This window comes from Taudactylus pleione, unplaced genomic scaffold (assembly GCF_031769625.1).
Source record: "Taudactylus pleione unplaced genomic scaffold, aTauple2 ptg000597l, whole genome shotgun sequence".
Classification (NCBI taxonomy): Eukaryota; Metazoa; Chordata; class Amphibia; order Anura; family Myobatrachidae; genus Taudactylus; species Taudactylus pleione.
In genome coordinates, this window is record NW_028284999.1 from 1,792,981 (window position 1) to 1,937,159 (window position 144,179).

Here is a 144,179-nt window from a genome sequence, read left to right on the forward strand (position 1 = left end):
CAAACCCCCGATCATACATCGGGTAGAAGTGGTATCAGCCACATAACATGCGCTGATACCGCTTTTGAGCTTCTTACATCTCCCTCACTGTTTGGGAACCAACTTCTACAGTAATTAAGTGTTAGGCACATACCAAAGAGACTGATATTATTTCCATAGGTAACATATTAGCTGACAGGGCAGTTTAAGTACTGATGATGAGCCAGATATAGACACTGATGTTGTTTAAGAATATTACATTTGACCAATTGAGACAATATGAGGGAAATACTTCTCACAATGAGGTAAATGTCTGGAAAGCATTATTACATAAGAAAATGATATTGGATATTTGAGTGGAATAAAAAATATTACCAGCCCTTGTAGAAGGTGTTTATGGGTTAGTACATGTAAGAGCAGACAATATGAATTGCATTGTACAATCTTACTGGTATGCTCGAGATAGAGCTAATGTGAAAGTTATGTAATTTGGTTGATAAACAATGTAGAGATAATGGTACCTACTAAAACATTTTCCAAGTATTACAGATACTGATAATTGATATTTTATACAATTGTCTAAGCAGCTACAACAAGAAGATTTTCGGGGAAGCTCAACAGGATATTCAACCAACATCAGCATTTGGTCCAGCAGATGAAATACAGTCTAGAGACTATGATGGTATGATGAGAAGTTTGTTACATTCTGGTTCCCTTACAGATCAATGGGATGGTCCTTGGCATGGCAAAGTAATGCTGACAACAGATACAGCTATAAAGATTGCTGAGAAGGACACCTGGATCCATGGCTCGCATTGAAATAGGTCAGAGAGAGATCAGAGCTTAAAGGGGACTAAAGACTCAGACTCAAGTGCTGATATAGCGACTGCGGGGCCTATTCATCAACACTAAAATAACATTTTTAAGGACATTTTCCTTAAATAACGTTATTTTAGTATTCATGATGACACTTAGCACAGGAGATAACACTGATATCTCCTTGCTAAGTCCCCCTGCATTAATTGCCACACTCCCCATACATTAGTATATGGATATGGAAATTATGGTATTCATCAAATTCCGAAAATTATGTATTTTCGGAATTTGATGGAGTTACTATTCGCCACTGTGAGGTGGCGAATAGCAGGTGAGACTTACCTGCGGTCAGCTGGACAGGTCCCCTGCAGCTCCCTCCGGCGCTCTGGTCCCTCCTCTGGCTCCGGTGGTTGCTCGCACACTGTGTTCTCCCAGCAGAACACAATAAAGTTTAGAAAAAAAACTTTTTTTATTTTTTTAAACAGTACTGTGGTGTGCTGGGAGAACACAGTGTCAGATCAGCAGGATGGAGCTGGAGGCTGCTGCACAGGCAAGTAAGTACGGTATGGGGGAAGTGAGCAGAGGGGGGGTTGGGGGAGGGCACACAATCTTACCGCCGATGTAGGTAGTGCTGTGCATGCGCTGGGTTTACGAATGTAACAGCATATGCGCAGCACAGATTCCAGCTGCAGTAACTTAGTGTAGGCAGGGAAAAGTATTTATTTCCCGAAAAGCTGTCATCGCAAAAATATCAGCTACCGGAATAGATACTGATGGAGAGGAGGAATGATGGATTCCCCCGGTAATTAGGTAGAACTCCTTGTGAGTTCTAAACCTAATTACCTCCATCGATTTTTAAGGTATGATGAATAGACCCCTGAGATATAAAGACTAAGTTGCATGTATGAGAATTCTTCAATCAAGATGGAGATGATTGCTTACAATAAGACTATATACAATAAGACTATATACAATAAGACTATATACAATGAGACTATATACAATGAGACTATATACAATGAGACAATATACAATAAGACTATATACAATGAGACTATATACAATGAGACTATATACAATAAGACTATATACAATAAGACTATATACAATGAGACTATATACAATGAGACTATATACAATAAGACTATATACAATGAGACTATATACAATAAGACTATATACAATGAGACTATATACAATGAGACTATATACAATGAGACTATATACAATAAGACTATATACATATAAACCGATGACAAAGAAAACTTTTAATTTTCCTTAGCTGCTTGATGGAAACAATCGTGTTTATTGCAACATTGAGACTTTTTTTTTCTTTTTTTGGAGAGAGGGCGAGCAAGGATCATGGTATGAGTACACATCCAGTAGTGTGGATGATGGGGTTTATTCTAATACGTCCTTTTCTTCCTCTTTTCTAAGCAGGAAAAACAAGAGATCTAAATGATCGGTGTCAGGAAGCTGATTTATCATCTATTGAAAAGTGCTTTTGTATTTACTGTACTAAACCAGAAGAAAGGTGTATACTATGGTGTATGGATATTACTCAAAAGAATAATCCAATTTTACATTGATGGGTGAAGTATTAAATGCTACTAATAGTTGAATTTGTGCCAGAACCATTGTTGAGTTGAAATTATTGAGATAAGTTACTATAGAAACATGTGAGGATTGTGTAATTAAAAGTTGTAAAGAAGAAAAGGGTTACTGATAACAATCACGTGACAAAATCACTAGTAATTGTGTTACATCCATATGTAAGTGAACACATTCCATTTTGTTTCAGTAAGATAGTTTATGAAATGAATCAGACTACACCTCAGATTTGGACAACTGCAGGTGTTACTAGTCCAATGCTAGAACACCCCATACAAGTAGGAAATGTTGAGTCAGAATAATTTATTGCTGTACTAAACAATGTAAGGAAGATTTTTAAAAGAGCTGAATGTATAACACGTATAATAGATTTTTATAATGAGGCATTTGATTATACACTGCTAGGGATTAGTTCCAATAGTGAGTGTTCCAAATAGTTATACATATCATATAGCTCAGACATATTAGGAATGTTAGTTGCTACCATGATATTTAGGATTTGATGTTCCTTTCCTTTTACCAAATCAATCTTTATTCTATATATCGAAAGTATACATATAAATTATTGCCAATTAATTCAGAATATATTTGCTCTTTACTACAATTTTATGTTATAACTCAAAATAATCTGTGATAAGTTATTTTGCAGGATGCCAGACGTTTTACAAGAGATATTGATCCAGTGAATAAAAAATAAATTTCCCTGATTGATACTTCAGTGAAACATCGTGTTGGTACAACCTTTGCTAACATCCTTACGTATGATAATTGGGGGTATTTGGATAATCAACATGAAATTATTGAACTGGACAATTTTATTGATACTGGACCTTATGATAAGAAATTCATATATGTTGGACATGAATTAAAAACATTCTGGAATGAACCGTTACTACAACACCGCCCATAATTGATTGCTTAATTGTGCAGACTGGAGGATATTGGGCCTGATTCAGACCCACTCGCGAGCGGCTGTCCGCTCGCAAGTGGGTCGATGTTATGGACTGAGCATGCGCACGACGGAGGGAGCTCCGTCGTGCGCATGCGCCAGACGCGACGAGCAAAGGAAAGTCCTTCGCTCGACGTGTTTGATCAAAGGGGGCGTGCTGTCGATGTTGATTGACAGCACGCCCCCTTTGGTAGGCGTGCCGGGGGCGTGCCTCCCTGACGGGGGTGTTCCCATGGGAACGCCTTCCGTCAGAAGCCGGCCCACTGACATCACTAGTGATGTCAGTGGGAGTGATTTTGGCTCTGATAGAGCCAAAATCACTCCGGAGCTTGCGGTTGAAAACCTCAACCGCAGGCTCCGGCTCGCAATTTCGATGGTCACGATGGTCACGACCATCGCGGCCATCAAAATGCACGCTCGTATAGCCTGTGGGTGGTGACCCACAGCTATACGAGCGTCCAGGAGGACGCTCCATTTTCATGGAGGCCGGCCCTCATTCAGAGCGTGCGCTCTGCTCAGAGCGTACGGCTCTGAATGAGGGCCCTTGTCTTACTTTTTATACAAATCTTGGAATTCATTGCGGAAATTATTTGACCAATGATAGTCAGTAGGAGAAGCCATTATTATCAATTATATAAATGAGGCTCATGATATGAAAGAAGAATTTGAATGAGTACATTATGATAAAGATTCTGAAAGTGATTTATGGTGGCCATGATTAGATCCTAGGTTTTGATTTTCAGGTTTAGAAAAGTATTTTCAAACATATTTTATGTACAGACAAAGTTTATTCTTGAGATCATAATTCCGATTCTTCTTATTCTATAGATTTGGCCTATTCTGTACTCAGATGACTACTTTAAAAATGAAAACATACAAGAGATGGAGATGAAATATAGCACATGTAAAATGTGTATATCTAAGGGTGGAATTGTGGAAAACTAATTTACAAGAAACATTATATTTTACATAATTCTATATTTACATGTGCTTTATAATGAATACAGTTCATGAAATTCAATATGGACTTTGCACAGCCATTTTGCTTCGTACACATTTAAACAAAGAAATGAGTTGAGATTACTTTAAGGACAACTCCCTATGAAGTTGTTTATCTGCAAAAGTGTATAAATGCTTGTCCATTTATGTACGATTCTGGGCAAGTGAAAGATTTGCACCAAATATAGAGATACGAGAACACAATCTATTGCCAAAGACAGGCTAACAAGACTAAACTATGTCTCTCCTGGTGAATGCTGTTATATGCTTGCCATTCTTTTGTGTTACATGGTAACATCCGAGGGCAAACACTTTTAACTCCTGTTTACCAGCCTCATCTTCTGACTCCCAGCTCCATCAGATTTGGAGTAAGGTCCATCAAAGCCTTCAGAAAATATCTCTCCACTCAAAAAATTCTGCTGTTAAACATCGGAGGTCATGTGGATTTAAAAGGGGTGATTTGGTTTGGCTCTCCACTAAGAACATCAAGCTCCGGCAACCTACGCAAAAGTTGGGTCCTAGATTTATTGGTCCATTTTGAATCATTTCACACGTGAATCCGGTAGCCTTCAAACATCAATTACCCAACTCTCTCTATATCATCAATACCTTCCACTGTTCCCGACTCAAGCCAGTCTTCTCTTCAGCCAAGTTCAAACATAGGTTCTCATCTAGGCATGCTTATGTTGTGGTCCACGGCCAACACAAGTTTTTAGTTGAGAAGATATTGGACTCTAGAATCTCCAGGGGTCATCTGCAGTTCTTAGTCCATTGGAAGGGCTATGGTCTGGAGGAACGCTCCTGGGTTCCTGAGACTGCACTACATGCTCCCAGGCTGGGAAGACAATTCTTTCAGAATTTTCCAGACAAACCAAGTTTTGGGGATTCTTCAACCCTGCATCAAGGGGGGGTACTGTTACAAGTTACTGTTATAAGTCGCGGTCATGACTTGTCTCATTCAAGCAGTTTATCCAGTCAGGATGGGGTCACTCCTATTTCTCTTGTCACTAGGCGATCGTCCTTCTATTTGTACTCACTGGACTTTTGCCGCCTCGCCGACTATAGCATATCTGTGAGTCCCATCTGCTTGGCTGCATGGTCAGTTTTCTGTTCCTGCTCGTGGTACAGAATTGGAGATCTTCCCAAAGTGGCTTCCATGCTACATGTACCTCCGGCTCTCCAGATTCTTCTATGGCTGCCAAGCACACCGACACCGCTGTGCTGCCATCGGCTCTCCAAGGCACAGCACCGACTACCAACTTTTCTACTATCGGCTCTTGCCGCACCTTAGGCACATTTGCGGCACCGACAGCTTCCGTGCTCTTACAAGCTATCCAGCTTCTTCTACGGCTTCCAAGCCGCACTTACACTGCCTTGCTGCATTCGGCTCTCCAAGCTGCAGCACCAACTATTCACTCCACCATCGGCTCTTGCAGCACCTTTGGCACATTTGCCGCATCAACAGCTTCTGTGCTGTCAGTAGCGCTCCAGCTTATTATATGGCTTCCAAGCCGCATCTACATCTCCGTGCTGCCATTGGCTCTCCAAGCAGCAGCATTTACTTCAAACTACTTCCTAATGGCTATTGCCACACTATCGGCACACAAGCCGCACCATCAGCACATTTGCTGCATCATCAGCACATTTACCACACCATCGGCTCTCAAAACCATAACATACCATCTGACTATCTACTAACAGCTATTGCTGCATCATCGGCACATTTACCACACCATCAGCTCTCAAAGCCATAACATACCATCTGACTATCTACTAACGACTATTGCCGCACCATCGGTACACAAGCCACACCATCGGCACAATTGCCGCATCATCGGCACATTTGCCGCACCATCAGCTCTCAAACCCATAACATACAATTTGACTGTCTACTAACAGCTATTGCTGCACCATCGGCACACAAGCTGCACCAATGGCACCTTTGCTGCTTTATCGGCACACCACACCATGGGCTCCCAAAGCCGCATCTCTCCTACTGTATATACTCCTTCTTCTCACCTCAGGATTCCAGTTGACACCCCTGTAAGCTGCTACTACTCCGAGCAGTAAGTCCAGGTGCCACCTAAGTACTGGTGAGTGAATTATCTCTATGGGAACAACGGGCAGTTGTTAGTGGCAGAAGACCTTGTGGCCTGAAGTTCTAGTCGGCTTACTAGGGGTGGTCACTGGCAATCATGACATTATATTTATTAAAGGAGAAGGGAATCAATTCTGAATTGGGTGCACTCAATCTCTCAACAAATGTTAATATAATCAAATCTTTATTAATTATGATTTAAAAATCTCAGGCCTCATTTGATCACAATATAAATGCTATTTATTGCTCTCATTAAATCAACATTTTTATGTCATTACAATATTCCCTTACATAGGATCATGTAAAGTGAAATACACAAGAAAATAAAGAATGAAAAAAATTTTATGAAAAAGATTTTAAAGTTGTGTTAAAAAAACAACCGTGTGCTGTCTTTATTGTTCAGTATATAATGTATTTTAAGTTATGTGTGTTATTCACAAGGGTGAATAGCAATATTGGGTAATCATTCCTCTCTTCATACGGGGAAGCATTCTGGAAGCCAGCGGACGGAATCCCAACGTAGATTTCCCGACTATCTAATCCCAACAAGGGTTAAATGACGAGCGTCGAAATCCTGACACCTGTCATTTTACCTACATCGGGAACCGACGCCCATCATCCAGATCGAAGGTAAGTCGGGCACCGGGCGCGGACAGCCGCAGGGGGGGAGGGTTAGGTTAGGGGCTCCTGGGGGGGACTTAGGGTTAGGCACCCCCCATGAGGGTTAGGGTTAGGCTAGGGTAATGGGGGTTAGGGATAGGTACCCCCCAGGAGACTTAGGTTTAGGCAGCTGGGAAGTGGGGTTAGGTTTAGACACTTAGATGGGGGATTAGGGTTTGGCACTGGGGAGGGAGGTTAGAGTTAGGCACCCCTTAGGGAGGGTTATGGTTAGGGGGGGAAAGAGTAGGGTTACTTACCTTAACCACCGTTCAGGATTTTCACCCGTGTCGGGCCGCCGCGGCCGGCGGTAAATTATACCGACCCCTTCATATGTTATACATATCCTTTTCAAGCCTCTGCTACACATTCATATACAAAGTATCTTTAGATCATCAGTTATCACATGCTGATACAATTGTGTCAGAATCCCATAAGCAGAGTATCTACTCGTTGTATTAGCAGGAGTAATGTTTACACCTTCTTTTTCTGTTATTAATCAGACATGTATTGCAATGTTTAATCATACAATTGTTATCTGGGTGACTTCCAGTGTGGTATATAACAGTATTAGTTCCAATGCAACGTGTTAGTCATATATTACCAACCTCCTGTATATAATGAATATATAGGGCTCAATTACACATATAACAATATTTATATTATGCAGATGCAGAGTGCTGTATACTAAAAACCCAGTGTGCGCAATTCCCTCTATATAATTAATACTTATATGTATATTTTTTTATATATATCAGGAGGACCATATGCATACATGAGAATCCTATTCATTAATAATTGTGCAGCGCACGTCCAATGCTGGGACTGCTAGAGCTTAAGTGCTTGATGAATCCAGTCATGCTATGCATAAACATCGCTTCATGTCACAAACGTTTTTTTATGCACGTGCAGTATATTATACACTTTAGACGCAGTGATGTAGTGCACCGTTAATGCCAGAACCACTATAACGTAGGTTCTGCCTGTCACTTCTAACTAATCTCCTTCGTTTTGCATATGGTTCCTCAGTATAAGGATCATTTAGCTGGGCCATGTGCATTAATAAGAGTCCTATTCGATAGTGATTGTGAAGCGAACCGCTGATACCGGGCCGACATTACCGAGGTGCCGCCTGTCACTTCTATCTAAAGATACTGTGATCACCTCTGTTCTGCAACTGCAACTTCCCAATGTGAGGATCATTCAGATATAGTGGATAGTATTTCCGCACACCCATTAAACATCACACATACATGTATTACATTTCAACATTTATGGCAAATGGACAGCACACAGTGACGGCATGCACTCCAATGCGCATTGCGCTTGGTCAGCTTTCTCAAGGCTAATCAACAATATGTTTACATGTGAGAGTATTGTATGACCAGATGTATACTGATTATTATTATTATCGTTTATTTATATGGCGCCACAAGTGTTCCGCAGCGTCTTACAAAGTACATAAACAAATAATTTGACAATGGACTTACAGTAAAAAATAGGACAAGGACATGGATAATATACATTGATACATAAGTGACCATAACACCTAGATATGCAACAGAGCGTAAGCAGCCAAGTGTTAGGTGCCCTGGTGGGGGGGTAAGAAGTAGGTGAAAGTAAAGTAAGGAGAAGCACAAGTGGGTAGAGGGCCCTGCTCGTAAGAGCTTACATTCTAAAGGGGAGGGGCAGACAAACAGGGGTGACACAGATGGGGTAAAAGGAGGAAGGAGCATGTTGCAGCAAGTTAGGATGGGAGCTGGAAGGCTATGATGAAGTAGTGGGTCTTGAGAGCCCGTTTGAAGGATTGTAAAGAGGAGGAGAGTCTGATAGGGAGAGGGAGAGAGTTCCAAAGGTGGGGAGCAGCGCGGGCAAACTCTTGGAGGCGGGAGTGGGAGGAAGTAATCAGTTGGCATGAGAGGCAGCATACATTGGTTGAGCGAAGGGGGCGGCCAGGAGAGTGGAGGGAGATGAGGTCAGAGATGTAAATGGGAGAGGAATGGGTGAGGGCTTTGTAAGCAAGTGTGAGAACGTTGAATTGGGTTCTAAAAGGGAAGGGGAGCCAGTGGAGGGCTTGTAGGAGAGGTGAGGCAGATGTAGAGCGTTTGGAGAAAAAGATGAGCGGAGCAGCAGCATTGAGGACAGACTGGAGAGGAGAGAGATGGGAGTTGGGGAGGCCAGATAGGAGAAGGTTACAGTAGTCCAATCTGGATATGACCAGTGAGTGTATACTGATCATGTATAATGGATTAGGATGCCTTATATAATTAGAATATGTGCAGCTGGGGGTACTATCCTGTGTCCATGCAGCCAGGTGATTGTCTGGGCTGCTAGAACCCAAAACAGTAAGTACCATACTGTCAGCCCCCATGTACTCCCCTCTATCAGGTCCACACAGGAGGCCAGGATCAGCGGGATGCCCTGTGACTTCACAAATGCCTACAAGGGGTTAAAGTGAGTAGATTTATTGCACCTTGAAATCAACCCCCCCCTCCATGTCAGCATGATGGAGTCGGCATTGTCCCAGTGGGGATTTGCCTAGATGTTGTGGGCCCAAAAAATCAGGGGACATAGGGGAGAGGACAGGCCCACTAACTGTTCTGTAACCAGTCCCTTCATTTAAAGCACCCAATACCAGGGCTTAGGGCATTGTAACCAGGGATGTCACCTTATTGTGGGAAAATAACAGGTTTTAAAACCACAAATAGCACTTTTTATTCAGTTCTTGGCATGAGATAACCTGGGAGGTGGGATTTTGGTTCCTGCCAGGTAGCTCCAGCAGCAGTGAGCACCATCTCTGCTGGGAGTAGCCCTTGGATCGGTGGTCACTGCCATACTGGAAGAAGGCACATTAGGCTGAGCAGACGGGAGGAACAAGTCACAGGCCCCAGTGACCGGGATTCCATGAAGCCATTTCCTGAGAAGTGTGAAGTCATCCAGCGGCATCTCTCTCAGCGGGACCCTGCACGGCAACCTCCCTCACTGCCATACTCTCCCCAGTCCAGGTGGATAAGAGTGACTGCGTACCTGATCACTACTTCTGTTACTGAGCGGCTCTCTGGGGGTGTAGGGTTCTCAGAGTGTGGCTAATACTAATGGCATTAGTGTATATATTATATATATGAGCAGAACAGATGGTGTAATGGTTAGCATTACTGCCTCACAGCACTGAGGTCGTGGGTCCGATTCCCACCACGGCGTTCTAACTGTGTGGAGTTTGTATATTCTTCCTGTGCTTGCGTGGGTTTCCTCCAGGTACTCTGGTTTCCTCCCACACTCCAAAAATATATTGTTAGACTAATTGGCTCCCAACAAAATTAACCCTAGTGTGTGTGTGTATATGTGTGAGCATGTGGTAGGGAATATAGATTGTAAGCTCCACTGGGGCAGGGACTGATGTGAATGGCCAAATATTCTCTCTAAAAGCGCTATATAAATAACTGGTAATAATAAATAAATATATAGTTTGTAGTTACTGTTTCTACATGACTGTAGTAGGTTCTGTGTAAAATAAAAGTATCATTGTACCTTCACTTCTGAATCCAGGGACTCATAAAGGTGGTTGTCACGACCAGCCGGCCGATTCTCCAAATAACTCAATCTGAGAATCGCCACCAGTGACTTATGGTTACCTCAGCACGTGCGGTTACTCTAACACGGTTCTGCCACCACCAACGAAGTAAACGGGAGTCGTTAGGTTCTCCGCTCAAATCTCAATTTGCACACTCACTTACATATAGGTATGTAGCTTTTGACCTCACAGGCTCGTGAATTCGACAAGAACACGGAGAATACACTGGATTAAGAATGTTTAATCCGAAAAATATTTCCAAGGTTATTGATTACAGAAAAAGGTAGTACAAATATGGACAATACAAATATATCACAAATAGGTTTCAGAAAGTAAAAGGAATTAAAAATGAAAAAGAACCCAGAGTCTTTACATCTAGACTCAGTCGTGAAGGAGACACAGGAGCATTGGATTCTGGCCAGTCGTCAGGACTCTCCTTGGGCACAAGAACACTTATCACTGAGGGAGATGCATAGTTATACCCTCACAGCTGCACTAGCCCCCACCTTTGGGCTTTTCATTCTTTCATTGCTGTACACTGGGCATTAAGAAATCGGCCACACACTTCCATATTGTCTATAGGAAGTAGGGGGTCTTGAAACAGTGTGAAGGGGTCTTTAGAAACCAATAAGCAGGTAACATACCCTACATTCCTGTCATCTCCCTTCTAAGGATTTTATATCCCATGACCTGGCTTGACCAGGTCTGACCATCTGCATTAAGGATGTATCTCTCCCCAAACTTTATGGCCTGTAGAGAGAAGAGATGGTTATCTAGATGCCTGGTTCCAGGAAGACAAATCTCCTCCAAGCTTTGTATTCCTACAGGTCAAATACAGGACACTGCCTAGAAACCATGTTGATACACACATTCATATATATATACATTTACATTACATAATTCCTGGCAATTATTCTTGAGATAAATGCCACAGTGGTGATGGGAAATAGGTGAGAATAATGCACACACAAACCCCATATCCTCACACCCACCACTTGGATCTATTACACCACATGGATCAATCTCATCACATGGATCTATTACACCACATGGATCAATCTCATCACATGGATCTATTACACCACATGGATCAATCTCATCACATGGATCAATCTCATCACATGGATCTATCCCACCACTTGGATCAATCCAACAACTTTAATCTATCCCACCAGGATGTAGTTAGTATGCCGGCGGATGGGATAACGGCCGTCAAAATCCTGATGTTGGAAGCCCGACTTGGGACTAAATCCCGAGACTAGTATAAATCCTGATGCCGGAATTTCGACAGCCGCCATCCCGATTGAAGGTACACCGGGGCATCTTAGCTGTTAGCCGCAGGGAGGACGGTTGGGTTTAGGCACTACAGCGGGGTTAGGGTTAGGCTTTGGGGGGGGTTAGGGTTAGGCACCACCATCCCTCCTTAGTGCCTAACCCTAACCCCCCAGTGGTGCCGATCTCTAACCCCCCCTAACCCCGCTAATCCTCCCCCCATGGCTAACAGCTAAGATGCCCCAGTGTACCTTTAATTGGGATGTTGGCTGTCAAGATTCTATCTTCGGGATTTAGACTGGTGTCAGGATTTTGCCACCTATTTTTAGTCCCGGGTCGGGCTTTCGACGGCCGGCATCCCATCCAACGGCATACTAACTACATCCCATTGGAATGCCGCTGTCGGCATTTTGACAGCAGGCATCCCGACTGCCGATATTTCATTCCCAACCCATTCCACCACTGGGATCAATCTTACCACATGAAGTTGACTTACAAAAATTTCTATCTGCATCAGGTGCACCTGCCACCATTTTATGATGGGAGAACTATTGGGGAATTATTGCTAAATGGGCCCTTAAGGGTGGATTTTACCGTGTCACCAATAGTTACTTTTTTTAAATTAGAATTTTTTTCTCATGCTAATTAAGTTTATTATAATAAATAGCACATTTGACTTTAGTTATTTAATTATAGATTTTGAAAAATAATATTAAATGTGATACTCATTTTACTAGTTTAAACATACAAACAAAGTCACAACAGCTATGAATGGGAACCCACTGGGAGGGTCTTTTGCCGCATGCAGAATACTGTAACATTGGATTAGAAACCATGGGGTGCACTGCTGACAGTATATCTCCCACCACCCAGCGACCATGTCTCTCCAGGTGGGAGGTCAGGGACCTGCACTAACCCTCAGTTTCCAGTAATGAATACGGTCACTGACAATTGAAGCTGACAGTCACCGTGTGACAATCATTTGTGTTTCCACTGTTTATCCTGATTGAATGTTCACAGACTGCAGAAAGCACCACTGAGCCCCAACGCTCATTATATCTCCTGTTCTGGGAGCTGAGCTAATTAGATGAGATCTTGCTGTGCTGACATGTATCCCAGTGGCAGATTCCTGTGCTATGTACACTGGAGGGTAAGTTACACAGCTGCCTATCACTGGCCATACAAATGCTGGCTAGGATCTAACTTTTATCTTCTTTGAATAATTGTTATCAGTCAATAGAGCAGATTGTATTATATTCTGATCATTTAATTTAAATTGACAGAATACATGAGCTAGAATGAGATCCCACAGGATGCACAGCTTATTACTGCAATCACTGCCCCAAATAGCTGTCACTGGAGTGGGAATACCTATAGGAAGCTCCATTCCCAGCTATGCTCCTACTTAGCAAATATACATTACACCTATATTAACGTGAGTACTACTAATCATTTCATGTTCTGTCTACCACCATTATTATAATTCTAGGGGGCCTATTCATCAACACTAAAATAACGTTTTTAAGGACATTTTCCTTATATAACGTTATTTTAGTATTCACGATGACACTTAGCACAGGAGATATCACTGATTTCTCCTTGCCCCCTGCGTTAATTTCCACACTCCCCATACATTAGTACATTAGTATGGGGATATGGAAATTATGGTATTCATCAAATTCGGAAAATTATGTATTTTTGGAATTTGATTGAGTTACTATTCTCCACTGTGAGATGGCGAATAGCAGGTAACACTTACCTGTGTCAGCGTGTGCAGGTCCCCCGGCATCTCCCTCCGGTGCTCTGGTCCGTCCTCTGGCTCCGGAGGCTGGTCTGACAAGTGTTCTCCCAGCAGAACACAATAAAGTTTAGAAAAAAAAAAACTTTTTTTTTTCTAAGCTACTGTGGTCAGCTGGGAGAACAAGTGACAGTACAGCCACCGGAGCCGTAGGTGCTGCAGCGGGCAGGTAAGTGTGGGGAGGGGGGTAGGGGGGGAGGGAAGGGACACAAAATTACCACATCTGTAGGCAGTGCTGCGCATGCACTGGGTTTACGAATGTAACAGCGCATGCGCAGCACGGATTCCAGCTGCGGTAACATAGAGTAGAGAGGGATAACTATCTATTTCCCGAAAAGCTGTCATCGCAAAAATGTCAGCATTTCGGAATAGATAGTTATAGGGAGGAGGAATGATGAATTCCTCCGGTAATTAGGCAGAACTCCATGCCAGCTCTAAACCTAATTACCTCCAGAGAAAGTTTAAGTATGATGAATAGGCCCCAAAGTCTCCTAATAATAATTTAAAAATCCGTAACTTATTTAGGATATAGAGCAAACTAACCGAGATAAAACTAACAGGCGGCCATCAAACTATGTAGCGCCCCATGTATTCCGGAACTGTGGATGGCGCCCTCTGCCCATTTTGACGCCCGGAACTCATGCTCCACTGGAACCACCTTCGCTACTCCCCTGGATATAATGTCCCTATAATCAGCACATTATACTAGTTCTCTGTGTCGGGAATATGTCCCTGTACTCAGTTTCTTATTGTGTTAGTACACAGGTATATAATATAATAGCTATGATATAATGTCCCTATAATCAGCACATTATAGTAGTTCTCTGTGTCAGGAATATGTCCCTGTACTCAGTGTATTATGGTGTTAGTGCGCAGGTATATAATGTTCCTATAATATAGCTATGATATAATGTCCCTATAATCAGCACATTATACTAGTTCTCTGTGTCGGGAATATGTCCCTGTACTCAGTTTCTTATTGTGTTAGTACACAGGTATATAATATAATAGCTATGATATAATGTCCCTATAATCAGTACAATATATTATTTCCCTGTGTTGGGAAAATGTCCCTGTACTCAGTTTCTTATTGTGTTAGTACACAGGTATATAATATAATAGCTATGATATAATGTCCCTATAATCAGCACAATATATTATTTCCCTGTGTTTGGAATTTGTCCCTGTACTCAGTGAATTATGGTGTTAGGGCACAGGTACATAATGTTCCTATAATATAATATAGCTATGATATAATAGAAAAAAACTATTTGCAATCTCAATTGCAAATTCCCGGCGCTCAATATCAAAAAGAATAATATAATACGTGCCAGCTGCAAGTAATGAGGGTTTGGTCAAAAACCTAGAGACATGAGTCTCCACAGCAATAACAAAATAAAGAGCAAAAATCTTTACTGCGCTAGGCACTATATGTATTTTGGGATTTATAGATCTATATCGGGTTTGCTGTCTGTTTAATAAACAGGAGGCATGTAGTAAAAATAATAACTAATATTTAATATATGCAAATTAATCCACATAAACATCAAAAATTGTGATCATAAATACATGAATAAAAATCAAACATTTATAAAACTGCAGAGATCAAATGACCCTCTTACTATGGTATATTGATGTGAGAGTGTAACTTGATACCATATCACTGAGGTTCCACAGCACAACGTTCTATTGCTGCCAATGCTTTTCAACAGTGTGGCTTAAAAGTATCAGTTAGTTTCCAATACAAAACGGCTGAATTCCGCTAATTGATGGAAATTCACTACTGACGTCCCAGTGTGATATAAAGTCACGCTGAGATATAGAAGGTGGGAAAGGGGAAAGAATAGATAGTACCTCGACCCCTGGATGGTTATGTCCACCCCAATGTCCGTCCTTGGTGTAGCTTGTCCGCTATCTATAGAACTGCGGCTGGATGGAGCCGATTGCCGTGCAGCGGAAAACCAAAGCTGCTCACAGAGCGGTGAATGTAGTAGCAGCTGGCGGTGTACTCCGGGGATGCAGTGGATGAACAGAGCTGCCCACGGAGCGGTGGCTGTAATTCAGCTGGCGGTGGACTCCGGGGATACGGTAGGAGATCAGAGCAGCCTGTGGAGCAGTTGCTGTATACCGGCTGGCGATGAGCTCTGGGAATGGATCGTCACCTTCTAAAGATCCTCAAGAGAAAGTCCCAGTTTTCACGGGACGAAACGCATTGACGTCATCACCCAGGCACCTGAGGTCTTCACAGCACCATACCTCTTGCTGCACTTGCACTTTGGAGGATCTTTAGAAGGTGACGATCCATTCCCAGAGCTCATCGCCAGCCGGTATACAGCAACTGCTCCACAGGCTGCTCTGATCTCCTACCGTATCCCCGGAGTCCACCGCCAGCTGAATTACAGCCACCGCTCCGTGGGCAGCTCTGTTCATCCACTGCATCCCCGGAGTACACCGCCAGCTGCTACTACATTCACCGCTCTGTGAGCAGCTTTGGTTTTCCGCTGCACGGCAATCGGCTCCATCCAGCCGCAGTTCTATAGATAGCGGACAAGCTACACCAAGGACGGACATTGGGGTGGACATAACCATCCAGGGGTCGAGGTACTATCTATTCTTTCCCCTTTCCCACCTTCTATATCTCAGCGTGACTTTATATCACACTGGGACGTCAGTAGTGAATTTCCATCAATTAGCGGAATTCAGCCGTTTTGTATTGGAAACTAACTGATACTTTTAAGCCACACTGTTGAAAAGCATTGGCAGCAATAGAACGTTGTGCTGTGGAACCTCAGTGATATGGTATCAAGTTACACTCTCACATCAATATACCATAGTAAGAGAGTCATTTGATCTCTGCAGTTTTATAAATGTTTGATTTTTATTCATGTATTTATGATCACAATTTTTGATGTTTATGTGGATTAATTTGCATATATTAAATATTAGTTATTATTTTTACTACATGCCTCCTGTTTATTAAACAGACAGCAAACCCGATATAGATCTATAAATCCCAAAATACATATAGTGCCTAGTGCAGTAAAGATTTTTGCTCTTTATTTAGCTATGATATAATGTCCCTATAATCAGCACATTATAGTAGTTCTCTGTGTCGGGAATATATCCCTGTACTCAGTGTATTATGTTGTTAGTGCGCAGGTATATAATGTTCCTATAATATAATATGTCTATGATATAATGTCCCTATAATCAGCACATTATAGTAGTTCTCTGTGTCGGGAATATATCCCTGTACTCAGTGTATTATGGTGTTAGTACATGGGTATATAATATAATATAGCTATGATATAATGTCCCTATAATCAGCACATTATAGTAGTTCTCTGTGTCGGGAATATGTCCCTGTACTCAGTGTATTATGGTGTTAGTACATAGATATATAACATAATATAATATAATATAGCTATGATATAATGTCCCTATAATCAGCACATTATTGTAGTTCTCTGTATCAGGAATATGTCCCTGTACTCATTGTATTATGGTGTTAGTACATAGATATATAACATAATATAATATAATATAGCTATGATATAATGTCCCTATAATCAGCACATTATTGTAGTTCTCTGTGTCAGGAATATGTCCCTGTACTCAGTGTACTATGGTGTTAGTACATGGGTATATAATATAATATAGCTATGATATAATGTCCCTATAATCAGCACATTATAGTAGTTCTCTGTGTCAGGAATATATCCCTGTACTCAGTGTACTATGGTGTTAGTACATAGATATATGACATAATATAATATAATATAGCTGTGATACAATGTCCCTATAATCAGCACATTATAGTAGTTCTCTGTGTCAGGAATATGTCCCTGTACTCAGTGTATTATGGTGTTAGTACATAGATATATAACATAATATAATATAATATAGCTATGATATAATGTCCCTATAGTCAGCACATTATAGTAGTTCTCTGTGCCAGGAATAGATTGTAGGGTTATTCCCCAGGCTCACGTCTCACCATTACAATGAACACAGTAACAGACAGAAGTGAATGCACAATCCCGGCGTGTACCAGCTGTATATGCTCTGCGTGTACTCACCCCTAGTGTTCTTCTTACAGGACAGTGTCACAGATACTCAGTATTAATTCATACCCGTATTTATGGCCTGTGCTGATGTCCCCTCAGACTACAGTGTCACTATGGGTAATAATTAGCTGCTGATTACACTATAGGGACATAGGGCCTGACTCAGATTTGGGAATATAAAAGGATAGAGCCAGTAGCTGTGCATCTTGGTAACACCGTGCTGTACTGCCAGGGGGGGGGGAGATGTGACATGGGCAGGGAGAGTTATGCTGGGTACACACTACACAGATATATCTGTAGATGATGGTTGTTCATACACACTGAATGACCATCGTCTTCCAGGCAGCCTCGGGTAGCGCTGGCTGGGGGTCGCGTCACGACCACCTCCCTGCGGCTGCCGCTACATGTGTACGGGCGATCGGCTGATCACTCATACACACTTGCTGATGGACAGATATGTATGCAGATTTATCTGTCCATCGTTTGTGCAGCACAGACTACGTGAGTGAACGACGCCATTCAGACATATTGCAGGTACACACTGGCTGACGGGCACTAGATAAATTGGCCGATCAATATATCTGCCAGTGTGTACCCAGCATTAGATTGGTGGGGTGTGTCCAAACTGAGATCCGCCATGCAGTGTAAAGCTGGTCACACATGTGTGGGCAGCTTAAGAATAAATCTGTCCAGCAAACAGCCAGTATTTAACCTGTGTGCAATATATATATATATATATATGTATATATGTGTTTCAGCCCTTGCATTGCAGCATGGTTTGTCCAGGTGCATAGTTACTTTCTCTATCTTAATCTATTCCCAAATCTGAATCAGGCCCTCGGTGTAGGGATGGCCATCGGTGGGTATTCATTGATGGTTATCATCTCTGGCACAAATGGTTTGCACCCCTCGATGGCCACTGCTACTGGGGGTAGGCTGGGCCACAGGTCAATCAAAAACAGGGGAGGAGCTTAGCGGGCATGAGGGGATGGGATGGGGTGGAGCTAAGCTCCATTCTGTAAAGAGAAAAAAAACGTAACCATCGACTCCCACTCGTCCATCGAAGGTGGTGCACCATTGGCTCTCTGCCATCAATGGCAAACACATTGGCCATCGACAGTTAACCATCGAGGATCAGTGGCCATCCCTACCTCTGTGTATTGAGGACAATTAGCACTGGTGTATTACTGTCACATACAGTGTATCACAACTCTGTCATTTCATGCTGCATATAGGATTACTCCCAACACATCACACATAGAAGACTTGTGTAACACAGCACACTAGTGATGCCATGTATTAATCTGTGCACTCAGCCTAACAGATGGTCACCATAGAGGCTACATCCTACACATAACCTCTTACACAAAGTACCAGCCTTTTAGATAAGGGGCAATAATAGTAATAATACTAAAAATAATAATAATACTCCAGGTGATGATGCAGATAGAGCCATGGTGACAATAGGCCTAGCTGTATACTCAGTTATTCACAGAAAAACAATTGCACATGATGTGTGGATGACTTTACAGATGTCTTACAAATTCAAACGTCTAATGAGACAAATTAACTTGGGGCATATTTTATATGCTGCAATGCTGAGGGCATGCTGAAACATGAACGAATCCTGTATATAGATAAAATATTGTCTATCCCTCAGCAACTGATTTCAGTAGGCAGACAAGGACATTGCATTGGTGATGCTGCAAAACTCTATGCCAGAGTACGATGTCTTAATAGTAGCTTTAGAGTCTTGTGCTATGAAGCCATCAACAGAGAATGTATGGGCCAAGCTACTGCAGTTTCAAGGGAACATACCTGTAGAGACTAATGCTAAGAATTATGTTCTTTTGTTTAAGAGCACATATCCTAAAAAGCAAAGTACAGCTGTTTCAAATGTCATAATTTGGGACATACTGTAAAGCCTCAGAGTGTACAGCGAGTGAACTGAGTGGTGCCTAATTACTTAAGCATCACAGAAGTAATGAGTCAGCATTGAATTTGAATGTAGCACACAGTCAATGTAGAGATTGTTGGTACACAGACTCAGGAGTCACATGGCACTTTAGCTGCAATGAGAGTTGGTTCAAGTCACTAAAGGCTTGTGAATCAGTCAACATTAGGTGAGTAGAAGACAAAGTCCTAAATGTCATTAAAGTCAGGACAATTACTGTAAGCTTAAGAATTAAAGACAAAACAGTTATTAGAGATAAAAAAAGATGTACTGTTAGTGCCTGGTCTAGGAACTAATCTAATTGTCATTGTAAACTGGAGAAGAAGGGATACAGAGTCCAAGTTGTGATATTCAACCAGTGAATTGAGCTATGGCATAGAAGACCGGGTCTCTTAGCGTACAACAATATACAGAAGCTTCTAGATTGCATGGTCATGGGGATGTTGGGGAACAATTGTGAAAGACCAGAGTATGAAAGTTACCTAAAAGGTAAGCAAACATGTTGCACCTTACCCAAGTCAGAATCCAAAGCTAAAGCACCGCTGGAATAAAGTGCATGCAGATGTATGTGGACCAATGGAGGGGAAATCCATGGGTGGGTTCAACACTCCATGACACTTATCAATGATCCTAACAGAATGACATGTTAGCTTTCTGAGAAACAATAGAGAAATTGCAAACAAGATCAAAACATAACAAAAGTTTTGCAGATAATCAGACGGGCCTGAAAATAAAATTGTTGAGATTTGACAATAGTAGAGTATATGAATATAAAGATCTAGTCATCTGTCTAAAGAGAAACATAATACAGCATCAGCTAACTATTGCCTACACAGCAGAGCAAAATGTTGTGAGTGAGAGGGGGGATAGAACAATAGAAGAGAGCTTATTAAATGATGCAGGTGTTGATAAAATATTTTGGGCTGAAGCAGTTCAAACAGTTGTTTACCACAAGAAGTGAGCACCTATGGTCAGACAAGACACCATAGGTGTCAAGGTCTGGGAAAAAGCAAAGTATCAACCTTTTATGTACATTGGGATGTAGGGCATAGAAGATGCAAGCTTGATCTCAAATACATTATTGTATAGTATCATGCTAGGATACTGTCAGTGACTCAGTGATGAGTCAGTGGGAACAGAGGACGAGTTACAACTGGGCCAGCAGCACCGGCGTCCACAACTGTGTGTAAGGAGCTCCGGCTGTGTGAGTAGTTCTGAGGGTGTGAAGTGGAGGAGAATGTTGGCGGCTGTGTGAAGAACTCCATCTGTGTGAGCAGTGCTGGGGGTTGTATCAGGCAGAAAAGAGTGTCAGCTGTGTCAGGACCTCCAGCACCCACGAGCATGGGATATTATGCCCTCTATAGCTCCCAGTATAGGAGGGCATGGGAATGGTGCTGTGAGCAGGGTCAGTATGTGCCAGGTGGGTCTTAGAGGGTGGTGTAAGTGAGTGCTGTGAGGGGGCAGTGGGGGATCAGTGAGCATTGTGAGCTGGGTAGTAATGGGGTGGTGTGTGCTGTGGGGGCACAGAGGAGATGAAGCAGTAGAGAAAAACAAGGATGGTGCTGGAGAGACGCAAAAGGATGGGGCTGGAGATACATGGGGATTGATCTGGAGAGACACAAGGGATGGTGTTGGAGAGACACCAAGAGAAACACAGGGGGGTGGTGCTGGAAAGACAAATGGGTGGTGCTGGAGAGATACAGGGCAATTGCACTTGAGAGAACCATAGGTATAGTGCTGGAGAAACATTTGGAGAAACAGGAGGACGGTGTTGGAGAGACACAGAGATGGTGCTGGAGAGACACGGGGATGGTGCTGGGGAGACATAGGATTAACACTGGAGAGACAAGGGAAATGGTGCTGGAGAGTCACAGGGTAAAAGGTAGGACCACTGGCAGGATTAGAAGAAAAGGATAGGGGACATTAATCTTCAGTGAGACCTTAATTTTAAATAAACCATATTACTGATATAAATGGAATCAAATTAACAAATATATATTAATAATATAAAATTGTTTGGTCAGGGAAACTCCCATTTTGCCCTGCCCCAAAACTTCTGCTACTATGTATTATCTGGTTGAACCTCTTTTACATGATGATGATGATGATGTTGGCTTTATTCCTTGGCAATCAGACAGCTTCCGGACCACGTGATCTCCTGCATGAATATTGACTCAAGGCACTGCCTGATCACGGAGAATCAGTTTCTCCAGAGGTTCCCCATTGCAGAGATATCATATAGGTAAGAAAAGGCTTATTCACATGCTTCTATTAACTGGAGAGAGAGACTGGTCTCCTGGAGTGCTGGGCATACCACCAGCATGCTGAAAATGGGGGTAGAGGCTCACGGGCACAGCATGTTATGTGTAGCCAAACTCCCCTTTCCGGGCGTGTGCCTTCAGTGTGCACAATGGTCCCCAAATCCACTACTAGAAAGTTGGAAGGTAAAATGTATGGCGGTCACTGGTATGCTGCCAGTACTAGGACTAATGATCTGCTAATCTCACCAATGTTTGCTTTTGGCCATGCTATCAATTCTTACCTACCTATACACTCTAAAATAATTGTCGCTGTTTAGCGTTATGAGTCGCACAATAAATAATTGCTTTCAGACTTTGATTGTGGTTCCAAAGCACAAACAGTTATTATTCAACATAAAAACAGATAGTTACACGCTGTGATCTAAATACAATTAGCGCAAATAAATCATATAGACCCAAGGTATAGTCATTACATATGCATGCGCTCTGGACGCAGATCCCGGCATCAAAGTAGAGACCTCTGTCAACAGCAAAGCAAGAAGACTAGCATCTAGTTTCAGAGAGCATGCATATATACTCTAGCAGAGATAAGCAATACAATAGAACAGTTTGGCATGATTCCATTGGTTCTTCTTCCTGGTTCTTCTGTGACAGTATAGTTCATAGGTCAGTTCGTATAGACACAATCCAGCCTCCAACAGCTCTTTGTGTCCTGTTTCCCGCTGCATAATAAATCTAAGCTGGCTACATTACAGAGTACATTTTAATGTTTAACTCTCTATGGTCCATAGTTTGCAGACACATGTTGCGATCTTCTCACCGATGATACCGGAAATCTGCAAAGACACAGTGGATCAGAACGACACCAAACATGGTATGCTTACCATGTACTAAACCTTAGATATCAAATAACATTTATTTCACAACATTGCTAATACTGAATAAACCTTGAATATTACACTTTAATGCTAGGGAACCTTTTATGTAAGTGTGCAGTGTGTAAGTATTGGAGTATTGAGAAAAGGCGCTAGTTAGCGTTGTGCGACTACATGTTTGTGGCGTACACCATGGTACGTATTTTGCAGGATTGATAATTTTATATGTTTTAGTGACTGTCTGTATTTATATGATGAGGACTTTTAACATCTTTCTATTGCATGGGAATCGCACGATGCTAAATAATAGCATTGTCGTATGTACTTATAATGGGCGAGATTCGCTAAGATGGCGCTGGGCAGCCAGTCACAAAATGGCGCCTCGATGCCATTCGCAAAATGGCGTCGTGCAGATTTAATTCCAAACCGATTCTGTCTCAGCCAATTATCCAGCTTTGACAGTCCTCCCTTTGATAGCAAACAACATGCTATCATATTCTGATTTTAAAATTAATTTAGACTTACATTATGACATATTATTTAATGTTATATTGTGGGATGGCACAAGGTGGTTCTTAAACCATCAATAATGTGTCTCTAGGAGGGGACATAAAACTACCCTTATATGCACACCGCGGATCTTGTGAGATCATGGGAAAGATGTGGGGATGCACCAATCCTATAAAGGAAGTCTTGAGGGGGAATAGGGACTTACATTATTTCATGCATATCTAAATCTTATACATCATCTGATGGTACCTTCTAGTTCAGGGTTGTTATGCAGTCCTACATTAACCTCAGTATTCATATTGTTACTACTGACCACCATCATACTTTCATTCCTTTGATTCACCTTATCTTTACATTTTCCACATTTCAACACAGGAGGGACACACCTGACACATAAGCCAATTACTAAGATGACAACCAATATGAGGATCAGGAGTTTACCTATACTAGCAATCATTTCCTGGACCCACTCTCCTAGACCTGAGAACCATTTCACTGGGTTCAGCCAAGAAACCCATTCCTCTACCTTTTCCTCTACTTCAGCCACTGAAGCATTATGGTTCTTCCGAAATTCCCATTTTAACTGCAGAATTTCGTCCATCTTCCGGGCCTATCACCTCTTTGTCACTAGTATCATTTGTGATGTATGTGCAACACTTTACACCAAATTGGGTGGCCAAAGTTATGCAATTCCCTTCAGTGACAGCTGTTAAATAATTTAATACTAGCCTATGTTGCACGAGTTCTTTCTTGTAAGCTTGCAACTCCTTACCTGTGTACCTGAATGTGTCATCATACATCTCGGTGATATTATCTATTAATTTAGCAAGATCTTGGATATATCTAAAATTTTGTGTACCCCGAGCGATCCTGGCGGGATCCAATGCTACCAAAACTTGAAAGCCAGTTGTCTCACTAATTAACTGTGTGGCTTTATGCACGTCACCAGGTATCATATTTCTTTTGTCTCTGTGTTCATACTGTGTGTGATGATATTGTGATGGTGTGTTTTTATGAATACCAAGCATTTCACCATGTGTAAGGGTCATAACCTCTGGAAGTACTCTTCCATATAACACAAACCTTCGTAACTCGGAGAGAGCCACTTATACACTTTCCTTCCACATATGAAATATACATCATCGGGGAGAACATAAGGAATAGAATGAATCATAATCATCCAACACATTTTGCTCACAAATGATCTTATCTCAGGTTCTCCCATCTGGCTGATACACGTTTCTGGTTGTATAACCCTAGCACAGTACCCTTCTGGTATTCTGCCAACCATTTCTTTGGTGTTACTTAGTGTATATTTATACCAGAAGTGACTTCCACCTGACCTAATTGTGCGTAACAGTTCATAATTCATAGGCTCACGATCAGCTCTTAGTGAGAAGGTCATCGTCTGGTTATTCCCAGTCACCTCCCAACTTCCTGGTTCATTGGAGTTGGTGATGTTCAAACATAAAAGTGTTTTATCTACCTGGTACTGGTGGAGTTTAAAATGGGGTGTTTTGGTGTTAAGAAATTTTCCATTCCGTGTCTTCCCTTTTTGTAATTCTAAAATCTCAGAGACATTTAATGGGAATGGCACTAATCCTACATTATGCTGTCCTTGGGGCACGTGAGAGCACACCCAACAGTCGGTTTGATTTAAAGTTTTGCCCACCATGGTATGATAATCCTCTAAAGGATACCCACCCCAATACTGGTTATACTTAGGTTGGCAGTGTTGGATGCTACTCTCATTGACTATGGACCCACAGAACTCACACATACAATAATCCTCAGATGATAGACCTTCACACTGTCTCCGAGTATCCATTATAGCAGATCTCTTAACAATTACTGTCCTGGATTTGGTCAGATACTCTCCCGGTAGGTTTAACACTACTTTCCTGACTCCATTTCATTGATATCACCATCAGCTCCCCTCTCCATCCTCTGTCCTCCATCACAGAAACCAGAGATCCCGAAACAACCCAAGATAATGAGGACTCTGGGAGAAAACACAAAGATAACCACAGCAGACCAATCCATTGCTGTAAACACTGATCTACAAATTTCTTTAGCTCAGGTATCTCACTGTAACCTTTAGCCTTCCCAGAAGAGACTTGCAATTGACAGGTCTATGTTATCTGCCTCGATTCCATCTTGTTTCTCCACCGGTTGGTAGACCTACTTACAATGAGTGGAATGGACACAGGTATCTCTCTCCGCCACCTTCAATGAAGTTGTACTCATCAGTAGCAACGGATACGGACCTTCCCACCGATCAGTCAAACAACCTGAATGCAAGAAATTTCTGATCATAACAAATTCTCCAGGTTCAACATCATGACAGTTTGTTTCAGTTTCTGCTGTTGCTGTTTTAACTGTTTACTCATTGTTATAAGATACCTTACAGTTACCCCGTTGTTACCTTTCAAAAATTCCTGCATACTTATAATCAAATGAGGTTGTCTACCAAACAGTATTTCAAAAGGGGACAGATTGAGAGGGGGTCTAGGAGTTGTCCTGATACTATGAAGGACAAGTGGTAGTGCTTCTGGCCAACCCAGTCCAGTTTCTGACATGATTTTACTTAATTTGTTTTTAATAGTCCCGTTCATCCTCTCAACCTTGGCACTGGCTTGCGGTCGGTAGGGGGTATGAAGTTGACTATTAATGCCCATCAGCTTACATATATTTTGGAAAACATCACCTGTGAAATGAGTAACCCTATCACTCTCAATAATTTTAGGGATACCGTATCTGCTTAAAAACTTATGAACAATTTTCTTGGCAGTAAACGCAGCAGTATTAGTGGCAGCTGGGTATGCCTCAACCCAATTAGAAAACACATCAGTGCACACTAATACATACTTGAGATTCCTGCAGGGTGGTAATTGGATTAAATCAATTTGTGTTACCTGAAAAGGTCCGTCGGTCGGAGGAATGTGGGATGGCTCGGTAGGAATCGTTTTCCTAATGTTTTTCCTCAAGCAGGTCAGACAGGACATTGCTCTCTTTTCCGCTTGAGAAGAAAAACCCGGTGCACACCAGTATGCTCTCACCAATTTGCACATACCTTGCTTTCCCAAATGAGTCAGACCATGCACTGCCTCAGCCAGGCTTAGGTAGTATGCCTTGGGAGCCACTGGCTTACCTTGTCCATCTCTCCAGAGTCCAGAAGACTCTTGCCCACATCCCTTGGACCTCCAGACTGCCTTTTCCTGAATGGAACACAAATTTTGCATCTCAATTAATGTCAGCATGTCAATCGTTTGAAAATTCATCATTTGTTCAGTTGGTACATTCATTTTTAACCCTGCTGCCCATTTTGCAGCTTTGTCTGCCCTGTTGTTAGCCAGCGACACCGGATCATTCTCACATGTATGGGCTTTACACTTAATTACCGCCACTGCCTTAGGCAATTGGATTGCTGTCAGTAGTCCTTTTATATGTCTGGAATGTGCAATTGGTGTGCCTGCTGCTGTCATAAATTTTCTCAGACGCCATAGAGTGCTGAAATCATGTAACACCCCGAAGGCGTACCTAGAGTCAGTGTAGATATTAGCAGATTTACCTTTTGCTAACTCACACGCTCTCCTTAACGCCACCAGTTCGACCACTTGGGCAGAGTGTGATGGGCCTAAAGGTTTAGCTTCTATAACATCCTCGTCATTTACCACAGCATAACCTGTACATAATTCTCCAGTGTCAGTTTGTCTATGACAACTCCCATCCGTGTAAAATGTCACATCTACATTTTCTAAAAGTGTATCCCGTATGTCAGGTCTTGCAGTAAAGGTTTGATTCAGATATTCCATACAATCATGTGCATGAATATACCTGCAGAACTCACCTTTCGCCAGCGACTCACCTCTCTCCACCCTTTGTGCATCATGTTGCACATATGGTAAATATGTAGCTGGGTTTAATGTACTGCACCTTTTGATGGTGATGTTTGCAGATGCTATTAGGGCCAATTCCCATTTTGTGAACCTAGCTGAAGAGACATGTCTGGTTTGGGCAGAGTTTAGCAAACCAGATACAGCATGGGGAGTATATACAATCATATCATGACCTAAAACCACATCCTCACTCTTACTGACCAATAGAGCAGTTGCTGCTACACTTCTTAAACACGTTGGGAGTGATCTTGCCACAGTGTCCAATTGTGCACTGTAGTATGCTACAGGCCTACTGGCATCACCATTTCTTTTGTGTGAGGACACCTGCTGCACAACCATCAGCTTTCATACAATACAAATCAAAAGGTTTTTCATAATCAGGTATTCCCAATGCAGGTGCTCTTGCCAGACTATCCTTAAGATTAAGGAAAGCCTGCTCTGATTCCTCTATGTGTATGACACGATCGGGCTTTGAGGAAGAGACTAAGTCCTGTAATGGCAAGGCCAAAATAGAAAAACCTGGGATCCACATTCTGCAGTATCCACACATTCCAAAGAAGGTACGAATTTGCTGTTGATTCTGCGGCAGTGTCATGGTCTGTATGGCTTGGATTCTGTCATTTGTCAGATGTCGTTACCCCTGGGTTAGGCAATGTCCCAAGTATGTAACCCTGGACTGGCATGGCTGTAGTTTGTCCTTAGCAACCTTGTGTCCTGTTTGCGAGAGATGAAGCAATAAAAGTTTAGTATCATTTAAACATGACTTAAACAAATCAGAACATAACAATATATCATCCACATATTGTATTAGAACAGATCCTTTGGCAGGTTGAAAAGATTGTAAACAGTCGTGTAAGGCCTGGGAGAAGATACTGGGGCTGTCTATGAAACCCTGGGGCAACCATGTCCATGTGTATTGTAAACCCCTGTATGTAAAAATGAATAGGTACTGACAGTCAGGATGAAGAGGTACAGAGAAGAAAGCAGAACAGAGGTCAATGACAGTGAAATGGGTTGCATTTGGTGGGATCTGCATAAGAATGAAAACTGGATTTGGCACTATGAGAAATTGGCTCTCTACTACCTTATTAACCCAATTTAAGGTCTTGTACCAGCCTATAACCCCTCCCACCACTCTTCTTCACAGGAAAGATGGGACTGTTGGCTACACTTGCTGTACGGACTAAAATTCCCTGCTGTAATAATCGCTCAATTATGGGATAAACCCCTAACTCTACCTCCTGTTTTAATGGGTATTGGGGAATCTTTGGAGCTTGCCTACCGCTTTTTAGATTTAGCATTACATGAGCTACATTTGCCATTAATCCAGTGTCCTGTCCATCCTTAGTCCAAAGTGAATCTGGAATTTGGGATAACATTTGATCTACCTGAGATGGATTTTTACCTGAACCGGTAGATACATTATCCTTTGGGATGTGTCCAACATATTGCTCACCTCATGCGCAACTCTCTCTGGGATATCTAGAAATATACCATCAGGGGTACAATATATAACACATCCCATCTTACATAACAAATCCCTTCCCAGTAGGTTAGCAGGAGCCACTGCTGCCAGGAGGAAAGAATACCTGGTATGCAATGGCCCGATAGTGACCTCTGTGGATTTGGTTAAAGGATAATGTTGCACTTTACCCGTTACACCCATTGCTGGTACTGTCTCGCTGGTCACCTGGAAATTATCGGGAGATTTTATCACTGATCTGGTCGCACCTGTGTCTACAAGAAAAGGATATTTAGTATCAGCTACATCAACCATCATCACCGGTTCTTCCCTAGTACTTCCCGTTAACCTGATTATCTTTAGACTACAGGTATGACCTAACCCCTAGCGTTGACTCACTCTCCAATACAGCATTTAAGGCTACAATTGGAGCTGGTGACTGCTGGAAATTTACTGTACTCTGTGTATATCCCTTATGTGGATATCCAGGTACTCCCTGGTTAGGGGGTCCTACTTTCTTCACCTTACAGTTCCTACTTACATGTCCCACTTGGTTGCAGTTAAAGCACCTTTGTGAGTGGGGTGGGTGAAAGGGTTGCTGTGTGGGTTGAGCGGTAGGGAAAGATGGTGGGTGTAGATAAGGATTTTGAGGGTTATATGGTGGCTGTGAATAGTATGGGTTTTGTGGCTGTGTGTGATAAGTGGGATAGGGCTGTGTTTGTGGTGGTGCAGGGTTGGTGAGGACATGTAGCTGTGCAGGTGCAGGTGTGTCTGCTGGCTGTGATGTTACAGTCATCCCTTCTAGAGCTTGAATACTAACAGCCATTAGCTTCTCACTCTGGGTCTCTCTATTTTTGAGGATGTTTTTATCATGTTCAATATTATTATTATTATTATTATTATTATCCTTTATTTATATGGCTCCAGAAGTATTCCGCAGCGCCTTACATAGTACATAGAACTAATAGGTGAACAAGAAACAAGTAACTTACAGTACATTACAGTGCAGGACAAGGACACGACTTATATACATTGCTGAAATAGTAATTAAAGCACTCACAATAAGCTGCCGGGAGTTGGCAGTCCCGTATTGGGTGCCCTAATGGGAAGTAGAGAGTAGACAAAAATGTAAAGAGAAGCACATGAGGGAAGAGGTCCCTGCTCATGAGAGCTTACATTCTAAGCGGATTCCATGAGTGTGTCTACAGTAACTCCTCTCCAGCCTGGTAGTGAGGTCTGAACTTGGGTCTTTAGATTATCTTTTAGACCATCCATAAGTACAGAGATGATCCTTCCCCTGTGGTGAGTGCTATCTTTAATATCCTCTATCCCAGTGTACTGGGTGATAGCCTGCAGAGCTCGGTTACAGTAATCCCCTGCAGATTCACTCTCTTTTTGTTTTATAGTGAAAATCTTACTCCAGTTAACTACTACTGGAAAATATACACCCAATTGAGTTATTATGCGGGTAATGTTACCTTGGTTACCCTCGTCTTTTAAGGGACCATCTCCATCCAATACGCAATTCGTGATAAACTTTTTCACGTTGGTATTGCGTGGCAGACAGGCCCTTAACACTACTCGCCAATCTTTATTGGTTGGCTCGAGAGCATTACCCAAATTTTTCAAAAATCTTTGGCATTTCGCTAATTCCTTTTTAGGGTCAGGGAAATCATTCATTATGGAATTTAGTTCAGCTCTTGGCCAAGGACAATGCATTGCTACTTCCCTTGTGGGCACTACACCGTTCGCATCTGCATTCCCATTTGGAACAGTTATTGTCCGGATGGGATGCAGACTGACCGCACTGCTACTTTTGACCTTGTTACCTGGCTGGGGATTTAGTCTATTACTGCTATGTATAGGGTTAATAACTTCCTCTACGGGTGCAGAGGATGTTAACACTTCCTGTACTATCACTGATGGAGATGGAGCCACCACTTGTGATTGTTGTGATGGAGCATCTAACATGTGTACAGTATGGGAAATGGCAGACATAACAATAGGCTCATCAGCCACATCATAAACATTTTCCTTATGATTACTTAAGAGAGGGTACAAGTTACTTGTTACATTTTTATGGGTGTTTACATCTACTGTACCTGCACCCCCATCCGCATAGGGCGGTGGTGGTGTGCATGAACCACTGGCAATACTTTCCGCAACGCTACCTTGTCATGCGTGTGCACTATTCTGAGGCGCGCACGCACCGCAGTTCAGCGCCGAGTTTGCACTCTCCTGTATTGTGCTTGTGACGCTAGTTTGCGTCGCATGCACACTTTTAAGCCACGCATCCCCCTCATGTTGCCAGAACTATAAACACTCGTTATATTTTACCTTTTTCATTCGAGAGCGCACCATACAGATGCTGTCTCGGACATTGTTCAATACCTCCTTATCAAAGCTGCCAATTCTGGGAAACGGTCTAACACTCTTCATCATCATTTTAAACCATACATCACAATACCTTATTGCATAATATGGCGTGCCGACCCAAGCGGCGCTTCCAACAGCAGCACATCATCTAACATCTCTACTGTTTGCTTGGCCCCCATCCTGGGAGAACCCTAAGCTTTTCAATAGAGATTTAGACTGGTGGAAGAACGTCAAGGCTACTTTCACTTACCTGAGGATGATATTAACAGGATGCGCCCACACACCTATGGAAGAATAACCAGGCAGCTTCCACGCACCTAATCCCTTTTTGACTACCTTTCAACTGCTAGCATGTAGGTATTCCAATAACACCTACCCATTTCAGTGATTTCATCCACCCTCTACTCAGTTCACAATCACAATTTGCCACAACTGTGCGGTTCAATTACAATGCTCAAATAACCCTAACTGATCACTGAATACTGTAATCACACTGAGAGCCGAAACTACAACAATGACAACAAATACACCTGCTTATGTGTATAGACTGCGGTATCTACTACCGAGCCACCAGGCCGACACCAGGTGCCTAGCACTTAAGGGTCCTATGATACCCTTAACTAGGGAACATGTTACCCCTACCAACAAATACTCACTATTACTCTTTTCCTGCGCAGAAAAATACACGTTTTCCCAGACTATGGCAACACTGATCAATGTATTTACAACAATGCTATCTATCAATATCACAATGCAATCTCAACGGCTTTGTTTGAAACACGTGGCAGCAATACAGGAAATACGTATATACGTATACGCTATTGTACGACTAGTCGCATACACAATAATGCGACTACTACACAAAACTTATTTTTACCCTTACGCTATTGTGCGACTTCCCCTTTTTAACATAAAATTCTATCAACAAAGGAAAACACACTATTTCCTCCTGGATTCTAATCAGCGCTCCTTGAGCCACATAATAACGGGTAGCGGACTCTCAACAATAACATGGTAGCAGATTTTCAGAGGCACAATGCATTCTTTACTGCTATGGCGCCTCCACGCTTTTGCTGAGAGATCGCTGACCGAGTGTTACCGTATGACTGGTAGCGTGATTCACACTGCGAGCCCCCAACTATCGATTCCTACCTATCGATTCCTACCTACCTATACACTCTAAAATAATTGTTGCTCTTTAGCGTTATGAGTCACACAAGAAATAATTGCTTTCAGACTTTGATTGTGGTTCCAAAGCACAAACAGTTATTATTCAACATAAAAACAGATAGTTACACCCTGTGATTTAACTATAATTAGCGCAAATAAATCATAGAGACCCAAGGTATAGTCGTTACATACGCATGCGTTCTGGACCCAGATCCCGGCATCAAAGTAGAAACCTCCATAAACAGCAAAGCAAGAAGACTAGCATCTAGTTTCAGAGAGCATGCATATATATTATAACAGAGATAGGCAATACAATAGAACAGTTTGGCATGTTTCCATTGGTTCTTCTTCCTGGTTCTTCTGTTACAGTATAGTTCATGGGACAGTTTGTATAGACACAATCCAGCCTCCAACAGCCCTTTGTGTCCTTTATCCCGCTGCATAATAAATCTAAGCTGTTTACATTACAGAGTACATTTTAATGTTTAACTCTCTATAGTCCATAGTTTGCAGATGCATGTTACGATCTCCTCACCGATGATACCGTAAATCTGTGGAGACACAGTGGATCAGTACAACACCAAACACGGTCTGCTTACCATGTACTAAACCTGTTGTACGTGTTTTGTGGAGTACACCATGGTACGTGTTTTGCAGGGTTAATCATTTTATATGTTTTAGTGACTGTCTGTATTACTTGGTGAGGACCTTTAACTTCTTTCTATTGTGTGGGAATCATACGACGCTAATAATAGCATCGCCGTATGTACTTATAATGGGCGAGATTCACTAAAATGGCGCTGGGCGGCCAGTCACAAAATGGCGTCTCATTGCCATTCGCAAAATGGCGTCACGCAGATTTAATTTTAAACCGATTCTGTCTCAGCCAATTATCCGGCTTCGATAATGCCTACATAGGGCCACTTTCAGAAAATGTTCCAGGGCTACTTTAAATTCCCAATCCACCCCTGGACATAGGGGGTCTATGTACTAAACCATGGAAAGAGATAAAGTGAATGGAGATAAAGTACCAACCAATCAGCTCCTAACTGTCACTTTATAGACTGTGTTTGAAAAATGACAGTTAGGAGCTGATTGGTTGGTACTTTATCTCCGTCCACTTTATCTCTCTCCAAGGATTAGTACACAGACCCTATAGTCTTTCACCAGATCACTACAGCTAGACAGACAAGAGTGAAGCAGAACATGAAATCAATCAATCAAGGAGTCGCTGAGACTCAGGAATCCTATGTACTGGGAACTGAGAGCTAGAATATAGTATTATCTTCCTCCTCCTCCTCCTCCTCACTCCTTCCTCCTCTTCTTCTTTCTCCTCCTGTTATGTCTGTTATCAGAGCCGCCATCAGGGGGGGACTGCTGGGTCATTAGTCCCGGGCCCGGACACGTAGGGGGCCCGCCTGGTGCTACCGCCTGCTAGCTACTTCCCCCCTGCCAAAATAACAAGATCAGACAGACCCGGCTGGGGCCCCGCCGCCTACCAGTGCACTGCGGTGCAGCCACCCAGCTCTCTTCTCGCTGCCTCTGCCGTGTTCATGGATAGCTGTGGGAGGCAGGCAGAGAGGATGCTACCCATGCAGCTCCGCTTGCCTGAGCTCCTCTTAGTATTACTGTCAGGTGCCCATGCACAATGGTGACATAATGTCACATCAGTGCAGGCTGCTGCGTGCCGGCCACTGCAGGGGAGAAAGCTGCTGGCTCAGGACAGACCGGGAGACCAGAGATCCTCACCAAAGGGAATCAGGTAAGTTTTACTGGGGAAGGGGAAGGGGGAATGAGCCTGGTGATTATTGAAGGAGGAAGGGATTATTTAAGGGGGGGATTTGCTGCTGGAATGACTGAAGAATAGGGTTCTGTGAGGTTATTACTATATGGGGGAGCTGTGAGGTGATTACTGTAAGATGGTCAGCTCCACTGGCTTCAGCTATTTCTAATATGCCTCCATTTTCCAGAGGTGCATTGTATAATGGGGTCTGGGGGGGCCCTGCGCATTTTATCAGTCCCGGGCCCCACAATTTCTGATGGCAGCCCTGTCTGTTATATAAATATATACTTATACTGGTAAATAAATGGCACTGGCAACTAGTGGGTCTCCTCAGCCACCTTGTGCCCTCATCAGCTTCCCCTGTGCCCGTCCCCTCTCTTCCCTGCTCACTCCCGTCTCTCCCATCTACACCTCCCCCCAACCCATTACACTTACAACCATTGTTCCCTGTCCTCATCTTTCCCATTCGTGAGACACCCATACACTCAAGGCCAATATTCTATTACCCTCTTTATCCCCTGAATTACTTCCTTTGTTTTCTTAATGCATACTCTCCCCTGCATTTTCTTTAGGCTATAGCTATTAGGCTCATTTATCCTGTCTATGTGCCTATGAGTGGGTGACACAACATTACACTGCTTTATGGTGGGTGGTTCCTCCCCAGGGATCAGCCACCTTATTACATGTGCCATGGAATATCCCATCCCTTACTCTCCTTCCTCTCCCCACTCCTGCTCCCTGGTAGGGTGTGTCCATTCATAATGCAGCTAGGATGATCTATACACTGCCCTACCCCAGCACTCAGCATACAATCTTCTGATGCCCCATTGCAGTAGCTGACTGCTGGTGGGACCGGGAGCAGAATAGGGATGGACACCATCAAATAGTGAAAGCAATACCATTGCAAGAAAAACATCTAAGGTGATAAAACATAGACCATCTACGTCCATCCCTAGAGCAGGAGCAAGGAACGGGTGGGGAGCTGCTGATAAGATCTGCATGAGTTTTCATCCACATCACCTACAGATTTCAAATCTCGTCTCTGGCTCTCCTGCAGTCCCCCCTCTCCATCATTTGGGGCTCATGCCCCACCTGCCCCCCCTTCCTAGCTTCACCTCTGTGGCCCAGGTAGCCTCTATGTTGTTGCTGTTACTTGTCCCTATATACTGCCTATTTAATAACTATGAAATTTCCATGACATATTTTTCATGTTAAATTTATTATTTTTCCTCTAGCAGTGACTGCTTACCTTTGTACCATTCAAGGTTATTCACTGGACTTGAGTTGCTTAAATTTCAATGAAAACCTTTAAGTGGTAGTGTACTGTATACCCTGGGTTTAAGGTTGCATGTGTCTTATGGTGACTCCTGGAGCATAGAGATGTGTGCAGACCCCTGTGTTTTGGTTTTGGTACTAAGGGCCGGATGTAATAGGGTGCAACTGTTCAGGTAAAAACCAAATCGCACCCTCTCGCATTTTTTGAAGGTGCGAGTTGGTGCCGGGACTCGCAAATGTAATAGCCTGAAAACTCTTGAGCTCTAGGCTACTACACTATGCAAATATGTGTGAGTATTTCCTGTGTAAACTTACATTTTTTAATGCGACCAGCATTAAAAGGTGCGAGTTATACAGAAGCCTTCACAGATCAGTGAGATCCGTGAAGGCTTCTGTGTGTTAAAAAAAGAAGTGACACTAACCTTTTTCTTTTAAGCCTGCTCTGAACAGGGGCTGAGCAGCCTGTGCTAGTTTTTAAAATACAGGGAACAAAATGCGTAGGGGTCCTCTGTATTTTAAGTACCAGCACAGGGCTTTTCTGAGCAGGCCCTGGTTGTCGAAATACAGGGGACAAAACGAGTAGGGGTTCCCGGTATTTTCCATAACCAGCACCAGGGTCTTTCTAGCAGGGGTATAATGCCACAGCAAGGGTCTCACTATCACACATACTCACCTAGTATCCCTGTAGCCATTCACGTCCACTGGTCCATGTACAGTAGCATAAAGAGATACCTAAAAAAAATAATACTCACCTCTTCTATGCGTAGTATACATCCTCTTCAGTCCATGTAGGCATCCAGGGGGTTAAAAAACAAAATGCAAAGTCCCGATCTAGTACAGACAGGAGGACACATACCCTTCCTCCACTCAAATGACCGGGACCCATGTGTGCCCAGTCACAGCACTTCAGCGACAGGGACTGCCACTTTTGTGGCTGAAGTGCTTGGTTTGTTAGGGTTCCCACAAAAGAAAACATCTTGGTGGTTTAGATAAACTCAGCTACCAGTAGACTTGAGGCAGCTAATAGTATTGTTAATCATCGTCACAGTTGGAAGATGTCATTATCATCCTCATCCTCATCCTTTCCCTCATCAGTGTTAATATCATCATCACACAATATTTACTCATCCCCACTGGAATCCACTGTTACAGAAGTCTCTGTATTTTTTTGCAATTGGGGGCAAAGGTCTTCCTTTTAGAATTTGTACTTGATTTCTATGAACATCAGTTTTTCCACATGTTTTGGAAGTAGTCTCCTACACAAGGTTCCTGGCTGGGCTACAGATGTGTTCTTATACATCTAGCATCAATACATCATGTGGCACAAGATGCCGGCATGAGTAAACCACCAGGTCCCATGTCCCTATGCTAGTGCCGGGCTTCTTTTTTTGCTTAAAAAAATGCATCTTAGTCACAATGAGATGTGACTAAGACTCATTAGGAGACTGTCTTGATTAATTTGAAATGCAACACTTGTATATTTTGTATAAGAGGCACAGTGAAACATGACATGGAAAAAAGCCTTGGCCATTGCATTGTGTTTTTTTCCTCCCAGTATTGAAAGGGACTGTGTGACATGCTAATTTGTCATTAAAATAATTCTCCACCACATTATTTATGCTTATTGTATCAGATTGAGACATAGTAGAGGTGTGTCAAGATTCAGCCTGATATCGGCTGTTGATTACTACAGCGCCAGCTACCCCTCACTAGCGAGTGCAGTGAGATGTCAGGTGCGGCATTGGGTGACATGCTGAGTCCAGGTAACTTCCACATGATCCTCCATATCGGAGTTCCCATGGTGGCGATTATGGGCGCAGCCATGTTTGAATTAAATGACAGTCTCTCATCCAACGGTAGCCTTGTCAGTTCTTAGCTGACTTCCTCCTCAATTGGACAGCTACCTGGGGGTATATAGAGGGACTCCAGGTAACTGGAAGTTGCCTGATCAACTTCACTACTTCCTTATCCAACAGTGTGTACTCAGTACATCACCTGAGTACTGAACCCTAGTGTCTCATTCCAGTGTTTGTCCTGCATATGGATCAGCAGTGTGTACTCAGGGCCTAATTCAGCAGTGCCTGCTAATGTTAGTATTATATGTTAGTCACTGATACACTCTGTATTACATATAAGTCACTGACCCTCTCTGTATTATATGGCAGTCACTGATGCTTTCTGTATTTATATGGAAGTTACTTATACTCTCTGTATTATATGGCAGACACTTTGGTGCTCTCTGTATTATATGGCAGTCACTTTGGTGCGCTCTGTATTATATGGCAGGCACTTTGGTGCTCTCTGCATTACAGGGCAGTCACCAATACTCTCTGCAGTATATGGCAGTCACTGATGCTCTGTATTATATGATGGTCACTGATACTCTCTGTATTACATGATAGTCACTGATACTCTGTATTTTATATGTCACTGATGCGCTCTCTATTATATATGGTGCTGATGCTCTCTGTATTATATGATGGTCACTGATACTCTCTATATTATATGACAGTCACTGATACATTATTATATATAAGTCACGGATGCTCTATGTATTATATTTGTCACTGATGCTCACTGTATTATATGATGGTCACTGATGCTCTCTGTATTATATATAAGTCACTGTTCCTCTCTGTATTATATGGTGGTCACTATGATGCTCTTCGTATACTATGGTGGTCACTGTGATAGTCTCTACATTACATGGCAGTCACTTATGCTCTGCGGTGGGGGAGATGGAACAGGACTAAACATGGGTTTTACCCTCACCCTAAATACATTTCAATCTTTACAATGTTGATGGTTGCATCCAAGCAATCCGAGGGTGAATATTATTTACTATTGGAGGATAAAGAACAATACAGGTGGCTGTACATGATGTAATAGTCACACAGTCTCCAGACTTACACCCCACTGAGCTTGTTTTGGGGGGACTGGACAAAAAGGGTGAAAGTAATAAAACCTATTGAAGACGGAGGGCATCCACCTATGCAGGATGGACTTTAAACCCCTAGGCAAATAGGACAGTGTTAAGTTAGCTGCATGGAGAGTTGATGGTTAATCTAGTTTCAAGCTAAGCCAATAGCCAAGTTGCTGGAGGATTGTGTGGGTGTGGTTAAGCATTTATAACACTGCTACTTCCTGTGTATTCTGTCTCTTTTCAGAATTTGCCTTGGCTGAAGCAGGTCTGTTAAGTTGGTGAAATTTTCACTGTTATTCTTGTCTTATATCCTCTCTTTTCATCCTACTCTCTCTCCTACTCTTTCTTTTCTTCACTTTTCCTATCCCTATTCTTCTTTCTTGCTGCTTCAGTTGCCCTAATGGCGCAGCATCTGCACCGCTCTGCCCCAGTCCCTCCGCGCTTTGCAGAGGCTATTGGGTCTGAATCAGCAGTTGGAGCTTGGGCTTGGCACCGCAGGGCTTCCTCTTGCCCTGTGGAAGCCAGTCAGCCTGGAGCACAGTGCTGCAGTGGGCATTTTGGATCTACTGGGTACAGCATTGGATGAGGCCAATATGGCAGCCCATGTCACGAGGAACACAGCCCCTGCTGGGAAGCGCAAATGGCACAAGGGGGCCCAGCATCGGTCTTTCCTGGATGCGGCGGAGATGCCGGGCACCTCCGCCAGTGGTCCCAGCTGGGGTGCGCTGGCAGTCCGCTCGTTGGGGTCCGGAAGGTGGGGTTTATTCCCCTTCTCCTTGATGATGATTTCGTGGGGTATCATGACCACAGGCCCCTACAGGGCAGCTTCGTGTCACTAATGGTGGCTGATGATGGGAGCCGGCAGGATTGGGGGTCATCCTGTTTGGCTGCTGCTCCTTCACGGTCTGACTCGCAACGACATGGGCATCCCAGGAGTGAGGGCTGTTGTGTGTTAGATGATATGCGGGTTAGGTCTGTGGGGTCTCTGGGATCCAGCATGGCTGAAGTAGCTACAGCTATGGCTCCTCCCAGTATGCCTGATGTAGGCTCTATTGCCAGGCACCTGGTCACGGTGGTAGGGGCTTTGACTCCCTTTTTGGCCACTCAGTCATCAGTGGGCCCATCTGGAGGCATGGCATGTGGCATCCCCGTCGTCTCCAGATTGCGATGTCCGGTCACAGCTGGTGCCTTTAGTTACACAGTTGGGTACAATGCATGGTCTGTCCCTGTCTCATTCCATTCCTCCTGCTGCAGGTCACTCACAACGCTTTGTAGCAAGTGCTGGTGCTGCTCCTCTTTCTTGGGTGCCTGCTTCCGGTGTTGGGGCTGGTTCTTCTGTGTCCTCTTTTTCAGATGCCGCAATGATTGATACAGAAGGGGTGTCTGGGGGCTGGAGGTTGACCATGACAGATGGCGGTTCTTCCTCGGTGTTCTCAGGTGAACTGTTTCCCCTGTCTAAAGTGCATGCCTCAGGTTGCTCCTCCACTGACACTGAGAGTTCCAGTTCTCCCAGGTGCAAGCATCATAGATAGTCCCGTAAGGCTAGGTATTCCTGGTGCTCTCGTAGGAGCCATCACCACAGATGGCATTCCTATAGTGAGGAATCTTACATTAGTCCTGGAGATGGGGTCTGCTGTGCTAACACGGCGGTCCTTAGGTGTTTATGGCCATGCATAAAAGAGCGCATTTGCAGAGGGAAGCATGTGGATATTTTTATGCTCACTACTAAAGCGCGTAAGTCTTTGGCAGTGGCTAAAAAGAAGGGCGAAGTCAAAGAGGACGTGCACCACTCTTACATGGGTTGGCTGCAGGGGTTTTATATGTTTAAAGCGTGTTATTTGAAGTCACGTGGCTATGAATGTGGTGCACTATTTGCATTTGATTCATTGCCTTTTCCGTTCCTTTGGCGGTGATATGATGAAGAATTTTGTCGCAAACAAAATGGTCATCGAATAATGGCTTTTGGGTGTGGGGATGTGGAAGTTTGGTTGGAGGTCACCCAGCAGTCTCCTGCTCTAGGTGAAAGCATGGCTGCACGTCGCATTCCTGCCACAAAAGCGGGCACCCCGAAGGGACCCGGCTTGGGTCAAGGGATGGGTCGGTGTTATGCTTTCAATAATAGCTCCTGTACATCGGGTTCTCTGTGTCATTTTCAACACCTCTGCTTATGATGTGGACCACCCCACCCAGTCCGCGATTGCACCAGAGGGGTGGCTACCACACCAGACCCTAAGCCAACAGCTACAGGTGGCAGCGCAAAGTAAGGCTCCGTCCCCAGTTCGTGTTTCAATTATTGCTAGATGGCTGAAGTTATACCCAGCACGTTTTTGCAGCAGGGTTTTTCTGAAGGTTTTAGACTGCCAATTTCAGGCGTGGTGACGGGAGGTGGTCCAAGGAATTTGCGCCTTGCTCTAAAGTTGCCGGACATTGTTAAGGACAAGGTGATGCATAAAGTTGCCCTTGGCCGGATGTCTGGTCCATTTCCTGTGTCACCTTTTACTGACTTGATCCTTTCAGCCATAGGAGTAGTGCCAAAAAAGGCACCAGGCAAATATCGTTTGATACAGCATCTGTCTTGCCCGGAGGGGGCCTCAATGAATGACGCCATACCATCAGACGTCTCGAGAGTTTGTTATCAGTCATTTGATGATGGAGATGGTGCGATCATTTGGTCAGGGGACCCCTTCTGGCTAAGATTGATGTTGAGTCTGCCTTTAGGTTGTTGCCTTTACACCTGGATTCCTTCCGGTTTATGGGTTTAAGACTTCCTGATGGATTTTATATAGTGACTGCTGTTTTCCTAAGGGGTGTTCTGTTTCATGAGCCTTTTTCGAACGATTTAGTTCGTTTTTACATTGGTGTGTCGAGACGGGCACAATTGAGTGTGGTATTGCTCACTACTTGGATGACTTCCTGTGTATTGGCCCTGCTTGTTCCCCCCAATGCGAGAAGCTGTTGTTCTCTTTGAGTGTCCTGTTTAATGAATTTGGTGTTCCCATTGCACTGGATAAGACGGAGGGTCCGTGTACTTGTCTTTCTTATCTGGGCATCGAAATTGACACGGTGGGGCAATGTTGTCATTTGCCTGTGGACAAGGTCTGCAAATTGCGTGATGCTATTGTATTGGCACTGGCTAATGGCAAGGTTACGTTACAGCAGGCTGAGTCTCTTCTGGGCTTATTCAATTTTGCATGCTGTATTATCCCTATGGGCAGAGATTTTGCAGGAAGCTTCAGCGCGCTTTGGTGGGGGTCCACTGTCCTCATCACTTCATTAGATTGTCAGCAGAGATTCAGCGGGAACTTGCAGTGTGGGATTCGTTTTTGATTACGTTTAATGGTTTACATTTTTGGCCTGACCTCCCCTTCTCTAATTTGCAATTGCAGCTGTTCACAGACGCTGTGGGTGCTACAGGTTTTGGAGCTTACTTGGAGGGTTCTTGGTCGGCTGCCGCATGGCCTCCTTCTTGGGTCAGCAGTGGGCTCACCAAGAATCTTCTGCTATTGGAGTTGTTCCAAATCATGGTGTCCATTGAGTTGTGGGGCGAGCGTTTGCACAATAGGCACATCATTTCCTAGTGCGACAATTTGGGCGTGGTACAGGCTGTGAATAGACAACGGTCATCTTTGTCGCCGGTGCTGCGCTTGATGGTGCACCTGATTCTTCGGTGTCTCACTTTAAATATTTGTTTTGTTGCACGCCATGTCCCTGGGGTTCAGAATTCCATAACGCATTGTCCCGTTTTCAATAGTCTCGGTTCTAGGCTCTCGCACCAGATGCTGCTCTAGTTGGTGACTTATGCCCCTCTCACTGTTGGCAGGTCATCTCCCTGGATTGGAAGGTTTAGCAGTGCACTCTATCTCTCCGGCGACTCTTAGGTCTTACCGGGCCATGTGGAGTCAGTGGGAAGTGTTTTTGTCTTGCAAGCGTGTGCAAGGTAAGGCTTTGCATCAAGCTTTGCTGTCATTCATCTGGCATCTTTATACGTCAGGTAGCTCACGCACAGTAGTTTCGTAGCGCCTGGCTGGAATTTTCTTCTTTTTGCATTTGCGGGGGTCAACATGATTTTACCGGGAGTTTCTCGGTAAGTCGGGCCCTGAAGGGGTGGGCGCACATGGCTCCGGTAGCGCCTGATACTAGGCGTCCCATCACTCCTGCGCTATTGCTCAGTTTGGTGCTGGCTCTCCCTTCAGTTAGCTCCTCCCACTCTGAGTCATGCCTGTTCCAACTTGCCTTTGTGATGGCCTTTCATGGGGCTTTTCACATTGGCGATTGGTTGCTCATTCTAAAATGACCCTGTCACCAATGTCCTTATAGCTGATTCAATTTTATGCCGCATTCGGCGCTCAAAGACTGATCAGCTGGGACGAGGCTGTTGGGTTCCGCTGCATCCCTGTACTGACTCCCGGTTGTGCCCGGTACGTTTAGCTAAGGCATATGTGTTGGCCTGGCTGCCAGTTGAGGGTCCATGGTTGATGCATGTCGATGGTTCCCCCATTCGGCCTATCGGGTTATCCCATAGGGATTATAGCACACATTCTTTTAGAATAGGAGCTACCACTGATGCTGCCGCTCGTGGACTTTCATCTGCTGAGATCCATGCTCACAAACGATGGAAGTCCAACACCTATAAGCGTTATATCCGTTAATGTTGGAGGGTAATGTGTTAACCATTGTTTTGCTTTCATTGCAGATTTTTTTACTTGGGTGCATTTTTGCTGTTTGTCACTGTCACTCGGTGGGGCCCCCCTGAGAGATTTTGGCCTTTTCCCCTGCTAAAACAGGAGACTGATTGGCTATGGTACTCCAAGCAGGTTTTTAGGTTTTTATCTGGGGCCTACTCCTCCCTTTCCTCCTCTTTTTCCTCCTTTCTACCCTTGTTCAGCTATTCCTAAGCTAGTCCTGTCAACCTTTAGTATATGGTTCAACTTTTCATTTATTCTGTTGCAGGTGGTCATTTGGACAATTGCCCAGTGTAGTTTATAGGGCACTCCTATGTGTTTTGGGCTGCTAGATCTCCCTTGGTCTGTTCATCCTCTCTGTTGGTCGTGGTACCCTGGGTTAGATGGTTAGGTCAATAGGGCATGCGTTGGCTAGAGTTAATTCCCCGGCTTTATCAGAGGGCTGAGGAATTTGGTCCCCCGGCAATTTTGATTATACATCTGGGCGGAAACGATGTGGGAACTCAGTCGTCTTTGGACTTATTCCGCATCTTTATCAGAGGGCTGAGGAATTTGGTCTCCCGGCAGTTTTGATTATACATCTGGGCGGAAACGATGTGGTAACTCAGTCGTCTTTGGACTTGAAGTTCTCAATTGATCAATTATTCAGGATTTGGAGTTGGTGACAGCGAGGTGGGCACACAGAGGTAATTGTAGACAAGTCTAGGCGCAAAGTCAATTTATTAGTGGCCTGAAAACTAGATGCGCTGGGAGGTGTGGTGGTTTGTCATCCTTGTATTCGATTTCGGGATGTCCACCTATACAGAGCTGATGGGGTCCATTTATCTGAAGTGGGATTATACCTTTTTCGAGAAAGGGTTTTTAGAGTTTTAGACAGTTTAGTTTGTTGGTGGCGTACTTAGGCTCCTGGTCGGTGCCGCGCGTGGCGGGAAAGAACAGCAGCTGGGGGGTCAGTAAATGATTAATAGGCTACTTCCCTGTAAAATACCCTTTTGCTGATCAGCCCCACTGGGGCAGCAGTTTTGGGTGGCTAACCAGGCTGCAGCGGTATAAGGGAGTATTAATTTCTAAGAACTGATTTATTAATAAAAAGGCGCCACTTACTGTCTCTGTGTCATTATTCATTAGAGCTTAATTGATTAAGGTAATAGTGTCAATTGCCGATAGGGCGTTTAAAGTGCAGAACATTTGTGGGAACTTGTGCAGCAACGTTGTGAAGAAATTCTCAAACAACATTTGATTTCCATTGTATAAAGATGTCACTGTTTCCTGCGGTTATACAACAGGCGGCTATGGGGTGACGAGTCAAAATTTTTGTTAAACAAATGATTCTATTATTTATTTTTTATTTTTTATCTCCAATTATTTATTTGTTCTATACTTTCATTTTAGAGCACACTGAGACATTATACTGCGCAAATTCAATAAAAACTGGACAAATGGGGGTGATGTAAAATATGTGACCTGTATTATGAGAGGCCATTATGACACAGGCACTTATAGAACACATGCAGCCATTCATGACAAGTCAACTTATACATAATATTAATATTTCATCATTTCACATACACAGTATGCCATAGAAAGGGGTCACACAGACATATTATTTACACACATAATAAATTTAATATTGTGATTATGCTACATATAAATACCATCATTTATTCTACAGTAGATGATAAAGATCATCACAGCTTGTGTCTATGGGTTGTAAATGTAGTTTTCCAGGGTTTCATCAAGCAGTCTTTAATTTCATTTACCCATAGGCCGTAGATAATTGGGTTGACGGCAGCCGGCAGAAGGAAATATATTATACTGGAAACATTTTGAAAGTCATGTGATACAGATTCTTCCACCTTGTACAAGATGGAGGACAATAGACCACATGCGTAGACAAATAGGGCGACGAGCAGATGGGCGCCGCAGGTCTGCAAGGCTTTATGCCGAGCTCTTCCCGCTGCAATCTTCAGGGCCGTTTGGAGAACTTTCAGGTAGCAGACCAGGAGGATACCTACATCTGTCAAGGTGACGCCCATCCTCACCAGTAAACCCACCATCTGTATTTGGGAGACATTTCCACAAGCCAGCTTGAGTAGAATGACATACTCGCAAACAAAGTTCAGGATGATGTTGGAGCTGCAATACTGGACTCTCGAGGCCAGAGAAACAACTAGAGAAACAAGGATACAATTCCGAGCGAGTCCGGCCATCCACAGTTGGAGCAAAGAATTGTTTATAATAGCGTGGTAGCGCAGGGGCTGGCAGATGGCTATGTACCTATCACAGGCCATCAGCAGGAGCATCACGGACTTAAACATGACGGAGGAGTACATGAAGAACATCTGCATCAGGCAGCTGCCCAGGGAAATCCGGTTCTGTCCCCACAAACTCAAAGCCAACTTGGGAATGATGATGGTTGTGCTGATGCTATTCATAGCGAGGAAGAGAGCGATGAGGACATACATGGGGTGATGGAGGCTCCTTTCCCACCAGATGATGTAAGAGACCATGAGCTGGAAGACCACAATCAGAATGTAAAACAATAGGAAGGGGATGACCAGGATCTGTCGGTAGCTTCTGAGCCCGGGAAAGGGGAACAGAATGAAGTCGGTGTATGAGAAAGATACATTGTTACCAAGGCTCGATCTTTCCATCACTCCATCCTCCATGTCCTGGAGATGGACGCAAGTAATGAGACATGTGACTTACTGTGCACAGCTCATGAGAATAAGCACGGGTGCTGTACATTAATATGACTTCCTCACATATAGGACTATCTACAACTCTTATCGAACTGCTCTGGACACAAACATATTTCCAATCTCTAATTTCTGCTCAAGCCTCTAAATCCAAGCAACTTTTTAATACATTTAAAGTGCTTCTTACCCCCTCCCTCACCCAAGCCACCTGCTACTATCTATGGACTATCTATGGATCTTGCATCCTATTTCAAGGACAAGATTGATAAGATCCAAAATGAAATCATATGTTCTTCCTCAGCTAGTGACCTGCTCAATTCCCTACCTGAACCCTCTGGCACATTCTCTTCATTTGACCCCACATATGAAGATGAAGTATCTACACTCTTCTCATCCTCCTACTCTATTACCTCTCCTCTAGATCCTATACCCTCACAAATCAGTAAAGCTCTGTCTCCAGTGCTCATCCCAACCCTAACTAAAATCTGTTATCTCTATCTCTTTACTGGCATCTTTCCATCACTGTTCAAGCATGCCATGATTCAACACTATCTCAAATTTCTATCCTCTCCCAGCTCCCATGCCTCTCCAAGCTAGTTGAGAGACTTGTCTACACCTGCCTCACACATTTTCTTAACTCACACAACTTATTGGACCCACTTCAGTCTGGCTTTCGTTCCCAACACTCCATGGAGACAGCACTGACTAAGGTAGTAAATTATCTGGTCACTGACAAGGCTAAAGGCCATTACTCACTACTAATTCTTCTAGATCTCTCTGCTGCTTTTGACACTGTTGACCACTCTCTTCTCATACAAACACTACAATCCCTAGGTCTTAAGGACAAAGCTCTTTCTTGGTTCTCTTCCTACCTATCTGATCGCTCTTTTACTGTTTGTTTTTCTGATTCTGCCTCCTCTTCACTATCTCTATCAGTTGGAGTACCACAAGGCTCTGTCTTAGGTCCTCTGTTATTCTCAATCTATACCACCTCTCTTGGCAAACTAATCCGTTCTTTTGGATTTCAGTACCATCTGTATGCGGATGATACTCAAATCTATCTATCCTCCCCAGATTTATCACCATCTGTATTGGTCCGTGTCATTGAATGTCTTTCTGCCATTTCATCTTGTATGTCATCTCACCACCTGAAACTTAATATTTCTAATACAGAATTAATTATATTTCCACCGGCCAATAACAGTTACCAAGCTGATCTCTGTTGATAACTCGACAATCCACCATGCCCCAAAAAGCTCGCTGCCTAGGTGTCATACTTGACTCAGAACTGTCCTTTGTTCCCCACATTCAAGCTGTCTCAAAATCATGTTACATATGTCTGAAAAACATATCCAAAATTCGACCATATCTCACACAAGACACTGCAAAACTCTAATCCATGCACTCATTATTTCCCGCATTGACTATTGCAATAGTTTCCTTACTGGTCTTCCCAAAAACAGGCTATTGCCATTACAATCCATTATGAATGCAGCTGCGAGGCTTATCTTCATTGCCAAACATTCATCGTCTGCTGCACCGCTCTGTCAGTCCCTCCATTGGCTGCCGGTTTTCTACCGTATTCAATATAAAATACTTTTACTTACACATAAGGCTATTAACCAAATCACAGCAACATACATCTCTTCACTCATTTTCAGAATATCTCCCAACCCGACCTCTCCGCTCAGCACAAGATCTGCGTCTCTCATCCTCACGCATTACTTGCTGCCATTTATGGTTACAGGACTTTCTTCGAGCTGCATCCACTCTATGGAATGCCTTACCATGCACAATAAGACTTTCCTCTAGTCTCCAACCCTACAAGCATTCCATAAAAACCCACCTCTTCAGGCAAGCTTATCAGATTCCAGAACCCCCCACATAACCTTCATAGCGTTCATATCTAATTACATCCCCTTTCACAGTCCACACATAACCTCACACATCATCTTTCTCTCACATCCTCCTGATATTTGGCCAACATTCCTGTGTGACTGGATCATGCAGCCCACCAAGAAATTCTGCATTCTGGTTGGATCGAAATGCAATATATAGCACCTGTCCTTGTGTATCAATGCCTAATTCCCTATAGATTGTAAGCTTATGAGCAGGGTCTTCCTACCTATATATCTGTCTGTTATTACCCAGTTTTGTTATATTTATGTTTCCAATTGTATAGCGCAACGGAATATGCTGCGTTATCTAAGAAACTGTTAATAAATAAAATAATAAATTAATATGACCACACAGGAAATGAGGCGCTGTACATACTGCCTACACACTGGTGTTAGAATTACGCGCTCAGTATTTTTAATGCACATAAAGTGCACGTAAACAAGTGTGAAAAAGTAATAATTTTAGCAATATGTACATATTTCTGCTTTCACTTACTGTACTTTGCATTTTGCTTTGTCACTTAACTTTAACTACGTGCTTACCTCTACATTCATAGGAATTGGTGGCAAATTAGGTGGATGTTACCCAAACCTCGCAAATGCCTGGTTTATTACTAGTTATCATTACCCATGTACGCTTGCGCTTGTAATGTAGCAGGTGCAAAAGAAACACCTTCTAACAGATGCATTTGTACATAATTGCTAGGCTGCATGAGCTGCCTTTGCATGGACACACCCTTACTTACCTTTGCCTAAGTTATAATGCCCCAGTCTGCCTCTCGGGTCAAAAGGTGCAAAATGTGAGCAGGACTGCATAGGTGCAATAGCGTACTATCACTTTCTGAGCAAGTGCAGAGCTAACTCATGCCAGGCAATATGTAGATCAGTGTACGCTAACCAATTGTTGGAGGACTGCGCAGGATGTGTACTATGCATGTGCAGCACTTCATCTGCTCATAGTGTCTCCCAGCCACAGGCTGCAATGTTTAGAGGGTGGAGCAGGGGACATTCTTGGCCACCATTCCTGGAAATGGGTGTGTTACCCCATTTTCTGGAAGGGATAAGGCCAGGGTCTTCATCAGTGAAACAGATTTCTTGGCCTTGCAAGTGACCAGGCACTGGCCAGGTTGAATTAAGAGTTAGCTTATGCAGCCTAGCCAAAGGGGAACCATCATGACTGATGGTCCCGATGGTTGCAATAGTAATCCAAGGCGTGTAATTATGCTGTAAGACAGGAAGTAACTGGGCTGTTAGATGGGGAGTAACTGGCCTGTAAGATGTGGAGTAACTGGGCTGTAAGACAGGGAGTAACTGGGCTGTAAGACATGGAGTAACTGGGCTGTAAGACAGGGAGTAACTGGGCTGTAAGACAGGGAGTAACTGGGCTGTAAAATGGGAGTAACTGGGCTATAAGATGGGGAGAAACCGCACTGTTTGACAGGGAGTAACTGGGATGTAAGACGGGGAATAACTTGGCTGTAAGATGTGGAGTAACTGTTATGTAAGACAGGGAGTAACTGGGATGTAAGATGGGGAGTAAATTGGCTGTAAGATAGGGAGTAACTGGGATGTAAGATGGGGAGTAAATTGGCTGTAAGATAGGGAGTAACTGGTATGTAAGATGGGGAGTAACTGGCATGTAAGATGGGGAGTAACTTGGCTGTAAGATGGGGAGTAACTGGTATATAAGATGAGGATTAACTGGGATGTAAGACAGGAGTAACTTGGCTGTAAGATGGGGAGTAACTGGTATGTAAGACAGGGAGTAACTTGGCTGTAAGACAGGGAGTAACTGGTATGAAAGATGGGGAGTAACTGGGATGTAATATAGGGAGTAGCAGGGCTGTTTGATGTGGATAAACTTGGCTATAACACAGTGTGTAACTGGGTTGTAAGATAGAGCATAACTGAGCTGTAAGATGGTGAGTAACTGGGCTGTAACACAGAGTGTAACTGTGCTATAAGACAAAGTAACTGGGCTGTAAGATGGGGAGTAACTGGGCTGTAACAGAGCATAACTGGGCTGTAAGATGGGAGTAACTGGGCTGTAACACAGAGTGTAACTTGGCTTTAAGACATAGAGTAACTGGGCTATAAGACAGAGAGTAACTGGACTATAACACAGAGTGTAACTTAGCTGTAAGACACAGAGTAACTGGGCTGTAACACAGAGTGTAACTGGTCTGTAAGATGGGGAGTTTCTGGGCTTTAAGATAGGGCATCACTGGGCTGTAAGACAGGGAGCAACTGGGATGTAAGATAGGGAGTAACTGGGCTGTAACACCAAGTGTAACTGGGCTATAAGATGGGACTAACTAGGCTGTAACACAGAGTATAACTAGGCTGTAAGATGGGGAGTAACTGGACTGTAAGATGGAGTGTAACTGGGCTGTAAGACGGGGAGTAACTGGACTGTAAGATTGGGTGTAACTGGGCTGTAAGACGGGGAGTAACTGGACTGTAAGATGGGGAGTAACTGGACTGTAAGATGGGGTGTAACTGGACTGTAAGACAGGGAGTAACTGGACTGTAATATGGGGTGTAACTGGGCTGTAAGACGGGGAGTAACTGGACTGTAAGATGGGGTGTAACTGGGCTGTAACACAGGGCATGGCTGCACTTTAACATATGGCGTAACTGGGCAGTAAGATGGGGAGTAACTGGGCTATAAGACTGGCCATAACTTGGCCGTAAGATGGGGCATAACTGGGCTGTGAGACTGGGCATAACTGTTCTGTAAGATGAGGAGTAACTGGGCTGTAGGATAGGGAGTAACTGGGCTATAAGACTGGGAGTAGCTGGGCTGTAAGATGGGGCATAACTGGGCTGTAAGACTGGGCATAACTGGGCTGTAAGATGAGTAACTGGGCTGTAAAATCGGGAGTAACAGGGCTATAAGACTGGGAGTAAATGGACTGTAAGATGGGGCATAACTGGGCTGTGAGACTGGGCATAACTGTTCTATAAGATGAGGAGTAACTGGGCTGTAGGATAGGGAGTAACTGGGCTATAAGACTGAGTAGCTGGGCTGTAAGATGGGGCATAACTGGGCTGTAAGACTGGGCATAACTGGGCTGTAGGATAGGGAGTAACTGGGCTATAAGACTATGAGTAGCTGGGCTGTAAGATGGGACATAACTGGGCTGTAATACTGGGCATAACTGGGCTGTAGGATAGGGAGTAACTGGGCTATAAGACTGGGCTGTAAGATGAGGAGTAACTGGGCTGTAAAATAGGGAGTAACAGGGCTATAAGACTGGGAGTAAATGGGCTGTAAGATGGGGCATAACTGGTCTGTAAGATGAGGAGTAACTAGGCTGTAGACAGGGATTAACTGGGTTGTACGACGGGGAGTAACTGGATTGTAAGATGGGGTTTAACTGGTCTGTAACACAGGGTGTGACTGCGCTATAACACAAGGCATAACTGGGCAGTAAGATGGGGAGTAACTGGGTTATAATGCTGTAACCTGTCACTCAGTTATTACCTGTCTCTATACTGTCACCTGTCACTCTATTCTTACCTGTCTCTATACTGTCACCTGTCACTGTAATTACCTGTCTCTATAATGTCACCTGTCACTCTATTCTTACCTGTCTCTATACTGTCACCTGTCACTGTTATTACCTGTCTCTATACTGTCACCTGTCACTCTATTCTTACCTATTTCTATACTGTCACCTGTCACTCTGTTATTATCTGTCTGTATACTGTCACCTGTCACTCTGTTATTATCTATCTCTATACTGTCACCTGTCACTCTATTCTTACCTGTCTCTATACTATCACCTGTCACTGTTATTACCTGTCTCTATACTGTCACCTGTCACTGTTATTACCTGTCTCTATAGTGTCACATGTCACTCTATTCTTACATGTCACTAAACTGTCATCTGTCACTCTATTTTTACCTGTCTCTATACTGTCACCTGTCACTCTATTCTTACCTGTCTCTATACTGTCACCTGTCACTGTTATTACCTGTCTCTATACTGTCACCTGACAATGATTGATGACTGACAAGTTGACAACTACACTAACTGCACCAGCGGAATGAAAATGGCGCCGATCACCTTTCTCTCTTCTCTCACCTGTCTCTCCATACTCAACCATATTTCTTCGATTTTCTGTCTTTTTATCCTTTCCTTTCTCTATCCTGTCTCTCTTCTCTCACCTGTCTCTCCATACTCAACCATATTTCTTCGATTTTCTGTCTTTTTATCCTTTCCTTTCTCTATCCTGTCTCTCTTCTCTCACCTGTCTCTCTTCTCTCACCTGTCTCTCTTCTCTCACCTGTCTCTCTTCTCTCACCTGTCTCTCTTCTCTCACCTGTCTCTCTTCTCTCACCTGTCTCTCTTCACTCACCTGAGACTATACTCACCTGTCACTCAATATGTTTCAAATCTCACATCTCTTACCTGTCCCTCTACCCTTACCTCTGTCTCTGATACAGAGCCTTATACAGAAACATATGCAAATGTTATCGCAGCTGCTGTGTGAAAAAATGCAAATGTCGTAGCCACTAGGAAATGTATTGAGACGCCCACCCGCAGCTTTGCAAATCCCAGCATCAGCGTACAAAGACGCGTCATCGGTCACAGATCCATTGTTACTGTGTGTCATAGCATGAATAAGGGACTACTGTGTTATAACATGAATAAGGGACTACAGTGTGTCATAACATGAATAAGGGAATACTGTGTCATAGCATGAATCAGGGACTACTGTGTGTCATAACATGAATAAGGGAATACTGTGTGTCATAACATGAATAAGGGACTACTGTGTCATAGCATGAATAAGGGAATACTGTGTGTCATAACATGAATAAGGGAATACTGTGTGTCATAGCATGAATAAGGGAATACTGTGTGTCATAACATGAATAAGGGACTACTGTGTGTCATAACATGAATAAGGGACTACTGTGTGTCATAACATGAATAAGGGAATACTGTGTGTCATAACATGAATAAGGGAATACTGTGTGTCATAACATGAATAAAGGACTACTGTGTGTCATAACATGAATAAGGGAATACTGTGTGTCATAACATGAATAAAGGACTACTGTGTCATAACATGAATAAGGGAATACTGTGTGTCATAGCATGAATAAGGGACTACTGTGTGTCATAACATGAATAAGGGACTACTGTGTGTCATAACACGAATAAAGGACTACTGTGTCATAACATGAATAAGGGAATACTGTGTGTCATTCCTGTTATGACACACAGTAGTCCCTTATTCATGTTATGACACACAGTATTCCCTTATTCATGTTATGACACACAGTAGTCCCTTATTCATGTTATAAGGGACTACTGTGTCATAACATGAATAAGGGAATACTGTGTGTCATAACACGAATAAGGGAATACTGTGTGTCAGAACACGAATAAGGGACTACTGTGTGTCACAACACGAATAAGGGACTACTGTGTGTCACAACACGAATAAGGGACTACTGTGTGTCATAACACGAATAAGGGACTACTGTGTGTCATAACATGAATAAGGGACTACTGTGTGTCATAACAGGAATAAGGGGCTACTGTGTGTCATAACACGAATAAGGGGCTACTGTGTGTCATAACACGAATAAGGGGCTACTGTGTGTCATAACACGAATAAGGGACAACTGTGTGTCATAACACGAATAAGGGACTACTGTGTGTCATAGCATGAATAAGGGACTACTGTGTGTCATAACATGAATAAGGGACTACTGTGTGTCATAACATGAATAAGGGACTACTGTGTGTCATAACATGAATAAGGGACTACTGTGTGTCATAACATGAATAAGGGAATACTGTGTGTCATAGCATGAATAAGGGAATACTGTGTGTCAGAACATGAATAAGGGACTACTGTGTGTCACAACACGAAAAAGGGACTACTGTGTGTCATAACACGAATAAGGGACTGCTGTGTGTCATAACATGAATAAAGGACTACTGTGTCATAACATGAATAAGGGAATACTGTGTGTCATTCATGTTATGACACACAGTAGTCCCTTATTCATGTTATGACACACAGTATTCCCTTATTCATGTTATGACACAGTAGTCCCTTATTCATGTTATGACACACAGTAGTCCCTTATTCATGTTATAAGGGACTACTGTGTCATAACATGAATAAGGGAATACTGTGTGTCATAACACGAATAAGGGAATACTGTGTGTCAGAACACGAATAAGGGACTACTGTGTGTCACAACACGAATAAGGGACTACTGTGTGTCACAACACGAATAAGGGACTACTGTGTGTCATAACACGAATAAGGGACTACTGTGTGTCATAACATGAATAAGGGACTACTGTGTGTCATAACAGGAATAAGGGGCTACTGTGTGTCATAACACGAATAAGGGGCTACTGTGTGTCATAACATGAATAAGGGACTACTGTGTGTCATAGCATGAATAAGGGACTACTGTGTGTCATAGCATGAAAAAGGGACTACTGTGTGTCATAACATGAATAAGGGACTACTGTGTGTCATAACATGAATAAGGGAATACTGTGTGTCATAGCAGGAATAAGGGACTACTGTGTGTCATGACATGAATAAGGGAATACTGTGTATCATGACATGAATAAGGGAATACTGTGTGTCATACCATGAATAAGGGACTACTGTGTGTCATAGCATGAATAAGGGAATAGTGTGTGTCATAGCATGAATAAGGGACTACTGTGTGTCATAACATGAATAAGGGAATACTGTGTGTCATAGCATGAATAAGGGACTACTGTGTGTCATAGCATGAATAAGGGACTACTGTGTGTCATAACATGAATAAGGGACTACTTTGTGTCATAACATGAATAAGGGACTACTGTGTGTCATAACATGAATAAGGGACAACTGTGTGTCATAACATGAATAGGGGAATACTGTGTGTCATAGCATTAATAAGGGAATACTGTGTTTCATAACATGAATAAGGGACTACTGTGTGTCATAACATGAATAAGGGACTACTGTGTGTCATAATATGAATAAGGGACTACTGTGTGTCATAGCATGAATAAGGGACTACTGTGTGTCATAGCATGAATAAGGGAATACTGTGTGTCATAGCATGAATAAGGGACTACTGTGTGTCATGAATAAGGGACTACTGTGTCATAACATGAATAAGGGACTGCTGTGTCATAACATGAATTAGGGACTACTGTGTGTCATAACATGAACAAGGGAAAACTGTGTCATAACATGAATAAGGGACTGCTGTGTCATAACATGAATAAGGGACTACTGTGTGTCATAACATGAATAAGGGAGTACTGTGTGTCATAACATGAATAAGGGAATAATTTGTGTCATAACATGAATAAGGGAATACTGTGTGTCAGAAGATGAATAAGGGACTACTGTGTGTCACAACACGAATAAGGGACTACTGTGTGTCATAACACGAATAAGGGACTACTGTGTGTCATAACATGAATAAGGGACTACTGTGTGTCATAACATGAGTAAAGGACTACTGTGTCATAACATGAATAAGGGACTATTGTGTGTCATAACATGAATAAAGGACTACTGTGTGTCATAACATGAATAAGGGACTACTGTGTGTCATAACATGAATAAGGGACTACTGTGTGTCATAACATGAATAAGGGAATACTGTGTGTCATAACATGAATAAGGGACTACTGTGTGTCATAGTATGAATAAGGGACTACTGTATGTCATAGCATGAATAAGGGACTACTGTGTGTCATAACATGAATAAGGGAATACTGTGTGTCATAGTATGAATAAGGGAATACTGTGTGTCATAACATGAATAAGGGACTACTGTGTGTCATAACATGAATAAGGGAATACTGTGTGTCATAGTATGAATAAGGGAATACTGTGTGTCATAACATGAATAAGGGAATTCTGTGTGTCATAGTATGAATAAAGGAATACTGTGTGTCATAACATGAATAAGGGACTACTGTGTGTCATAACATGAATAAGGGAATACTATGTGTCATAGTATGAATAAGGGAATACTGTGTGTCATAGTATGAATAAGGGACTACTGTGTGTCATAACATGAATAAGGGAATACTGTGTGTCATAGTATGAATAAGGGACTACTGTGTGTCATAACATGAATAAAGGACTACTGTGTGTCATAACATGAATAAAGGACTACTGTGTGTCATAACATGAATAAGGGAATACTGTGTGTCATAGTATGAATAAGGGACTACTGTGTGTCATAACATGAATAAGGGACTACTGTGTGTCATAACATGAATATGGGAATACTGTGTGTCATAACATGAATAAGGGAATACTGTGTGTCATAACATGAATAAGGGAATACTGTGTGTCATAGCATGAATAAAGGAATACTGTGTATCATAACATGAATAAGGGACTACTGTGTGTAATAACAAAAATAAGGACTACTGTGTGTAATAACATAAATAAAGAAATACTGTGTGTCATAACATGAATCAGGGACTACTGTGTGTAATAACATAAATAAGGGAATACTGTGTGTAATAACATGAATAAGGAATACTGTGTGTAATAACATAAATAAGGGAATACTGTGTGTAATAACATGAATAAGGGTCTACTGTGTGTCATAACATGAATAAGGGACTACTGTGTGTAATAAAATAAATAAGAGACTACTGTGTGTCATAACATGAATAAGGGACTACTGTGTGTCAGAACATGTCATAACATGAATGAGGGACTATTGTGTGGTGTAAATTGCACTGGTAGTTTAAATTTTGTACGTACATACTGTTACACATTATGCATAAGCAAGCTGTAGGCCCAGATGCCTTGTTATTTATATTATTTATTGTTATTTATATTAAAACACTTTAAGTACACAGTAAAGTGTATGTTGCAGGCTTATTCAATTTCTGGTTAGACGTTTTTGTCATTGGTTCTGTAACCAATTATTTGGAAACCCCCTTTCAAAATCCTGAATTTGCCACTGGTATTAGTGGTGTAATATAGAGTATAATAAAGTACATACACATGAATGCTGGGGTATTAGTGGTGTAATATAGTGGTATAATACTGTACACATAAACTTGAATGCTGGGGTGTTTGTGGTGTAATATAGGGTATAATACCGTACACACACACACACACATGAATGCTGGGGTATTAGAGGTGTAATATAGTTGTATAACACTGTACACACACACACATGAATGTTGGGGTATTAGTGGTGTAATATGATGGTATAATACTGTACACACACACACATGAATGCTGGGGTATTAGTGGTGTAATATAATGGTATAATACTGTACACACACACATGAATGTTGGGGTATTAGTGGTATAATATGGTGATATAATACTGTACACACACACATGAATGCTGGGGTAATAGTGGTGTAATATAGTGGTATAATACTGTACACACACATGTATGCTGGGGTATTAGTGGTGTAATATAGTGGTATAATACTGTACACACACACACATGAATGCTGGGGTATTAGTGGTGTAATATAGTTGTATAACACTGTACACACACACACATGAATGCTCGGGTATTAGTGGTGTAATATAGTTGTATAACACTGTACACACACACACATGAATGCTGGGGTATTAGTGGTGTAATATGGTGGTATAATACTGTACACACACACACATGAATGCTGGGGTATTAGTGGTGTAATATAGTGGTATAATACTGTACACACACATGAATGCTGGGGTATTAGTGGTGTAATATAGTGGTATAATACTGTACACACACACACATGAATGCTGGGGTATTAGTGGTATAATATAGTGATATAATACTGTACACACACATGAATGCTGGGGTATTAGTGGTGTAATATAGTGGTATAATACTGTACACACACATGAATGCTGGGGTAATAGTGGTGTAATATGGTGGTATAATACTGTACACACACACACATGAATGCTGGGGTATTAGTGGTGTAATATAGTGGTATAATACTGTACACACACACACATGAATGCTCGGGTATTAGTGGTGTAATATGGTGGTATAATACTGTACACACACACACATGAATGCTGGGGTATTAGTGGTGTAATATAGTGGTATAATACTGTACACACACATGAATGCTGGGGTATTAGTGGTGTAATATAGTGGTATAATACTGTACACACACATGAATGCTGGGGTATTAGTGGTGTAATATAGTGGTATAATACTGTACACACACATGAATGCTGGGGTATTAGTGGTGTAATATGGTGGTATAATACTGTACACACACATGTATGCTGGGGTATTAGTGGTGTAATATGGTGGTATAATAATGTACACACACACACATGAATGCTGGGGTATTAGTGGTGTAATATGGTGGTATAACACTGTACACACACACACATGAATGCTGGGGTATTAGTGGTGTAATATAGTGATATAATACTGTACACACACATGAATGCTGGGGTATTAGTGGTGTAATATAGTGGTATAATACTGTACACACACATGAATGCTGGGGTATTAGTGGTGTAATATGGTGGTATAATACTGTACACACACATGTATGCTGGGGTATTAGTGGTGTAATATAGTGGTATAATACTGTACACACACAAGAATGCTGGGGTATTAGTGGTGTAATATAGTGGTATAATACTGTACACACACATGAATGCTGGGGTATTAGTGGTGTAATATAATGGTATAATACTGTACACACACATGAATGCTGGGGTATTAGTGGTGTAATATAGTGGTATAATACTGTACACACACATGAATGCTGGGGTATTAGTGGTGTAATATAGTGGTATAATACTGTACACACACATGAATGCTGGGGTATTAGTGGTGTAATATAGTGGTATAATACAGTACACACACATGAATGCTGGGGTATTAGTGGTGTAATATAGTGGTATAATACTGTACACACACATGAATGCTGGGGTATTAGTGGTGTAATATAGTGGTATAATACTGTACACACACATGAATGCTGGGGTATTAGTGGTGTAATATAATGGTATAATACTGTACACACACATGAATGCTGGGGTATTAGTGGTGTAATATAGTGATATAATACTGTACACACACACATGAATGCTGGGGTATTAGTGGTGTAATATAATGGTATAATACTGTACACACACACATGAATGCTGGGGTAATAGTGGTGTAATATAGTGGTATAATACTGTACACACACATGAATGCTGGGGTATTAGTGGTGTAATATAGTGGTATAATAATGTACACACACACACATGAATGCTGGGGTATTAGTGGTGTAATATAGTGGTATAATACTGTACACACACATGAATGCTGGGGTATTAGTGGTGTAATATGGTGATATAATACTGTACACACACACATGAATGCTGGGGTAATAGTGGTGTAATATGGTGGTATAATACCGCACACACACATGAATAGTTGGGTATTAGTTATGTAATATAGTAGTATAATACTGTACACACACATGAATACTGGGGTATTAGTGATGTGATATAATGGTATTATACTGTACACACACACACATGAATGCTGGGGTATTAGTGGTATAATATGGTGATATAATACTGTACACACACATGATTGCTGGGGTATTAGTGGTGTAATATATCGGAATAATACTGTACACACACACATGAATGCCTGGGTATTAGTGGTGTAATATGGTGGTATAACACTGTACACACTCACATGAATGTTGGGTTATTAGTGGTGTAATATAGTGGTATAATACTGTACACACACATATGAATGCTGGGGTGTTTGTGGTGTAATATGGTGTTATAATTAGGGGTGAGCGGGTTCGGATTTCTGAAATCCGAACCCCCCCGAGCCCCCCCGATCCGAGTCCGATCCGAGTCAGGCTCGACTTTTCCCGCCTGACTCGGATCTGACATCGAGGCAAAACGTCATCATCCCGCCTTCCGAGTCTCGCGGGTTTTGGATCCTATATAAGGTACCCGCGTCGGCGCCATTTTCTCACTCGGCTGTGGACAGTGAAGAGGGAGGGTGGGAGTTAGTGCTGTGTAGTGTAGTGTAGTGTAGCGCTGCTGTTGTCCACTACTTCAAAGTCCATAGGGGCTGGCTGTGTTGTGCTGTGCTGCTGTTGTTAATAGGGGCTGTGTCCACTACTTCAAAGTCCATAGGGGCTGGCTGGACTGTGTTGTGCAGTCAGTTCTCCATAGGGGCTGTGTCCACTCCAAAGTCCTGTGCAGTGTCCCAGTCTTAAAGGAGTGCTGTAGTGTTGTCCAGGGGGTGCTCTGTCCATCAGGGGTGCTCCCCCCAAGTGCTAAAAAAATAATATATTTTCTGTGTTTGTGAATTGTGTGCGCAGTAGCCGCACGTGCATCAACAAAGCAGTGCCAAGCGTGCGCCTGTGTCATAAGTAAAGGGCCGGCTGGCTTGACCGTTAAAGGGTGCTGTAACCCCCGAAAGTACACTCCAGTCCAAACCAAAAAAAAATTATTTTCTGTGTTTGTGAATTGTGTGCGCAGTAGCCGCACGTGCATCAACAAAGTAGTGCCAAGCGTGCGCCTGTGTCATAAGTAAAGGGCCGGCTGGCTTGACCGTTAAGGGTGCTGTAACCCCCGAAAGTACACTCCAGTCCAAACCAAAAAAAAAATTATTTTCTGTGTTTGTGAATTGTGTGCGCAGTAGCCGCACGTGCATCAACAAAGTAGTGCCAAGCGTGCACCTGTGTCATAAGTAAAGGGCCGGCTGGCTTGACCGTTAAGGGTGCTGTAACCCCCGAAAGTACACTCCAGTCCAAACCAAAAAAAAAATTATTTTCTGTGTTTGTGAATTGTGTGCGCAGTAGCCGCACGTGCATCAACAAAGTAGTGCCAAACGTGCGCCTGTGTCATAAGTAAAGGGCCGGCTGGCTTGACCGTTAAGGGTGCTGTAACCCCCGAAAGTACACTCCAGTCCAAACCAAAAAAAAAATTATTTTCTGTGTTTGTGAATTGTGTGCGCAGTAGCCGCACGTGCATCAACAAAGTAGTGACAAGCGTGCGCCTGTGTCATAAGTAAAGGGCCGGCTGGCTTGACCGTTAAGGGTGCTGTAACCCCCGAAAGTACACTCCAGTCCAAACCAAAAAAAAATTATTTTCTGTGTTTGTGAATTGTGTGCGCAGTAGCCGCACGTGCATCAACAAAGTAGTGCCAAGCGTGCGCCTGTGTCATAAGTAAAGGGCCGGCTGGCTTGACCGTTAAGGGTGCTGTAACCCCCGAAAGTACACTCCAGTCCAAACCTAAAAAAAAATTATTTTCTGTGTTTGTGAATTGTGTGCGCAGTAGCCGCACGTGCATCAACAAAGTAGTGCCAAGAGTGCGCCTGTGTCATAAGTAAAGGGCCGGCTGGCTTGACCGTTAAAGGGTGCTGTAACCCCCGAAAGTACACTCCAGTCCAAACCAAAAAAAAATTATTTTCTGTGTTTGTGAATTGTGTGCGCAGTAGCCGCACGTGCATCAACAAAGTAGTGCCAAGAGTGCGCCTGTGTCATAAGTAAAGGGCCGGCTGGCTTGACCGTTAAAGGGTGCTGTAACCCACAAAGTACACTCCAGTCCAAACCAAAAAAAAAATTATTTTCTGTGTTTAGCCGCACGTATATATCAAATCGATATAACATAAATGGAGGACCAAACTTTCTCCGATAAAAATAAAATAGAGAAAGATCAAGAACCACTTCCTCCTAGTGCTGAAGCTGCTGCCACTAGTCATGACATAGACGATAACATGCCATCAACGTCGTCTGCCAAGGCCGATGCCCAATGTCATAGTAGAGGGCACATACAATCCCAAATGGCAAAGTTCAGGAAAATGACCTTGAAAAAGACATTTAAATCAGCTGAAGAGAAACGTAAACTTGCCAATATGCCATTTACGACACGGAGTGGCAAGGAACGGCTAAGGTCGATCCCTAGTATGTTCATGACTAGTGGTTCAGCTTCACATGACGATGGAAGCACTCCTCCCACTAAAAAAATCAAAAGAGTTAAGCTGGCAAAAGCACAGCGAAGAACTGTGCTTTCTAAGAAGATATCACAAATCCCCAAGGAGAGTCCAAGTGTGGTGGTGGTTGCGATGCCTGACCTTCCCAGCACTGGACGGGAAGAGGTGGCTCTTTCCACCATTTGCACGCCCCCTGCAAGTGCTGAAAGGAGCACCCACAGTCCACTTGCTGATATGCAAATTGAAGATGTCACTGTTGAAGTACAACAGGATGAGGATACTGGTGTAGCTGGCGCTGAGGAGGAAGTTGGCGAGGAGGATTCTGATGGTGATGTGGTTTGTTTAAATCAGGCTCCGGGGGAGACAGTTGTTGTCCGTGGGATGAAAAAGCCCATCACGGTCATGCCTGGGCAGAAGACCAAACATTCCACCTCTTTGGTCTGGCAATATTTCTATCCAAATCCGGACAACAACTGTCTTGCCATATGTACCATATGTAAAGGTGAAATAAGTAGGGGTAGGGACGTCAACCACCTAGGAACATCCTCCCTTATACGGCACCTGCAGCGCGTTCATAAAAAGTTACTGTCAAGTTCAGAAACTTTGGCTCAGACCGTAAGCAGTCCAGGGACACCTAAATCCCGTTGTTCTGTTGTATCCAAGCGCCTGCAAACCACACCGTCAACTCCCTCCTCGTCAATTTCCTCCTTAGTCAGGATCGGAAGTAGTCCTGCAGGCCATATCACTGGCATGACTGACTCTCCTATCCGGGATTCCTCCGGAGGATCCTGCATTGCTACGCCTACTGCTGCCGCTGCTGCTGTTGCTGCTGCTGCTGGGAGTCGTTCATCATCCCAGAGAGGAAGTAGGAACACCACTACTTTTACTAAACAATTGACCCTCCAACAGTCCTTAGCGAGGAGGATGAAGTACGACAGCAGTCATCCTGAAGCAAAACGTATAACTGAGGCCTTGACTGCTATGTTGGTGTTAGACGTGCGTCCGGTATCCGCCATTAGTGCAGTGGGATTTAGACAATTGATGGAGGTAGTGTGTCCCCGGTTCCAAATCCCGTCTAGATTCCACTTCACTAGGCAGGCGATACCGAGACTGTACAGAAACGTCAGAAAAAGTGTCCTCAGTGTCCTGAAAAATGCCATTGTACACAATGTCCACTTAACCACGGACATGTGGACAAGTGGAACAGGGCAGACTAAGGACTATATGACTGTGACAGCCCACTGGGTAGATGTATCACCTTACGCAGCAACAGCAGCAGCGTCACCAGTAGCAGCATCTCAGAAACGCCAGCTCGTTACAAGGCAGGCTACGCTGTGTATCACCGGTTTCAGTAAGAGGCACACCGCCGACAACCTCTTAGAGAAACTGAGGGAAATCATCGCCCAGTGGCTTACCCCACTTAGACTCTCCTGGGGATTTGTGATATCTGACAACGCCACCAATATTGTGCGGGCATTACATCTGGGCAAATTCCAGCACGTCCCATGTTTTGCTCACACAATAAACTTGGTGGTGCAGAATTTTCTGAAAAGCGACAGGGGCGTGCAGGAGACGCTTTGGGTGGCCCGAAAAATTTCTGGCCACTTTCGCCATTCAGCGACTGCGTGCCGAAGACTGGAGCGCCAGCAAACACTCTTGAACCTGCCCCGCCATCACCTGAAGCAAGAGGTTGTGACGCGGTGGAACTCAACCCTCTATATGCTTCAGAGGATGGAGGAGCAGCAAAAGGCCATACAAGCCTATACATCCACCTATGACATAGGCAAAGGAGGGGGTATGCACCTGACTCAAGCGCAGTGGAGAATGATTTCCGTGTTGTGCAAGGTTCTTTAGCCCTTCGAACTTGCCACACGTGAAGTCAGTTCAGACACTGCCAGCTTGAGTCAGGTCATTCCCCTCATCAGGCTTTTGCAGAAGCAGCTGGAGAAAGTGAAGGAGGAGCTAAGACGGAGCGATTCCGCTCGGCATGTGGGACTTGTGGATGAAGCCCTTCATTCGCTTTGCCAGGATTCCAGGGTGGTCAATCTGTTGAAATCAGACCACTACATTTTGGCCACCGTGCTCGATCCTAGGTTTAAAGCCTATGTGGTGTCTCTCTTTCCGGCCGACACAAGCCTGCAGAGGTGCAAAGACCTGCTGGTGAACACACTGTCAGCTGAAGCGGAACGTGACACGTCAACGGCTCCTTCTTCATTTTCTCCTGCAACTGGGGCTGCCAGGAAAAAACTTAGGTATCCTAAGCAACCCGCTGGCGGTGATGCAGGGCAGGCAGGACCAAGTTTGGACATCTGGTCCGGACTGAAGGACCTGGCAACAATTTCTGACATGTCTACTGTCACTGCATATGATACTGTCACCATTGACAGAATGGTGGAGGATTACATCGGTGACAGCATCCAAGTAGGCATGGCAGACAGTCCATACCTGTACTGGCAGGAAAAAGAGGCAATTTGGAGGCCCCTGTACAAACTGGCTCTATTTTACCTGAGTTGCCCCCCCTCCAGTGTGTACTCCGAAAGAGTGTTTAGTGCAGCCGGGAACCTTGTCAGCGAAAGGCGTAGGAGGTTGCTTCCACAGAATGTGGAGAAGATGATGTTCATCAAAATGAATTATCAGCTCTTCCAGGGAGACCAGCCTCCAGAAGGTACAGAGGGACCTGTGGTGGTGGATTCAAGTGGGGACGAGTTAATACTTTGTGAGGATGAGGATGTACACACTGAAGAGGGTGAGGAATCGGTGGATGAGGAGGATGAGGATGACATCTTGCCTCCGTAGAGCCAGTTTGTGCAGGGACACATTAATTGCCAGCTTGTTTTGTGGGGGCCCAAACGAACCAATCATTTCAGCCACAGTTGTGTGGCAGACCCTGGCGCTGAAATGATTGGTTTGTTAAAGTGTGCATGTCCTGTTTATACAACATAAGGGTGGGTGGGAGGGCCCAAGGACAATTCCATCTTGCACCTCTTTTTTTTCTTTGCATTATGTACAGTTTGGGGCCTAGTTTTTCAAACTGCCATCCTGTCTGCCACTGCAGTGTCACTCCTAGATGGGACACGTGTTTGTGCCGCCCACTCGTGTCGCTTAGCATAGTCATCCAGCTACCTCGGTGCAACCTTTTGGACATAAAAACACTATTGTGAGGTGTGAGGTGTTCAGAATAGACTGGAAATTAGTGGAAATTAAGGTTATTGAGGTTAATAATAGCATAGGAGCAGAAAAACCTACAAATTCTGTGATTTTAGCTGTTTTTATGCTTTTTTAAAAAAAAATACAGATCCAAAACACAAAACCCAGAACCCAAAACACGGAAGGGTGGTTTTGGCAAAACCAATCCAGATCCAAAACACGAAGAAAGATCCAGATCCAAAACCAAAACACAAAACACGAAAAGTGGCCGGTGCACACCCCTAGTTATAATACTGTACACACACACACACACACATCAATGTTGGGGTATTAGTGGAGTAATATGGTGGTATAATACTGTACACACTCATATGAATGTTGGGGTATTAGTGGTGTAATATGGTGGTATAATACTGTACACACACACAAACACATGAATGCTGGGGTATTAGTAGTGTAATATAGGGTATAATACTGTACATATACACACACATGAATGCTGGGGTATTAGTGATGTGATATGGCGCTATAATACTGTACACACACATATGAATGCTGGGGTGTTTGTGGTGTAATATGGTGTTATAATACTGTACACACACACACACACACACATGAATGTTGGGGTATTAGTGGTGTCTTATGGTGGTATAATACTGTACACACTCATGAATTCTGGGGTATTAGTGGTGTAATATGGTGGTATAATACTGTACACACACATACATGCATGTTAGGGTATTAGTAGTGTAATATGGTGGTATAATACTGTACACATAAACATGAATGTTGGGGTATTAGTGGTGTAATATGGTGGTATAATACTGTACACACAAACATGAATGCTGGTTTATTTGTGGTGTAATATCGTGGTATAATACAGTACACACACATACATGCATGTTAGGGTATTAGTAGTGTAATATGGTGGTATAATACTGTACACATAAACATGAATGTTGGGGTATTAATGGTGTAATATAGTGGTATAATACTGTACACACACACACATGAATGCTGGAGTATTAGTGGTGTAATTTGGTGGTATAATACTGTACACACACACTCATGAATGCTGGGGTATTAGTGGTGTAATATGGTGGTATAAATAATTCTGTATACACACACACACACACATGAATACTGGGGTATTAGTGGTGTAATATAGTGGTATAATACTGTACACACACATGAATGCTGGGGTATTAGTGGTGTAATATGGTGGTATAATAATGTACACACATACACATGAATGCTGGGGTATTAGTGGTGTAATATGGTGGTATAATACTGTACACACACACACACACACACATGAATGCTGGGGTATTAGTGGTGTAATATGGTGGTATAATACTGTACACACACATGAATGCCTGGGTATTAGTGGTGTAATATGGTGGTATAATACTGTACACACACACACACACACACACACACACACACACACACATGAATGCTGGGGTATTAGTGGTGTAATATGGTGGTATAATACTGTACACACACATGAATGCTGGGGTATTAGTGGTGTAATATGGTGGTATAATACTGTACACATACATGAATGCTGGGGTAATAGTGGTGTAATATGGTGGTATAATACTGTACATACACATGAATGTTGGGGTATTAGTGGTGTAATATGGTGGTATAATACTGTACACACACATGAATGCTGGGGTATTATTGGTGAATATGGTGGTATAATACTGTACACACACATGAATGCTGGGGTATTAGTGGTGTAATATGGTGGTATAATACTGTACACACACACACGCACACACATGAATGCTGGGGTATTAGTGGTGTAATATGGTGGTATAATACTGTACACACACACACATGAATGCCTGGGTATTAGTGGTGTAATATTATGGTATAATACTGTACACACACACACATGAATGCTGGGGTATTAGTGGTGAATATTTTGGTATAATACTGTACACACACATGACTGCTGGGGTATTAGTGGTGTAATATGGTGATATAATACTATACACACACATGAATGCTGGGGTATTAGTGGAGTTATATGGTGGTATAATACTGTACACACACACACACACATGTATGCTGGGGTATTAGTGGTGTAATATGGTGGTATAATAATGTACACACACACACATGAATGCCTGGGTATTAGTGGTGTAATATGGTGATATAATACTATACACACACATGAATGCTGGGGTATTAGTGGAGTTATATGGTGGTATAATACTGTGCACACACAAACACACATGTATGCTGGGGTATAAGTGGTGTAATATGGTGGTATAATAATGTACACACACACACATGAATGCTGGGGTATTAGTGGTGTAATATGGAGGTATAATAATGTACACACACACACATGAATGCTGGGGTATTAGTGGTGTAATATGGTGGTATAATACTATACACACACATGAATGCCTGGGTATTAGTGGTGTAATATGGTGATATAATACTATACACACACAAGTATGCTGGGGTATTAGTGGTGTAATATGGTGGTATAATAATGTACACACACACATGAATGCTGGGGTATTAGTGGTGTAATATGGTGGTATAATACTGTACACACACACACATGAATGCCTGGGTATTAGTGGTGTAATATTATGGTATAATACTGTACACACACACACATGAATGCTGGGGTATTAGTGGTGAATATGGTGGTATAATACTGTACACACACATGAATGCTGGGGTATGAGTGGTGTAATATGGTGGTATAATACTGTACACACACACACATGAATGCCTGGGTATTAGTGGTGTAATATGGTGATATAATACTATACACACATGAATGCTGGGGTATTAGTGGAGTTATATGGTGGTATAATACTGTACACACACACACACACACACATGTATGCTGGGGTATTAGTGGTGTAATATGGTGGTATAATAATGTACACACACACACATGAATGCCTGGGTATTAGTGGTGTAATATGGTGATATAATACTATACACACACATGAATGCTGGGGTATTAGTGGAGTTATATGGTGGTATAATACTGTACACACACACACACATGTATGCTGGGGTATAAGTGGTGTAATATGGTGGTATAATAATGTACACACACACACACATGAATGCTGGGGTATTAGTGGTGTAATATGGAGGTATAATAATGTACACACACACACATGAATGCTGGGGTATTAGTGGTGTAATATGGTGGTATAATACTATACACACACATGTATGCCTGGGTATTAGTGGTGTAATATGGTGGTATAATACTGTACACACACACACATGAATGCCTGGGTATTAGTGGTGTAATATGGTGGTATAATACTGTACACACACATGTATGCTGGGGTATTAGTGGTGTAATATGGTGGTATAATACTGTACACATACATGTATGCTGGGGTATTAGTGGTGTAATATAGTGGTATAATACTGTACACACACATGTATGCTGGGGTATTAGTGGTGTAATATGGTGGTATAATACTGTACACACACACACATGAATGCCTGGGTATTAGTGGTGGAATATGGTGGTATAATACTGTACACACACATGTATGCTGGGGTATTAGTGGTGTAATATGGTGGTATAATACTGTACACACACATGTATGCTGGGGTATTAGTGGTGTAATATAGTGGTATAATACTGTACACACACATGAATGCTGGGGTATTAGTGGTGTAATATAGTGGTATAATACTGTACACACACATGTATGCTGGGGTATTAGTGGTGTAATATGGTGGTATAATACTGTACACACACATGTATGCTGGGGTATTAGTGGTGTAATATAGTGGTATAATACTGTACACACACACACATGAATGCCTGGGTATTAGTGGTGTAATATGGTGGTATAATACTGTACACACACATGTATGCTGGGGTATTAGTGGTGTAATATAGTGGTATAATACTGTACACACACACACATGAATGCTGGGGTATTAGTGGTGTAATATAGTGGTATAATACTGTACACACACATGAATGCCTGGGTATTAGTGGTGTAATATGGTGGTATAATACTGTACACACACATGTATGATGGGTTATTAGTGGTGTAATATAGTGGTATAATACTGTACACACACACACATGAATGCCTGGGTATTAGTGGTGTAATATGGTGGTATAATACTGTACACACACACACATGAATGCTGGGGTATTAGTGGTGTAATATGGTGGTATAATACTGTACACACACATGTATGCTGGGGTATTAGTGGTGTAATATGGTGGTATAATAATGTACACACACACACATGAATGCTGGGGTATTAGTGGTGTAATATGGTGGTATAACACTGTACACACACACACTTGAATGCTGGGGTACTAGTGGTGTAATATAGTGGTATAATACTATACACACACATGAATGCTGGGGTATTAGTGTTGTAATATGGTGGTATAATACTATACACACACATGAATGCTGGGGTATTAGTGGTGTAATATAGTGGTATAATACTGTACACACACATGAATGCTGGGGTATTAGTGGTGTAATATAGTGGTATAATACTATACACACACATGAATGCTGGGGTATTAGTGTTGTAATATGGTGGTATAATACTATACACACACATGAATGCTGGGGTATTAGTGTTGTAATATGGTGGTATAATACTGTACACACACATGAATGCTGGGGTATTAGTGTTGTAATATAGTGGTATAATACTATACACACACATGAATGCTGGGGTATTAGTGTTGTAATATGGTGGTATAATACTGTACACACACATGAATGCTGGGGTATTAGTGGTGTAATATAGTGGTATAATACTATACACACACATGAATGCTGGGGTATTAGTGGTGTAATATAGTGGTATAATACTGTACACACACATGAATGCTGGGGTATTAGTGGTGTAATATAGTGGTATAATACTGTACACACACATGAATGCTGGGGTATTAGTGGTGTAATATAGTGGTATAATACTGTACACACACATGAATGCTGGGGTATTAGTGGTATAATATAGTGGTATAATACTGTACACACACATGAATGCTGGGGTATTAGTGTTGTAATATAGTGGTATAATACTATACACACACATGAATGCTGGGGTATTAGTGTTGTAATATGGTGGTATAATACTGTACACACACATGAATGCTGGGGTATTAGTGGTGTAATATAGTGGTATAATACTATACACACACATGAATGCTGGGGTATTAGTGGTGTAATATAGTGGTATAATACTGTACACACACATGAATGCTGGGGTATTAGTGGTGTAATATAGTGGTATAATACTGTACACACACATGAATGCTGGGGTATTAGTGGTGTAATATAGTGGTATAATACTGTACACACACACATGAATGCTGGGGTATTAGTGGTGTAATATAGTGGTATAATACTGTACACACACATGAATGCTGGGGTATTAGTGGTGTAATATAGTGGTATAATACTATACACACACATGAATGCTGGGGTATTAGTGGTGTAATATAGTGGTATAATACTGTACACACACATGAATGCTGGGTATTAGTGGTGTAATATAGTGGTATAATACTGTTCACACACATGAATGCTGGGGTATTAGTGGTGTAATATAGTGGTATAATACTGTACACACACACACATGAATGCTGGGGTATTAGTGGTGTAATATAGTGGTATAATACTGTACACACACACACATGAATGCTGGGGTATTAGTGGTGTAATATAGTGGTATAATACTGTACACACACACACATGAATGTTGGGGTATTAGTGGTGTAATATAGAGGTATAATACTGTACACACACACACATGAATGCTGGGGTATTAGTGGTGTAATATAGTGGTATAATACTGTACACACACACACATGAATGCTGGGGTATTAGTGGTGTAATATAGTGGTATAATACTGTACACACACACACATGAATGTTGGGGTATTAGTGGTGTAATATAGAGGTATAATACTGTACACACACACACATGAATGCTGGGGTATTAGTGGTGTAATATAGTGGTATAATACACCCACCTGTCGTGTATAATGGTCAGTTCTAGGATTGTCTTCTCTCTTTAGCCTCGAAAGTCTCATCATCCTCTCACTATATATTCCCTCTACCAGGTCCCCTGTGAGCTCATTAAGATGATTATTAGTTGTTATCAGAGGGACTCACCTTGACCTCATCACTGAAAAGAAAATATGTAGCTGTCTATAGTCAGCTTGTTTTTTATTACACGTTTATACAGTATATACAAACCCCCTGTGACCCTACAAACTGCTGAGAGATAGACTTAATACACCTCTTCTATATACACCCCTTATGGGAGATATCGGGCAGATTTTCCAGAATCGCCATCTATGCATTTATTTGCGATCTGTCAAAAATGTGACAAGTAAATAATGCTGGAGAATCCAGCCAATCACAATGCTTGGAACATAAAGAAGCCAATCAGGAAGCATTAAGAAATGTCCCATGTGTTTTGCCCTATTATAGGGGGTTACAGCCCCCGTGGAGCCTCAATGTTCCTGGACTATAATAGAAGAGAACCCCTGTGCATGGTCTATGACCAGTAGGAGTACTATACTGCTTTTAGTCGTTGTACCCCTACTGGTGGAGAAATGTGTCTCCAGGCACTTTTATAGCAGCGTCATAAAGACAGTTAGCATCCCAGTGTTCCCTAATCTCTGTGTATATTATTTAGTATCTCAGGGCCGACTCAGAAGATGCTCCCATCCCAACAATTGCTAATATCAGGGGGACAATCTCATTTTTTGGGCACTGCCCCATTATTCCACCAGCGGGGCGAAGTGTCCCATGGGCAGTTGGGAGGTTGGGCATCTCCACCGCTGCAACAGTGCACCTGTGTCTGCCCCGGAGTAGATAAATGGATGCCACGCAATGGCTGCGGCATTCATTCAGTGCAGCAAGAGGACTGGGGGTATTTAGGCTACGGCCCCATTTTCAGCCGGTCACAGGTAATGTCCCATCCAGCACAGGGCACGGCTCTCCCTAGAGCCGAAACTGTAGTATGTGATAATACACCTCTAGTAACATCTCCCCTGTACTGTATACATGCTCACACCTGTGTATATTATATAGTATGTGACCATACACCTCTACTAGTAACATCACCCCTGTACTGTATAAATGATCACACCTGTGTATATTATATAGTATGTGACCATACACCTCTACTAGTAACATCACACCTGTACTGTATACGTGATCACACCTGTGTATATTATATAGTATGTGACCGTACACCTCTACTAGTAACATCACACCTGTACTGTATACATGCTCACACCTGTGTATATTATATAGTAAGTGACCATACACCTCTACTAGTAACATCACACCTGTGTATATTATATAGTATGTGACCATACACCTCTACTAGTAACATCACACCTGTACTGTATAATGATCACACCTGTGTATATTATATAGTATGTGACCATACACCTCTACTAGTAACATCACACCTGTACTGTATACGTGATCACACCTGTGTATATTATACAGTATGTGACCATACACCTATACTAGTAACATCACCCCTGTACTGTATACATGATCACACCTGTGTATATTATATAGTATGTGACCATACACCTCTACTAGTAACATCTCCCCTGTACTGCATACATGATCACACCTGTGTATATTATATAGTATGTGACCATACACCTCTACTAGTAACATCACACCTGTACTGTATACGTGATCACACATGTGTATATTATATAGTATGTGACCGTACACCTCTACTAGTAACATCACCCCTGTACTGTATACATGATCACACCAGTGTATATTATATAGTATGTGACCATACACCTCTACTAGTAACATCACCCCTGTACTGTATACATGATCACACCTGTGTATATTATATAGTATGTGACCATACACCTCTACTAGTAACATCACCCCTGTACTGTATACATGATCACACCTGTGTATATTATATAGTATGTGACCATACACCTCTACTAGTAACATCACCCCTGTACTGTATACATGATCACACCTGTGTATATTATATAGTATGTGACCATACACCTCTACTAGTAACATAACACCTGTACTGTATACATGATTACACCTGTGTATATTATATAGTATGTGACCATACACCTCTACTAGTAACATCCCTCATGTACTGTATACATGCTCACACCTGTGTATATTATATAGTATGTGACCATACACCTCTACTAGTAACATCACCACTGTACTGGATACATGATCACACCTGTGTATATTATATAGTATGTGACCATATACCTCTACTAGTAACATCACTCCTGTACTGTATACATGATCACACCTGTGTATATTATAAAGTATGTGACCATACACCTCTACTAGTAACATCACACCTGTACTGTATACGTGATCACACCTGTGTATATTATATAGTATGTGACCATGCACCTCTACTAGTAACATCACCCCTGTACTGTATACATGATCACACCTGTGTATATTATATAGTATGTGACCATACACCTCTACTAGTAACATCACTCCTGTACTGTATACATGCTCACACCTGTGTATATTATATAGTATGTGACCATACACCTCTACTAGTAACATCACACCTGTACTGTATACATGATCACACCTGTGTATATTATATAGTATATGACCATACACCTCTACTAGTAACATCACTCCTGTACAGTATACATGATCACACCTGTGTATATTATAAAGTATGTGACCATACACCTCTACTAGTAACATCACCCCTGTACTGTATACATGATCACACCTCTGTATATTATAAAGTATATGACCATACACCTCTACTAGTAACATCACACCTGTACTGTATACGTGATCACACCTGTGTATATTATATAGTATGTGACCATGCACCTCTACTAGTAACATCACTCCTGTACTGTATACATGCTCACACCTGTGTATATTATATAGTATGTGACAATACACCTCTAGTAACATCACCCCTGTACTGTATACATGATCACACCTGTGTATATTATATAGTATGTGACCATACACCTCTACTAGTAACATCACCCCTGTACTGTATACATGCTCACACCTGTGTATATTATATAGTATGTGACAATACACCTCTACTATTATCATCACCCCTGTACTGTATACATGCTCACACCTGTGTATATTATATAGTATGTGACCATACACCTCTACTAGTAACATCACCCCTGTACTGTATACATGATCACACCTGTGTATATTATATAGTATGTGACCAAACACCTCTACTAGTAACATCACCACTGTACTGTATACATGCTCACACCTGTGTATATTATATAGTATGTGACAATACACCTCTACTAGTAACATCACCCCTGTACTGTATACATGATCACACCTGTGTATATTATATAGTATGTGACCATACACCTCTACTAGTAACATCACCCCTGTACTGTATACATGCTCACACCTGTGTATATTATATAGTATGTGACCATACACCTCTAGTAACATCACACCTGTACTGTATACATGATCACACATGTGTATATTATACAGTTTGTGACCATACACCTCTACTAATAACATCACATCTGTACTGTATACATGATCACACCTGTGTATATTATATAGAATGTGACCATACACCTCTACTAGTAACAACACCCCTGTACTGTATACATGCTCATACCTGTGTATATGATATAGTATGTGACCATACACCGCTAGTAACATCACACCTGTACTGTATACATGATCACACCTGTGTATATTATATAGTATGTGACCATACACCTCTACTAATAACATCATACCTGTACTATATACATGCTCACACCTGTGTATATTATATAGTATGTGACCATACACCTCTACTAGTAACATCACACCTGTACTGTATACATGATCACACCTGTGTATATTATATAGTATGTGACCATACACCTCTACTAGTAACATCACCCCTGTACTGTATACATGCTCACACCTGTGTATATTATATAGTATGTGACCATACACCTCTACTAGTAACATCACTCCTGTAGTGTATACATGCTCACACCTGTGTATATTATATAGTATGTGACCATACACCTCTAATAGTAACATCACCCCTGTACTGTATACATGATCACACCTGTGTATGTTCTATAGTATGTGACCATACACCTATACTAGTAACATCACACCTGTACTGTATACATGCTAACACCTGTGTATATTATATAGTAGGTGACCATACACCTATACTAGTAACATCACACCTGTACTGTATACATGCTAACACCTGTGTATATTATATAGTATGTGACCATACACCTATACTAGTAACATCACACCTGTACTGTATACATGATCACACCTGTGTATGTTATATAGTATGTGACCATACACCTCTACTAGTAACATCACCCCTGTACTGTATACATGCTCACACCTGTGTATATTATATAGTATGTGACCATACACCTCTACTAGTAACATCACCCCTGTACTGTATACATGATCACACCAGTGTATATTATATAGTATGTGACCATACACCTCTACTAGTAACATCACCCCTGTACTGTATACATGATCACACCTGTGTATATTATATAGTATGTGACCATACACCTATACAAGTAACATCACACCTGTACTGTATACATGATTACACCTGTGTATATTATATAGTATGTGACCATATACCTCTACTAGTAACATCACCCCTGTACTGTATACATGATCACACCTGTGTATATTATATAGTATGTGACCATACACCTCTACTAGTAACATCACCCCTGTACTGTATACATGATCACACCTGTGTATATTATATAGTATGTGACCATACACCTCTACTAGTAACATCACACCTGTACTGTATACATGATTACACCTGTGTATATTATATAGTATGTGACCATATACCTCTACTAGTAACATCACCCCTGTACTGTATACATGATCACACCTGTGTATATTATATAGTATGTGACCATACACCTCTACTAGTAACATCACCCCTGTACTGTATACATGATCACACCTGTGTATATTATATAGTATGTGACCATACACCTCTACTAGTAACATAACACCTGTACTGTATAAATGATTACACCTGTGTATATTATATAGTATGTGACCATATACCTCTACCAGTAACATCTCCCCTGTACTGTATACATGATTACACCTGTGTATATAATATAGTATGTGACCATACACCTCTACTAGTAACATCTCCCCTGTACTGTATACATGCTCACACCTGTGTATATTATATAGTATGTTACCATACACCTCTACTAGTAACATCCCTCATGTACTGTATACATGCTCACACCTGTGTATATTATATAGTATGTGACCATACACCTCTACTAGTAACATCACCCCTGTACTGTATACATGATCACACCTGTGTATATTATATAGTATGTGACCATACACCTCTACTAGTAACATAACACCTGTACTGTATAAATGATTACACCTGTGTATATTATATAGTATGTGACAATACACCTCTACTAGTAACATCACCCCTGTACTGTATACATGATCACACCTGTGTATATTATATAGTATGTGACCATACACCTCTACTAGTAACATCACCCCTGTACTGTATACATGATCACACCTGTGTATGTTGTATAGTATGTGACCATACACCTATACTAGTAACATCACACTGTACTGTATACATGATCACACCTGTGTATATTATATAGTATGTGACCATACACCTCTACTAGTAACATCACCCCTGTACTGTATACATGATCACACCTGTGTATATTATATAGTATGTGACCATACACCTCTACTAGTAACATCACCCCTGTACTGTATACATGATCACACCTGTGTATATTATATAGTATGTGACCATACACCTCTACTAGTGACATCACACCTGTACTGTATACATAATCACACCTGTGTATGTTGTATAGTATGTGACCATACACCTATACTAGTAACATCACACCTGTACTGTATTCATGCTCACACCTGTGTATATTAGATAGTATGTGACCATACACCTCTACTAGTAACATCACCCCTGTACTGTATACATGATAACACCTGTGTATATTATATAGTATGTGACCATATACCTCTACTTGTAACATCACCCCTGTACTGTATACATGATCACACCTGTGTATATTATATAGTATGTGACCATACACCTCTAGTAACATCACCCCTGTACTGTATACATGATCACACCTGTGTATATTATATATTATGTGACCATACACCTCTACTAGTAACATCACCCCTGTACTGTATACATGCTAACACCTGTGTATATTATATAGTATGTGACCATAAACCTCTACTACTAACATCACACCTGTACTGTATACGTGATCACACCTGTGTATATTATATAGTATGTGTCCATACACCTCTACTAGTAACATCACCCCTGTACTGTATACATGATCACACCTGTGTATATTATATAGTATGTGACCAAACACCTCTACTAGTAACATCACCACTGTACTGTATACATGCTCACACCTGTGTATATTATATAGTATGTGACCATACACCTCTAGTAACATCACACCTGTACTGTATACATGATCACACATGTGTATATTATACAGTTTGTGACCATACACCTCTACTAGTAACATCACATCTGTACTGTATACATGATCACACCTGTGTATGTTGTATAGTATGTGACCATACACCTATACTAGTAACATCACACCTGTACTGTATTCATGCTCACACCTGTGTTTATTAGATAGTATGTGACCATACACCTCTACTAGTAACATCACCCCTGTACTGTATACATGATAACACCTGTGTATATTATATAGTATGTGACCATACACCTCTACTAGTAACATCACACCTGTACTGTATACATGATCACACCTGTGTATATTATATAGTATGTGACCATATACCTATACTAGTAACATCACACCTGTACTGTATTCATGCTCACACCTGTGTTTATTAGATAGTATGTGACCATACACCTCTACTAGTAACATCACCCCTGTACTGTATACATGATCACACCTGTGTATATTATATATTATGTGACCATACACCTCTACTAGTAACATCACCCCTGTACTGTATACATGATCACACCTGTGTATATTATATAATATGTGACCATACAGCTCTACTAGTAACATCACCCCTGTACTGTATACATGCTAACACCTGTGTATATTATATAGTATGTGACCATACACCTCTACTACTAACATCACACCTGTACTGTATACGTGATCACACCTGTGTATATTATATAGTATGTGACCATACAGCTCTACTAGTAACATCACACCTGTACTGTATACATGATCACACCTGTGTATATTATATAGTATTTGACCATACACCTCTACTAGTAACATCACTCCTGTACTGTAAACATGATCACACCTGTGTATATTATATAGTATGTGACCATACACCTCTACTAGTAACATCACCCTGTACTGTAAACATGATCACACCTGTGTATATTATATAGTATGTGACCATACACCTCTACTAGTAACATCACCCCTGTACTGTATACATGATCACACCTGTGTATATTATATAGTATGTGACCATACACCTCTACTACTAACATCACCCCTGTACTGTATACATGATAACACCTGTGTATATTATATAGTATGTGACCATACACCTCTAATAGTAACATCACCCCTGTACTGTATACATGATCACACCTGTGTATGTTCTATAGTATGTGACCATACACCTATACTAGTAACATCACACCTGTACTGTATACATGATCACACCTGTGTATATTATATAGTATGTGACAATACACCTCTACTAGTAACATCACCCCTGTACTGTATACATGATCACACCTGTGTATATTATATAGTATGTGACCATACACCTCTACTAGTAACATCACCCCTGTACTGTATACATGATCACACCTGTGTATGTTGTATAGTATGTGACCATACACCTATACTAGTAACATCACCCCTGTACTGTATACATGATCACACCTGTGTATATTATATAGTATGTGACCATACACCTCTACTAGTAACATCACCCCTGTACTGTATACATGATCACACCTGTGTATATTATATAGTATGTGACCATACACCTCTACTAGTAACATCACCCCTGTACTGTATACATGATCACACCTGTGTATATTATATAGTATGTGACCATATACCTCTACTTGTAACATCACCCCTGTACTGTATACATGATCACACCTGTGTATATTATATAGTATGTGACCATACACCTCTAGTAACATCACCCCTGTACTGTATACATGATCACACCTGTGTATATTATATATTATGTGACCATACACCTCTACTAGTAACATCACCCCTGTACTGTATACATGCTAACACCTGTGTATATTATATAGTATGTGACCATACACCTCTACTAGTGACATCACACCTGTACTGTATACATAATCACACCTGTGTATGTTGTATAGTATGGGACCATACACCTATACTAGTAACATCACACCTGTACTGTATTCATGCTCACACCTGTGTATATTAGATAGTATGTGACCATACACCTCTACTAGTAACATCACCCCTGTACTGTATACATGATAACACCTGTGTATATTATATAGTATGTGACCATATACCTCTACTTGTAACATCACCCCTGTACTGTATACATGATCACACCTGTGTATATTATATAGTATGTGACCATACACCTCTAGTAACATCACCCCTGTACTGTATACATGATCACACCTGTGTATATTATATATTATGTGACCATACACCTCTACTAGTAACATCACCCCTGTACTGTATACATGCTAACACCTGTGTATATTATATAGTATGTGACCATACACCTCTACTACTAACATCACACCTGTACTGTATACGTGATCACACCTGTGTATATTATATAGTATGTGTCCATACACCTCTACTAGTAACATCACCCCTGTACTGTATACATGCTCACACCTGTGTATATTATATAGTATGTGACCATACACCTCTACTAGTAACATCACACCTGTACTGTATACATGATCACACCTGTGTATATCATAAAGTATGTGACCATACACCTCTACTAGTAACATCACCCCTGTACTGTATACATGATCACACCTGTGTATATTATATAGTATGTGACCATACACCTCTACTAGTAACATCACACCTGTACTGTATACATGCTCACACCTGTGTATATTATATAGTATGTGACCATACACCTCTAGTAACATCACACCTGTACTGAATACATGATCACACATGTGTATATTATACAGTTTGTGACCATACACCTCTACTAGTAACATCACATCTGTACTGTATACATGATCACACCTGTATATATTATATAGAATGTGACCATACACCTCTACTAGTAACAACACCCCTGTACTGTATACATGCTCATACCTGTGTATATTATATAGTATGTGACCATACACCGCTTGTAACATCACACCTGTACTGTATACATGATCACACCTGTGTATATTATATAGTATGTGACCATACACCTCTACTAGTAACATCATACCTGTACTATATACATGCTCACACCTGTGTACATTATATAGTATGTGACCATACACCTCTACTAGTAACATCACTCCTGTAGTGTATACATGCTCACACCTGTGTATATTATATAGTATGTGACCATACACCTCTACTAGTAACATCACACCTGTACTGTATACATGATCACACCTGTGTATATTATATAGTATGTGACCATACACCTCTAATAGTAACATCACCCCTGTACTGTATACATGATCACACCTGTGTATATTATATAGTATGTGACCATACACCTCTAATAGTAACATCACCCCTGTACTGTATACATGATCACACATGTGTATGTTCTATAGTATGGGACCATATGACCATACACCTATACTAATAACATCACACCTGTACTGTATACATGCTCACACCTGTGTATATTATATAGTAGGTGACCATACACCTCTACTAGTAACATCACCCCTGTACTGTATACATGCTCACACCAGTGTATATTATATAGTATGTGACCATACACCTCTACTAGTAACATCACCCTGTACTGTATACATGATCACACCTGTGTATATTATATAGAATGTGACCATACACCTCTACTAGTAACAACACCCCTGTACTGTATACATGCTCATACCTGTGTATATTATATAGTATGTGACCATACACCGCTAGTAACATCACACCTGTACTGTATACATGATCACACCTGTGTATATTATATAGTATGTGACCATACACCTCTACTAGTAACATCATACCTGTACTATATACATGCTCACACCTGTGTATATTATATAGTATGTGACCATACACCTCTACTAGTAACATCACACCTGTACTGTATACATGATCACACCTGTGTATGTTATATAGTATGTGACCATACACCTCTAGTAACATCACACCTGTACTGTATACATGATAACACCTGTGTATATTATATAGTATGTGACCATACACCTCTACTAGTAACATCACCCCTGTACTGTATACATGCTCACACCTGTGTATATTATATAATATGTGACCATACACCTCTACTAGTAACATCACCCCTGTACTGTATACATGATCACACCTGTGTATGTTCTATAGTATGTGACCATACACCTATACTAGTAACATCACACCTGTACTGTATACATGCTCACACCAGTGTATATTATATAGAATGTGACTATACACCTCTACTAGTAACATCACCCTGTACTGTATACATGATCACACCTGTGTATGTTATATAATATGTGACCTTACACCTCTACTAGTAACATCACCCCTGTACTGTATACATGCTCACACCTGTGTATATTATATAGTATGTGACCATACACCTCTACTAGTAACATCACCCCTGTACTGTATACATGATCACACCTGTGTATTTTATATAGTATGTGACCATACACCTCTACTAGTAACATCACCCCTGCACTGTATACATGATCACACCTGTGTATGTTGTATAGTATGTGACCATACACCTATACTAGTAACATCACCCCTGTACTGTATACATGATCACACCTGTGTATATTATATAGTATGTGACCATACACCTCTACTAGTAACATCACCCCTGTACTGTATACATGATCACACCTGTGTATATTATATATTATGTGACCATACACCTCTACTAGTAACATCACCCCTGTACTGTATACATGATCACACCTGTGTATATTATATAATATGTGACCATACACCTCTACTAGTAACATCACCCCTGTACTGTATACATGCTAACACCTGTGTATATTATATAGTATGTGACCATACACCTCTACTACTAACATCACACCTGTACTGTATACGTGATCACACCTGTGTATATTAAATAGTATGTGACCATTACAGCTCTACTAGTAACATCACACCTGTACTGTATACATGATCACACATGTGTATATTATATAGTATTTGACCATACACCTCTACTAGTAACATCACCCTGTACTGTATACATGATCACACCTGTGTATATTATATAGTATTTGACCATACACCTCTACTAGTAACATCACTCCTGTACTGTAAACATGATCACACCTGTGTATATTATATAGTATGTGACCATACACCTCTACTAGTAACATCACCCCTGTACTGTATACATGATCACACCTGTGTATATTATATAGTATGTGACCATACACCTCTACTAGTAACATCACCCCTGTACTGTATACATGATCACACCTGTGTATATTATATGGTATGTGACCATACACCTCTACTACTAACATCACCCCTGTACTGTATACATGATAACACCTGTGTATATTATATAGTATGTGACCATACAGCTCTACTAGTAACATCACACCTGTACTGTATACATGATAACACCTGTGTATATTATATAGTATGTGACCATACACCTCTACTAGTAACATCACACCTGTACTGTATACATGATAACACCTGTGTATATTATATAGTATGTGACCATACACCTCTAGTAACATCACCCCTGTACTGTATACATGATAACACCTGTGTATATTATATAGTATGTGACTATACACCTCTACTAGTAACATAACCCCTGTACTGTATACATGATCACACCTGTGTATATTATATAGCATGTGACCATACACCTCTACTAGAAACATCACCCCTGTACTGTATACATGATCACACCTGTGTATATTATATAGTATGTGACCATACACCTCTACTAGTAACATCACCCCTGTACTGTATACATGATCACACCTGTGTATGTTGTATAGTATGTGACCATACACCTATACTAGTAACATCACCTCTGTACTGTATACATGATCACACCTGTGTATATTATATAGTATGTGACCATACACCTCTACTAGTGACATCACACCTGTACTGTATACATAATCACACCTGTGTATGTTGTATAGTATGTGACCATACACCTATACTAGTAACATCACACCTGTACTGTATACATGCTCACACCTGTGTTTATTAGATAGTATGTGACCATACACCTCTACTAGTAACATCACCCCTGTACTGTATACATGATAACACCTGTGTATATTATATAGTATGTGACCATACACCTCTACTAGTAACATCACACCTGTACTGTATACATGATCACACCTGTGTATATTATATAGTATGTGACCATATACCTCTACTTGTAACATCACCCCTGTACTGTATACATGATCACACCTGTGTATATTATATAGTATGTGACCATACACCTCTAGTAACATCACCCCTGTACTGTATACATGATCACACCTGTGTATATTATATATTATGTGACCATACACCTCTACTAGTAACATCACCCCTGTACTGTATACATGATCACACCTGTGTATATTATATAATATGTGACCATACAGCTCTACTAGTAACATCACCCCTGTACTGTATACATGCTAACACCTGTGTATATTATATAGTATGTGACCATACACCTCTACTACTAACATCACACCTGTACTGTATACGTGATCACACCTGTGTATATTATATAGTATGTGACCATACAGCTCTACTAGTAACATCACACCTGTACTGTATACATGATCACACATGTGTATATTATATAGTATTTGACCATACACCTCTACTAGTAACATCACCCTGTACTGTATACATGATCACACCTGTGTATATTATATAGTATGTGACCATACACCTCCACTAGTAACATCACTCCTGTACTGTAAACATGATCACACCTGTGTATATTATATAGTATGTGACCATACACCTCTACTAGTAACTTCACACCTGTACTGTATACATGATAACACCTGTGTATATTATATAGTATGTGACCATACACCTCTAATAGTAACATCACCCCTGTACTGTATACATGATCACACCTGTGTATGTTCTATAGTATGTGACCATACACCTATACTAGTAACATCACACCTGTACTGTATACATGATCACACCTGTGTATATTATATAGTATGTGACAATACACCTCTACTAGTAACATCACCCCTGTACTGTATACATGATCACACCTGTGTATATTATATAGTATGTGACCATACACCTCTACTAGTAACATCACCCCTGTACTGTATACATGATCACACCAGTGTATATTATATAGTATGTGACCATACACCTCTACTAGTTACATCACACCTGTACTGTATACATGATCACACCTGTGTATATTATATAGTATGTGACCATACACCTCTACTAGTAACATCACCCCTGTACTGTATACATGATCACACCTGTGTATATTATATAGTATGTGACCATACACCTCTACTAGTAACATCACCCCTGTACTGTATACATGATCACACCTGTGTATATTATATAGTATGTGACCATACACCTCTACTAGTAACATCACCCCTGTACTGTATACATGATCACACCTGTGTATATTATATAGTATGTGACCATACACCTCTACTAGTAACATCACCCCTGTACTGTATACATGATCACACCTGTGTATATTATATAGTATGTGACCATACACCTCTACTAGTGACATCACACCTGTACTGTATACATAATCACACCTGTGTATGTTGTATAGTATGTGACCATACACCTATACTAGTAACATCACACCTGTACTGTATTCATGCTCACACCTGTGTATATTAGATAGTATGTGACCATACACCTCTACTAGTAACATCACCCCTGTACTGTATACATGATAACACCTGTGTATATTATATAGTATGTGACCATATACCTCTACTTGTAACATCACCCCTGTACTATATACGTGATCACACCTGTGTATATTATATAGTATGTGACCATTACAGCTCTACTAGTAACATCACACCTGTACTGTATACATGATCACACATGTATATATTATATAGTATTTGACCATACACCTCTACTAGTAACATCACCCTGTACTGTATACATGATCACACCTGTGTATATTATATAGTATTTGACCATACACCTCTACTAGTAACATCACTCCTGTACTGTAAACATGATCACACCTGTGTATATTATATAGTATGTGACCATACACCTCTACTAGTAACATCACTCCTGTACTGTATACATGATCACACCTGTGTATATTATATAGTATGTGACCATACACCTCTACTAGTAACATCACCCCTGTACTGTATACATGATCACACCTGTGTATATTATATGGTATGTGACCATACACCTCTACTACTAACATCACCCCTGTACTGTATACATGATAACACCTGTGTATATTATATAGTATGTGACCATTACAGCTCTACTAGTAACATCACACCTGTACTGTATACATGATCACACATGTGTATATTATATAGTATTTGACCATACACCTCTACTAGTAACATCACCCTGTACTGTATACATGATCACACCTGTGTATATTATATAGTATTTGACCATACACCTCTACTAGTAACATCACTCCTGTACTGTAAACATGATCACACCTGTGTATATTATATAGTATGTGACCATACACCTCTACTAGTAACATCACCCCTGTACTGTATACATGATCACACCTGTGTATATTATATAGTATGTGACCATACACCTCTACTAGTAACATCACCCCTGTACTGTATACATGATCACACCTGTGTATATTATATGGTATGTGACCATACACCTCTACTACTAACATCACCCCTGTACTGTATACATGATAACACCTGTGTATATTATATAGTATGTGACCATACACCTCTACTAGTAACATCACCCCTGTACTGTATACATGATCACACCTGTGTATATTATATAGTATGTGACCATACACCTCTAGTAACATCACCCCTGTACTGTATACATGATAACACCTGTGTATATTATATAGTATGTGACTATACACCTCTACTAGTAACATAACCCCTGTACTGTATACATGATCACACCTGTGTATATTATATAGCATGTGACCATACACCTCTACTAGTAACATCACCCCTGTACTGTATACATGATCACACCTGTGTATATTATATAGTATGTGACCATACACCTCTTCTAGTAACATCACCCCTGTACTGTATACATGATCACACCTGTGTATGTTGTATAGTATGTGACCATACACCTATACTAGTAACATCACCCCTGTACTGTATACATGATCACACCTGTGTATATTATATAGTATGTGACCATACACCTCTACTAGTGACATCACACCTGTACTGTATACATAATCACACCTGTGTATGTTGTATAGTATGTGACCATACACCTATACTAGTAACATCACACCTGTACTGTATTCATGCTCACACCTGTGTTTATTAGATAGTATGTGACCATATACCTCTACTAGTAACATCACACCTGTACTGTATACATGATCACACCTGTGTATATTATATAGTATGTGACCATACACCTCTACTAGTAACATCACCCCTGTACTGTATACATGATAACACCTGTGTATATTATATAGTATGTGACCATACACCTCTACTAGTAACATCACACCTGTACTGTATACATGATCACACCTGTGTATATTATATAGTATGTGACCATATACCTCTACTTGTAACATCACCCCTGTACTGTATACATGATCACACCTGTGTATATTATATAGTATGTGACCATACACCTCTAGTAACATCACCCCTGTACTGTATACATGATCACACCTGTGTATATTATATATTATGTGACCATACACCTCTACTAGTAACATCACCCCTGTACTGTATACATGATCACACCTGTGTATATTATATAATATGTGACCATACAGCTCTACTAGTAACATCACCCCTGTACTGTATACATGCTAACACCTGTGTATATTATATAGTATGTGACCATACACCTCTACTACTAACATCACACCTGTACTGTATACGTGATCACACCTGTGTATATTATATAGTATGTGACCATACAGCTCTACTAGTAACATCACACCTGTACTGTATACATGCTCACACCTGTGTATATTATATAGTATGTGACCATACACCTCTACTAGTAACATCACCCCTGTACTGTATACATGCTCACACCTGTGTATATTATATAGTATGTGACCATACACCTCTACTAGTAACATCACCCCTGTACTGTATACATGATAACACCTGTGTATATTATATAGTATGTGACCATACACCTCTACTAGTAACATCACACCTGTACTGTATACATGATCACACCTGTGTATATTATATAGTATGTGACCATATACCTCTACTTGTAACATCACCCCTGTACTGTATATATGATCACACCTGTGTATATTATATAGTATGTGACCATACACCTCTAGTAACATCACCCCTGTACTGTATACATGATCACACCTGTGTATATTATATATTATGTGACCATACACCTCTACTAGTAACATCACCCCTGTACTGTATACATGATCACACCTGTGTATATTATATAATATGTGACCATACAGCTCTACTAGTAACATCACCCCTGTACTGTATACATGCTAACACCTGTGTATATTATATAGTATGTGACCATACACCTCTACTACTAACATCACACCTGTACTGTATACGTGATCACACCTGTGTATATTATATAGTATGTGACCATACAGCTCTACTAGTAACATCACACCTGTACTGTATACATGATCACACATGTGTATATTATATAGTATTTGACCATACACCTCTACTAGTAACATCACCCTGTACTGTATACATGATCACACCTGTGTATATTATATAGTATTTGACCATACACCTCTACTAGTAACATCACACCTGTACTGTATACATGATCACACCTGTGTATATTATATAGTATGTGACCATACAGCTCTACTAGTAACATCACACCTGTACTGTATACATGATCACACATGTGTATATTATATAGTATTTGACCATACACCTCTACTAGTAACATCACCCTGTACTGTATACATGATCACACCTGTGTATATTATATAGTATTTGACCATACACCTCTACTAGTAACATCACACCTGTACTGTAAACATGATCACACCTGTGTATATTATATAGTATGTGACCATACACCTCTACTAGTAACATCACCCTGTACTGTAAACATGATCACACCTGTGTATATTATATAGTATGTGACCATACACCTCTACTAGTAACATCACCCCTGTACTGTATACATGATCACACCTGTGTATATTATATAGTATGTGACCATACACCTCTACTACTAACATCACCCCTGTACTGTATACATGATAACACCTGTGTATATTATATAGTATGTGACCATACACCTCTAATAGTAACATCACCCCTGTACTGTATACATGATCACACCTGTGTATGTTCTATAGTATGTGACCATACACCTATACTAGTAACATCACACCTGTACTGTATACATGATCACACCTGTGTATATTATATAGTATGTGACAATACACCTCTACTAGTAACATCACCCCTGTACTGTATACATGATCACACCTGTGTATATTATATAGTATGTGACCATACACCTCTACTAGTAACATCACCCCTGTACTGTATACATGATCACACCTGTGTATGTTGTATAGTATGTGACCATACACCTATACTAGTAACATCACCCCTGTACTGTATACATGATCACACCTGTGTATATTATATAGTATGTGACCATACACCTCTACTAGTAACATCACCCCTGTACTGTATACATGATCACACCTGTGTATATTATATAGTATGTGACCATACACCTCTACTAGTAACATCACCCCTGTACTGTATACATGATCACACCTGTGTATATTATATAGTATGTGACCATACACCTCTACTAGTGACATCACACCTGTACTGTATACATAATCACACCTGTGTATGTTGTATAGTATGTGACCATACACCTATACTAGTAACATCTAGGGGTGTGCACCGGCCACTTTTCGTGTTTTGTGTTTTGGTTTTGGATCTGGATCTTTCTTCGTGTTTTGGATCTGGATTGGTTTTGCCAAAACCACCCTTCCGTGTTTTGGGTTCTGGGTTTTGTGTTTTGGATCTGTATTTTTTTGAAAAAAAGCATAAAAACAGCTAAAATCACAGAATTTGTAGGTTTTTCTGCTCCTATGCTATTATTAACCTCAATAACCTTAATTTCCACTCATTTCCAGTCTATTCTGAACACCTCACACCTCACAATAGTGTTTTTATGTCCAAAAGGTTGCACCGAGGTAGCTGGATGACTATGCTAAGCGACACGAGTGGGCGGCACAAACACGTGACCCATCTAGGAGTGACACTGCAGTGGCAGACAGGATGGCAGTTAGAAAAACTAGGCCCCAAACTGTACATAATGCAAAGAAAAAAAGAGGTGCAAGATGGAATTGTCCTTGGGCCCTCCCACCCACCCTTATGTTGTATAAACAGGACATGCACACTTTAACAAATCAATCATTTCAGCGCCAGGGTCTGCCACACAACTGTGGCTGAAATGATTGGTTCGTTTGGGCCCCCACAAAACAAGCTGGCAATTAATGTGTCCCTGCACAAACTGGCTCTACGGAGGCAAGATGTCATCCTCATCCTCCTCATCCACCGATTCCTCACCCTCTTCAGTGTGTACATCCTCATCCTCACAAAGTATTAACTCGTCCCCACTTGAATCCACCACCACAGGTCCCTCTGTACGTTCTGGAGGCTGGTCTCCCTGGAAGAGCTGATAATTCATTTTGATGAACATCATCTTCTCCACATTCTGTGGGAGCAACCTCCTACGCCTTTCGCTGACAAGGTTCCCGGCTGCACTAAACACTCTTTCGGAGTACACACTGGAGGCGGGGCAACTCAGGTAAAATAGAGCCAGTTTGTACAGGGGCCTCCAAATTGCCTCTTTTTCCTGCCAGTACAGGTATGGACTGTCTGACATGCCTACTTGGATGCTGTCACCGATGTAATCCTCCACCATTCTGTCAATGGTGACAGTATCATATGCAGTGACAGTAGACATGTCAGAAATTGTTGCCAGGTCCTTCAGTCCGGACCAGATGTCCAAACTTGGTCCTGCCTGCCCTGCATCACCGCCAGCGGGTTGCTTAGGATACCTAAGTTTTTTCCTGGCAGCCCCAGTTGCGGGAGAAAATGAAGAAGGAGCCGTTGACGTGTCACGTTCCGCTTCAGCTGACAGTGTGTTCACCAGCAGGTCTTTGCACCTCTGCAGGCTTGTGTCGGCCGGAAAGAGAGACACCACATAGGCTTTAAACCTAGGATCGAGCACGGTGGCCAAAATGTAGTGGTCTGATTTCAACAGATTGACCACCCTGGAATCCTGGCAAAGCGAATGAAGGGCTTCATCCACAAGTCCCACATGCCGAGCGGAATCGCTCCGTCTTAGCTCCTCCTTCACTTTCTCCAGCTGCTTCTGCAAAAGCCTGATGAGGGGAATGACCTGACTCAAGCTGGCAGTGTCTGAACTGACTTCACGTGTGGCAAGTTCGAAGGGCTGAAGAACCTTGCACAACACGGAAATCATTCTCCACTGCGCTTGAGTCAGGTGCATACCCCCTCCTTTGCCTATGTCATAGGTGGATGTATAGGCTTGTATGGCCTTTTGCTGCTCCTCCATCCTCTGAAGCATATAGAGGGTTGAGTTCCACCGCGTCACAACCTCTTGCTTCAGGTGATGGCGGGGCAGGTTCAAGAGTGTTTGCTGGCGCTCCAGTCTTCGGCACGCAGTCGCTGAATGGCGAAAGTGGCCAGAAATTTTTCGGGCCACCCAAAGCGTCTCCTGCACGCCCCTGTCGCTTTTCAGAAAATTCTGCACCACCAAGTTTATTGTGTGAGCAAAACATGGGACGTGCTGGAATTTGCCCAGATGTAATGCCCGCACAATATTGGTGGCGTTGTCAGATATCACAAATCCCCAGGAGAGTCTAAGTGGGGTAAGCCACTGGGCGATGATTTCCCTCAGTTTCTCTAAGAGGTTGTCGGCGGTGTGCCTCTTACTGAAACCGGTGATACACAGCGTAGCCTGCCTTGTAACGAGCTGGCGTTTCTGAGATGCTGCTACTGGTGACGCTGCTGCTGTTGCTGCGTAAGGTGATACATCTACCCAGTGGGCTGTCACAGTCATATAGTCCTTAGTCTGCCCTGTTCCACTTGTCCACATGTCCGTGGTTAAGTGGACATTGTGTACAACGGCATTTTTCAGGACACTGAGGACACTTTTTCTGACGTTTCTGTACAGTCTCGGTATCGCCTGCCTAGTGAAGTGGAATCTAGACGGGATTTGGAACCGGGGACACACTACCTCCATCAATTGTCTAAATCCCACTGCACTAATGGCGGATACCGGACGCACGTCTAACACCAACATAGCAGTCAAGGCCTCAGTTATACGTTTTGCTTCAGGATGACTGCTGTCGTACTTCATCCTCCTCGCTAAGGACTGTTGGAGGGTCAATTGTTTAGTAAAAGTAGTGGTGTTCCTACTTCCTCTCTGGGATGATGAACGACTCCCAGCAGCAGCAGCAACAGCAGCAGCGGCAGCAGTAGGCGTAGCAATGCAGGATCCTCCGGAGGAATCCCGGATAGGAGAGTCAGTCATGCCAGTGATATGGCCTGCAGGACTACTTCCGATCCTGACTAAGGAGGAAATTGACGAGGAGGGAGTTGACGGTGTGGTTTGCAGGCGCTTGGATACAACAGGACAACGGGATTTAGGTGTCCCTGGACTGCTTACGGTCTGAGCCAAAGTTTCTGAACTTGACAGTAACTTTTTATGAACGCGCTGCAGGTGCCGTATAAGGGAGGATGTTCCTAGGTGGTTGACGTCCCTACCCCTACTTATTTCACCTTTACATATGGTACATATGGCAAGACAGTTGTTGTCCGGATTTGGATAGAAATATTGCCAGACCAAAGAGGTGGAATGTTTGGTCTTCTGCCCAGGCATGACCGTGATGGGCTTTTTCATCCCACGGACAACAACTGTCTCCCCCGGAGCCTGATTTAAACAAACCACATCACCATCAGAATCCTCCTCGCCAACTTCCTCCTCAGCGCCAGCTACACCAGTATCCTCATCCTGTTGTACTTCAACAGTGACATCTTCAATTTGCATATCAGCAAGTGGACTGTGGGTGCTCCTTTCAGCACTTGCAGGGGGCGTGCAAATGGTGGAAAGAGCCACCTCTTCCCGTCCAGTGCTGGGAAGGTCAGGCATCGCAACCACCACCACACTTGGACTCTCCTTGGGGATTTGTGATATCTTCTTAGAAAGCACAGTTCTTCGCTGTGCTTTTGCCAGCTTAACTCTTTTGATTTTTTTAGTGGGAGGAGTGCTTCCATCGTCATGTGAAGCTGAACCACTAGTCATGAACATACTAGGGATCGACCTTAGCCGTTCCTTGCCACTCCGTGTCGTAAATGGCATATTGGCAAGTTTACGTTTCTCTTCAGCTGATTTAAATGTCTTTTTCAAGGTCATTTTCCTGAACTTTGCCATTTGGGATTGTATGTGCCCTCTACTATGACATTGGGCATCGGCCTTGGCAGACGACGTTGATGGCATGTTATCGTCTATGTCATGACTAGTGGCAGCAGCTTCAGCACTAGGAGGAAGTGGTTCTTGATCTTTCTCTATTTTATTTTTATCGGAGAAAGTTTGGTCCTCCATTTATGTTATATCGATTTGATATATACGTGCGGCTAAACACAGAAAATAATTTTTTTTTTGGTTTGGACTGGAGTGTACTTTGTGGGTTACAGCACCCTTTAACGGTCAAGCCAGCCGGCCCTTTACTTATGACACAGGCGCACTCTTGGCACTACTTTGTTGATGCACGTGCGGCTACTGCGCACACAATTCACAAACACAGAAAATAATTTTTTTTTGGTTTGGACTGGAGTGTACTTTGGGGGTTACAGCACCCTTTAACGGTCAAGCCAGCCGGCCCTTTACTTATGACACAGGCGCACGCTTGGCACTACTTTGTTGATGCACGTGCGGCTACTGCGCACACAATTCACAAACACAGAAAATAATTTTTTTTGGTTTGGACTGGAGTGTACTTTCGGGGGTTACAGCACCCTTTAACGGTCAAGCCAGCCGGCCCTTTACTTATGACACAGGCGCACGCTTGGCACTACTTTGTTGATGCACGTGCGGCTACTGCGCACACAATTCACAAACACAGAAAATAATTTTTTTTTGGTTTGGACTGGAGTGTACTTTCGGGGGTTACAGCACCCTTTAACGGTCAAGCCAGCCGGCCCTTTACTTATGACACAGGCGCACGCTTGGCACTACTTTGTTGATGCACGTGCGGCTACTGCGCACACAATTCACAAACACAGAAAATATTTTTTTTTTAGGTTTGGACTGGAGTGTACTTTCGGGGGTTACAGCACCCTTAACGGTCAAGCCAGCCGGCCCTTTACTTATGACACAGGCGCACGCTTGGCACTACTTTGTTGATGCACGTGCGGCTACTGCGCACACAATTCACAAACACAGAAAATAATTTTTTTTTTGGTTTGGACTGGAGTGTACTTTCGGGGGTTACAGCACCCTTTAACGGTCAAGCCAGCCGGCCCTTTACTTATGACACAGGCGCACGCTTGGCACTACTTTGTTGATGCACGTGCGGCTACTGCGCACACAATTCACAAACACAGAAAATAATTTTTTTTTAGGTTTGGACTGGAGTGTACTTTCGGGGGTTACAGCACCCTTAACGGTCAAGCCAGCCGGCCCTTTACTTATGACACAGGCGCACGCTTGGCACTACTTTGTTGATGCACGTGCGGCTACTGCGCACACAATTCACAAACACAGAAAATAATTTTTTTTTTGGTTTGGACTGGAGTGTACTTTCGGGGGTTACAGCACCCTTAATGGTCAAGCCAGCCGGCCCTTTACTTATGACACAGGCGCACGCTTGGCACTACTTTGTTGATGCACGTGCGGCTACTGCGCACACAATTCACAAACACAGAAAATAATTTTTTTTTAGGTTTGGACTGGAGTGTACTTTCAGGGGTTACAGCACCCTTAACGGTCAAGCCAGCCGGCCCTTTACTTATGACACAGGCGCACGCTTGGCACTACTTTGTTGATGCACGTGCGGCTACTGCGCACACAATTCACAAACACAGAAAATAATTTTTTTTTGGTTTGGACTGGAGTGTACTTTCGGGGGTTACAGCACCCTTTAACGGTCAAGCCAGCTGGCCCTTTACTTATGACACAGGCGCACGCTTGGCACTACTTTGTTGATGCACATGCGGCTACTGCGCACACAATTCACAAACACAGAAAATAATTTTTTTTTAGGTTTGGACTGGAGTGTACTTTCGGGGGTTACAGCACCCTTAACGGTCAAGCCAGCCGGCCCTTTACTTATGACACAGGCGCACGCTTGGCACTACTTTGTTGATGCACGTGCGGCTACTGCGCACACAATTCACAAACACAGAAAATAATTTTTTTTTTGGTTTGGACTGGAGTGTACTTTCGGGGGTTACAGCACCCTTAACGGTCAAGCCAGCCGGCCCTTTACTTATGACACAGGCGCACGCTTGGCACTACTTTGTTGATGCACGTGCGGCTACTGCGCACACAATTCACAAACACAGAAAATAATTTTTTTTTGGGTTTGGACTGGAGTGTACTTTCGGGGGTTACAGCACCCTTAACGGTCAAGCCAGCCGGCCCTTTACTTATGACACAGGCGCACGTTTGGCACTACTTTGTTGATGCACGTGCGGCTACTGCGCACACAATTCACAAACACAGAAAATAATTTTTTTTTTGGTTTGGACTGGAGTGTACTTTCGGGGGTTACAGCACCCTTAACGGTCAAGCCAGCCGGCCCTTTACTTATGACACAGGCGCACGTTTGGCACTACTTTGTTGATGCACGTGCGGCTACTGCGCACACAATTCACAAACACAGAAAATAATTTTTTTTTTGGTTTGGACTGGAGTGTACTTTCGGGGGTTACAGCACCCTTAACGATCAAGCCAGCCGGCCCTTTACTTATGACACAGGCGCACGCTTGGCACTACTTTGTTGATGCACGTGCGGCTACTGCGCACACAATTCACAAACACAGAAAATAATTTTTTTTTGGTTTGGACTGGAGTGTACTTTCGGGGGTTACAGCACCCTTTAACGGTCAAGCCAGCCGGCCCTTTACTTATGACACAGGCGCACGCTTGGCACTACTTTGTTGATGCACGTGCGGCTACTGCGCACACAATTCACAAACACAGAAAATATATTATTTTTTTAGCACTTGGGGGGAGCACCCCTGATGGACAGAGCACCCCCTGGACAACACTACAGCACCCCTTTAGGACTGGGACACTGCACAGGACTTTGGAGTGGACACAGCCCCTATGGAGAACTGACTGCACAACACAGTCCAGCCAGCCCCTATGGACTTTGAAGTAGTGGACACAGCCCCTATTAACAACAGCAGCACAGCACAACACAGCCAGCCCCTATGGACTTTGAAGTAGTGGACAACAGCAGCACTACACTACACTACACTACACAGCACTAACTCCCACCCTCCCTCTTCACTGTCCACAGCCGAGTGAGAAAATGGCGCCGACGTGGGTACCTTATATAGGATCCAAAACCCGCGAGACTCGGAAGGCGGGATGATGACGTTTTGCCTCGATGTCAGATCCGAGTCAGGCGGGAAAAGTCGAGCCTGACTCGGATCGGACTCGGATCGGGGGGGCTCGGGGGGGTTCGGATTTCAGAAATCCGAACCCGCTCACCCCTAGTAACATCACACCTGTACTGTATTCATGCTCACACCTGTGTATATTAGATAGTATGTGACCATACACCTCTACTAGTAACATCACCCCTGTACTGTATACATGATAACACCTGTGTATATTATATAGTATGTGACCATATACCTCTACTTGTAACATCACCCCTGTACTGTATACATGATCACACCTGTGTATATTATATAGTATGTGACCATACACCTCTAGTAACATCACCCCTGTACTGTATACATGATCACACCTGTGTATATTATATATTATGTGACCATACACCTCTACTAGTAACATCACCCCTGTACTGTATACATGATCACACCTGTGTATATTATATAATATGTGACCATACAGCTCTACTAGTAACATCACCCCTGTACTGTATACATGCTAACACCTGTGTATATTATATAGTATTTGACCATACACCTCTACTACTAACATCACACCTGTACTGTATACGTGATCACACCTGTGTATATTATATAGTATGTGACCATACACCTCTACTAGTAACATCACACCTGTACTGTATACATGATAACACCTGTGTATATTATATAGTATGTGACCATACACCTCTACTAGTAACATCACACCTGTACTGTATACATGATAACACCTGTGTATATTATATAGTATGAGACCATACACCTCTAGTAACATCACCGCTGTACTGTATACATGATAACACCTGTGTATATTATATAGTATGTGACTATACACCTCTACTAGTAACATAACCCCTGTACTGTATACATGATCACACCTGTGTATATTATATAGCATGTGACCATACACCTCTACTAGTAACATCACCCCTTTACTGTATACATGATCACACCTGTGTATATTATATAGTATGTGACCATACACCTCTACTAGTAACATCACCCCTGTACTGTATACATGATCACACCTGTGTATGTTGTATAGTATGTGACCATACACCTATACTAGTAACATCACCCCTGTACTGTATACATGATCACACCTGTGTATATTATATAGTATGTGACCATACACCTTTACTAGTGACATCACACCTGTACTGTATACATAATCACACCTGTGTATGTTGTATAGTATGTGACCATACACCTATACTAGTAACATCACACCTGTACTGTATTCATGCTCACACCTGTGTATATTAGATAGTATGTGACCATACACCTCTACTAGTAACATCACCCCTGTACTGTATACATGATCACACCTGTGTATATTATATAGTATGTGACCATACACCTCTACTAGTAACATCACACCTGTACTGTATACATGATCACACCTGTGTATATTATATAATATGTGACCATACAGCTCTACTAGTAACATCACCCCTGTACTGTATACATGCTAACACCTGTGTATATTATATAGTATGTGACCATACACCTCTACTACTAACATCACACCTGTACTGTATACGTGATCACACCTGTGTATATTATATAGTATGTGACCATACAGCTCTACTAGTAACATCACACCTGTACTGTATACATGATCACACATGTGTATATTATATAGTATTTGACCATACACCTCTACTAGTAACATCACTCCTGTACTGTAAACATGATCACACCTGTGTATATTATATAGTATGTGACCATACACCTCTACTAGTAACATCACCCTGTACTGTAAACATGATCACACCTGTGTATATTATATAGTATGTGACCATACACCTCTACTAGTAACATCACCCCTGTACTGTATACATGATCACACCTGTGTATATTATATAGTATGTGACCATACACCTCTACTACTAACATCACCCCTGTACTGTATACATGATAACACCTGTGTATATTATATAGTATGTGACCATACAGCTCTACTAGTAACATCACACCTGTACTGTATACATGATAACACCTGTGTATATTATATAGTATGTGACCATACACCTCTACTAGTAACATCACACCTGTACTGTATACATGATAACACCTGTGTATATTATATAGTATGTGACCATACACCTCTAGTAACATCACCCCTGTACTGTATACATGATAACACCTGTGTATATTATATAGTATGTGACTATACACCTCTACTAGTAACATAACCCCTGTACTGTATACATGCTCACACCTGTGTATATTATATAGTATGTGACCATACACCTCTACTAGTAACATCACACATGTGCTGTATACATGATAACACAACGGTGTATATTATATAGTATGTGACCATACACCTCTACTAGTAACATCACTCCTGTACTGTATACATGATCACACCTGTGTATATTATATAGGATGTGACCATACACCTCTACTAGTAACATCACACCTGTATTGTATACATGCTCACACCTGTGTATATTATATAGTATGTGACCATACACCTCTAATAGTAACATCACACATCTACAGTATACATGCTCATACCTGTGCATATTATATAGTATGTGACCATACACCTCTACTAGTAACATCACCCCTGTACTGTATACATGCTCACACCTGTGTATATTCTATAGTATGTGACCATACACCTCTACCAGTAACATCAACCCTGTACTGTATAAACGCTCACACCTGTGTATATTATATAGTAAGTGACCATACACCTCTACTAGTAACATCACCCCTGTACTGTATACATGATCACACCTGTGTATATTATATATGATGTGACCATACACCTCTACTAGTAACATCACCCTGTACTGTACACATGATCACACCTGTGTATATTATATAGTATGTGACCATACACCTCTACTAGTAACATCACACCTGTACTGTATACATGATCACACCTGTGTATATTATATAGTATGTTACCATACACCTCTACTAGTAACATCTCCCCTGTACTGTATACATGATCACACCTGTGTATATTATATAGTATGTGACCATACACCTCTACTAGTAACATCACATCTGTACTGTATACATGGTCACACCTGTGTATATTATATAGTATGTTACCATACACCTCTACTAGTAACATCACACCTGTACTATATACATGATCACATCTGTGTATATTATATAGTATGTGACCATACACCTCTACTAGTAACATCACTCCTGTACTGTATACATGCTCACACCTGTATATATTATATAGTATGTGACCATACACCTCTACTAATAACATCATCCTGTACTGTATACATGATTACACCTGTGTATATTATATAGTATGTGAACATACACCTCTAATAGTAACATCACCCCTGTACTGTATACATGGTCACACCTGTGTAACTGTATATTATATAGTATGTGACCATACACCTCTAATAGTAACATCACCCCTGTACTGTATACATGATCACACCTGTGTATATTATATAGTATGTGACCATACACCTCTACTAGTAACATCACACCTGTACTGTATACATGATCACACCTGTGTATATTATATAGTATGTGACCATAGACCTCTACTAATAACATCACATCTGTACTGTATACATGGTCACACCTGTGTATATTATATAGTATGTGACCATATACCTCTACTAGTAACATCACACCTATACTGTATACATGATCACACCTGTGTATATTATATAGTATGTGACCATACACCTCTACTAGTAACTTCACACCTGTACTGTATACATGATAACACCTGTGTATATTATATAGTATGTGACCATACTCCTCTACTAGTAACATCACCCCTGTACTGTATACATGCTCACACCTGTGTATATTATATAGTATGTGACCATACTCCTCTACTAGTAACATCACACCTGTACTGTATACATGCTCACACCTGTGTATATTATATAGTATGTGACCATACACCTCTACTAGTAACCTCACACATGTACTATATACCTGATAACACCTGCGTATATTATATAGTATGTGACCATATACCTCTTGTAGTAACATCACCCCTGTACTGTATACATGCTCACACCTGTGTATATTATATAGTATGTGACCATATACCTCTACTATTAACATCACCCCTGTACTGTATACATGATCACACCTGTGTATATTATATAGTATGTGACCATACACCTCTACTAGTAACATCTCCCCTGTACTGTATACATGATCACACCAGTGTATTTTATATAGTATGTGACCATATACCTCTACTAGTAACATCACACATGTGCTGTATACATGATAACACAACTGTGTATATTATATAGTATGTGACGTTACATCTCTACTTGTAACATCACCCCTGTACTGTATACATGCTGACACCTGTATATATTATATAGTATGTGACCATACACCTCTACTAGTAACATCATCCCTGTACTGTATACATGATCACACCTGTGTATATTATATAGTATGTGACCATACACCTCTACTAGGAACATCACACCTGTACTCTATACATGATCACACCTGTGTATATTATATAGTATGTGACAATACACCTCTACTAGTAACATCACACCTGTACTGTATACATGATCACACCTGTGTATATTATATAGCATGTGAACATACACCTCTACTAGTAACATCACCCCTGTACTGTATACATGATCACACCTGTGTATATTATATAGTATGTTACCAAACACCTCTACTAGTAACATCACACCTGCACAGTATACATGATTACACCTGTGTATATTATATAGTATGTTACCAAACACCTCTACTAGTAACATCACCCTGTACTGTATACATGATTACACCTGTGTATATTATATAGTATGTGACCATACACCTCTAATAGTAACATCACACATGTGCTGTATACATGATAACACAACGGTGTATATTATATAGTATGTGACCATACACCTCTACTAGTAACATCACTCCTGTACTGGATACATGCTCACACCTGTGGATATTATATAGTATGTGACCATACACCTCTACTAGTAACATCACACCTGTACTGTGTACATGCTCACACCTGTGTATATTATATAGTATGTGACCATACACCTCTACTAGTAACATCACTCCTGTACTGTATACATGATCACACCTGTGTATATTTTATAGTATGTGACCATAAACCTCTACTAGTAACATCACACCTGTACTGTAAACATGATCACACCTGTGTATATTATATAGTAAGTGACCATACACCTCTACTAGTAACATCACCCTGTACTGTAAACATGATCACACCTGCGTATATTATATAGTATGTGACCATACACCTCTACTAGGAACATCACACCTGTACTGTATACATGCTCACACCTGTGTATATTATATAGTATGTGACCAAACACCTCTACTAGTAACATCACCCCTGTACTGTATACATGCTTACACCTGTGTATATTATATAGTATGTGACCATACACCTATACTAGTAACATCACACCTGTACTGTATACATGCTCACACCTGTGTATATTATATAGTATGTAAACATACACCTCTACTAGTAACATCACCCCTGTACTGTATACATGATCACACCTGTGTATATTATATAGTATGTGACCATACACCTCTACTAGTAACATCACATCTGTACTGTATACATGATCACACCTGTGTATATTATATAGTATGTGACCATACACCTCTACTAGTAACATCACATCTGTACTGTATACATGATCACACCTGTGTATATTATATAGTATGTGACCATACACCTCTACTAGTAACATCACACCTGTACTGTATACATGCTCACACCTGTGTATATTATATAGTATGTGACCATATACCTCTACTAGTAACATCACCCCTGTACTGTATAGATGATCACACCTGTGTATATTATATAGTACGTGACAATACACCTCTACTAGTAACATCACACCTATACTGTATACATGATCACACCTGTGTATATTATATAGTATGTTACCATACACCACTACTAGTAACATCACCCCTGTACTGTATACATGATCACACCTGTGTATATTATATAGTATGTGACAATACACCTCTACTAGTAACATCACACCTACACAGTATACATGATTACACCTGTGTATATTATATAGTATGTTACCAAACACCTCTACTAGTAACATCTCCCTGTACTGTATACATGATTACACCTGTGTATATTATATAGTATGTGACCATACACCTCTACTAGTAACATCACACCTGTACTGTATACATGGTCACACCTGCTTATATTACATAGTATGTGACCATACACCTCTACTAGTAACATCAGCCCTGTACTGTATACATGATCACACCTGTGTATATTATATAGTATGTGACCATACACCTCTACTAGTAACATCACCCCTGTACTGTATACATGATCACACCTGTGTATATTATATAGTATGTGACCATACAACTCTACTAGTAACATCACACCTGTACTGTATACATGATCACACCTGTGTATATTATATAGTATGTGACCATAGACCTCTATTAGTAACATCACATCTGTACTGTATACATGGTCACACCTGTGTATATTATATAGTATGTGACCATATACCTCTACTAGTAACATCACCCCTGTACTGTATACATGATCACACCTGTGTATATTATATAGTATGTGACCATACACCTCTACTAGTAACATCACACCTGTACTGTATACATGATCACACCTGTGTATATTATATAGTATGTGACCATACACCTCTACTAGTAACTTCACACCTGTACTGTATACATGATAACACCTGTGTATATTATATAGTATGTGACCATACACCTCTATTAGTAACATCACCCCTGTACTGTATACATGCTCACACCTGTGTATATTATATAGTATGTGACCATACACCTCTACTAGTAACATCACACCTGTACTCTATACATGATCACACCTGTGTATATTATATAGTATGTGACCATACACCTCTACTAGTAACATCACATCTGTATTGTATACATGATCACACCTGTGTATATTATATAGTATGTGACCATACACCTCTACTAGTAACATCACACCTGTACTGTATACATGATCACACCTGTGTATATTATATAGTATGTTACCATACACCTCTACTAGTAACATCTCCCCTGTACTGTATACATGCTCACACCTGTATATATTATATAGTATGTGACCATACACCTCTACTAGGAACATCACACCTGTACTGTATACATGATCACACTTGTGTATATTATATAGTATGTGACCATACACCTCTACTAGGAACATCACACCTGTACTATATACATGATCACACCTGTGTATATTATATAGTATGTGACCATACACCTCTACTAATAACATCAACCCCTGTACTGTATACATGATCACACCTGTGTATATTATATAGTATGTGACCATACACCTCTACTAGTAACATCACCCCTGTACTGTATTCATGCTCACACCTGTGTATATTATATAGTATGTGACCATACACCTCTACTAGTAACATCACTCCTGAACTGTATACATGCTCAAACCTGTGTAAATTATATAGTATGTGACCATACACCTCTACTAGTAACATCACACCTGTATTGTATACGTGATCACACCTGTGTATATTATATAGTATGTGACCATACACCTCTACTAGTAACATCACAACTGTACTGTACACGTGATCACACATGTGTATATTATATAGTATGTGACTATACACCTCTACTAGTAACATCCCTCCTGTACTGTATACATGATCACACCTGTGTATATTATATAGTATATGACCATACAGCTCTACTAGTAACATCCCCCCTGTACTGTATACATGATCACACCTGTGTATATTATATAGTATGTGACCATACAGCTCTACTAGTAACATCTCCCCTGTACTGTATACATGATCACACCTGTGTATATTATATAGTATGTGACCATACACCTCTACTAGGAACATCACACCTGTACTGTATACATGCTCACACCTGTGTATAATTTATAGTATGTGACCATACACATCTACTAGTAACATCACTCCTGTACTGTATACATGCTCACACCTGTGTATATTATATAGTATGTGACCATATACCTCTACTAGTAACATCACCCCTGTACTGTATACATGCTAACACCTGTGTATGTTATATAGTATGTGACCATACACCTCTACTAGTAACATCACTCCTGTACTGTATACATGCTCACACCTGTGTATATTATATAGTATGTGACCATATACCTGTACTAGTAACATCACACCTGTACTGTATACGTGATCACACTTATGTATATTATATAGTATGTGACCATACACCTCTACTAGTTACATCACATCTGTACTGTATACATGATCACACCTGTGTATATTATATAGTAATTGACCATACAGCTCTACTAGTAACATATCCCCTGTACTGTATACATGAGCACACCTGTGTATATTATATAGTATGTGACAATATAGCTCTACTAGAAACATCCCTCCTGTACTGTATACATGATCACACCTGTGTATATTATATAGTATGTGACCATACACCTCTACTAGTAACATCCTTCCTGTACTGTATACATGCTCACACCTGTGTATATTATATAGTATGTGACCATACACCTCTACTAGTAACATCACACCTGTACTTTATACATGATCACACCTGTGTATATTATATAGTATGTGACTATACACCTCTACTAGTAACATAACCCCTGTACTGTATACATGATCACACCTGTGTATATTATATAGTATGTGACCATACACCTCTACTATTAACATCACCCCTGTACTGTATACATGATCACACCTGTGTATATTATATAGTATGGGACCATATACCTCTAGTAGTAACATCACCCCTGTACTGTATACATGACCACACCTGTGTATAATATATAGTATGTGACCATACACCTCTACTAGTAACATCCCTCCTGTACTGTATACATGATCACACCTGTGTATATTGTATATGATGTGACCATACACCTCTACTAGTAACATCACACCTGTAATGTATACATGATAACACCTGTGTATATTATATAGTATGTGACCATACACCTCTACTAGTAACATCACCCCTGTACTGTATACATGATCACACCTGTGTATATTATATAATATGTGACCATATACCTCTACTAGTAACGTTACCCCGGTACTGTATACATGATAACACCTGTGTATATTATATAGTATGTGACCATACACCTCTACTAGTAACATCACACCTGTACTGTATACATGCTCACACCTGTGTATATTATATAATATGTGACCATACACCTCTACTAGTAACATCACCCCTGTACTGTATACATGCTCACACCTGTGTATATTATATAGTATGTGACCATACACCTCTACCAGTAACATCACACCTGTACTGTATACATGATCACACCTGTGTATATTACATAGTATGTGACCATACACCTCTACTAGTAACATCCCTCCTGTACTGTATACATGATCACACCTGTGTATATTATATAGTATGTGACCATATACCTCTACTAGTAACATCCTTCCTGTACTGTATACATGCTCACACCTGTGTATATTATATAGTATGCGACCATACACCTCTACTAGTTACATCACCCCTGTACTGTATACATGCTCACACCTGTGTATATTATATAGTATGGGACCATACACCTCTACTAGTTACATCACCCCTGTACTGTATACATGCTCACACCTGTGTATATTATATGGTATGTGACCATACTGCTCTACTAGTAACATCACACCTGTATTGTATACATGCTCACACCTGTGTATATTATATAGTATGTGACCATACACCTCTACTAGTAACATCACCCATGTACTGTATACATGATCACACCTGTGTATATTATATAGTATGTGACCATACACCTCTACTAGTAACATCCTTCCTGTACTGTATACATGCTCACACCTGTGTATATTATATACTATGTGACCATACACCTCTACTAGTAACATCACCCCTGTACTGTATACATGATCACACCTGTGTATATTATATAGTATGTGACCATACACCTCTACTAGTAACATCACACCTGTACTGTATACAAGATCACACCTGTGTATATTATATGGTATGTGACCATACTGCTCTACTAGTAACATCACACCTGTATTGTATACATGCTCACACCTGTGTATATTATATAGTATGTGACCATACACCTCTACTAGAAACATCACCCATGTACTGTATACATGATCACACCTGTGTATATTATATAGTTTGTGACCATACACCTCTACTAGTAACATCACACCTGTACTTTATACATGATCACACCTGTGTATATTATATAGTATGTGACCATACAACTCTACTATTAACATCACCCCTGTACTGTATACATGATCACACCTGTGTATATTATATAGTATGGGACCATATACCTCTAGTAGTAACATCACCCCTGTACTGTATACATGACCACACCTGTGTATAATATATAGTATGTGACCATACACCTCTACTAGTAACATCCCTCCTGTACTGTATAGATGCTCACACCTGTGTATAATATATGGTATGTGACCATACTGCTCTACTAGTAACATCACACCTGTATTGTATACATGCTCACACCTGTGTATATTATATAGTATGTGACCATACACCTCTACTAGTAACATCACACCTGTACTGTATACATGATAACACCTGTGTATATTATATAGTATGTGACCATACACCTCTACTAGTAACATCACCCCTGTACTGTATACATGATCACACCTGTGTATATTATATAATATGTGACCATATACCTCTATTAGTAACGTTACCCCGGTACTGTATACATGATAACACCTGTGTATATTATATAGTATGTGACCATACACCTCTACTAGTAACATCACACCTGTACTGTATACATGCTCACACCTGTGTATATTATATAATATGTGACCATACACCTCTACTAGTAACATCACCCCTGTACTGTTTACATAATCACACCTGTGTATTTTATATAGTATGTGACCATACAGCTCTACTAGTAACATCACCCCTGTACTGTATACATGCTCACACCTGTGTATATTATATAGTATGTGACCATACACCTCTACCAGTAACATCACACCTGTACTGTATACATGATCACACCTGTGTATATTACATAGTATGTGACCATACACCTCTACTAGTAACATCCCTCCTGTACAGTATACATGATCACACCTGTGTATATTATATAGTATGTGTCCATACACCTCTACTAGTAACATCCTTCCTGTACTGTATACATGCTCACACCTGTGTATATTATATAGTATGCGACCATACACCTCTACTAGTTACATCACCACTGTACTGTATACATGCTCACACCTGTGTATATTATACAGTATGTGACCATACACCTCTACTAGTAACATCACACCTGTACTGTATTCATGATAACACCAGTGTATATTATGTAGTATGTGACCATACACCTCTAGTAGTAACATCACCCCTGTACTGTATACATGGTCACACCTGTGTATATTAAATAGTATGTGACCATACACCTCTACTAGTAACATCACCCCTGTACTGTACACATGATCACACCTGTGTATATTATATATGATGTGACCATACATCTCTACTAGTAACATCACACCTGTACTGTATACATGATCACACCTGTGTATATTATATAGTATGTGACCATACACCTCTACTAGTAACATCACCCCTGTACTGTATACATGATCACACCTGTGTATATTATATAATATGTGACCATATACCTCTACTAGTAACGTTACCCCGGTACTGTATACATGATAACACCTGTCTATATTATATAGTATGTGACCATACACCTCTACTAGTAACATCACACCTGTACTGTATACATGCTCACACCTGTGTATATTATATAAATATGTGACCATACACCTCTACTAGTAACATCACCCCTGTACTGTACACATGATCACACCTGTGTATATTATATAGTATGTGACCATACAGCTCTACTAGTAACATCACCCCTGTACTGTATACATGCTCACACCTGTGTATATTATATAGTATGTGACCATACACCTCTACCAGTAACATCACACCTGTACTGTATACATGATCACACCTGTGTATATTATATAGTATGTGACCATACACCGCTACTAGTAACATCACACCTGTACTGTATACATGATCACACCTGTGTATATTATATAGTATGTGACCATACACCTCTACTAGTAACATCACCCATGTACTGTATACATGATCACACCTGTGTATATTATATAGTATGTGACCATACACCTCTACTAGTAACATCACCCATGTACTGTATACATGATCACACCTGTGTATATTATATAGTATGTGACCATACACCTCTACTAGTAACATCACACCTGTACTGTATACATGATCACACCTGTGTATATTATATAGTACGTGACCATACACCACTACTATTAACATCACCCCTGTACTGTATACATGATTACACCTGTGTTTATTATATAGTATGTGACCATACACCTCGACTAGTAACATCACTCCTGTACTGTGTACATGCTCACACCTATATATATTATATAGTATGTGACCAAGCACCTCTACTAGTAACATCACCCCTGTACTGTATACATGATCACACCTGTGTATATTATATAGTATGTGACCATACACCTCTACTAGGAACATCACACCTGTACTGTATACATGATCACACCTGTGTATATTATATAGTATGTGACCATACACCTCTACTAGTATCATCACTCCTGTACTGTATACATGCTCACACCTGTATATATTATATAGTATGTGACCATACGGCTCTACTAGGAACATCACACCTGTACTGTATACATGATCACACCTGTGTATATTATATAGTATGTGACCATACACCTCTACTAGTAACATCACACCTGTACTGTATACATGATCACACCTGTGTATATTATATAGTATGTGACCATACACCTCTACTAGTAACATCACCCCTGTACTGTATACATGATCACACCTGTGTATATTATATAGTAATTGACCATACAGCTCTACTAGTAACATCTCCCCTGTACTGTATACATGAGCACACCTGTGTATATTATATAGTATGTGACAATATAGCTCTACTAGAAACATCCCTCCTGTACTGTATACATGATCACACCTGTGTATATTATATAGTATGTGACCATACACCTCTACTAGTAACATCACACCTGTACTGTATACATGATCACACCTGTGTATATTATATAGTATGTGACCATACACCTCTACTAGTAACATCACCCCTGTACTGTATACATGATCACACCTGTGTATATTATATAGTATGTGACCATACACCTCTACTAGGAACATCACACCTGTACTGTATACATGATCACACCTGTGTATATTATATAGTATGTGACCATACACCTCTACTAGTAACATCACTCCTGTACTGTATACATGCTCACACCTGTATATATTAGGGGTGAGCGGGTTCGGATTTCTGAAATCCGAACCCCCCCGAGCCCCCCCGATCCGAGTCCGATCCGAGTCAGGCTCGACTTTTCCCGCCTGACTCGGATTCTGAAATCGAGGCAAAACGTCATCTTCCCGCCTTCCGAGTCTCGCGGGTTTTGGATCCTATATAAGGTACCCACGTCGGCGCCATTTTCTCACTCGGCTGTGGACAGTGAAGAGGGAGGGTGGGAGTTAGGGCTGTGTAGTGTAGTGTAGTGTAGTGCTGCTGTTGTCCACTACTTCAAAGTCCATAGGGGCTGGCTGTGTTGTGCTGTGCTGCTGTTGTTAATAGGGGCTGTGTCCACTACTTCAAAGTCCATAGGGGCTGGCTGGACTGTGTTGTGCAGTCAGTTCTCCATAGGGGCTGTGTCCACTCCAAAGTCCTGTGCAGTGTCCCAGTCCTAAAGAGGTGCTGTAGTGTTGTCCAGGGGGTGCTCTGTCCATCAGGGGTGCTCCCCCCAAGTGCTAAAAAAATAATATATTTTCTGTGTTTGTGAATTGTGTGCGCAGTAGCCGCACGTGCATCACCAAAGTAGTGCCAAGCGTGCGCCTGTGTCATAAGTAAAGGGCCGGCTGGCTTGACCGTTAAAGGGTGCTGTAACCCCCGAAAGTACACTCCAGTCCAAACCAAAAAAAAATTATTTTCTGTGTTTGTGAATTGTGTGCGCAGTAGCCGCACGTGCATCAACAAAGTAGTGCCAAGCGTGCGCCTGTGTCATAAGTAAAGGGCCAGCTGGCTTGACCGTTAAGGGTGCTGTAACCCCCGAAAGTACACTCCAGTCCAAACCAAAAAAAAAATTATTTTCTGTGTTTGTGAATTGTGTGCGCAGTAGCCGCACGTGCATCAACAAAGTAGTGCCAAGCGTGCGCCTGTGTCATAAGTAAAGGGCCGGCTGGCTTGACCGTTAAGGGTGCTGTAACCCCCGAAAGTACACTCCAGTCCAAACCAAAAAAAAAATTATTTTCTGTGTTTGTGAATTGTGTGCGCAGTAGCCGCACGTGCATCAACAATGTAGTGCCAAGCGTGCGCCTGTGTCATAAGTAAAGGGCCGGCTGGCTTGACCGTTAAGGGTGCTGTAACCCCCGAAAGTACACTCCAGTCCAAACCAAAAAAAAATTTATTTTCTGTGTTTGTGAATTGTGTGCGCAGTAGCCGCACGTGCATCAACAAAGTAGTGCCAAGCGTGCGCCTGTGTCATAAGTAAAGGGCCGGCTGGCTTGACCGTTAAGGGTGCTGTAACCCCCGAAAGTACACTCCAGTCCAAACAAAAAAAAAAATTATTTTCTGTGTTTGTGAATTGTGTGCGCAGTAGCCGCACGTGCATCAACAAAGTAGTGCCAAGCGTGCGCCTGTCATAAGTAAAGGGCCGGCTGGCTTGACCGTTAAAGGGTGCTGTAACCCCCAAAGTACACTCCAGTCCAAACGAAAAAAAATTATTTTCTGTGTTTGTGAATTGTGTGCGCAGTAGCCGCACGTGCATCAACAAAGTAGTGCCAAGCGTGCGCCTGTGTCATAAGTAAAGGGCCAGCTGGCTTGACCGTTAAAGGGTGCTGTAACCCCCAAAGTACACTCCAGTCCAAACCAAAAAAAAATTTATTTTCTGTTTGTGAATTGTGTGCGCAGTAGCCGCACGTGCATCAACAAAGTAGTGCCAAGCGTGCGCCTGTGTCATAAGTAAAGGGCCGGCTGGCTTGACCGTTAAAGGGTGCTGTAACCCCCAAAGTACACTCCAGTCCAAACGAAAAAAAATTATTTTCTGTGTTTGTGAATTGTGTGCGCAGTAGCCGCACGTGCATCAACAAAGTAGTGCCAAGCGTGCGCCTGTGTCATAAGTAAAGGGCCGGCTGGCTTGACCGTTAAAGGGTTCTGTAACCCCCAAAGTACACTCCAAACCAAAAAAATATATATTTTCTGTGTTTGTGACTTGTGTGCACTGTGGCTGCACGTGCATCAACAAAGGAGCAGCGCCAAGCGTGCGCCTGTGTCCCATAAGTAAAGAGCCGGCTGGCTCATTTCTTAAAGGGTGGTGTAACCCACAAAGTGCACTACTCTCCAGCAAAAATAAAAAAATATTTTCTGTGTTTGTGTGCGCTTTAGCCGCACGTATATATATCAATATAACATAAATGGAGGACCAAACTTTCTCTGATAAAAATAAAATAGGGAAAGATCAAGAACCACTTCCTACTAGTGCTGTTGCTGCTGCTGGGAGTTGTTCATCATCCCAGAGAGGAAGTAGGAACATCACTACTTTTACTAAACAATTGACCCTCCAACAGTCCCTAGCAATGAGGATGAAGTACGACAGCAGTCATCCTGAAGCAAAACGTATAACTGAGGCCTTGACTGCTATGTTGGTGTTAGACGTGCGTCCGGTATCCGACATTAGTGCAGTGGGATTTAGACAATTGATGGAGGTAGTGTGTCCTCGGTTCCAAATCCCGTCTAGATTCCACCTGCATCCTCAAAGCAGCAGCGACAAGCGTGCGTCTGTCTGTTAAAGGGTGGTGACACCCTCAAAGTGTGCTACACAAACAATTAAAATATTGTTCTTTTTTTTTCTGTCTTTGTGAAATGTGTGGGCTGTAGCCGCACCTGCATCCTTAAAGCAGCAGCGACAAGCGTGCGTCTGTCTGTTAAAGGGTGGTGACACCCTCAAAGTGTGCTACACAAACAATTAAAATATTGTTCTTTTTTTTTCTGTCTTTGTGAATTGTGTGGGCTGTAGCCGCACTTGCATTCTCAAAGCAGCAGCGACAAGCGTGCGTCTGTCTGTTAAAGGGTGTTGTAACTCTCAAAGTGCTCCAAAAAATCAAAAAAATTTTTTAAATGTGTTTGTGACTTGTGTGCGATGTAGCCGCACTTGCATCCTCAAAGCAGCAGCGACAAGCGTGCGTCTGTCTGTTAAAGGGTGGTGACACCCTCAAAGTGTGCTACACAAACAATAAAAATATTCTTCTTTTTTCTGTCTTTGTGAATTGTGTGGGCTGTAGCCGCACCTGCATCCTTAAAGCAGCAGCAACAAGCGTGCGTCTGTCTGTTAAAGGGTGGTGTAACTCTCAAAGTGCTCCACAAAATAAAAAAATATTTTTTTAATGTGTTTGTGACTTGTGTGCGATGTAGCCGCACTTGCATCCTCAAAGCAGCAGCGACAAGCGTGCGTCTGTCTGTTAAAGGGTGGTGACACCCTCAAAGTGTGCTACACAAACAATAAAAATATTCTTCTTTTTTCTGTCTTTGTGAATTGTGTGGGCTGTAGCCGCACCTGCATCCTTAAAGCAGCAGCGACAAGCGTGCGTCTGTCTGTTAAAGGGTGGTGACACCCTCAAAGTGTGCTACACAAACAATTAAAATATTGTTCTTTTTTTTTCGGTCTTTGTGAAATGTGTGGGCTGTAGCCGCACCTGCATCCTTAAAGCAGCAGCGACAAGCGTGCGTCTGTCTGTTAAAGGGTGGTGACACCCTCAAAGTGTGCTACACAAAGAATAAAAATATTCTTCTTCTTTTTTCTGTCTTTGTGAATTGTGTGGGCTGTAGCCGCACTTGCATCCTCAAAGCAGCAGCGACAAGCGTGCGTCTGTCTGTTAGAGGGTGGTGTAACCCTCAAAGTGTGCTCCACAAACAATAAAAATATTCTTTTTTTTTTTCTGTCTTTGTGAATTGTGTGGGCTGTAGCCGCACTTGAATCCTCAAAGCAGCAGCGACAAGCGTGCGTCTGTATGTTAAAGGATTACATCGGTGACAGCATCCAAGTAGGCATGTCAGACAGTCCGTACCTGTACTGGCAGGAAAAAGAAGCAATTTGGAGGTCCCTGTACAAACTGGCTCTATTTTACCTGAGTTGCCCCCCCTCCAGTGTGTACTCCGAAAGAGTGTTTAGTGCAGCCGGGAACCTTGTTAGCGAAAGGCGTAGGAGGTTGCTTCCACAAAATGTGGAGAAGATGATGTTCATAAAATGAATGATCAACTCTTCCAGGGAGACCAGCCTCCAGAACGTACAGAGGGACCTGTGGTTCCAGCAGGGACGAATTAATACTCTGTGAGGATGAGGATGTACATAACACTGAAGAGGGTGAGGAATCTGTGGATGAGGAGGATGAGGACGACTTCTTGCCTCCGTAGAGCCAGTTTGTGCAGGGACAGATTAATTGCCAGCTTGTTTTGTGGGGGCCCAAACGAACCAATAATTTCAGCCACAGTTGTGTGGCAGACCCTGGCGCTGAAATGATTGGTTTGTTAAAGTGTGCATGTCCTGTTTATACAACATAAGGGTGGGTGGGAGGGCCCAAGGACAATTCCATCTTGCACCTCTTTTTTTTCTTTGCATTATGTACAGTTTGGGGCCTAGTTTTTCAATGCCATCCTGTCTGCCACTGCAGTTTCACGCCTAGATGGGTCACGTGTTTGTGCCGCCCACTCGTGTCGCTTAGCATAGTCATCCAGCTACCTCGGTGCAACCTTTTGGACATAAAAACACTATTGTGAGGTGTGAGGTATTCAGAATAGACTGGAAATGAGTGGAAATTAAGGTTATTGAGGTTAATAATAGCATAGGAGCAGAAAAACCTACAAATTCTGTGATTTTAGCTGTTTTTATGCTTTTTTTCAAAAAAATACAGATCCAAAACACAAAACCCAGAACCCAAAACACGGAAGGGTGGTTTTGGCAAAACCAATCCAGATCCAAAACACGAAGAAAGATCCAGATCCAAAACCAAAACACAAAACACGAAAAGTGGCCGGTGCACACCCCTAGTATATATTATATAGTATGTGACCATACACCTCTACTAGTAACATCACCCCTGTACTGTATACATGATCACACCTGTGTATATTATATAGTATGTGACCACACACCTCTACTAGCAACATCACACCTGTACTGTATACATGATCAAACCTGTGTATATTATATAGTATGTGACCATACACCTCTACTAGTAACATCACTCCAGTACTGTATACATGCTCACACCTGTGTATATTATATAGTATGTGACCATACACCTCTACTAGTAACATCACCCCTGTACTGTATACATGATCACACCTGTGTATATTATATAATATGTGACCATATACCTCTACTAGTAACGTTACCCCGGTACTGTATACATGATAACACCTGTGTATATTATATAGTATGTGACCATACACCTCTACTAGTAACATCACACCTGTACTGTATACATGCTCACACCTGTGTATATTATATAATATGTGACCATACACCTCTACTAGTAACATCACCCCTGTACTGTATACATGCTCACACCTGTGTATATTATATAGTATGTGACCATACACCTCTACCAGTAACATCACACCTGTACTGTATACATGATCACACCTGTGTATATTACATAGTATGTGACCATACACCTCTACTAGTAACATCCCTCCTGTACTGTATACATGATCACACCTGTGTATATTATATAGTATGTGACCATATACCTCTACTAGTAACATCCTTCCTGTACTGTATACATGCTCACACCTGTGTATATTATATAGTATGCGACCATACACCTCTACTAGTTACATCACCCCTGTACTGTATACATGCTCACACCTGTGTATATTATACAGTATGTGACCATACACCTCTACTAGTAACATCACTCCTGTACTGTATTCATGATAACACCTGTGTATATTATTTAGTATGTGACCATACACCTCTACTAGTAACATCCCTCCTGTACTGTATACATGCTCACACCTGTGTATATTATATGGTATGTGACCATACTGCTCTACTAGTAACATCACACCTGTATTGTATACATGCTCACACCTGTGTATATTATATAGTATGTGACCATACACCTCTACTAGTAACATCACACCTGTACTGTATACATGATAACACTTGTGTATATTATATAGTATGTGACCATACACCTCTACTAGTAACATCACCCCTGTACTGTATACATGATCACACCTGTGTATATTATATAATATGTGACCATATACCTCTACTAGTAACGTTACCCCGGTACTGTATACATGATAACACCTGTGTATATTATATAGTATGTGACCATACACCTCTACTAGTAACATCACACCTGTACTGTATACATGCTCACACCTGTGTATATTATATAATATGTGACCATACACCTCTACTAGTAACATCACCCCTGTACTGTTTACATAATCACACCTGTGTATTTTATATAGTATGTGACCATACAGCTCTACTAGTAACATCACCCCTGTACTGTATACATGCTCACACCTGTGTATATTATATAGTATGTGACCATACACCTCTACCAGTAACATCACACCTGTACTGTATACATGATCACACCTGTGTATATTACATAGTATGTGACCATACACCTCTACTAGTAACATCCCTCCTGTACAGTATACATGATCACACCTGTGTATATTATATAGTATGTGTCCATACACCTCTACTAGTAACATCCTTCCTGTACTGTATACATGCTCACACCTGTGTATATTATATAGTATGCGACCATACACCTCTACTAGTTACATCACCCCTGTACTGTATACATGCTCACACCTGTGTATATTATACAGTATGTGACCATACACCTCTACTAGTAACATCACACCTGTACTGTATTCATGATAACACCAGTGTATATTATGTAGTATGTGACCATACACCTCTAGTAGTAACATCACCCCTGTACTGTATACATGGTCACACCTGTGTATATTAAATAGTATGTGACCATACACCTCTACTAGTAACATCACACCTGTACTGTACACATGATCACACCTGTGTATATTATATATGATGTGACCATACATCTCTACTAGTAACATCACACCTGTACTGTATACATGATCACACCTGTGTATATTATATAGTATGTGACCATACACCTCTACTAGTAACATCACCCCTGTACTGTATACATGATCACACCTGTGTATATTATATAATATGTGACCATATACCTCTACTAGTAACGTTACCCCGGTACTGTATACATGATAACACCTGTCTATATTATATAGTATGTGACCATACACCTCTACTAGTAACATCACACCTGTACTGTATACATGCTCACACCTGTGTATATTATATAATATGTGACCATACACCTCTACTAGTAACATCACCCCTGTACTGTTTACATAATCACACCTGTGTATTTTATATAGTATGTGACCATACAGCTCTACTAGTAACATCACCCCTGTACTGTATACATGCTCACACCTGTGTATATTATATAGTATGTGACCATACACCTCTACCAGTAACATCACACCTGTACTGTATACATGATCACACCTGTGTATATTACATAGTATGTGACCATACACCTCTACTAGTAACATCCCTCCTGTACAGTATACATGATCACACCTGTGTATATTATATAGTATGTGTCCATACACCTCTACTAGTAACATCCTTCCTGTACTGTATACATGCTCACACCTGTGTATATTATATAGTATGCGACCATACACCTCTACTAGTTACATCACCCCTGTACTGTATACATGCTCACACCTGTGTATATTATACAGTATGTGACCATACACCTCTACTAGTAACATCACACCTGTACTGTATTCATGATAACACCAGTGTATATTATGTAGTATGTGACCATACACCTCTAGTAGTAACATCACCCCTGTACTGTATACATGGTCACACCTGTGTATATTAAATAGTATGTGACCATACACCTCTACTAGTAACATCACACCTGTACTGTACACATGATCACACCTGTGTATATTATATATGATGTGACCATACATCTCTACTAGTAACATCACACCTGTACTGTATACATGATCACACCTGTGTATATTATATAGTATGTGACCATACACCTCTACTAGTAACATCACCCCTGTACTGTATACATGATCACACCTGTGTATATTATATAATATGTGACCATATACCTCTACTAGTAACGTTACCCCGGTACTGTGTACATGATAACACCTGTCTATATTATATAGTATGTGACCATACACCTCTACTAGTAACATCACACCTGTACTGTATACATGCTCACACCTGTGTATATTATATAAATATGTGACCATACACCTCTACTAGTAACATCACCCCTGTACTGTACACATGATCACACCTGTGTATATTATATAGTATGTGACCATACAGCTCTACTAGTAACATCACCCCTGTACTGTATACATGCTCACACCTGTGTATATTATATAGTATGTGACCATACACCTCTACCAGTAACATCACACCTGTACTGTATACATGATCACACCTGTGTATATTATATAGTATGTGACCATACACCGCTACTAGTAACATCACACCTGTACTGTATACATGATCACACCTGTGTATATTATATAGTATGTGACCATACACCACTACTAGTAACATCACCCATGTACTGTATACATGATCACACCTGTGTATATTATATAGTATGTGACCATACACCTCTACTAGTAACATCACCCATGTACTGTATACATGATCACACCTGTGTATATTATATAGTATGTGACCATACACCTCTACTAGTAACATCACACCTGTACTGTATACATGATCACACCTGTGTATATTATATAGTACGTGACCATACACCACTACTATTAACATCACCCCTGTACTGTATACATGATTACACCTGTGTTTATTATATAGTATGTGACCATACACCTCGACTAGTAACATCACTCCTGTACTGTGTACATGCTCACACCTGTATATATTATATAGTATGTGACCAAGCACCTCTACTAGTAACATCACCCCTGTACTGTATACATGATCACACCTGTGTATATTATATAGTATGTGACCATACACCTCTACTAGGAACATCACACCTGTACTGTATACATGATCACACCTGTGTATATTATATAGTATGTGACCATACACCTCTACTAGTATCATCACTCCTGTACTGTATACATGCTCACACCTGTATATATTATATAGTATGTGACCATACGGCTCTACTAGGAACATCACACCTGTACTGTATACATGATCACACCTGTGTATATTATATAGTATGTGACCATACACCTCTACTAGTAACATCACACCTGTACTGTATACATGATCACACCTGTGTATATTATATAGTATGTGACCATACACCTCTACTAGTAACATCACCCCTGTACTGTATACATGATCACACCTGTGTATATTATATAGTAATTGACCATACAGCTCTACTAGTAACATCTCCCCTGTACTGTATACATGAGCACACCTGTGTATATTATATAGTATGTGACAATATAGCTCTACTAGAAACATCCCTCCTGTACTGTATACATGATCACACCTGTGTATATTATATAGTATGTGACCATACACCTCTACTAGTAACATCACACCTGTACTGTATACATGATCACACCTGTGTATATTATATAGTATGTGACCATACACCTCTACTAGTAACATCACCCCTGTACTGTATACATGATCACACCTGTGTATATTATATAGTATGTGACCATACACCTCTACTAGGAACATCACACCTGTACTGTATACATGATCACACCTGTGTATATTATATAGTATGTGACCATACACCTCTACTAGTAACATCACTCCTGTACTGTATACATGCTCACACCTGTATATATTATATAGTATGTGACCATACACCTCTACTAGTAACATCACCCCTGTACTGTATACATGATCACTCCTGTGTATATTATATAGTATGTGACCACACACCTCTACTAGCAACATCACACCTGTACTGTATACATGATCAAACCTGTGTATATTATATAGTATGTGACCATACACCTCTACTAGTAACATCACTCCAGTACTGTATACATGCTCACACCTGTGTATATTATTTAGTATGTGACCATACACCTCTACTAGTAACATCACCCCTGTACTGTATACATGATCACACCTGTGTATATTATATAATATGTGACCATATACCTCTACTAGTAACGTTACCCCGGTACTGTATACATGATAACACCTGTGTATATTATATAGTATGTGACCATACACCTCTACTAGTAACATCACACCTGTACTGTATACATGCTCACACCTGTGTATATTATATAATATGTGACCATACACCTCTACTAGTAACATCACCCCTGTACTGTATACATGCTCACACCTGTGTATATTATATAGTATGTGACCATACACCTCTACCAGTAACATCACACCTGTACTGTATACATGATCACACCTGTGTATATTACATAGTATGTGACCATACACCTCTACTAGTAACATCCCTCCTGTACTGTATACATGATCACACCTGTGTATATTATATAGTATGTGACCATATACCTCTACTAGTAACATCCTTCCTGTACTGTATACATGCTCACACCTGTGTATATTATATAGTATGCGACCATACACCTCTACTAGTTACATCACCCCTGTACTGTATACATGCTCACACCTGTGTATATTATACAGTATGTGACCATACACCTCTACTAGTAACATCACTCCTGTACTGTATTCATGATAACACCTGTGTATATTATTTAGTATGTGACCATACACCTCTACTAGTAACATCCCTCCTGTACTGTATACATGCTCACACCTGTGTATATTATATGGTATGTAACCATACTGCTCTACTAGTAACATCACACCTGTATTGTATACATGCTCACACCTGTGTATATTATATAGTATGTGACCATACACCTCTACTAGTAACATCACACCTGTACTGTATACATGATAACACCTGTGTATATTATATAGTATGTGACCATACACCTCTACTAGTAACATCACCCCTGTACTGTATACATGATCACACCTGTGTATATTATATAATATGTGACCATATACCTCTACTAGTAACGTTACCCCGGTACTGTATACATGATAACACCTGTGTATATTATATAGTATGTGACCATACACCTCTACTAGTAACATCACACCTGTACTGTATACATGCTCACACCTGTGTATATTATATAATATGTGACCATACACCTCTACTAGTAACATCACCCCTGTACTGTTTACATAATCACACCTGTGTATTTTATATAGTATGTGACCATACAGCTCTACTAGTAACATCACCCCTGTACTGTATACATGCTCACACCTGTGTATATTATATAGTATGTGACCATACACCTCTACCAGTAACATCACACCTGTACTGTATACATGATCACACCTGTGTATATTACATAGTATGTGACCATACACCTCTACTAGTAACATCCCTCCTGTACAGTATACATGATCACACCTGTGTATATTATATAGTATGTGTCCATACACCTCTACTAGTAACATCACCCTGTACTGTATACATGCTCACACCTGTGTATATTATACAGTATGTGACCATACACCTCTACTAGTAACATCACACCTGTACTGTATTCATGATAACACCAGTGTATATTATGTAGTATGTGACCATACACCTCTAGTAGTAACATCACCCCTGTACTGTATACATGGTCACACCTGTGTATATTAAATAGTATGTGACCATACACCTCTACTAGTAACATCACACCTGTACTGTACACATGATCACACCTGTGTATATTATATATGATGTGACCATACATCTCTACTAGTAACATCACACCTGTACTGTATACATGATCACACCTGTGTATATTATATAGTATGTGACCATACACCTCTACTAGTAACATCACCCCTGTACTGTATACATGATCACACCTGTGTATATTATATAATATGTGACCATATACCTCTACTAGTAACGTTACCCCGGTACTGTATACATGATAACACCTGTCTATATTATATAGTATGTGACCATACACCTCTACTAGTAACATCACACCTGTACTGTATACATGCTCACACCTGTGTATATTATATAAATATGTGACCATACACCTCTACTAGTAACATCACCCCTGTACTGTACACATGATCACACCTGTGTATATTATATAGTATGTGACCATACAGCTCTACTAGTAACATCACCCCTGTACTGTATACATGCTCTCACCTGTGTATATTATATAGTATGTGACCATACACCTCTACCAGTAACATCACACCTGTACTGTATACATGATCACACCTGTGTATATTATATAGTATGTGACCATACACCGCTACTAGTAACATCACACCTGTACTGTATACATGATCACACCTGTGTATATTATATAGTATGTGACCATACACCTCTACTAGTAACATCACCCATGTACTGTATACATGATCACACCTGTGTATATTATATAGTATGTGACCATACACCTCTACTAGTAACATCACTCATGTACTGTATACATGATCACACCTGTGTATATTATATAGTATGTGACCATACACCTCTACTAGTAACATCACACCTGTACTGTATACATGATCACACCTGTGTATATTATATAGTACGTGACCATACACCACTACTATTAACATCACCCCTGTACTGTATACATGATTACACCTGTGTTTATTATATAGTATGTGACCATACACCTCGACTAGTAACATCACTCCTGTACTGTGTACATGCTCACACCTGTATATATTATATAGTATGTGACCAAGCACCTCTACTAGTAACATCACCCCTGTACTGTATACATGATCACACCTGTGTATATTATATAGTATGTGACCATACACCTCTACTAGGAACATCACACCTGTACTGTATACATGCTCACACCTGTATATATTATATAGTATGTGACCATACGGCTCTACTAGGAACATCACACCTGTACTGTATACATGATCACACTTGTGTATATTATATAGTATGTGACCATACACCTCTACTAGTAACATCACACCTGTACTGTATACATGATCACACCTGTGTATATTATATAGTATGTGACCATACACCTCTACTAGTAACATCACCCCTGTACTGTATACATGATCACACCTGTGTATATTATATAGTATGTGACCATACACCTCTACTAGGAACATCACACCTGTACTGTATACATGATCACACCTGTGTATATTATATAGTATGTGACCATACACCTCTACTAGTAACATCACCCCTGTACTGTATACATGATCACACCTGTGTATATTATATAGTATGTGACCACACACCTCTACTAGCAACATCACACCTGTACTGTATACATGATCAAATCTGTGTATATTATATAGTATGTGACCATACACCTCTACTAGTAACATTACTCCAGTACTGTATACATGCTCACACCTGTGTATATTATATAGTATGTGACCATACACCTCTACTAGTAACATCACCCCTGTACTGTATACATGATCACACCTGTGTATATTATATAATATGTGACCATATACCTCTACTAGTAACGTTACCCCGGTACTGTATACATGATAACACCTGTGTATATTATATAGTATGTGACCATACACCTCTACTAGTAACATCACACCTGTACTGTATACATGCTCACACCTGTGTATATTATATAATATGTGACCATACACCTCTACTAGTAACATCACCCCTGTACTGTATACATGCTCACACCTGTGTATATTATATAGTATGTGACCATACACCTCTACCAGTAACATCACACCTGTACTGTATACATGATCACACCTGTGTATATTACATAGTATGTGACCATACACCTCTACTAGTAACATCCCTCCTGTACTGTATACATGATCACACCTGTGTATATTATATAGTATGTGACCATATACCTCTACTAGTAACATCCTTCCTGTACTGTATACATGCTCACACCTGTGTATATTATATAGTATGCGACCATACACCTCTACTAGTTACATCACCCCTGTACTGTATACATGCTCACACCTGTGTATATTATACAGTATGTGACCATACACCTCTACTAGTAACATCACTCCTGTACTGTATTCATGATAACACCTGTGTATATTATTTAGTATGTGACCATACACCTCTACTAGTAACATCCCTCCTGTACTGTATACATGCTCACACCTGTGTATATTATATGGTATGTGACCATACTGCTCTACTAGTAACATCACACCTGTATTGTATACATGCTCACACCTGTGTATATTATATAGTATGTGACCATACACCTCTACTAGTAACATCACCCATGTACTGTATACATGATCACACCTGTGTATATTATATAGTATGTGACCATACACCTCTACTAGTAACATCCTTCCTGTACTGTATACATGCTCACACCTGTGTATATTATATACTATGTGACCATACACCTCTACTAGTAACATCACCCCTGTACTGTATACATGATCACACCTGTGTATATTATATAGTATGTGACCATACACCTCTACTAGTAACATCACACCTGTACTGTATACAAGATCACACCTGTGTATATTATATGGTATGTGACCATACTGCTCTACTAGTAACATCACACCTGTATTGTATACATGCTCACACCTGTGTATATTATATAGTATGTGACCATACACCTCTACTAGTAACATCACCCATGTACTGTATACATGATCACACCTGTGTATATTATATAGTTTGTGACCATACACCTCTACTAGTAACATCACACCTGTACTTTATACATGATCACACCTGTGTATATTATATAGTATGTGACCATACAACTCTACTATTAACATCACCCCTGTACTGTATACATGATCACACCTGTGTATATTATATAGTATGGGACCATATACCTCTAGTAGTAACATCACCCCTGTACTGTATACATGACCACACCTGTGTATAATATATAGTATGTGACCATACACCTCTACTAGTAACATCCCTCCTGTACTGTATACATGCTCACACCTGTGTATAATATATGGTATGTGACCATACTGCTCTACTAGTAACATCACACCTGTATTGTATACATGCTCACACCTGTGTATATTATATAGTATGTGACCATACACCTCTACTAGTAACATCACACCTGTACTGTATACATGATAACACCTGTGTATATTATATAGTATGTGACCATACACCTCTACTAGTAACATCACCCCTGTACTGTATACATGATCACACCTGTGTATATTATATAGTATGTGACCATACACCTCTACTAGTAACATCACACCTGTACTGTATACATGATCACACCTGTGTATATTATATAGTATGTGACCATACACCTCTACTAGTAACATCACCCCTGTACTGTATACATGATCACACCTGTGTATATTATATAGTATGTGACCATACACCTCTACTAGGAACATCACACCTGTACTGTATACATGATCACACCTGTGTATATTATATAGTATGTGACCATACACCTCTACTAGTAACATCACTCCTGTACTGTATACATGCTCACACCTGTATATATTATATAGTATGTGACCATACACCTCTACTAGTAACATCACCCCTGTACTGTATACATGATCACACCTGTGTATATTATATAGTATGTGACCACACACCTCTACTAGCAACATCACACCTGTACTGTATACATGATCAAACCTGTGTATATTATATAGTATGTGACCATACACCTCTACTAGTAACATCACCCCTGTACTGTATACATGATCACACCTGTGTATATTATATAATATGTGACCATATACCTCTACTAGTAACGTTACCCCGGTACTGTATACATGATAACACCTGTGTATATTATATAGTATGTGACCATACACCTCTACTAGTAACATCACACCTGTACTGTATACATGCTCACACCTGTGTATATTATATAATATGTGACCATACACCTCTACTAGTAACATCACCCCTGTACTGTATACATGCTCACACCTGTGTATATTATATAGTATGTGACCATACACCTCTACCAGTAACATCACACCTGTACTGTATACATGATCACACCTGTGTATATTACATAGTATGTGACCATACACCTCTACTAGTAACATCCCTCCTGTACTGTATACATGATCACACCTGTGTATATTATATAGTATGTGACCATATACCTCTACTAGTAACATCCTTCCTGTACTGTATACATGCTCACACCTGTGTATATTATATAGTATGCGACCATACACCTCTACTAGTTACATCACCCCTGTACTGTATACATGCTCACACCTGTGTATATTATACAGTATGTGACCATACACCTCTACTAGTAACATCACTCCTGTACTGTATTCATGATAACACCTGTGTATATTATTTAGTATGTGACCATACACCTCTACTAGTAACATCCCTCCTGTACTGTATACATGCTCACACCTGTGTATATTATATGGTATGTGACCATACTGCTCTACTAGTAACATCACACCTGTATTGTATACATGCTCACACCTGTGTATATTATATAGTATGTGACCATACACCTCTACTAGTAACATCACCCATGTACTGTATACATGATCACACCTGTGTATATTATATAGTATGTGACCATACACCTCTACTAGTAACATCCTTCCTGTACTGTATACATGCTCACACCTGTGTATATTATATACTATGTGACCATACACCTCTACTAGTAACATCACCCCTGTACTGTATACATGATCACACCTGTGTATATTATATAGTATGTGACCATACACCTCTACTAGTAACATCACACCTGTACTGTATACATGATCACACCTGTGTATATTATATAGTATGTGACCATACACCTCTACTAGTAACATCACCCCTGTACTGTATACGTGCTCACACCTGTGTATATTATATAGTATGTGACCATACACCTCTACTAGTAACATCACCCATGTACTGTATACATGATCACACCTGTGTATATTATATAGTTTGTGACCATACACCTCTACTAGTAACATCACACCTGTACTTTATACATGATCACACCTGTGTATATTATATAGTATGTGACCATACAACTCTACTATTAACATCACCCCTGTACTGTATACATGATCACACCTGTGTATATTATATAGTATGGGACCATATACCTCTAGTAGTAACATCACCCCTGTACTGTATACATGACCACACCTGTGTATAATATATAGTATGTGACCATACACCTCTACTAGTAACATCCCTCCTGTACTGTATACATGCTCACACCTGTGTATAATATATGGTATGTGACCATACTGCTCTACTAGTAACATCACACCTGTATTGTATACATGCTCACACCTGTGTATATTATATAGTATGTGACCATACACCTCTACTAGTAACATCACACCTGTACTGTATACATGATAACACCTGTGTATATTATATAGTATGTGACCATACACCTCTACTAGTAACATCACCCCTGTACTGTATACATGATCACACCTGTGTATATTATATAATATGTGACCATATACCTCTACTAGTAACGTTACCCCGGTACTGTATACATGATAACACCTGTGTATATTATATAGTATGTGACCATACACCTTTACTAGTAACATCACACCTGTACTGTATACATGCTCACACCTGTGTATATTATATAATATGTGACCATACACCTCTACTAGTAACATCACCCCTGTACTGTTTACATAATCACACCTGTGTATTTTATATAGTATGTGACCATACAGCTCTACTAGTAACATCACCCCTGTACTGTATACATGCTCACACCTGTGTATATTATATAGTATGTGACCATACACCTCTACCAGTAACATCACACCTGTACTGTATACATGATCACACCTGTGTATATTACATAGTATGTGACCATACACCTCTACTAGTAACATCCCTCCTGTACAGTTTATATGATCACACCTGTGTATATTATATAGTATGTGTCCATACACCTCTACTAGTAACATCCTTCCTGTACTGTATACATGCTCACACCTGTGTATATTATATAGTATGCGACCATACACCTCTACTAGTTACATCACCCCTGTACTGTATACATGCTCACACCTGTGTATATTATACAGTATGTGACCATACACCTCTACTAGTAACATCACACCTGTACTGTATTCATGATAACACCAGTGTATATTATGTAGTATGTGACCATACACCTCTAGTAGTAACATCACCCCTGTACTGTATACATGGTCACACCTGTGTATATTAAATAGTATGTGACCATACACCTCTACTAGTAACATCACACCTGTACTGTACACATGATCACACCTGTGTATATTATATATGATGTGACCATACATCTCTACTAGTAACATCACACCTGTACTGTATACATGATCACACCTGTGTATATTATATAGTATGTGACCATACACCTCTACTAGTAACATCACCCCTGTACTGTATACATGATCACACCTGTGTATATTATATAATATGTGACCATATACCTCTACTAGTAACGTTACCCCGGTACTGTATACATGATAACACCTGTCTATATTATATAGTATGTGACCATACACCTCTACTAGTAACATCACACCTGTACTGTATACATGCTCACACCTGTGTATATTATATAAATATGTGACCATACACCTCTACTAGTAACATCACCCCTGTACTGTACACATGATCACACCTGTGTATATTATATAGTATGTGACCATACAGCTCTACTAGTAACATCACCCCTGTACTGTATACATGCTCACACCTGTGTATATTATATAGTATGTGACCATACACCTCTACCAGTAACATCACACCTGTACTGTATACATGATCACACCTGTGTATATTATATAGTATGTGACCATACACCGCTACTAGTAACATCACACCTGTACTGTATACATGATCACACCTGTGTATATTATATAGTATGTGACCATACACCTCTACTAGTAACATCACCCATGTACTGTATACATGATCACACCTGTGTATATTATATAGTATGTGACCATACACCTCTACTAGTAACATCACCCATGTACTGTATACATGATCACACCTGTGTATATTATATAGTATGTGACCATACACCTCTACTAGTAACATCACACCTGTACTGTATACATGATCACACCTGTGTATATTATATAGTACGTGACCATACACCACTACTATTAACATCACCCCTGTACTGTATACATGATTACACCTGTGTTTATTATATAGTATGTGACCATACACCTCGACTAGTAACATCACTCCTGTACTGTGTACATGCTCACACCTGTATATATTATATAGTATGTGACCAAGCACCTCTACTAGTAACATCACCCCTGTACTGTATACATGATCACACCTGTGTATATTATATAGTATGTGACCATACACCTCTACTAGGAACATCACACCTGTACTGTATACATGATCACACCTGTGTATATTATATAGTATGTGACCATACACCTCTACTAGTATCATCACTCCTGTACTGTATACATGCTCACACCTGTATATATTATATAGTATGTGACCATACGGCTCTACTAGGAACATCACACCTGTACTGTATACATGATCACACCTGTGTATATTATATAGTATGTGACCATACACCTCTACTAGTAACATCACACCTGTACTGTATACATGATCACACCTGTGTATATTATATAGTATGTGACCATACACCTCTACTAGTAACATCACCCCTGTACTGTATACATGATCACACCTGTGTATATTATATAGTAATTGACCATACAGCTCTACTAGTAACATCTCCCCTGTACTGTATACATGAGCACACCTGTGTATATTATATAGTATGTGACAATATAGCTCTACTAGAAACATCCCTCCTGTACTGTATACATGATCACACCTGTGTATATTATATAGTATGTGACCATACACCTCTACTAGTAACATCACACCTGTACTGTATACATGATCACACCTGTGTATATTATATAGTATGTGACCATACACCTCTACTAGTAACATCACCCCTGTACTGTATACATGATGACACCTGTGTATATTATATAGTATGTGACCATACACCTCTACTAGGAACATCACACCTGTAATGTATACATGATCACACCTGTGTATATTATATAGTATGTGACCATACACCTCTACTAGTAACATCACTCCTGTACTGTATACATGCTCACACCTGTATATATTATATAGTATGTGACCATACACCTCTACTAGTAACATCACCCCTGTACTGTATACATGATCACACCTGTGTATATTATATAGTATGTGACCACACACCTCTACTAGCAACATCACACCTGTACTGTATACATGATCAAACCTGTGTATATTATATAGTATGTGACCATACACCTCTACTAGTAACATCACTCCAGTACTGTATACATGCTCACAGCTGTGTATATTATATAGTATGTGACCATACACCTCTACTAGTAACATCACTCCTGTACTGTATACATGCACAAACCTGTGTATATTATATAGTATGTGACCATACACCTCTACTAGTAACATCACACCTGTATTGTATACGTGATCACACCTGTGTATATTATATAGTATGTGACCATACACCTCTACTAGTAACATCACAACTGTACTGTACACGTGATCACACATGTGTATATTGTATAGTATGTGACCATACACCTCTACTAGTAACATCACAACTGTACTGTACACGTGATCACACCTGTGTATATTATATAGTATGTGACTATACACCTCTACTAGTAACATCCCTCCTGTACTGTATACATGATCACACCTGTGTATATTATATAGTATGTGACCATACAGCTCTACTAGTAACATCCCCCCTGTACTGTATACATGATCACACCTGTGTATATTATATAGTATGTGACCATATACCTCTACTAGGAACATCACACCTATACTGTATACATGATCTCACCTGTGTATATTATACAGTATGTGACCATACACCTCTACAAGCAGCATCACACCTGTACTGTATACATGCTCACACCTGTGTATATTTTATAGTATGTGACCATACACATCTACTAGTAACATCACTCCTGTACTGTATACATGCTCACACCTTTGTATATTATATAGTATGTGACCATATACCTGTACTAGTAACATCACACCTGTACTGTATACGTGATCACACCTAAGTATATTATATAGTATGTGACCATACACCTCTACTAGTAACATCACTCCTGTACTGTATACATGCTCACACCTTTGTATATTATATAGTATGTGACCATATACCTGTACTAGTTACATCACACCTGTACTGTATACGTGATCACACCTGTGTATATTATATAGTAATTGAACATACAGCTCTACTAGTATCATCTCCCCTGTACTGTATACATGAGCAAACCTGTGTATATTATATAGTATGTGACCATACACCTCTACTATTAACATCACACCTGTACTGTATACATGATCACACCAGTGTATATTATATATGATGTGACCATACACCTCTACTAGTAACATCACACCTGTACTGTATACATGATAACACCTGTGTATATTATATAGTATGTGACCATACACCTCTACTAGTAACATCCTTCCTGTACTGTATACATGATCACACCTGTGTATATTATATAGTATGTGACCATACACCTCTACTAGTTACATCACCCCTGTACTGTATACGTGCTCACACCTGTGTATATTATATAGTATGTGACCATACACCTCTACAGATACTAGTTAAAAACATCACACCTGTACTGTATTCATGATAACACCTGTGTATATTATTTAGTATGTGACCATACACCTCTAGTAGTAACATCACCCCTGTACTGTATACATGATCACACCTGTGTATATTATATAGTATGTGACCATACACCTCTACTATTAACATCACACCTGTACTGTATACATGATCACACCTGTGTATATTATATATGATGTGGCCATACACCTCTACTAGTAACATCACCCCTGTACTGTATACATGATAACACCTGTGTATATTATATAGTATGTGACCATACACCTCTACTAGTAACATCACCCCTGTACTGTATACATGCTCAAACCTGTGTATATTATATAGTATGTGACCATATACCTCTACTAGTAACATCACCCCTGTACTGTATACATGATAACACCTGTGTATATTATATAGTATGTGACCATACACCTCTACTAGTAACATCACCCCTGTACTGTATACATGATCACACCTGTGTATATTATATAATATGTGACCATATACCTCTACTAGTAACGTTTACCCCGGTACTGTATACATGATAACACCTGTGTATATTATATAGTATGTGACCATACACCTCTACTAGTAACATCACACCTGTACTGTATACATGCTCACACCTGTGTATATTATATAATATGTGACCATACACCTCACTAGTAACATCACCCCTGTACTGTTTACATAATCACACCTGTGTATTTTATATAGTATGTGACCATACAGCTCTACTAGTAACATCACCCCTGTACTGTATACATGCTCACACCTGTGTATATTATATAGTATGTGACCATACACCTCTACCAGTAACATCACACCTGTACTGTATACATGATCACACCTGTGTATATTACATAGTATGTGACCAGTACACCTCTACTAGTTACATCACCCCTGTACTGTATACATGCTCACACCTGTGTATATTATACAGTATGTGACCATACACCTCTACTAGTAACATCACACCTGTACTGTATTCATGATAACACCAGTGTATATTATTTAGTATGTGACCATACACCTCTAGTAGTAACATCACCCCTGTACTGTATACATGATCACACCTGTGTATATTATATAGTATGTGACCATACACCACTACTAGTAACATCACACCTGTACTGTACACATGATCACACCTGTGTATATTATATATGATGTGACCATACATCTCTACTAGTAACATCACACCTGTACTGTATACATGATCACACCTGTGTATATTATATAGTAATTGACCATACAGCTCTACTAGTAACATCTCCCCTGTACTGTATACATGAGCACACCTGTGTATATTATATAGTATGTGACAATATAGCTCTACTAGAAACATCCCTCCTGTAATGTATAACATGATCACACCTGTGTATATTATATAGTATGTGACCATACACCTCTACTAGTAACATCACACCTGTACTGTATACATGATCACACCTGTGTATAATTATATAGTATGTGACCATACACCTCTACTAGTAACATCACCCCTGTACTGTATACATGATCACACCTGTGTATATTATATAGTATGTGACCATACACCTCTACTAGGAACATCACACCTGTACTGTATACATGATCACACCTGTGTATATTATATAGTATGTGACCATACACCTCTACTAGTAACATCACTCCAGTACTGTATACATGCTCACACCTGTGTATATTATATAGTATGTGACCATACACCTCTACTAGTAACATCACTCCTGTACTGTATACATGCTCAAACCTGTGTATATTATATAGTATGTGACCATACACCTCTACTAGTAACATCACACCTGTATTGTATACGTGATCACACCTGTGTATATTATATAGTATGTGACCATACACCTCTACTAGTAACATCACACCTGTACTGTACACGTGATCACACATGTGTATATTGTATAGTATGTGACTATACACCTCTACTAGTAACATCCCTCCTGTACTGTATACATGATCAAACCTGTGTATATTATATAGTATGTGACCACACACCTCTACTAGCAACATCACACCTGTACTGTATACATGATCAAACCTGTGTATATTATATAGTATGTGACCATACACCTCTACTAGTAACATCACTCCAGTACTGTATACATGCTCACACCTGTGTATATTATATAGTATGTGACCATACACCTCTACTAGTAACATCACTCCTGTACTGTATACATGCTCAAACCTGTGTATATTATATAGTATGTGACCATACACCTCTACTAGTAACATCACACCTGTATTGTATACGTGATCACACCTGTGTATATTATATAGTATGTGACCATACACCTCTACTAGTAACATCACACCTGTACTGTACACGTGATCACACATGTGTATATTGTATAGTATGTGACTATACACCTCTACTAGTAACATCCCTCCTGTACTGTATACATGATCACACCTGTGTATATTATAGTATGTGACCATACAGCTCTACTAGTAACATCCCCCCTGTACTGTATACATGATCACACCTGTGTATATTATTATAGTATGTGACCATATACCTCTACTAGGAACATCAAACCTGTACTGTATACATGCTCACACCTGTGTATATTTTATAGTATGTGACCATACACATCTACTAGTAACATCACTCCTGTACTGTATACATGCTCACACCTTTGTATATTATATAGTATGTGACCATATACCTGTACTAGTAACATCACACCTGTACTGTATACGTGATCACACCTATGTATATTATATAGTATGTGACCATACACCTCTACTAGTAACATCACTCCTGTACTGTATACATGCTCACACCTGTGTATATTTTATAGTATGTGACCATACACATCTACTAGTAACATCACACCTGTACTGTATACGTGATCACACCTTTGTATATTATATAGTATGTGACCATATACCTGTACTAGTTACATCACACCTGTACTGTATACGTGATCACACCTGTGTATATTATATAGTAATTGAACATACAGCTCTACTAGTATCATCTCCCCTGTACTGTATACATGATCACACCTGTGTATATTATATAGTATGTGACCATACACCTCTACTATTAACATCACACCTGTACTGTATACATGATCACACCAGTGTATATTATATATGATGTGACCATACACCTCTACTAGTAACATCACACCTGTACTGTATACATGATAACACCTGTGTATATTATATAGTATGTGACCATACACCTCTACTAGTAACATCCTTCCTGTACTGTATACATGATTACACCTGTGTATATTATATAGTATGTGACCATACACCTCTACTAGTAACATCACACCTGTACTGTATTCATGATAACACCTGTGTATATTATTTAGTATGTGACCATACACCTCTAGTAGTAACATCACCCCTGTACTGTGTACATGATCACACCTGTGTATATTATATAGTATGTGACCATACCACCTCTACTATTACATCACACCTGTACTGTATACATGAACAAACCTGTGTATATTATATATGATGTGACCATACACCTCTACTAGTAACATCACCCCTGTACTGTATACATGATAACACCTGTGTATATTATACAGTATGTGACCATACACCTCTACTAGTAACATCACCCCTGTACTGTATACATGCTCAAACCTGTGTATATTATATAGTATGTGACCATATACCTCTACTAGTAACATCACCCCTGTACTGTATACATGATAACACCTGTGTATATTATATAGTATGTGACCATACACCTCTACTAGTAACATCACACCTGTACTGTATACATGCTCACACCTGTGTATATTATATAATATGTGACCATACACCTCTACTAGTAACATCACCCCTGTACTGTTTACATAATCACACCTGTGTATTTTATATAGTATGTGACCATACACCACTACTAGTAACATCACACCTGTACTGTACACATGATCACACCTGTGTATATTATATATGATGTGACCATACATCTCTACTAGTAACATCACACCTGTACTGTATACATGATCACACCTGTGTATATTATATAGTATGTGACCATACACCTCTACTAGTAACATCACCCCTGTACTGTATACATGATCACACCTGTGTATATTATATAATATGTGATCATATACCTCTACTAGTAACGTTACCCCTGGTACTGTATACATGATAACACCTGTCTATATTATATAGTATGTGACCATACACCTCTACTAGTAACATCACACCTGTACTGTATACATGCTCACACCTGTGTATATTATATAATATGTGACCATACACCTCTTCTAGTAACATCAACCCTGTACTGTACACATGATCACACCTGTGTATATTATATAGTATGTGACCATACAGCTCTACTAGTAACATCACCCCTGTACTGTATACATGCTCACACCTGTGTATATTATATAGTATGTGACCATAACACCTCTACCAGTAACATCACACCTGTACTGTATACATGATCACACCTGTGTATATTATATAGTATGTGACCATACACCGCTACTAGTAACATCCCTCCTGTACTGTATACATGATCACACCTGTGTATATTATATGGTATGTGACCATACACCTCTGCTAGTAACATCCCTCATGTACTGTATACATGGTCACACCTGTGTATATTATATAGTATGTGACCATACACCTCTACTAATAACATCACCCATGTACTGTATACATGATCACACCTGTGTATATTATATAGTATGTGACCATACACCTCTACTAGTAACATCACACCTGTACTGTATACATGATCACACCTGTGTATATTATATAGTACGTGACCATACACCACTACTATTAACATCACCCCTGTACTGTATACATGATTACACCTGTGTTTATTATATAGTATGTGACCATACACCTCGACTAGTAACATCACTCCTGTACTGTGTACATGCTCACACCTGTATATATTATATAGTATGTGACCAAGCACCTCTACTAGTAACATCACCCCTGTACTGTATACATGATCACACCTGTGTATATTATATAGTATGTGACCATACACCTCTACTAGGAACATCACACCTGTACTGTATACATGATCACACCTGTGTATATTATATAGTATGTGACCATACACCTCTACTAGTATCATCACTCCTGTACTGTATACATGCTCACACCTGTATATATTATATAGTATGTGACCATACGGCTCTACTAGGAACATCACACCTGTACTGTATACATGATCACACCTGTGTATATTATATAGTATGTGACCATACACCTCTACTAGTAACATCACACCTGTACTGTATACATGATCACACCTGTGTATATTATATAGTATGTGACCATACACCTCTACTAGTAACATCACCCCTGTACTGTATACATGATCACACCTGTGTATATTATATAGTAATTGACCATACAGCTCTACTAGTAACATCTCCCCTGTACTGTATACATGAGCACACCTGTGTATATTATATAGTATGTGACAATATAGCTCTACTAGAAACATCCCTCCTGTACTGTATACATGATCACACCTGTGTATATTATATAGTATGTGACCATACACCTCTACTAGTAACATCACACCTGTACTGTATACATGATCACACCTGTGTATATTATATAGTATGTGACCATACACCTCTACTAGTAACATCACCCCTGTACTGTATACATGATCACACCTGTGTATATTATATAGTATGTGACCATACACCTCTACTAGGAACATCACACCTGTACTGTATACATGATCACACCTGTGTATATTATATAGTATGTGACCATACACATCTACTAGCAACTTCACTCCTGTACTGTATACATGCTCACACCTGTATATATTATATAGTATGTGACCATACACCTCTACTAGTAACATCACCCCTGTACTGTATACATGATCACACCTGTGTATATTATATAGTATGTGACCATACACCTCTACTAGGAACATCACACCTGTACTGTATACATGATCAAACCTGTGTATATTATATAGTATGTGACCATACACCTCTACTAGTAACATCACTCCAGTACTGTATACATGCTCACACCTGTGTATATTATATAGTATGTGACCATACACCTCTACTAGTAACATCAATCCTGTACTGTATACATGCTCAAACCTGTGTATATTATATAGTATGTGACCATACACCTCTACTAGTAACATCACACCTGTATTGTATACGTGATCACACCTGTGTATATTATATAGTATGTGACCATACACCTCTACTAGTAACATCACAACTGTACTGTACACGTGATCACACATGTGTATATTGTATAGTATGTGACTATACACCTCTACTAGTAACATCCCTCCTGTACTGTATACATGATCACACCTGTGTATATTATATAGTATGTGACCATATACCTCTACTAGGAACATCACACCTGTACTGTATACATTTTCACACCTGTGTATATTTTATAGTATGTGACCATACACATCTACTAGTAACATCACTCCTGTACTGTATACATGCTCACACCTTTGTATATTATATAGTATGTGACCATATACCTGTACTAGTAACATCACACCTGTACTGTATACGTGATCACACCTATGTATATTATATAGTATGTGACCATACACCTCTACTAGTAACATCACTCCTGTACTGTATACATGCTCACACCTTTGTATATTATATAGTATGTGACCATATACCTGTACTAGTTACATCACACCTGTACTGTATACGTGATCACACCTGTGTATATTATATAGTAATTGAACATACAGCTCTACTAGTAACATCTCCCCTGTACTGTATACATGAGCAAACCTGTGTATATTATATAGTATGTGACCATACACCTCTACTATTAACATCACACCTGTACTGTATACATGATCACACCAGTGTATATTATATATGATGTGACCATACACCTCTACTAGTAACATCACACCTGTACTGTATACATGATAACACCTGTGTATATTATATAGTATGTGACCATACACCTCTACTAGTAACATCCTTCCTGTACTGTATACATGCTCACACCAGTGTATATTATATAGTATGTGACCATACACCTCTACTAGTTACATCACCCCTGTACTGTATACATGCTCACACCTGTGTATATTATATAGTATGTGACCATACACCTCTACTAGTAACATCACACCTGTACTGTATTCATGATAACACCTGTGTATATTATTTAGTATGTGACCATACACCTCTAGTAGTAACATCACCCCTGTACTGTATACATGATCACACCTGTGTATATTATATAGTATGTGACCATACACCTCTACTATTAACATCACACATGTACTGTATACATGATCACACCTGTGTATATTATATATGATGTGACCATACACCTCTACTAGTAACATCACACCTGTACTGTATACATGATAACACCTGTGTATATTATATAGTATGTGACCATACACCTCTACTAGTAACATCACCCCTGTACTGTATACATGCTCACACCTGTGTATATTATATAGTATGTGACCATACACCTCTACTAGTAACATCACCCCTGTACTGTATACATGATAACACCTGTGTATATTATATAGTATGTGACCATACACCTCTACTAGTAACATCACCCCTGTACTGTATACATGGTCACACCTGTGTATATTATATAGTATGTGACCATACACCTCTACTAGTAACATCACACCTGTACTGTATACATGCTCACACCTGTGTATATTATATAGTATGTGACCATACACCTCTACTAGTAACATCACACCTGTACTGTATACATGATAACACCTGTGTATATTATATAGTATGTGACCATACACCTCTACTAGTAACATCACCCCTGTACTGTTTACATGATCACACCTGTGTATATTATATAGTATGTGACCATACACCTCTACTAGTAACATCCCTCCTGTACTGTATACATGATAACACCTGTGTATATTATATAGTATGTGCCAATACACCTCTACTAGTAACATCATACCTGTACTGTATACATGCTCACACCTGTGTATATTGTATAGTATGTGACCATACACCTCTACTAGTAACATCACACCTGTATTGTATACATGATCACACCTGTGTATATTATATAGTATGCGACCATACACCTCTACTAGTAACATCACCCCTGTACTGTATACATGATCACACCTGTGTATATTATATAATATGTGACCATATACCTCTACTAGTAACGTTACCCCTGTACTGTATACATGATCACACCTGTGTATATTATATAGTATGTGACCATACACCTCTACTAGTAACATCACACCTGTACTGTATACATGCTCACACCTGTGTATATTATATAATATGTGACCATACACCTCTTCTAGTAACATCAACCCTGTACTGTACACATGATCACACCTGTGTATATTATATAGTATGTGACCATACAGCTCTACTAGTAACATCACCCCTGTACTGTATACATGCTCACACCTGTGTATATTATATAGTATGTGACCATACACCTCTACCAGTAACATCACACCTGTACTGTATACATGATCACACCTGTGTATATTATATAGTATGTGACCATACACCGCTACTAGTAACATCCCTCCTGTACTGTATACATGATCACACCTGTGTATATTATATGGTATGTGACCATACACCTCTACTAGTAACATCCCTCATGTACTGTATACATGATCACACCTGTGTATATTATATAGTATGTGACCATACACCGCTACTAGTAACATCACACCTGTACTGTATACATGATCACACCTGTGTATATTATATAGTATGTGACCATACACCTCTACTAGTAACATCACCCATGTACTGTATACATGATCACACCTGTGTATATTATATAGTATGTGACCATACACCTCTACTAGTAACATCACCCATGTACTGTATACATGATCACACCTGTGTATATTATATAGTATGTGACCATACACCTCTACTAGTAACATCACACCTGTACTGTATACATGATCACACCTGTGTATATTATATAGTACGTGACCATACACCACTACTATTAACATCACCCCTGTACTGTATACATGATTACACCTGTGTTTATTATATAGTATGTGACCATACACCTCTACTAGTAACATCACTCCTGTACTGTGTACATGCTCACACCTGTATATATTATATAGTATGTGACCAAGCACCTCTACTAGTAACATCACCCCTGTACTGTATACATGATCACACCTGTGTATATTATATAGTATGTGACCATACACCTCTACTAGGAACATCACACCTGTACTGTATACATGATCACACCTGTGTATATTATATAGTATGTGACCATACACCTCTACTAGTATCATCACTCCTGTACTGTATACATGCTCACACCTGTATATATTATATAGTATGTGACCATACGGCTCTACTAGGAACATCACACCTGTACTGTATACATGATCACACCTGTGTATATTATATAGTATGTGACCATACACCTCTACTAGTAACATCACACCTGTACTGTATACATGATCACACCTGTGTATATTATATAGTATGTGACCATACACCTCTACTAGTAACATCACCCCTGTACTGTATACATGATCACACCTGTGTATATTATATAGTATGTGACAATATAGCTCTACTAGAAACATCCCTCCTGTACTGTATACATGATCACACCTGTGTATATTATATAGTATGTGACCATACACCTCTACTAGTAACATCACACCTGTACTGTATACATGATCACACCTGTGTATATTATATAGTATGTGACCATACACCTCTACTAGTAACATCACCCCTGTACTGTATACATGATCACACCTGTGTATATTATATAGTATGTGACCATACACCTCTACTAGGAACATCACACCTGTACTGTATACATGATCACACCTGTGTATATTATATAGTATGTGACCATACACCTCTACTAGTAACATCACTCCTGTACTGTATACATGCTCACACCTGTATATATTATATAGTATATGACCATACACCTCTACTAGTAACATCACCCCTGTACTGTATACATGATCACACCTGTGTATATTATATAGTATGTGACCATACACCTCTACTAGGAACATCACACCTGTACTGTATACATGATCAAACCTGTGTATATTATATAGTATGTGACCATACACCTCTACTAGTAACATCACTCCAGTACTGTATACATGCTCACACCTGTGTATATTATATAGTATGTGACCATACACCTCTACTAGTAACATCAATCCTGTACTGTATACATGCTCAAACCTGTGTATATTATATAGTATGTGACCATACACCTCTACTAGTAACATCACACCTGTATTGTATACGTGATCACACCTGTGTATATTATATAGTATGTGACCATACACCTCTACTAGTAACATCACAACTGTACTGTACACGTGATCACACATGTGTATATTGTATAGTATGTGACTATACACCTCTACTAGTAACATCCCTCCTGTACTGTATACATGATCACACCTGTGTATATTATATAGTATGTGACCATACAGCTCTACTAGTAACATCCCCCCTGTACTGTATACATGATCACACCTGTGTATATTATATAGTATGTGACCATATACCTCTACTAGGAACATCACACCTGTACTGTATACATTTTCACACCTGTGTATATTTTATAGTATGTGACCATACACATCTACTAGTAACATCACTCCTGTACTGTATACATGCTCACACCTTTGTATATTATATAGTATGTGACCATATACCTGTACTAGTAACATCACACCTGTACTGTATACGTGATCACACCTATGTATATTATATAGTATGTGACCATACACCTCTACTAGTAACATCACTCCTGTACTGTATACATGCTCACACCTTTGTATATTATATAGTATGTGACCATATACCTGTACTAGTTACATCACACCTGTACTGTATACGTGATCACACCTGTGTATATTATATAGTAATTGAACATACAGCTCTACTAGTAACATCTCCCCTGTACTGTATACATGAGCAAACCTGTGTATATTATATAGTATGTGACCATACACCTCTACTATTAACATCACACCTGTACTGTATACATGATCACACCAGTGTATATTATATATGATGTGACCATACACCTCTACTAGTAACATCACACCTGTACTGTATACATGATAACACCTGTGTATATTATATAGTATGTGACCATACACCTCTACTAGTAACATCCTTCCTGTACTGTATACATGCTCACACCAGTGTATATTATATAGTATGTGACCATACACCTCTACTAGTTACATCACCCCTGTACTGTATACATGCTCACACCTGTGTATATTATATAGTATGTGACCATACACCTCTACTAGTAACATCACACCTGTACTGTATTCATGATAACACCTGTGTATATTATTTAGTATGTGACCATACACCTCTAGTAGTAACATCACCCCTGTACTGTATACATGATCACACCTGTGTATATTATATAGTATGTGACCATACACCTCTACTATTAACATCACACCTGTACTGTATACATGATCACACCTGTGTATATTATATATGATGTGACCATACACCTCTACTAGTAACATCACACCTGTACTGTATACATGATAACACCTGTGTATATTATATAGTATGTGACCATACACCTCTACTAGTAACATCACCCCTGTACTGTATACATGCTCACACCTGTGTATATTATATAGTATGTGACCATACACCTCTACTAGTAACATCACCCCTGTACTGTATACATGATAACACCTGTGTATATTATATAGTATGTGACCATACACCTCTACTAGTAACATCACCCCTGTACTGTATACATGGTCACACCTGTGTATATTATATAGTATGTGACCATACACCTCTACTAATAACATCACACCTGTACTGTATACATGCTCACACCTGTGTATATTATATAGTATGTGACCATACACCTCTACTAGTAACATCACACCTGTACTGTATACATGATAACACCTGTGTATATTATATAGTATGTGACCATACACCTCTACTAGTAACATCACCCCTGTACTGTTTACATGATCACACCTGTGTATATTATATAGTATGTGACCATACACCTCTACTAGTAACATCACCCCTGTACTGTATACATGATCACACCTGTGTATATTATATAGTATGTGACCATACACCTCTACTAGTAACATCACTCATGTACTGTATACATGCTCACACCTGTGTATATTATATAGTATGTGACCATACACCTCTACTAGTAACATCATACCTGTACTGTATACATGATAACACCTGTGCATATTATATAGTATGTGCCAATACACCTCTACTAGTAACATCATACCTGTACTGTATACATGCTCACACCTGTGTATATTGTATAGTATGTGACCATACACCTCTACTAGTAACATCACACCTGTATTGTATACATGATCACACCTGTGTATATTATATAGTATGCGACCATACACCTCTACTAGTAACATCACACCTGCACAGTATACATGATTACACCTGTGTATATTATATAGTATGTGACCATATACCTCTACTACTAACATCACACCTGTACTGTATACATGCTCACACCTGTGTATATTATATAATATGTGACCATACACCTCTACTAGTAACATCACCCCGGTACTGTATACATGATAACACCTGTGTATATTATATAGTATGTGACCATACACCTCTACTAGTAACATCACCCCTGTACTGTATACATGATCACACCTGTGTATATTATATAGTATGTGACCATATACTTCTACTAGTAACATCACCCCTGTACTGTATACATGATCACACCTGTGTATATTATATAGTATGTGACCATACACCTCTACTAGTAACATCACTCCTATACTGTATACATGCTCACACCTGTGTATATTATATAGTATGTGACCATACACCTCTACTAGTAACATCACCCTGTACTGTATACATGATCACACCTGTGTATAATATATAGTATGTGACCATACACCTCTACTAGTAACATCACACCTGTACTGTATACATGATCACACCTGTGTATATTATATAGTATGCGACCATACACCTCTACTAGTAACATCACCCCTGTACTGTATACATGATAACACCTGGGTATATTATATAGTATGTGACCATACACCTCTACTAGTAACATCACCCCTGTACTGTATACATGATAACACCTGGGTATATTATATAGTATGTGACCGTACACCTCTACTAGTAACATCACCCCTGTACTGTATACATAATCACACCAGTGTATATTATATAGAATGTGACGGTACACCTCTACTAGTAACATCACCCCTGTACTGTATACATGATCACACCTGTGTATATTATATAGTATGTGACCATACACCTCTACTAGT

General features: G+C 40.6%; 1 protein-coding gene across 1 annotated transcript; it reads right to left on the reverse strand.

Annotated features, from left to right (window-relative positions):
• Window positions 1-44,675: 44,675 nt before the first annotated feature.
• Window positions 44,676-45,656, reverse strand: LOC148480786 (olfactory receptor 52Z1-like). Its single transcript, XM_088453861.1, has one exon. The coding sequence runs from the start codon at window positions 45,654-45,656 to the stop codon at window positions 44,676-44,678; it is 981 nt and encodes a 326-aa protein (XP_088309987.1).
• Window positions 45,657-144,179: the final 98,523 nt, after the last annotated feature.

What these genes read in the sequence shown, in the direction of transcription:
- LOC148480786 (XM_088453861.1), bottom strand. Translation starts at nt 45,656, where the DNA reads ATGGAGGATGGAGTGATGGAAAGATCGAGCCTTGGTAACAATGTATCT.